This window comes from Pleurodeles waltl, chromosome 2_2 (assembly GCF_031143425.1).
Source record: "Pleurodeles waltl isolate 20211129_DDA chromosome 2_2, aPleWal1.hap1.20221129, whole genome shotgun sequence".
Lineage (NCBI taxonomy): Eukaryota > Metazoa > Chordata > Amphibia > Caudata > Salamandridae > Pleurodeles > Pleurodeles waltl.
Window position 1 is genome coordinate 419,125,531 of NC_090439.1, and position 144,179 is coordinate 419,269,709.

Genomic DNA, 144,179 nt, shown 5'->3' on the forward strand with positions numbered 1-144,179 from the left:
AGCGGATTTTTGCAAAGTGCCTACCTGTAGATTTTGGCCTCTATCTCAGCCGGCACCTAGGGAAACCTACCAAACCTGTGCATTTCTGAAAACTAGAGACCTAGGGGAATCCAAGATGCGGTGACTTGTGGGGCTCGGACCAGGTTCTGTTACCCAGAATCCTTTGCAAACCTCAAAATTTGTCTAAAAAAACACATGTTCCTCACATTTCTGTGGCTGAAAGTTCTGGAATCTGAGAGGAGCCACAAATTTCCTTCCACCCAGCGTTCCCCGAAGTCTCCTGATAAAAATGATACCTCACTTGTGTGGGTAGGCCTAGCGTCCGTGACAGGAAACGCCCCAAAGCGCAACGTGGACACATCCAATTTTTTGAAAGAAAACAGAGGGGATTTTTGCAAAGTGCCTACCTGTAGATTTTGGCCTCTAGCTCAGCCGGCACATAGGGAAACTACCAAACCTGTGCATTTCTGAAAACTAGAGACCTAGGGGAATCCAAGATGCGGTGAATTGTGGGGCTCGGACCAGGTTCTGTTACCCAGAATCCTTTGCAAACCTCAAAATTTGTCTAAAAAAACACATGTTCCTCACATTTCTGTGGCTGAAAGTTCTGGAATCTGAGAGGAGCCACAAATTTCCTTCCACCCAGCGTTCCCCCAAGTCTCCCGATAAAAATGATACCTCAGAAACGCCCCAAAGCGCAACATGGACACATCCAATTTTTTAAAAGAAAACAGAGGTGATTTTTGCAAAGTGCCTACTTGTAGATGTTGGCCTCTAGCTCAGCCAGCACCTAGGGAAACCTACCAAACCTGTGCATTTCTGAAACGTAGAGACCTAGGGGAATCCAAGATGCGGTGACTTGTGGGGCTCGGACCAGGTTCTGTTACCCAAAATCCTTTGCAAACCTCAAAATTTGGCTAAAAAAACAGATGTTCCTCACATTTCTGTGGCAGAAAGTTCTGGAATCTGAGAGGACCCACAAATTTCCTTCTACCCAGCGTTCCCCCAAATCTCCCGATAAAAATGATACCTCACTTGTGTGGGTAGGCTTAGCGTCCGCGACAGGAAACGCCCCAAAGCGCAACGTGGACACATCCAATTTTTTTAAAGAAAACAGAGGGGATTTTTGCAAAGTGCCTACCTGTATATTTTGGCCTCTAGCTCAGCCGGCACCTAGGGAAACCTACCAAACCTGTGCATTTCTGAAAACTAAAGACCTAGGGGAATCCAAGATGCGGTGACTTGTGGGGCTCGGACCAGATTGTGTTACCCAGAATCCTTTGCAAACCTCATAATTTGGCTAAAAAAACACATGTTCCTCACATTTCTGTGGCGGAAAGTTCTGGAAACTGAGAGGACCCACAAATTTCCTTCTACCCAACATTCCCCCAAGTCTCCCGATAAAAATGATACCTCACTTGTGTGGGTAGGCCTAGCGTCCGTGACAGGAAACGCCCCAAAGCGCAACGTGGACACATCCAATTTTTTGAAAGAAAACAGAGCGGATTTTTGCAAAGTGCCTACCTGTAGATTTTGGCCTCTAGCTCAGCCGGCACCTAGGGAAACCTACCAAACCTGTGCATTTCTGAAAACTAGAGACCTAGGGGAATCCAAGATGCGGTGACTTGTGGGGCTCGGACCAGGTTCTGTTACCCAGAATCCTTTGCAAACCTCAAAATTTGTCTAAAAAAACACATGTTCCTCACATTTCTGTGGCTGAAAGTTCTGGAATCTGAGAGGAGCCACAAATTTCCTTCCACCCAGCGTTCCCGCAAGTCTCCCGATAAAAATGATACCTCACTTGTTTGGGTAGGCCTAGCCCCCGCAACAGGAAACGCCCCAAAGCGCAACGTGGACACATCCAATTTTTTTAAAGAAAACAGAGGTGATTTTTGCAAAGTGCCTACCTGTGGATTTTGGCCTCTAGCTCAGCCAGCACCTAGGGAAACCTACCAAACCTGTGCATTTCTGAAAAGTAGAGACCTAGGGGAATCCAAGATGCGGTGACTTGTGGGGCTCGGACCAGGTTCTGTTACCCAGAATTCTTTGCAAACTTAAAAATTTGGCTAAAAAAACACATGTTCCTCACATTTCTGTGGCAGAAAGTTCTGGAATCTGAGAGGACCCACAAATTTCCTTCTACCCAGCGTTCCCCCAAGTCTCCCGATAAAAATGATACCTCACTTGTGTGGGTAGGCCTAGCGCCCGCGACAGGAAACACCCCAAAGCGCAACGTGGACACATCCAATTTTTTGAAAGAAAACAGAGGTGATTTTTGCAAAGTGCCTACCTGTAGATTTTGGCCTCTAGCTCAGCCAGCACCTAGGGAAACCTACCAAACCTGTGCATTTCTGAAAACTAGAGACCTAGGGGAATCCAAGATGTGGTGACTTGTGGGGCTCGGACCAGGTTCTGTTACCCAGAATCCTTTGCAAACCTCAAAATTTGGCTAAAAAACACATGTTCCTCACATTTCTGTGGCTGAAAGTTCTGGAATCTGAGAGGAGCCACAAATTTCCTTCCACCCAGCGTTCCCCTAAGTCTCCCGATAAAAATGATACCTCACTTGTGTGAGTAGGCCTAGCCCCCGCAACAGGAAACGCCCCAAAGCGCTACGTGGACACATCCAATTTTTTTCAAGAAAACAGAGGTGATTTTTGCAAAGTGCCTACCTGTAGATTTTGGCCTCTAGCTCAGCCAGCACCTAGGGAAACCTACCAAACCTGTGCATTTCTGAAAAGTAGAGACCTAGGGTAATCCAAGATGCGGTGACTTGTGGGTCTCGGACCAGGTTCTGTTACCCAGAATTCTTTGCAAACCTAAAAATTTGGCTAAAAAAACACATGTTCCTCACATTTCTGTGGCAGAAAGTTCTGGAATCTGAGAGGACCCACAAATTTCCTTCTACCCAGCGTTCCCCCAAGTCTCCCGATAAAAATGATACCTCACTTGTGTGGGTAGGCCTAGCGCCCGCGACAGGAAACACCCCAAAGCGCAAAGTGGACACATCCAATTTTTTGAATGAAAACAGAGTGGATTTTTACAAAGTGCCTACCTGTAGATTTTGGCCTCTAGCTCAGATGGCGCCTAGGGAAACCTACCAAACCTGTGCATTTCTGAAAACTAGAGACCTAGGGGAATCCAAGATGGGATGACTTGTGGGGCTCAGACCAGGTTCTGTTACCCAGAATCCTTTGCAAACCTCATAATTTGGATAAAAAAACACATGTTCCTCACATTTCTGTGGCAGAAAGTTCTGGAATCTGAGAGGAGCCACGAATTTCCTTCTTCCCAGCGTTCCCCGAAGTCTCCCGATAAAAATGATACTTCACTTGTGTGGGTAGGCCTAGCGCCCGAGACAGGAAACGCCCCAAAGCGCAACGTGGACACATCCAATTTTTTTAAAGAAAACAGAGGTGATTTTTGCAAAGTGCCTACCTGTAGATTTTGGCCTCTAGCTCAGCCAGCACCTAGGGAAACCTACCAAACCTGTGCATTTCTGAAAAGTAGAGACCTAGGGGAATCCAAGATGCGGTGACTTGTGGGGCTCGGACCAGGTTCTGTTACCCAGAATCCTTTGCAAACCTCATATTTTGGCTAAAAAAACACATGTTCCTCACATTTCTGTGGCAGAAAGTTCTGGAATCTGAGAGGACCCATAAATTTCCTTCTACCCAGCGTTCCCCCAAGTCTCCCGATAAAAATGATACCTCACTTGTGTGGGTAGGCCTAGCGTCCGCGACAGGAAACGCCCCAAAATGCAACGTGGACACATCCAATTTTTTGAAAGAAAACAGAGGGGATTTTTGCAAAGTGCCTACCTGTAGATTTTGGCCTCTAGCTCAGACGGCACCTAGGGAAACCTATCAAACCTGTGCATTTCTGAAAACTAAAGACCTAGGGGAATCCAAGATGGGATGACTTGTGGGGCTCGGACCAGGTTCTGTTACCCAGAATCCTTTGCAAACCTCAAAATTTGGCTAAAAAAACACATGTTCCTCACATTTCTGTGGCTGAAAGTTCTGGAATCTGAGAGGAGCCACAAATTTCCTTCCACCCAGCGTTCCCCGAAGTCTCCCGATAAAAATGATACTTCACTTGTGTGGGTAGGCCTAGCGCCCGAGACAGGAAACGCCCCAAAGCGCAACGTGGACACATCCAATTTTTTTAAAGAAAACAGAGGTGATTTTTGCAAAGTGCCTACCTGTAGATTTTGGCCTCTAGCTCAGCCAGCACCTAGGGAAACCTACCAAACCTGTGCATTTCTGAAAAGTAGAGACCTAGGGGAATCCAAGATGCGGTGACTTGTGGGGCTCGGAACAGGTTCTGTTACCCAGAATCCTTTGCAAACCTCATAATTTGGCTAAAAAAACACATGTTCCTCACATTTCTGTGGCAGAAAGTTCTGGAATCTGAGACGACCCACAAATTTCCTTCTACCCAGCGTTCCCCCAAGTCTCCCGATAAAAATGATACCTCACTTGTGTGGGTAGGCCTAGCGCCCGCGACAGGAAACGCCCCAAAGCGCAACGTGGACACATCCAATTTTTTAAAAGAAAACAGAGGTGATTTTTGCAAAGTGCCTACCTGTAGATGTTGGCCTCTAGCTCAGCCAGCACCTAGGGAAACCTACCAAACCTGTGCATTTCTGAAAACTAGAGACCTAGGGGAATCAAAGATGGGGTGACTTGTGGGGTTCGGACCAGGTTGTGTTACCCAGAATCCTTTGCAAACCTCATAATTTGGCTAAAAAAACACATGTTCCTCACATTTCTATGGCAGGAAGTTCTGAAATCTGAGAGGACCCACAAATTTCCTTCTACCCAGCGTTCCCCGAAGTCTCCCGATAAAAATAATACCTCACTTGTGTGGGTAGGCCTTGCGCCCGAGACAGGAAACGCCCCAAAGCGCAACGTGGACACATCCAATTTTTTGAAAGAAAACAGAGGTGATTTTTGCAAAGTGCCTACCTGTAGATTTTGGCCTCTAGCTCAGCCAGCACCTAGGGAAACCTACCAAACCTGTGCATTTCTGAAAAGTAGAGACCTAGGGTAATCCAAGATGCGGTGACTTGTGGGTCTCGGACCAGGTTCTGTTACCCAGAATTCTTTGCAAACCTAAAAATTTGGCTAAAAAAACACACGTTCCTCACATTTCTGTGGCAGAAAGTTCTGGAATCTGAGAGGACCCACAAATTTCCTTCTACCCAGCGTTCCCCCAAGTCTCCCGATAAAAATGATACCTCACTTGTGTGGGTAGGCCTAGCGCCCGCGACAGGAAACACCCCAAAGCGCAAAGTGGACACATCCAATTTTTTGAATGAAAACAGAGTGGATTTTTACAAAGTGCCTACCTGTAGATTTTGGCCTCTAGCTCAGATGGCGCCTAGGGAAACCTACCAAACCTGTGCATTTCTGAAAACTAGAGACCTAGGGGAATCCAAGATGGGATGACTTGTGGGGCTCAGACCAGGTTCTGTTACCCAGAATCCTTTGCAAACCTCATAATTTGGATAAAAAAACACATGTTCCTCACATTTCTGTGGCAGAAAGTTCTGGAATCTGAGAGGAGCCACAAATTTCCTTCTTCCCAGCGTTCCCCGAAGTCTCCCGATAAAAATGATACTTCACTTGTGTGGGTAGGCCTAGCGCCCGAGACAGGAAACGCCCCAAAGCGCAACGTGGACACATCCAATTTTTTTAAAGAAAACAGAGGTGATTTTTGCAAAGTGCCTACCTGTAGATTTTGGCCTCTAGCTCAGCCAGCACCTAGGGAAACCTACCAAACCTGTGCATTTCTGAAAAGTAGAGACCTAGGGGAATCCAAGATGCGGTGACTTGTGGGGCTCGGACCAGGTTCTGTTACCCAGAATCCTTTGCAAACCTCATATTTTGGCTAAAAAAACACATGTTCCTCACATTTCTGTGGCAGAAAGTTCTGGAATCTGAGAGGACCCATAAATTTCCTTCTACCCAGCGTTCCCCCAAGTCTCCCGATAAAAATGATACCTCACTTGTGTGGGTAGGCCTAGCGTCCGCGACAGGAAACGCCCCAAAATGCAACGTGGACACATCCAATTTTTTGAAAGAAAACAGAGGGGATTTTTGCAAAGTGCCTACCTGTAGATTTTGGCCTCTAGCTCAGACGGCACCTAGGGAAACCTATCAAACCTGTGCATTTCTGAAAACTAAAGACCTAGGGGAATCCAAGATGGGATGACTTGTGGGGCTCGGACCAGGTTCTGTTACCCAGAATCCTTTGCAAACCTCAAAATTTGGCTAAAAAAACACATGTTCCTCACATTTCTGTGGCTGAAAGTTCTGGAATCTGAGAGGAGCCACAAATTTCCTTCCACCCAGCGTTCCCCGAAGTCTCCCGATAAAAATGATACTTCACTTGTGTGGGTAGGCCTAGCGCCCGAGACAGGAAACGCCCCAAAGCGCAACGTGGACACATCCAATTTTTTTAAAGAAAACAGAGGTGATTTTTGCAAAGTGCCTACCTGTAGATTTTGGCCTCTAGCTCAGCCAGCACCTAGGGAAACCTACCAAACCTGTGCATTTCTGAAAAGTAGAGACCTAGGGGAATCCAAGATGCAGTGACTTGTGGGGTCGGACCAGGTTCTGTTACCCAGAATCCTTTGCAAACCTCATAATTTGGCTAAAAAAACACATGTTCCTCACATTTCTGTGGCAGAAAGTTCTGGAATCTGAGAGGACCCACAAATTTCCTTCTACCCAGCGTTCCCCCAAGTCTCCCGATAAAAATGATACCTCACTTGTGTGGGTAGGCCTAGCGCCCGCGACAGGAAACGCCCCAAAGCGCAACGTGGACACATCCAATTTTTTAAAAGAAAACAGAGGTGATTTTTGCAAAGTGCCTACCTGTAGATGTTGGCCTCTAGCTCAGCCAGCACCTAGGGAAACCTACCAAACCTGTGCATTTCTGAAAACTAGAGACCTAGGGGAATCAAAGATGGGGTGACTTGTGGGGTTCGGACCAGGTTGTGTTACCCAGAATCCTTTGCAAACCTCATAATTTGGCTAAAAAAACACATGTTCCTCACATTTCTATGGCAGGAAGTTCTGAAATCTGAGAGGACCCACAAATTTCCTTCTACCCAGCGTTCCCCGAAGTCTCCCGATAAAAATAATACCTCACTTGTGTGGGTAGGCCTTGCGCAAGAGACAGGAAACGCCCCAAAGCGCAACGTGGACACATCCAATTTTTTGAAAGAAAACAGAGGTGATTTTTGCTAAGTGCCTACCTGTAGATTTTGGCCTCTAGCTCAGCCAGCACCTAGGGAAACCTACCAAACCTGTGCATTTCTGAAAACTAGAGACCTAGGGGAATCCAAGATGCAGTGACTTGTGGGGCTCGGACCAGGTTCTGTTACGCAGAATCCTTTGCAAACCTCAAAATTTGGCTAAAAAAACACATGTTCCTCATATTTCTGTGGCAGAAAGTTCTGGAACCTGAGAGGAGCCACAAATTTCCTTCCACCCAGCGTTCCCCCAAGTCTCCCGATAAAAATGATACCTCACTTGTGTGGGTAGGCCTAGCGTCCGCGACAGGAAACGCCCCAAAGCACAACGTGGACACATCCAATTTTTTTAAAGAAAACAGAGGGGATTTTTGCAAAGTGCCTACCTGTAGATGTTGGCCTCTAGCTCAGCCGGCACCTAGGGAAACCTACCAAACCTGTGCATTTCTGAAAACTAGAGACCTAGGGGAATCAAAGATGGGGTGACTTGTGGGGCTCGGACCAGGTTCTGTTACCCAGAATCCTTTGCAAACCTCATAATTTGGCTAAAAAAACACATGTTCCTCAAATTTCTATGGCAGGAAGTTCTGAAATCTGAGAGGACCCACAAATTTCCTTCTACCCAGCGTTCCCCGAAGTCTCCCGATAAAAATAATACCTCACTTGTGTGGGTAGGCCTTGCGCCCGAGACAGGAAACGCCCCAAAGCGCAACGTGGACACATCCAATTTTTTGAAAGAAAACAGAGGTGATTTTTGCTAAGTGCCTACCTGTAGATTTTGGCCTCTAGCTCAGCCAGCACCTAGGGAAACCTACCAAACCTGTGCATTTCTGAAAACTAGAGACCTAGGGGAATCCAAGATGCAGTGACTTGTGGGGCTCGGACCAGGTTCTGTTACCCAGAATCCTTTGCAAACCTCAAAATTTGGCTAAAAAAACACATGTTCCTCACATTTCTGTGGCAGAAAGTTCTGGAACCTGAGAGGAGCCACAAATTTCCTTCCACCCAGCGTTCCCCCAAGTCTCCCGATAAAAATGATACCTCACTTGTGTGGGTAGGCCTAGCGTCCGCGACAGGAAACGCCCCAAAGCACAACGTGGACACATCCAATTTTTTTAAAGAAAACAGAGGGGATTTTTGCAAAGTGCCTACCTGTAGATGTTGGCCTCTAGCTCAGCCGGCACCTAGGGAAACCTACCAAACCTGTGCATTTCTGAAAACTAGAGACCTAGGGGAATCAAAGATGGGGTGACTTGTGGGGCTCGGACCAGGTTCTGTTACCCAGAATCCTTTGCAAACCTCATAATTTGGCTAAAAAAACAGATGTTCCTCACATTTCTGTGGCAGAAAGTTCTGGAATCTTAGAGGAGCCACAAATTTCCTTCCACCCAGCGTTCCCCGAAGTCTCCCGATAAAAATGATACCTCACTTGTGTGGGTAGGCCTAGCGCCCGAGACAGGAAACGCCCCAAAGCGCAACGTGGACACATCCAATTTTTTGAAAGAAAACAGAGGTGATTTTTGCAAAGTGCCTACCTGTAGATTTTGGCCTCTAGCTCAGCCAGCACCTAGGGAAACCTACCAAACATGTGCATTTCTGAAAACTAGAGACCTAGGGGAATCCAAGATGCGGTGACTTGTGGGGCTCGGACCAGGTTCTGTTACCCAGAATCCTTTGCAAACCTAAAAATTTGGCTAAAAAAACACATGTTCCTCACATTTCTGTGGCTGAAAGTTCTGGAATCTGAGAGGACCCACAAATTTCCTTCTACCCAGCGTTCCCCCAAGTCTCCCGATAAAAATGATACCTCACTTGTGTGGGTAGGCCTAGCGTCCGCGACAGGAAACGCCCCAAAGGGCAACATGGACACATCCAATTTTTTGAAAGAAAACAGAGGGGATTTTTGCAAAGTGCCTACCTGTAGATTTTTGCCTCTAGCTCAGCCGGCACCTAGGGAAACCTACCAAACCTGTGCATTTCTGAAAGCTAGAGACCTAAGGGAATCCAAGATGGGGTGACTTGTGGGGCTCGGACCAGGTTCTGTTACCCAGAATCCTTTGCAAACCTCAAAATTTGGCTAAAAAAACAGATGTTCCTCACATTTCTGTGGCAGAAAGTTCTAGAATCTGAGAGGAGCCACAAATTTCCTTCCACCCAGCGTTACCCCAAGTCTCCCGATAAAAATGATACCTCACTTGTGTGGGTAGGCCTAGCGCCCGCGATAGGAAACACCCCAAAGCGCAACATGGACACATCCAATTTTTTGAAAGAAAACAGAGGTGATTTTTACAAAGTGCCCACCTGTAGATGTTGGCCTCTAGCTCAGCCGGCACCTAGGGAAACCTACCAAACCTGTGCATTTTTGAAAACTAGAGACCTAGGGGAATCAAAGATGGGGTGACTTGTGGGGCTCGGACCCGGTTCTGTTACCCAGAATCCTTTGCAAACCTCATAATTTGGCTAAAGAAAACACATGTTCCTCACATTTCTGTGGCAGAAATTTCTGGAATCTGAGAGGAGCCACAAATTTCCTTCCACCCAGCGTTCCCCGAAGTCTCCCGATAAAAATTATACCTCACTTGTGTGGGTAGGCCTAGCGCCCGAGACAGGAAACGCCCCAAAGCGCAACGTGGACACATCCAATTTTGTTAAAGAAAACAGAGGTGATTTTTGCAAAGTGCCTACCTGTAGATTTTGGCCTCTAGCTCAGCCAGCACCTAGGGAAACCTACCAAACCTGTGCATTTCTGAAAACTAGAGACCTAGGGGAATCCAAGATGCGGTGACTTGTGGGGCTCGGACCAGGTTCTGTTACCCAGAATCCTTTGCAAACCTCAAAATTTGGCTAAAAAACACATGTTCCTCACATTTCTGTGGCTGAAAGTTCTGGAATCTGAGAGGAGCCACAAATTTCCTTACACCCAGCGTTCCCCCAAGTCTCCCGATAAAAATGATACCTCACTTGTGTGGGTAGGCCTAGCCCCCGCGACAGGAAACGCCCCAAAGCGCAACGTGGACACATCCAATTTTTTGAAAGAAAACAGAGGTGATTTTTGCAAAGTTCCTACCTGTAGATTTTGGCCTCTAGCTCAGCCAGCACCTAGGGAAACCTACCAAACCTGTGCATTTCTGAAAAGTAGAGACCTAGGGGAATCCAAGATGCGTTGACCTGTAGGGCTCGGACCAGGTTCTGTTACCCAGAATTCTTTGCAAACCTCAAAATTTGGTTAAAAAAACACATGTTCCTCACATTTCTGTGGCAGAAAGTTCTGGAATCTGAGAGGACCCACAAATTTCCTTCTACCCAGCGTTCCGCCAAGTCTCCTGAAAAAAATGATACCTCACTTGTGTGGGTAGGCCTAGCCCCCGCGACAGGAAACGCCCCAAAGCGCAACGTGGACACTTCCAATTTTTTGAAAGAAAACAGAGGTGATTTTTGCAAAGTTCCTACCTGTAGATTTTGGCCTCTAGCTCAGCCAGCACCTAGGGAAACCTACCAAACCTGTGCATTTCTGAAAAGTAGAGACCTAGGGGAATCCAAGATGCGTTGACCTGTAGGGCTCGGACCAGGTTCTGTTACCCAGAATCCTTTGCAAACCTCATAATTTGGCTAAAAAAACACATGTTCCTCACATTTCTGTGGCAGAAAGTTCTGGAATCTGAGAGGAGCCACAAATTTCCTTCCACCCAGCGTTCCCCGAAGTCTCCCGATAAAAATGATACCTCACTTGTGTGGGTAGGCCTAGCGTCCGTGACAGGAAACGCCCCAAAGCGCAACGTGGACACATCCAATTTTTTGAAAGAAAACAGAGTGGATTTTTGCAAAGTGCCTACCTGTAGATTTTGGCCTCTAGCTCAGCCGGCACATAGGGAAACTACCAAACCTGTGCATTTCTGAAAACTAGAGACATAGGGGAATCCAAGATGCGGTGAATTGTGGGACTCGGACCAGGTTCTGTTACCCAGAATCCTTTGCAAACCTCAAAATTTGTCTAAAAAAACACATGTTCCTCACATTTCTGTGGCTGAAAGTTCTGGAATCTGAGAGGAGCCACAAATTTCCTTCCACCCAGCGTTCCCCCAAGTCTCCCGATAAAAATGATACCTCAGAAACGCCCCAAAGTGCAACATGGACACATCCAATTTTTTTAAAGAAAACAGAGGTGATTTTTGCAAAGTGCCTACTTGTAGATGTTGGCCTCTAGCTCAGCCAGCACCTAGGGAAACCTACCAAACCTGTGCATTTCTGAAACGTAGAGACCTAGGGGAATCCAAGATGCGGTGACTTGTGGGGCTCGGACCAGGTTCTGTTACCCAAAATCCTTTGCAAACCTCAAAATTTGGCTAAAAAAACAGATGTTCCTCACATTTCTGTGGCAGAAAGTTCTGGAATCTGAGAGGACCCACAAATTTCCTTCTACCCAGCGTTCCCCCAAATCTCCCGATAAAAATGATACCTCACTTGTGTGGGTAGGCTTAGCGTCCGCGACAGGAAACGCCCCAAAGCGCAACGTGGACACATCCAATTTTTTTAAAGAAAACAGAGGGGATTTTTGCAAAGAGCCTACCTGTAGATTTTGGCCTCTAGCTCAGCCGGCACCTAGGGAAACCTACCAAACCTGTGCATTTCTGAAAACTAAAGACCTAGGGGAATCCAAGATGCGGTGACTTGTGGGGCTCGGACCAGGTTGTGTTACCCAGAATCCTTTGCAAACCTCATAATTTGGCTAAAAAAACACATGTTCCTCACATTTCTGTGGCGGAAAGTTCTGGAAACTGAGAGGACCCACAAATTTCCTTCTACCCAGCATTCCCCCAAGTCTCCCGATAAAAATGATACCTCACTTGTGTGGGTAGGCCTAGCGTCCGTGACAGGAAACGCCCCAAAGCGCAACGTGGACACATCCAATTTTTTTAAAGAAAACAGAGCGGATTTTTGCAAAGTGCCTACCTGTAGATTTTGGCCTCTAGCTCAGCCGGCACCTAGGGAAACCTACCAAACCTGTGCATTTCTGAAAACTAGAGACCTAGGGGAATCCAAGATGCGGTGACTTGTGGGGCTAGGACCAGGTTCTGTTACCCAGAATCCTTTGCAAACCTCAAAATTTGTCTAAAAAAACACATGTTCCTCTCATTTCTGTGGCTGAAAGTTCTGGAATCTGAGAGGAGCCACAAATTTCCTTCCACCCAGCGTTCCCCGAAGTCTCCCGATAAAAATGATACCTCACTTCTGTGGGTAGGCCTAGCGTCCGTGACAGGAAACGCCCCAAAGCGCAACGTGGACACATCCAATTTTTTGAAAGAAAACAGAGGGGATTTTTGCAAAGTGCCTACCTGTAGATTTTGGCCTCTAGCTCAGCCGGCACATAGGGAAACTACCAAACCTGTGCATTTCTGAAAACTAGAGACCTAGGGGAATCCAAGATGCGGTGAATTGTGGGGCTCGGACCAGGTTCTGTTACCCAGAATCCTTTGCAAACCTCAAAATTTGTCTAAAAAAACACATGTTCCTCACATTTCTGTGGCTGAAAGTTCTGGAATCTGAGAGGAGCCACAAATTTCCTTCCACCCAGCGTTCCCCCAAGTCTCCCGATAAAAATGATACCTCAGAAACGCCCCAAAGCGCAACATGGACACATCCAATTTTTTTAAAGAAAACAGAGGTGATTTTTGCAAAGTGCCTACTTGTAGATGTTGGCCTCTAGCTCAGCCAGCACCTAGGGAAACCTACCAAACCTGTGCATTTCTGAAACGTAGAGACCTAGGGGAATCCAAGATGCGGTGACTTGTGGGGCTCGGACCAGGTTCTGTTACCCAAAATCCTTTGCAAACCTCAAAATTTGGCTAAAAAAACAGATGTTCCTCACATTTCTGTGGCAGAAAGTTCTGGAATCTGAGAGGACCCACAAATTTCCTTCTACCCAGCGTTCCCCCAAATCTCCCGATAAAAATGATACCTCACTTGTGTGGGTAGGCTTAGCGTCCGCGACAGGAAACGCCCCAAAGCGCAACGTGGACACATCCAATTTTTTTAAAGAAAACAGAGGGGATTTTTGCAAAGTGCCTACCTGTAGATTTTGGCCTCTAGCTCAGCCGGCACCTAGGGAAACCTACCAAACCTGTGCATTTCTGAAAACTAAAGACCTAGGGGAATCCAAGATGCGGTGACTTGTGGGGCTCAGACCAGGTTGTGTTACCCAGAATCCTTTGCAAACCTCATAATTTGGCTAAAAAAACACATGTTCCTCACATTTCTGTGGCGGAAAGTTCTGGAAACTGAGAGCACCCACAAATTTCCTTCTACCCAGCATTCCCCCAAGTCTCCCGATAAAAATGATACCTCACTTGTGTGGGTAGGCCTAGCGTCCGTGACAGGAAACGCCCCAAAGCGCAACGTGGACACATCCAATTTTTTGAAAGAAAACAGAGCGGATTTTTGCAAAGTGCCTACCTGTAGATTTTGGCCTCTAGCTCAGCCGGCACCTAGGGAAACCTACCAAACCTGGGCATTTCTGAAAACTAGAGACCTAGGGGAATCCAAGATGCGGTGACTTGTGGGGCTCGGACCAGGTTCTGTTACCCAGAATCCTTTGCAAACCTCAAAATCTGTCTAAAAAAACACATGTTCCTCACATTTCTGTGGCTGAAAGTTCTGGAATCTGAGAGGAGCCACAAATTTCCTTCCACCCAGCGTTCCCCCAAGTCTCCCGATAAAAATGATACCTCATTTGTGTGGGTAGGCCTAGCGCCCGCAACAGGAAACGCCCCAAAGCGCAACATGGACACATCCAATTTTTTTAAAGACAACAGAGGTGATTTTTGCAAAGTGCCTACCTGTAGATGTTGGCCTCTAGCTCTGCCAGCACCTAGGGAAACCTACCAAACCTGTGCATTTCTGAAACGTAGACACCTAGGGGAATCCAAGATGCGGTGACTTGTGGGGCTCGGACCAGGTTCTGTTACCCAAAATCCTTTGCAAACCTCAAAATTTGGCTAAAAAAACACATGTTCCTCACATTTCTGTGGCAGAAAGTTCTGGAATCTGAGAGGAGCCACAAATTTCCTTCTACCCAGCGTTCCCCCAAGTCTCTCGATAAAAATGATACCTCACTTGTGTGGGTAGGACTAGAGCCCGCGACAGGAAACGCCCCAAAGCGCAACGTGGACACATCCAATTTTTTGAAAGAAAACAGAGGTGATTTTTGCAAAGTGCCTACCTGTAGATGTTGGCCTCTAGCTCAGCCGGCACCTAGGGAAACCTACCAAACCTGTGCATTTCTGAAAACTAGAGACCTAGGGGAATCCAAGATGGGGTGACTTGTGGGGCTCGGACCAGGTTCTGTTACCCAGAATCCGTGGCAAACCTCAAAATTTGGCTAAAAAAACAGATGTTCCTCACATTTCTGTGGCAGAAAGTTCTGGAATCTGAGAGGAGCCACAAATTTCCTTCCACCCAGCGTTCCCCCAAGTCTCCCGATAAAAATGATACCTCACTTGTGTGGGTAGGCCTAGCGCCCGCGACAGGAAACGCCCCAAAGCGCAACATGGACACATCCAATTTTTTTAAAGAAAACAGAGGTGATTTTTGCAAAGTGCCTACCTGTAGATGTTGGCCTCTAGCTCAGCCGGCACCAGGGAAACCTACCAAACCTGTGCCTTTCTGAAAACTAGAGACGTAGGGGAATCCAAGATGGGGTGACTTGTGGGGCTCGGGCCAGGTTCTGTTACCCAGAATCCTTTGCAAACCTCATAATTTGGCTAAAAAAACACATGTTCCTCACATTTCTGTGGCAGAAAGTTCTGGAATCTGAGAGGACCCACAAATTTCCTTCTACCCAGCGTTCCCCCAAGTCTCCCGATAAAAATGATACCTCACTTGTGTGGGTAGGCCTAGCGCCCGCGACAGGAAACGCCCCAAAGCGCAACGTGGACACATCCAATTTTTTAAAAGAAAACAGAGGTGATTTTTGCAAAGTCCCTACCTGTAGATGTTGGCCTCTAGCTCAGCCAGCATCTAGGGAAACCTACCAAACCTGTGCATTTCTGAAAACTAGAGACCTAGGGGAATCAAAGATGGGGTGACTTGTGGGGTTCGGACCAGGTTGTGTTACCCAGAATCCTTTGCAAACCTCATAATTTGGCTAAAAAAACACATGTTCCTCACATTTCTATGGCAGGAAGTTCTGAAATCTGAGAGGACCCACAAATTTCCTTCTACCCAGCGTTCCCCGAAGTCTCCCGATAAAAATAATACCTCACTTGTGTGGGTAGGCCTTGCGCCCGAGACAGGAAACGCCCCAAAGCGCAACGTGGACACATCCAATTTTTTGAAAGAAAACAGAGGGGATTTTTGCAAAGTGCCTACCTGTAGATGTTGGCCTCTAGCTCAGCCGGCTCCTAGGGAAACCTACCAAACCTGTGCATTTCTGAAAACTAGAGACCTAGGGGAATCAAAGATGGGGTGACTTGTGGGGCTCGGACCAGGTTCTGTTACCCAGAATCCTTTGCAAACCTCAAAATTTGGCTAAAAAAACACATGTTCCTCACATTTCTGTGGCTGAAAGTTCTGGAACCTGAGAGGAGCCACAAATTTCCTTCCACCCAGCGTTCCCCCAAGTCTCCCGATAAAAATGATACCTCACTTGTGTGGGTAGGCCTAGCGTCCGCGACAGGAAACGCCCCAAAGCACAACGTGGACACATCCAATTTTTTTAAAGAAAACAGAGGGGATTTTTGCAAAGTGCCTACCTGTAGATGTTGGCCTCTAGCTCAGCCGGCTCCTAGGGAAACCTACCAAACCTGTGCATTTCTGAAAACTAGAGACCTAGGGGAATCAAAGATGGGGTGACTTGTGGGGCTCGGACCAGGTTCTGTTACCCAGAATCCTTTGCAAACCTCATAATTTGGCTAAAAAAACACATGTTCCTCACATTTCTGTGGCTGAAAGTTCTGGAATCTGAGAGGACCCACAAATTTCCTTCTACCCAGCGTTCCCCCAAGTCTCCCGATAAAAATGATACCTCACTTGTGTGGGTAGGCCTAGCGCCCGCGACAGGAAACGCCCCAAAGGCCAACGTGGACACATCCAATTTTTTGAAAGAAAACAGAGGGGATTTTTGCAAAGTGCCTACCTGTAGATTTTTGCCTCTAGCTCAGCCGGCACCTAGGGAAACTTACTAAACATGTGCATTTCTGAAAGCTAGAGACCTAAGGGAATCCAAGATGGGGTGACTTGTGGGGCTCGGACCAGGTTCTGTTACCCAGAATCCTTTGCAAACCTCAAAATTTGGCTAAAAAAACAGATGTTCCTCACATTTCTGTGTCAGAATGTTCTAGAATCTGAGAGGAGCCACAAATTTCCTTCCACCCAGCGTTCCCCCAAGTCTCCCGATAAAAATGATACCTCACTTGTGTGGGTAGGCCTAGCGCCCGCGATAGGAAACACCCCAAAGCGCAACATGGACACATCCAATTTTTTGAAAGAAAACAGAGGTGATTTTTACAAAGTGCCCACCTGTAGATGTTGGCCTCTAGCTCAGCCGGCACCTAGGGAAACCTACCAAACCTGTGCATTTTTTAAAACTAGAGACCTAGGGGAATCAAAGATGGGGTGACTTGTGGGGCTCGGACTCGGTTCTGTTACCCAGAATCCTTTGCAAACCTCATAATTTGGCTAAAGAAAACACATGTTCCTCACATTTCTGTGGCAGAAATTTCTGGAATCTGAGAGGAGCCACAAATTTCCTTCCACCCAGCATTCCCCGAAGTCTCCCGATAAAAATTATACCTCACTTGTGTGGGTAGGCCTAGCGCCCGAGACAGGAAATGCCCCAAAGCGCAACGTGGACACATCCAATTTTTTGAAAGAAAACAGAGGTGATTTTTGCAAAGTGCCTACCTGTAGATTTTGGCCTCTCACTCAGCCAGCACCTAGGGAAACCTACCAAACCTGTGCATTTCTGAAAACTAGAGACCTAGGGGAATCCAAGATGCGGTGACTTGTGGGGCTCGGACCAGGTTCTGTTACCCAGAATCCTTTGCAAACCTCAAAATTTGGCTAAAAAACACATGTTCCTCACATTTCTGTGGCTGAAAGTTCTGGAATCTGAGAGGAGCCACAAATTTCCTTCCACCCAGCGTTCCCCCAAGTCTCCCGATAAAAATGATACCTCACTTGTGTGGGTAGGCCTAGCCCCCGCGACAGGAAACGCCCCAAAGCGCAACGTGGACACATCCAATTTTTTGAAAGAAAACAGAGGTGATTTTTGCAAAGTTCCTACCTGTAGATTTTGGCCTCTAGCTCAGCCAGCACCTAGGGAAACCTACCAAACCTGTGCATTTCTGAAAAGTAGAGACCTAGGGGAATCCAAGATGCGTTGACCTGTAGGGCTCGGACCAGGTTCTGTTACCCAGAATTCTTTGCAAACCTCAAAATTTGGTTAAAAAAACACATGTTCCTCACATTTCTGTGGCAGAAAGTTCTGGAATCTGAGAGGACCCACAAATTTCCTTCTACCCAGCATTCCCCCAAGTCTCCTGATAAAAATGATACCTCACTTGTGTGGGTAGGGCTAGCGCCCGTGACAGGAAACACCCCAAAGCGCAACGTGGACACATCCAATTTTTTGAAAGAAAACAGAGTGGATTTTTGCAAAGTGCCTACCTGTAGATTTTGGCCTCTAGCTCAGCCGGCACCTAGGGAAACCTACCAAACCTGTGCATTTCTGAAAACTAGAGACCTAGGGGAATCCAAGATGGGGTGACTTGTGGGGCTCGGACCAGGTTCTGTTACCCAGAATCCTTTGCAAACCTCATAATTTGGCTAAAAAAACACATGTTCCTCACATTTCTGTGGCAGAAAGTTCTGGAATCTGAGAGGAGCCACAAATTTCCTTCCACCCAGCGTTCCCCGAAGTCTCCCGATAAAAATGATACCTCACTTGTGTGGGTAGGCCTAGCGTCCGTGACAGGAAACGCCCCAAAGCGCAACGTGGACACATCCAATTTTTTGAAAGAAAACAGAGGGGATTTTTGCAAAGTGCCTACCTGTAGATTTTGGCCTCTAGCTCAGCCGGCACATAGGGAAACTACCAAACCTGTGCATTTCTGAAAACTAGAGACATAGGGGAATCCAAGATGCGGTGAATTGTGGGACTCGGACCAGGTTCTGTTACCCAGAATCTTTTGCAAACCTCAAAATTTGTCTAAAAAAACACATGTTCCTCACATTTCTGTGGCTGAAAGTTCTGGAATCTGAGAGGAGCCACAAATTTCCTTCCACCCAGTGTTCCCCCAAGTCTCCCGATAAAAATGATACCTCAGAAACGCCCCAAAGCGCAACATGCACACATCCAATTTTTTTAAAGAAAACAGAGGTGATTTTTGCAAAGTGCCTACTTGTAGATGTTGGCCTCTAGCTCAGCCAGCACCTAGGGAAACCTACCAAACCTGTGCATTTCTGAAAACTAGAGACCTAGGGGAATCCAAGATGCGGTGAATTGTGGGACTCGGACCAGGTTCTGTTACCCAGAATCCTTTGCAAACCTCAAAATTTGTCTAAAAAAACACATGTTCCTCACATTTCTGTGGCTGAAAGTTCTGGAATCTTAGAGTAGCCACAATTTTCCTTCCACCCAGCGTTCCCCCAAGTCTCCCGATAAAAATGATACCTCAGAAACGCCCCAAAGCGCAACATGGACACATCCAATTTTTTTAAAGAAAACAGAGGTGATTTTTGCAAAGTGCCTACTTGTAGATGTTGGCCTCTAGCTCAGCCAGCACCTAGGGAAACCTACCAAACCTGTGCATTTCTGAAACGTAGAGACCTAGGGGAATCCAAGATGCGGTGACTTGTGGGGCTCGGACCAGGTTCTGTTACCCAAAATCCTTTGCAAACCTCAAAATTTGGCTAAAAAAACAGATGTTCCTCACATTTCTGTGGCAGAAAGTTCTGGAATCTGAGAGGACCCACAAATTTCCTTCTACCCAGCGTTCCCCCAAATCTCCCGATAAAAATGATACCTCACTTGTGTGGGTAGGCTTAGCGTCCGCGACAGGAAACGCCCCAAAGCGCAACGTGGACACATCCAATTTTTTTAAAGAAAACAGAGGGGATTTTTGCAAAGTGCCTACCTGTAGATTTTGGCCTCTAGCTCAGCCGGCACCTAGGGAAACCTACCAAACCTGTGCATTTCTGAAAACTAAAGACCTAGGGGAATCCAAGATGCGGTGACTTGTGGGGCTCGGACCAGGTTGTGTTACCTAGAATCCTTTGCAAACCTCATAATTTGGCTAAAAAAACACATGTTCCTCACATTTCTGTGGCGGAAAGTTCTGGAAACTGAGAGGACCCACAAATTTCCTTCTACCCAGCATTCCCCCAAGTCTCCCGATAAAAATGACACCTCACTTGTGTGGGTAGGCCTAGCGTCCGTGACAGGAAACGCCCCAAAGCGCAACGTGGACACATCCAATTTTTTTAAAGAAAACAGAGCGGATTTTTGCAAAGTGCCTACCTGTAGATTTTGGCCTCTAGCTCAGCCGGCACCTAGGGAAACCTACCAAACCTGTGCATTTCTGAAAACTAGAGACCTAGGGGAATCCAAGATGCGGTGACTTGTGGGGCTCGGACCAGGTTCTGTTACCCAGAATCCTTTGCAAACCTCAAAATTTGTCTAAAAAAACACATGTTCCTCACATTTCTGTGGCTGAAAGTTCTGGAATCTGAGAGGAGCCACAAATTTCCTTCCACCCAGCGTTCCCCGAAGTCTCCCGATAAAAATGATACCTCACTTGTGTGGGTAGGCCTAGCGTCCGTGACAGGAAACGCCCCAAAGCGCAACGTGGACACATCCAATTTTTTGAAAGAAAACAGAGGGGATTTTTGCAAAGTGCCTACCTGTAGATTTTGGCCTCTAGCTCAGCCGGCACATAGGGAAACTACCAAACCTGTGCATTTCTGAAAACTAGAGACCTAGGGGAATCCAAGATGCGGTGAATTGTGGTGCTCGGACCAGGTTCTGTTACCCAGAATCCTTTGCAAACCTCAAAATTTGTCTAAAAAAACACATGTTCCTCACATTTCTGTGGCTGAAAGTTCTGGAATCTGAGAGGAGCCACAAATTTCCTTCCACCCAGCGTTCCCCCAAGTCTCCCGATAAAAATGATACCTCAGAAACGCCCCAAAGCGCAACATGGACACATCCAATTTTTTTAAAGAAAACAGAGGTGATTTTTGCAAAGTGCCTACTTGTAGATGTTGGCCTCTAGCTCAGCCAGCACCTAGGGAAACCTACCAAACCTGTGCATTTCTGAAACGTAGAGACCTAGGGGAATCCAAGATGCGGTGACTTGTGGGGCTCGGACCAGGTTCTGTTACCCAAAATCCTTTGCAAACCTCAAAATTTGGCTAAAAAAACAGATGTTCCTCACATTTCTGTGGCAGAAAGTTCTGGAATCTGAGAGGACCCACAAATTTCCTTCTACCCAGCGTTCCCCCAAATCTCCCGATAAAAATGATACCTCACTTGTGTGGGTAGGCTTAGCGTCCGCGACAGGAAACGCCCCAAAGCGCAACGTGGACACATCCAATTTTTTTAAAGAAAACAGAGGGGATTTTTGCAAAGAGCCTACCTGTAGATTTTGGCCTCTAGCTCAGCCGGCACCTAGGGAAACCTACCAAACCTGTGCATTTCTGAAAACTAAAGACCTAGGGGAATCCAAGATGCGGTGACTTGTGGGGCTCGGACCAGGTTGTGTTACCCAGAATCCTTTGCAAACCTCATAATTTGGCTAAAAAAACACATGTTCCTCACATTTCTGTGGCGGAAAGTTCTGGAAACTGAGAGGACCCACAAATTTCCTTCTACCCAGCATTCCCCCAAGTCTCCCGATAAAAATGATACCTCACTTGTGTGGGTAGGCCTAGCGTCCGTGACAGGAAACGCCCCAAAGCGCAACGTGGACACATCCAATTTTTTTAAAGAAAACAGAGCGGATTTTTGCAAAGTGCCTACCTGTAGATTTTGGCCTCTAGCTCAGCCGGCACCTAGGGAAACCTACCAAACCTGTGCATTTCTGAAAACTAGAGACCTAGGGGAATCCAAGATGCGGTGACTTGTGGGGCTAGGACCAGGTTCTGTTACCCAGAATCCTTTGCAAACCTCAAAATTTGTCTAAAAAAACACATGTTCCTCTCATTTCTGTGGCTGAAAGTTCTGGAATCTGAGAGGAGCCACAAATTTCCTTCCACCCAGCGTTCCCCGAAGTCTCCCGATAAAAATGATACCTCACTTCTGTGGGTAGGCCTAGCGTCCGTGACAGGAAACGCCCCAAAGCGCAACGTGGACACATCCAATTTTTTGAAAGAAAACAGAGGGGATTTTTGCAAAGTGCCTACCTGTAGATTTTGGCCTCTAGCTCAGCCGGCACATAGGGAAACTACCAAACCTGTGCATTTCTGAAAACTAGAGACCTAGGGGAATCCAAGATGCGGTGAATTGTGGGGCTCGGACCAGGTTCTGTTACCCAGAATCCTTTGCAAACCTCAAAATTTGTCTAAAAAAACACATGTTCCTCACATTTCTGTGGCTGAAAGTTCTGGAATCTGAGAGGAGCCACAAATTTCCTTCCACCCAGCGTTCCCCCAAGTCTCCCGATAAAAATGATACCTCAGAAACGCCCCAAAGCGCAACATGGACACATCCAATTTTTTTAAAGAAAACAGAGGTGATTTTTGCAAAGTGCCTACTTGTAGATGTTGGCCTCTAGCTCAGCCAGCACCTAGGGAAACCTACCAAACCTGTGCATTTCTGAAACGTAGAGACCTAGGGGAATCCAAGATGCGGTGACTTGTGGGGCTCGGACCAGGTTCTGTTACCCAAAATCCTTTGCAAACCTCAAAATTTGGCTAAAAAAACAGATGTTCCTCACATTTCTGTGGCAGAAAGTTCTGGAATCTGAGAGGACCCACAAATTTCCTTCTACCCAGCGTTCCCCCAAATCTCCCGATAAAAATGATACCTCACTTGTGTGGGTAGGCTTAGCGTCCGCGACAGGAAACGCCCCAAAGCGCAACGTGGACACATCCAATTTTTTTAAAGAAAACAGAGGGGATTTTTGCAAAGTGCCTACCTGTAGATTTTGGCCTCTAGCTCAGCCGGCACCTAGGGAAACCTACCAAACCTGTGCATTTCTGAAAACTAAAGACCTAGGGGAATCCAAGATGCGGTGACTTGTGGGGCTCAGACCAGGTTGTGTTACCCAGAATCCTTTGCAAACCTCATAATTTGGCTAAAAAAACACATGTTCCTCACATTTCTGTGGCGGAAAGTTCTGGAAACTGAGAGCACCCACAAATTTCCTTCTACCCAGCATTCCCCCAAGTCTCCCGATAAAAATGATACCTCACTTGTGTGGGTAGGCCTAGCGTCCGTGACAGGAAACGCCCCAAAGCGCAACGTGGACACATCCAATTTTTTGAAAGAAAACAGAGCGGATTTTTGCAAAGTGCCTACCTGTAGATTTTGGCCTCTAGCTCAGCCGGCACCTAGGGAAACCTACCAAACCTGGGCATTTCTGAAAACTAGAGACCTAGGGGAATCCAAGATGCGGTGACTTGTGGGGCTCGGACCAGGTTCTGTTACCCAGAATCCTTTGCAAACCTCAAAATCTGTCTAAAAAAACACATGTTCCTCACATTTCTGTGGCTGAAAGTTCTGGAATCTGAGAGGAGCCACAAATTTCCTTCCACCCAGCGTTCCCCCAAGTCTCCCGATAAAAATGATACCTCATTTGTGTGGGTAGGCCTAGCGCCCGCAACAGGAAACGCCCCAAAGCGCAACATGGACACATCCAATTTTTTTAAAGACAACAGAGGTGATTTTTGCAAAGTGCCTACCTGTAGATGTTGGCCTCTAGCTCTGCCAGCACCTAGGGAAACCTACCAAACCTGTGCATTTCTGAAACGTAGACACCTAGGGGAATCCAAGATGCGGTGACTTGTGGGGCTCGGACCAGGTTCTGTTACCCAAAATCCTTTGCAAACCTCAAAATTTGGCTAAAAAAACACATGTTCCTCACATTTCTGTGGCAGAAAGTTCTGGAATCTGAGAGGAGCCACAAATTTCCTTCTACCCAGCGTTCCCCCAAGTCTCTCGATAAAAATGATACCTCACTTGTGTGGGTAGGACTAGAGCCCGCGACAGGAAACGCCCCAAAGCGCAACGTGGACACATCCAATTTTTTGAAAGAAAACAGAGGTGATTTTTGCAAAGTGCCTACCTGTAGATGTTGGCCTCTAGCTCAGCCGGCACCTAGGGAAACCTACCAAACCTGTGCATTTCTGAAAACTAGAGACCTAGGGGAATCCAAGATGGGGTGACTTGTGGGGCTCGGACCAGGTTCTGTTACCCAGAATCCGTGGCAAACCTCAAAATTTGGCTAAAAAAACAGATGTTCCTCACATTTCTGTGGCAGAAAGTTCTGGAATCTGAGAGGAGCCACAAATTTCCTTCCACCCAGCGTTCCCCCAAGTCTCCCGATAAAAATGATACCTCACTTGTGTGGGTAGGCCTAGCGCCCGCGACAGGAAACGCCCCAAAGCGCAACATGGACACATCCAATTTTTTTAAAGAAAACAGAGGTGATTTTTGCAAAGTGCCTACCTGTAGATGTTGGCCTCTAGCTCAGCCGGCACCAGGGAAACCTACCAAACCTGTGCCTTTCTGAAAACTAGAGACGTAGGGGAATCCAAGATGGGGTGACTTGTGGGGCTCGGGCCAGGTTCTGTTACCCAGAATCCTTTGCAAACCTCATAATTTGGCTAAAAAAACACATGTTCCTCACATTTCTGTGGCAGAAAGTTCTGGAATCTGAGAGGACCCACAAATTTCCTTCTACCCAGCGTTCCCCCAAGTCTCCCGATAAAAATGATACCTCACTTGTGTGGGTAGGCCTAGCGCCCGCGACAGGAAACGCCCCAAAGCGCAACGTGGACACATCCAATTTTTTAAAAGAAAACAGAGGTGATTTTTGCAAAGTCCCTACCTGTAGATGTTGGCCTCTAGCTCAGCCAGCATCTAGGGAAACCTACCAAACCTGTGCATTTCTGAAAACTAGAGACCTAGGGGAATCAAAGATGGGGTGACTTGTGGGGTTCGGACCAGGTTGTGTTACCCAGAATCCTTTGCAAACCTCATAATTTGGCTAAAAAAACACATGTTCCTCACATTTCTATGGCAGGAAGTTCTGAAATCTGAGAGGACCCACAAATTTCCTTCTACCCAGCGTTCCCCGAAGTCTCCCGATAAAAATAATACCTCACTTGTGTGGGTAGGCCTTGCGCCCGAGACAGGAAACGCCCCAAAGCGCAACGTGGACACATCCAATTTTTTGAAAGAAAACAGAGGGGATTTTTGCAAAGTGCCTACCTGTAGATGTTGGCCTCTAGCTCAGCCGGCTCCTAGGGAAACCTACCAAACCTGTGCATTTCTGAAAACTAGAGACCTAGGGGAATCAAAGATGGGGTGACTTGTGGGGCTCGGACCAGGTTCTGTTACCCAGAATCCTTTGCAAACCTCAAAATTTGGCTAAAAAAACACATGTTCCTCACATTTCTGTGGCTGAAAGTTCTGGAACCTGAGAGGAGCCACAAATTTCCTTCCACCCAGCGTTCCCCCAAGTCTCCCGATAAAAATGATACCTCACTTGTGTGGGTAGGCCTAGCGTCCGCGACAGGAAACGCCCCAAAGCACAACGTGGACACATCCAATTTTTTTAAAGAAAACAGAGGGGATTTTTGCAAAGTGCCTACCTGTAGATGTTGGCCTCTAGCTCAGCCGGCTCCTAGGGAAACCTACCAAACCTGTGCATTTCTGAAAACTAGAGACCTAGGGGAATCAAAGATGGGGTGACTTGTGGGGCTCGGACCAGGTTCTGTTACCCAGAATCCTTTGCAAACCTCATAATTTGGCTAAAAAAACACATGTTCCTCACATTTCTGTGGCTGAAAGTTCTGGAATCTGAGAGGACCCACAAATTTCCTTCTACCCAGCGTTCCCCCAAGTCTCCCGATAAAAATGATACCTCACTTGTGTGGGTAGGCCTAGCGCCCGCGACAGGAAACGCCCCAAAGGCCAACGTGGACACATCCAATTTTTTGAAAGAAAACAGAGGGGATTTTTGCAAAGTGCCTACCTGTAGATTTTTGCCTCTAGCTCAGCCGGCACCTAGGGAAACTTACTAAACATGTGCATTTCTGAAAGCTAGAGACCTAAGGGAATCCAAGATGGGGTGACTTGTGGGGCTCGGACCAGGTTCTGTTACCCAGAATCCTTTGCAAACCTCAAAATTTGGCTAAAAAAACAGATGTTCCTCACATTTCTGTGTCAGAATGTTCTAGAATCTGAGAGGAGCCACAAATTTCCTTCCACCCAGCGTTCCCCCAAGTCTCCCGATAAAAATGATACCTCACTTGTGTGGGTAGGCCTAGCGCCCGCGATAGGAAACACCCCAAAGCGCAACATGGACACATCCAATTTTTTGAAAGAAAACAGAGGTGATTTTTACAAAGTGCCCACCTGTAGATGTTGGCCTCTAGCTCAGCCGGCACCTAGGGAAACCTACCAAACCTGTGCATTTTTTAAAACTAGAGACCTAGGGGAATCAAAGATGGGGTGACTTGTGGGGCTCGGACTCGGTTCTGTTACCCAGAATCCTTTGCAAACCTCATAATTTGGCTAAAGAAAACACATGTTCCTCACATTTCTGTGGCAGAAATTTCTGGAATCTGAGAGGAGCCACAAATTTCCTTCCACCCAGCATTCCCCGAAGTCTCCCGATAAAAATTATACCTCACTTGTGTGGGTAGGCCTAGCGCCCGAGACAGGAAATGCCCCAAAGCGCAACGTGGACACATCCAATTTTTTGAAAGAAAACAGAGGTGATTTTTGCAAAGTGCCTACCTGTAGATTTTGGCCTCTCACTCAGCCAGCACCTAGGGAAACCTACCAAACCTGTGCATTTCTGAAAACTAGAGACCTAGGGGAATCCAAGATGCGGTGACTTGTGGGGCTCGGACCAGGTTCTGTTACCCAGAATCCTTTGCAAACCTCAAAATTTGGCTAAAAAACACATGTTCCTCACATTTCTGTGGCTGAAAGTTCTGGAATCTGAGAGGAGCCACAAATTTCCTTCCACCCAGCGTTCCCCCAAGTCTCCCGATAAAAATGATACCTCACTTGTGTGGGTAGGCCTAGCCCCCGCGACAGGAAACGCCCCAAAGCGCAACGTGGACACATCCAATTTTTTGAAAGAAAACAGAGGTGATTTTTGCAAAGTTCCTACCTGTAGATTTTGGCCTCTAGCTCAGCCAGCACCTAGGGAAACCTACCAAACCTGTGCATTTCTGAAAAGTAGAGACCTAGGGGAATCCAAGATGCGTTGACCTGTAGGGCTCGGACCAGGTTCTGTTACCCAGAATTCTTTGCAAACCTCAAAATTTGGTTAAAAAAACACATGTTCCTCACATTTCTGTGGCAGAAAGTTCTGGAATCTGAGAGGACCCACAAATTTCCTTCTACCCAGCATTCCCCCAAGTCTCCTGATAAAAATGATACCTCACTTGTGTGGGTAGGGCTAGCGCCCGTGACAGGAAACACCCCAAAGCGCAACGTGGACACATCCAATTTTTTGAAAGAAAACAGAGTGGATTTTTGCAAAGTGCCTACCTGTAGATTTTGGCCTCTAGCTCAGCCGGCACCTAGGGAAACCTACCAAACCTGTGCATTTCTGAAAACTAGAGACCTAGGGGAATCCAAGATGGGGTGACTTGTGGGGCTCGGACCAGGTTCTGTTACCCAGAATCCTTTGCAAACCTCATAATTTGGCTAAAAAAACACATGTTCCTCACATTTCTGTGGCAGAAAGTTCTGGAATCTGAGAGGAGCCACAAATTTCCTTCCACCCAGCGTTCCCCGAAGTCTCCCGATAAAAATGATACCTCACTTGTGTGGGTAGGCCTAGCGTCCGTGACAGGAAACGCCCCAAAGCGCAACGTGGACACATCCAATTTTTTGAAAGAAAACAGAGGGGATTTTTGCAAAGTGCCTACCTGTAGATTTTGGCCTCTAGCTCAGCCGGCACATAGGGAAACTACCAAACCTGTGCATTTCTGAAAACTAGAGACATAGGGGAATCCAAGATGCGGTGAATTGTGGGACTCGGACCAGGTTCTGTTACCCAGAATCTTTTGCAAACCTCAAAATTTGTCTAAAAAAACACATGTTCCTCACATTTCTGTGGCTGAAAGTTCTGGAATCTGAGAGGAGCCACAAATTTCCTTCCACCCAGTGTTCCCCCAAGTCTCCCGATAAAAATGATACCTCAGAAACGCCCCAAAGCGCAACATGCACACATCCAATTTTTTTAAAGAAAACAGAGGTGATTTTTGCAAAGTGCCTACTTGTAGATGTTGGCCTCTAGCTCAGCCAGCACCTAGGGAAACCTACCAAACCTGTGCATTTCTGAAAACTAGAGACCTAGGGGAATCCAAGATGCGGTGAATTGTGGGACTCGGACCAGGTTCTGTTACCCAGAATCCTTTGCAAACCTCAAAATTTGTCTAAAAAAACACATGTTCCTCACATTTCTGTGGCTGAAAGTTCTGGAATCTTAGAGTAGCCACAATTTTCCTTCCACCCAGCGTTCCCCCAAGTCTCCCGATAAAAATGATACCTCAGAAACGCCCCAAAGCGCAACATGGACACATCCAATTTTTTTAAAGAAAACAGAGGTGATTTTTGCAAAGTGCCTACTTGTAGATGTTGGCCTCTAGCTCAGCCAGCACCTAGGGAAACCTACCAAACCTGTGCATTTCTGAAACGTAGAGACCTAGGGGAATCCAAGATGCGGTGACTTGTGGGGCTCGGACCAGGTTCTGTTACCCAAAATCCTTTGCAAACCTCAAAATTTGGCTAAAAAAACAGATGTTCCTCACATTTCTGTGGCAGAAAGTTCTGGAATCTGAGAGGACCCACAAATTTCCTTCTACCCAGCGTTCCCCCAAATCTCCCGATAAAAATGATACCTCACTTGTGTGGGTAGGCTTAGCGTCCGCGACAGGAAACGCCCCAAAGCGCAACGTGGACACATCCAATTTTTTTAAAGAAAACAGAGGGGATTTTTGCAAAGTGCCTACCTGTAGATTTTGGCCTCTAGCTCAGCCGGCACCTAGGGAAACCTACCAAACCTGTGCATTTCTGAAAACTAAAGACCTAGGGGAATCCAAGATGCGGTGACTTGTGGGGCTCGGACCAGGTTGTGTTACCTAGAATCCTTTGCAAACCTCATAATTTGGCTAAAAAAACACATGTTCCTCACATTTCTGTGGCGGAAAGTTCTGGAAACTGAGAGGACCCACAAATTTCCTTCTACCCAGCATTCCCCCAAGTCTCCCGATAAAAATGACACCTCACTTGTGTGGGTAGGCCTAGCGTCCGTGACAGGAAACGCCCCAAAGCGCAACGTGGACACATCCAATTTTTTTAAAGAAAACAGAGCGGATTTTTGCAAAGTGCCTACCTGTAGATTTTGGCCTCTAGCTCAGCCGGCACCTAGGGAAACCTACCAAACCTGTGCATTTCTGAAAACTAGAGACCTAGGGGAATCCAAGATGCGGTGACTTGTGGGGCTCGGACCAGGTTCTGTTACCCAGAATCCTTTGCAAACCTCAAAATTTGTCTAAAAAAACACATGTTCCTCACATTTCTGTGGCTGAAAGTTCTGGAATCTGAGAGGAGCCACAAATTTCCTTCCACCCAGCGTTCCCCGAAGTCTCCCGATAAAAATGATACCTCACTTGTGTGGGTAGGCCTAGCGTCCGTGACAGGAAACGCCCCAAAGCGCAACGTGGACACATCCAATTTTTTGAAAGAAAACAGAGGGGATTTTTGCAAAGTGCCTACCTGTAGATTTTGGCCTCTAGCTCAGCCGGCACATAGGGAAACTACCAAACCTGTGCATTTCTGAAAACTAGAGACCTAGGGGAATCCAAGATGCGGTGAATTGTGGTGCTCGGACCAGGTTCTGTTACCCAGAATCCTTTGCAAACCTCAAAATTTGTCTAAAAAAACACATGTTCCTCACATTTCTGTGGCTGAAAGTTCTGGAATCTGAGAGGAGCCACAAATTTCCTTCCACCCAGCGTTCCCCCAAGTCTCCCGATAAAAATGATACCTCAGAAACGCCCCAAAGCGCAACATGGACACATCCAATTTTTTTAAAGAAAACAGAGGTGATTTTTGCAAAGTGCCTACTTGTAGATGTTGGCCTCTAGCTCAGCCAGCACCTAGGGAAACCTACCAAACCTGTGCATTTCTGAAACGTAGAGACCTAGGGGAATCCAAGATGCGGTGACTTGTGGGGCTCGGACCAGGTTCTGTTACCCAAAATCCTTTGCAAACCTCAAAATTTGGCTAAAAAAACAGATGTTCCTCACATTTCTGTGGCAGAAAGTTCTGGAATCTGAGAGGACCCACAAATTTCCTTCTACCCAGCGTTCCCCCAAATCTCCCGATAAAAATGATACCTCACTTGTGTGGGTAGGCTTAGCGTCCGCGACAGGAAACGCCCCAAAGCGCAACGTGGACACATCCAATTTTTTTAAAGAAAACAGAGGGGATTTTTGCAAAGTGCCTACCTGTAGATTTTGGCCTCTAGCTCAGCCGGCACCTAGGGAAACCTACCAAACCTGTGCATTTCTGAAAACTAAAGACCTAGGGGAATCCAAGATGCGGTGACTTGTGGGGCTCAGACCAGGTTGTGTTACCCAGAATCCTTTGCAAACCTCATAATTTGGCTAAAAAAACACATGTTCCTCACATTTCTGTGGCGGAAAGTTCTGGAAACTGAGAGCACCCACAAATTTCCTTCTACCCAGCATTCCCCCAAGTCTCCCGATAAAAATGATACCTCACTTGTGTGGGTAGGCCTAGCGTCCGTGACAGGAAACGCCCCAAAGCGCAACGTGGACACATCCAATTTTTTGAAAGAAAACAGAGCGGATTTTTGCAAAGTGCCTACCTGTAGATTTTGGCCTCTAGCTCAGCCGGCACCTAGGGAAACCTACCAAACCTGGGCATTTCTGAAAACTAGAGACCTAGGGGAATCCAAGATGCGGTGACTTGTGGGGCTCGGACCAGGTTCTGTTACCCAGAATCCTTTGCAAACCTCAAAATCTGTCTAAAAAAACACATGTTCCTCACATTTCTGTGGCTGAAAGTTCTGGAATCTGAGAGGAGCCACAAATTTCCTTCCACCCAGCGTTCCCCCAAGTCTCCCGATAAAAATGATACCTCATTTGTGTGGGTAGGCCTAGCGCCCGCAACAGGAAACGCCCCAAAGCGCAACATGGACACATCCAATTTTTTTAAAGACAACAGAGGTGATTTTTGCAAAGTGCCTACCTGTAGATGTTGGCCTCTAGCTCTGCCAGCACCTAGGGAAACCTACCAAACCTGTGCATTTCTGAAACGTAGACACCTAGGGGAATCCAAGATGCGGTGACTTGTGGGGCTCGGACCAGGTTCTGTTACCCAAAATCCTTTGCAAACCTCAAAATTTGGCTAAAAAAACACATGTTCCTCACATTTCTGTGGCAGAAAGTTCTGGAATCTGAGAGGAGCCACAAATTTCCTTCTACCCAGCGTTCCCCCAAGTCTCTCGATAAAAATGATACCTCACTTGTGTGGGTAGGACTAGAGCCCGCGACAGGAAACGCCCCAAAGCGCAACGTGGACACATCCAATTTTTTGAAAGAAAACAGAGGTGATTTTTGCAAAGTGCCTACCTGTAGATGTTGGCCTCTAGCTCAGCCGGCACCTAGGGAAACCTACCAAACCTGTGCATTTCTGAAAACTAGAGACCTAGGGGAATCCAAGATGGGGTGACTTGTGGGGCTCGGACCAGGTTCTGTTACCCAGAATCCGTGGCAAACCTCAAAATTTGGCTAAAAAAACAGATGTTCCTCACATTTCTGTGGCAGAAAGTTCTGGAATCTGAGAGGAGCCACAAATTTCCTTCCACCCAGCGTTCCCCCAAGTCTCCCGATAAAAATGATACCTCACTTGTGTGGGTAGGCCTAGCGCCCGCGACAGGAAACGCCCCAAAGCGCAACATGGACACATCCAATTTTTTTAAAGAAAACAGAGGTGATTTTTGCAAAGTGCCTACCTGTAGATGTTGGCCTCTAGCTCAGCCGGCACCAGGGAAACCTACCAAACCTGTGCCTTTCTGAAAACTAGAGACGTAGGGGAATCCAAGATGGGGTGACTTGTGGGGCTCGGGCCAGGTTCTGTTACCCAGAATCCTTTGCAAACCTCATAATTTGGCTAAAAAAACACATGTTCCTCACATTTCTGTGGCAGAAAGTTCTGGAATCTGAGAGGACCCACAAATTTCCTTCTACCCAGCGTTCCCCCAAGTCTCCCGATAAAAATGATACCTCACTTGTGTGGGTAGGCCTAGCGCCCGCGACAGGAAACGCCCCAAAGCGCAACGTGGACACATCCAATTTTTTAAAAGAAAACAGAGGTGATTTTTGCAAAGTCCCTACCTGTAGATGTTGGCCTCTAGCTCAGCCAGCATCTAGGGAAACCTACCAAACCTGTGCATTTCTGAAAACTAGAGACCTAGGGGAATCAAAGATGGGGTGACTTGTGGGGTTCGGACCAGGTTGTGTTACCCAGAATCCTTTGCAAACCTCATAATTTGGCTAAAAAAACACATGTTCCTCACATTTCTATGGCAGGAAGTTCTGAAATCTGAGAGGACCCACAAATTTCCTTCTACCCAGCGTTCCCCGAAGTCTCCCGATAAAAATAATACCTCACTTGTGTGGGTAGGCCTTGCGCCCGAGACAGGAAACGCCCCAAAGCGCAACGTGGACACATCCAATTTTTTGAAAGAAAACAGAGGGGATTTTTGCAAAGTGCCTACCTGTAGATGTTGGCCTCTAGCTCAGCCGGCTCCTAGGGAAACCTACCAAACCTGTGCATTTCTGAAAACTAGAGACCTAGGGGAATCAAAGATGGGGTGACTTGTGGGGCTCGGACCAGGTTCTGTTACCCAGAATCCTTTGCAAACCTCAAAATTTGGCTAAAAAAACACATGTTCCTCACATTTCTGTGGCTGAAAGTTCTGGAACCTGAGAGGAGCCACAAATTTCCTTCCACCCAGCGTTCCCCCAAGTCTCCCGATAAAAATGATACCTCACTTGTGTGGGTAGGCCTAGCGTCCGCGACAGGAAACGCCCCAAAGCACAACGTGGACACATCCAATTTTTTTAAAGAAAACAGAGGGGATTTTTGCAAAGTGCCTACCTGTAGATGTTGGCCTCTAGCTCAGCCGGCTCCTAGGGAAACCTACCAAACCTGTGCATTTCTGAAAACTAGAGACCTAGGGGAATCAAAGATGGGGTGACTTGTGGGGCTCGGACCAGGTTCTGTTACCCAGAATCCTTTGCAAACCTCATAATTTGGCTAAAAAAACACATGTTCCTCACATTTCTGTGGCTGAAAGTTCTGGAATCTGAGAGGACCCACAAATTTCCTTCTACCCAGCGTTCCCCCAAGTCTCCCGATAAAAATGATACCTCACTTGTGTGGGTAGGCCTAGCGCCCGCGACAGGAAACGCCCCAAAGGCCAACGTGGACACATCCAATTTTTTGAAAGAAAACAGAGGGGATTTTTGCAAAGTGCCTACCTGTAGATTTTTGCCTCTAGCTCAGCCGGCACCTAGGGAAACTTACTAAACATGTGCATTTCTGAAAGCTAGAGACCTAAGGGAATCCAAGATGGGGTGACTTGTGGGGCTCGGACCAGGTTCTGTTACCCAGAATCCTTTGCAAACCTCAAAATTTGGCTAAAAAAACAGATGTTCCTCACATTTCTGTGTCAGAATGTTCTAGAATCTGAGAGGAGCCACAAATTTCCTTCCACCCAGCGTTCCCCCAAGTCTCCCGATAAAAATGATACCTCACTTGTGTGGGTAGGCCTAGCGCCCGCGATAGGAAACACCCCAAAGCGCAACATGGACACATCCAATTTTTTGAAAGAAAACAGAGGTGATTTTTACAAAGTGCCCACCTGTAGATGTTGGCCTCTAGCTCAGCCGGCACCTAGGGAAACCTACCAAACCTGTGCATTTTTTAAAACTAGAGACCTAGGGGAATCAAAGATGGGGTGACTTGTGGGGCTCGGACTCGGTTCTGTTACCCAGAATCCTTTGCAAACCTCATAATTTGGCTAAAGAAAACACATGTTCCTCACATTTCTGTGGCAGAAATTTCTGGAATCTGAGAGGAGCCACAAATTTCCTTCCACCCAGCATTCCCCGAAGTCTCCCGATAAAAATTATACCTCACTTGTGTGGGTAGGCCTAGCGCCCGAGACAGGAAATGCCCCAAAGCGCAACGTGGACACATCCAATTTTTTGAAAGAAAACAGAGGTGATTTTTGCAAAGTGCCTACCTGTAGATTTTGGCCTCTCACTCAGCCAGCACCTAGGGAAACCTACCAAACCTGTGCATTTCTGAAAACTAGAGACCTAGGGGAATCCAAGATGCGGTGACTTGTGGGGCTCGGACCAGGTTCTGTTACCCAGAATCCTTTGCAAACCTCAAAATTTGGCTAAAAAACACATGTTCCTCACATTTCTGTGGCTGAAAGTTCTGGAATCTGAGAGGAGCCACAAATTTCCTTCCACCCAGCGTTCCCCCAAGTCTCCCGATAAAAATGATACCTCACTTGTGTGGGTAGGCCTAGCCCCCGCGACAGGAAACGCCCCAAAGCGCAACGTGGACACATCCAATTTTTTGAAAGAAAACAGAGGTGATTTTTGCAAAGTTCCTACCTGTAGATTTTGGCCTCTAGCTCAGCCAGCACCTAGGGAAACCTACCAAACCTGTGCATTTCTGAAAAGTAGAGACCTAGGGGAATCCAAGATGCGTTGACCTGTAGGGCTCGGACCAGGTTCTGTTACCCAGAATTCTTTGCAAACCTCAAAATTTGGTTAAAAAAACACATGTTCCTCACATTTCTGTGGCAGAAAGTTCTGGAATCTGAGAGGACCCACAAATTTCCTTCTACCCAGCATTCCCCCAAGTCTCCTGATAAAAATGATACCTCACTTGTGTGGGTAGGGCTAGCGCCCGTGACAGGAAACACCCCAAAGCGCAACGTGGACACATCCAATTTTTTGAAAGAAAACAGAGTGGATTTTTGCAAAGTGCCTACCTGTAGATTTTGGCCTCTAGCTCAGCCGGCACCTAGGGAAACCTACCAAACCTGTGCATTTCTGAAAACTAGAGACCTAGGGGAATCCAAGATGGGGTGACTTGTGGGGCTCGGACCAGGTTCTGTTACCCAGAATCCTTTGCAAACCTCATAATTTGGCTAAAAAAACACATGTTCCTCACATTTCTGTGGCAGAAAGTTCTGGAATCTGAGAGGAGCCACAAATTTCCTTCCACCCAGCGTTCCCCGAAGTCTCCCGATAAAAATGATACCTCACTTGTGTGGGTAGGCCTAGCGTCCGTGACAGGAAACGCCCCAAAGCGCAACGTGGACACATCCAATTTTTTGAAAGAAAACAGAGGGGATTTTTGCAAAGTGCCTACCTGTAGATTTTGGCCTCTAGCTCAGCCGGCACATAGGGAAACTACCAAACCTGTGCATTTCTGAAAACTAGAGACATAGGGGAATCCAAGATGCGGTGAATTGTGGGACTCGGACCAGGTTCTGTTACCCAGAATCTTTTGCAAACCTCAAAATTTGTCTAAAAAAACACATGTTCCTCACATTTCTGTGGCTGAAAGTTCTGGAATCTGAGAGGAGCCACAAATTTCCTTCCACCCAGTGTTCCCCCAAGTCTCCCGATAAAAATGATACCTCAGAAACGCCCCAAAGCGCAACATGCACACATCCAATTTTTTTAAAGAAAACAGAGGTGATTTTTGCAAAGTGCCTACTTGTAGATGTTGGCCTCTAGCTCAGCCAGCACCTAGGGAAACCTACCAAACCTGTGCATTTCTGAAAACTAGAGACCTAGGGGAATCCAAGATGCGGTGAATTGTGGGACTCGGACCAGGTTCTGTTACCCAGAATCCTTTGCAAACCTCAAAATTTGTCTAAAAAAACACATGTTCCTCACATTTCTGTGGCTGAAAGTTCTGGAATCTTAGAGTAGCCACAATTTTCCTTCCACCCAGCGTTCCCCCAAGTCTCCCGATAAAAATGATACCTCAGAAACGCCCCAAAGCGCAACATGGACACATCCAATTTTTTTAAAGAAAACAGAGGTGATTTTTGCAAAGTGCCTACTTGTAGATGTTGGCCTCTAGCTCAGCCAGCACCTAGGGAAACCTACCAAACCTGTGCATTTCTGAAACGTAGAGACCTAGGGGAATCCAAGATGCGGTGACTTGTGGGGCTCGGACCAGGTTCTGTTACCCAAAATCCTTTGCAAACCTCAAAATTTGGCTAAAAAAACAGATGTTCCTCACATTTCTGTGGCAGAAAGTTCTGGAATCTGAGAGGACCCACAAATTTCCTTCTACCCAGCGTTCCCCCAAATCTCCCGATAAAAATGATACCTCACTTGTGTGGGTAGGCTTAGCGTCCGCGACAGGAAACGCCCCAAAGCGCAACGTGGACACATCCAATTTTTTTAAAGAAAACAGAGGGGATTTTTGCAAAGTGCCTACCTGTAGATTTTGGCCTCTAGCTCAGCCGGCACCTAGGGAAACCTACCAAACCTGTGCATTTCTGAAAACTAAAGACCTAGGGGAATCCAAGATGCGGTGACTTGTGGGGCTCGGACCAGGTTGTGTTACCTAGAATCCTTTGCAAACCTCATAATTTGGCTAAAAAAACACATGTTCCTCACATTTCTGTGGCGGAAAGTTCTGGAAACTGAGAGGACCCACAAATTTCCTTCTACCCAGCATTCCCCCAAGTCTCCCGATAAAAATGACACCTCACTTGTGTGGGTAGGCCTAGCGTCCGTGACAGGAAACGCCCCAAAGCGCAACGTGGACACATCCAATTTTTTTAAAGAAAACAGAGCGGATTTTTGCAAAGTGCCTACCTGTAGATTTTGGCCTCTAGCTCAGCCGGCACCTAGGGAAACCTACCAAACCTGTGCATTTCTGAAAACTAGAGACCTAGGGGAATCCAAGATGCGGTGACTTGTGGGGCTCGGACCAGGTTCTGTTACCCAGAATCCTTTGCAAACCTCAAAATTTGTCTAAAAAAACACATGTTCCTCACATTTCTGTGGCTGAAAGTTCTGGAATCTGAGAGGAGCCACAAATTTCCTTCCACCCAGCGTTCCCCGAAGTCTCCCGATAAAAATGATACCTCACTTGTGTGGGTAGGCCTAGCGTCCGTGACAGGAAACGCCCCAAAGCGCAACGTGGACACATCCAATTTTTTGAAAGAAAACAGAGGGGATTTTTGCAAAGTGCCTACCTGTAGATTTTGGCCTCTAGCTCAGCCGGCACATAGGGAAACTACCAAACCTGTGCATTTCTGAAAACTAGAGACCTAGGGGAATCCAAGATGCGGTGAATTGTGGTGCTCGGACCAGGTTCTGTTACCCAGAATCCTTTGCAAACCTCAAAATTTGTCTAAAAAAACACATGTTCCTCACATTTCTGTGGCTGAAAGTTCTGGAATCTGAGAGGAGCCACAAATTTCCTTCCACCCAGCGTTCCCCCAAGTCTCCCGATAAAAATGATACCTCAGAAACGCCCCAAAGCGCAACATGGACACATCCAATTTTTTTAAAGAAAACAGAGGTGATTTTTGCAAAGTGCCTACTTGTAGATGTTGGCCTCTAGCTCAGCCAGCACCTAGGGAAACCTACCAAACCTGTGCATTTCTGAAACGTAGAGACCTAGGGGAATCCAAGATGCGGTGACTTGTGGGGCTCGGACCAGGTTCTGTTACCCAAAATCCTTTGCAAACCTCAAAATTTGGCTAAAAAAACAGATGTTCCTCACATTTCTGTGGCAGAAAGTTCTGGAATCTGAGAGGACCCACAAATTTCCTTCTACCCAGCGTTCCCCCAAATCTCCTGATAAAAATGATACCTCACTTGTGTGGGTAGGCTTAGCGTCCGCGACAGGAAACGCCCCAAAGCGCAACGTGGACACATCCAATTTTTTTAAAGAAAACAGAGGGGATTTTTGCAAAGTGCCTACCTGTAGATTTTGGCCTCTAGCTCAGCCGGCACCTAGGGAAACCTACCAAACCTGTGCATTTCTGAAAACTAAAGACCTAGGGGAATCCAAGATGCGGTGACTTGTGGGGCTCGGACCAGGTTGTGTTACCCAGAATCCTTTGCAAACCTCATAATTTGGCTAAAAAAACACATGTTCCTCACATTTCTGTGGCGGAAAGTTCTGGAAACTGAGAGGACCCACAAATTTCCTTCTACCCAGCATTCCCCCAAGTCTCCCGATAAAAATGATACCTCACTTGTGTGGGTAGGCCTAGCGTCCGTGACAGGAAACGCCCCAAAGCGCAACGTGGACACATCCAATTTTTTGAAAGAAAACAGAGCGGATTTTTGCAAAGTGCCTACCTGTAGATTTTGGCCTCTAGCTCAGCCGGCACCTAGGGAAACCTACCAAACCTGTGCATTTCTGAAAACTAGAGACCTAGGGGAATCCAAGATGCAGTGACTTGTGGGGCTCGGACCAGGTTCTGTTACCCAGAATCCTTTGCAAACCTCAAAATTTGTATAAAAAAACACATGTTCCTCACATTTCTGTGGCTGAAAGTTCTGGAATCTGAGAGGAGCCACAAATTTCCTTCCACCCAGCGTTCCCCCAAGTCTCCCGATAAAAATGATACCTCATTTGTGTGGGTAGGCCTAGCGCCCGCAACAGGAAACGCCCCAAAGCGCAACATGGACACATCCAATTTTTTTAAAGACAACAGAGGTGATTTTTGCAAAGTGCCTACCTGTAGATGTTGGCCTCTAGCTCTGCCAGCACCTAGGGAAACCTACCAAACCTGTGCATTTCTGAAACGTAGAGACCTAGGGGAATCCAAGATGCGGTGACTTGTGGGGCTCGGACCAGGTTCTGTTACCCAAAATCCTTTGCAAACCTCAAAATTTGGCTAAAAAAACAGATGTTCCTCACATTTCTGTGGCAGAAAGTTCTGGAATCTGAGAGGAGCCACAAATTTCCTTCTACCCAGCGTTCCCCCAAGTCTCTCGATAAAAATGATACCTCACTTGTGTGGGTAGGACTAGAGCCCGCGACAGGAAACGCCCCAAAGCGCAACGTGGACACATCCAATTTTTTGAAAGAAAACAGAGGTGATTTTTGCAAAGTGCCTACCTGTAGATGTTGGCCTCTAGCTCAGCCGGCACCTAGGGAAACCTACCAAACCTGTGCATTTCTGAAAACTAGAGACCTAGGGGAATCCAAGATGGGCTGACTTGTGGGGCTCGGACCAGGTTCTGTTACCCAGAATCCTTTGCAAACCTCAAAATTTGGCTAAAAAAACAGATGTTCCTCACATTTCTGTGGCAGAAAGTTCTGGAATCTGAGAGGAGCCACAAATTTCCTTCCACCCAGCGTTCCCCCAAGTCTCCCGATAAAAATGATACCTCACTTGTGTGGGTAGGCCTAGCGCCCGCGACAGGAAACGCCCCAAAGCGCAACATGGACACATCCAATTTTTTTAAAGAAAACAGAGGTGATTTTTGCAAAGTGCCTACCTGTAGATGTTGGCCTCTAGCTCAGCCGGCACCAGGGAAACCTACCAAACCTGTGCCTTTCTGAAAACTAGAGACGTAGGGGAATCCAAGATGGGGTGACTTGTGGGGCTCGGGCCAGGTTCTGTTACCCAGAATCCTTTGCAAACCTCATAATTTGGCTAAAAAAACACATGTTCCTCACATTTCTGTGGCAGAAAGTTCTGGAATCTGAGAGGACCCACAAATTTCCTTCTACCCAGCGTTCCCCCAAGTCTCCCGATAAAAATGATACCTCACTTGTGTGGGTAGGCCTAGCGCCCGCGACAGGAAACGCCCCAAAGCGCAACGTGGACACATCCAATTTTTTAAAAGAAAACAGAGGTGATTTTTGCAAAGTCCCTACCTGTAGAAGTTGGCCTCTAGCTCAGCAAGCACCTAGGGAAACCTACCAAACCTGTGCATTTCTGAAAACTAGAGACCTAGGGGAATCCAAGATGGGGTGACTTGTGGGGCTCGGACCAGGTTCTGTTACCCAGAATCCTTTGCAAACCTCATAATTTGGCTAAAAAAACACATGTTCCTCACATTTCTGTGGCTGAAAGTTCTGGAATCTGAGAGGACCCACAAATTTCCTTCTACCCAGCGTTCCCCCAAGTCTCCCGATAAAAATGATACCTCACTTGTGTGGGTAGGCCTAGCGCCCGCGACAGGAAACGCCCCAAAGGCCAACGTGGACACATCCAATTTTTTGAAAGAAAACAGAGGGGATTTTTGCAAAGTGCCTACCTGTAGATTTTTGCCTCTAGCTCAGCCGGCACCTAGGGAAACCTACTAAACCTGTGCATTTCTGAAAGCTAGAGACCTAAGGGAATCCAAGATGGGGTGACTTGTGGGGCTCGGACCAGGTTCTGTTACCCAGAATCCTTTGCAAACCTCAAAATTTGGCTAAAACAACAGATGTTCCTCACATTTCTGTGTCAGAATGTTCTAGAATCTGAGAGGAGCCACAAATTTCCTTCCACCCAGCGTTCCCCCAAGTCTCCCGATAAAAATGATACCTCACTTGTGTGGGTAGGCCTAGCGCCCGCGATAGGAAACACCCCAAAGCGCAACATGGACACATCCAATTTTTTGAAAGAAAACAGAGGTGATTTTTACAAAGTGCCCACCTGTAGATGTTGGCCTCTAGCTCAGCCGGCACCTAGGGAAACCTACCAAACCTGTGCATTTTTGAAAACTAGAGACCTAGGGGAATCAAAGATGGGGTGACTTGTGGGGCTCGGACCCGGTTCTGTTACCCAGAATCCTTTGCAAACCTCAGAATTTGGCTAAAGAAAACACATGTTCCTCACATTTCTGTGGCAGAAATTTCTGGAATCTGAGAGGAGCCACAAATTTCCTTCCACCCAGCATTCCCCGAAGTCTCCCGATAAAAATTATACCTCACTTGTGTGGGTAGGCCTAGCGCCCGAGACAGGAAATGCCCCAAAGCGCAACGTGGACACATCCAATTTTTTGAAAGAAAACAGAGGTGATTTTTGCAAAGTGCCTACCTGTAGATTTTGGCCTCTAGCTCAGCCAGCACCTAGGGAAACCTACCAAACCTGTACATTTCTGAAAACTAGAGACCTAGGGGAATCCAAGATGCGGTGACTTGTGGGGCTCGGACCAGGTTCTGTTACCCAGAATCCTTTGCAAACCTCAAAATTTGGCTAAAAAACACATGTTCCTCACATTTCTGTGGCTGAAAGTTCTGGAATCTGAGAGGAGCCACAAATTTCCTTCCACCCAGCGTTCCCCCAAGTCTCCCGATAAAAATGATACCTCACTTGTGTGGGTAGGCCTAGCCCCCGCGACAGGAAACGCCCCAAAGCGCAACGTGGACACATCCAATTTTTTGAAAGAAAACAGAGGTGATTTTTGCAAAGTTCCTACCTGTAGATTTTGGCCTCTAGCTCAGCCAGCACCTAGGGAAACCTACCAAACCTGTGCATTTCTGAAAAGTAGAGACCTAGGGGAATCCAAGATGCGTTGACCTGTAGGGCTCGGACCAGGTTCTGTTACCCAGAATTCTTTGCAAACCTCAAAATTTGGTTAAAAAAACACATGTTCCTCACATTTCTGCGGCAGAAAGTTCTGGAATCTGAGAGGACCCACAAATTTCCTTCTACCCAGCGTTCCGCCAAGTCTCCTGATAAAAATGATACCTCACTTGTGTGGGTAGGCCTAGCCCCCGCGACAGGAAACGCCCCAAAGCGCAACGTGGACACTTCCAATTTTTTGAAAGAAAACAGAGGTGATTTTTGCAAAGTTCCTACCTGTAGATTTTGGCCTCTAGCTCAGCCAGCACCTAGGGAAACCTACCAAACCTGTGCATTTCTGAAAAGTAGAGACCTAGGGGAATCCAAGATGCGTTGACCTGTAGGGCTCGGACCAGGTTCTGTTACCCAGAATCCTTTGCAAACCTCAGAATTTGGCTAAAGAAAACACATGTTCCTCACATTTCTGTGGCAGAAATTTCTGGAATATGAGAGGAGCCACAAATTTCCTTCCACCCAGCATTCCCCGAAGTCTCCCGATAAAAATTATACCTCACTTGTGTGGGTAGGCCTAGCGCCCGAGACAGGAAATGCCCCAAAGCGCAACGTGGACACATCCAATTTTTTGAAAGAAAACAGAGGTGATTTTTGCAAAGTGCCTACCTGTAGATTTTGGCCTCTAGCTCAGCCAGCACCTAGGGAAACCTACCAAACCTGTACATTTCTGAAAACTAGAGACCTAGGGGAATCCAAGATGCGGTGACTTGTGGGGCTCGGACCAGGTTCTGTTACCCAGAATCCTTTGCAAACCTCAAAATTTGGCTAAAAAACACATGTTCCTCACATTTCTGTGGCTGAAAGTTCTGGAATCTGAGAGGAGCCACAAATTTCCTTCCACCCAGCGTTCCCCCAAGTCTCCCGATAAAAATGATACCTCACTTGTGTGGGTAGGCCTAGCCCCCGCGACAGGAAACGCCCCAAAGCGCAACGTGGACACATCCAATTTTTTGAAAGAAAACAGAGGTGATTTTTGCAAAGTTCCTACCTGTAGATTTTGGCCTCTAGCTCAGCCAGCACCTAGGGAAACCTACCAAACCTGTGCATTTCTGAAAAGTAGAGACCTAGGGGAATCCAAGATGCGTTGACCTGTAGGGCTCGGACCAGGTTCTGTTACCCAGAATTCTTTGCAAACCTCAAAATTTGGTTAAAAAAACACATGTTCCTCACATTTCTGCGGCAGAAAGTTCTGGAATCTGAGAGGACCCACAAATTTCCTTCTACCCAGCGTTCCGCCAAGTCTCCTGATAAAAATGATACCTCACTTGTGTGGGTAGGCCTAGCCCCCGCGACAGGAAACGCCCCAAAGCGCAACGTGGACACTTCCAATTTTTTTAAAGAAAACAGAGGTGATTTTTGCAAAGTTCCTACCTGTAGATTTTGGCCTCTAGCTCAGCCAGCACCTAGGGAAACCTACCAAACCTGTGCATTTCTGAAAAGTAGAGACCTAGGGGAATCCAAGATGCGTTGACCTGTAGGGCTCGGACCAGGTTCTGTTACCCAGAATTCTTTGCAAACCTCAAAATTTGGTTAAAAAAACACATGTTCCTCACATTTCTGTGGCAGAAAGTTCTGGAATCTGAGAGGACCCACAAATTTCCTTCTACCCAGCATTCCCCCAAGTCTCCTGATAAAAATGATACCTCACTTGTGTGGGTAGGCCTAGCGCCCGTGACAGGAAACACCCCAAAGCGCAACGTGGACACATCCAATTTTTTGAAAGAAAACAGAGTGGATTTTTGCAAAGTGCCTACCTGTAGATTTTGGCCTCTAGCTCAGCCGGCACCTAGGGAAACCTACCAAACCTGTGCATTTCTGAAAACTAGAGACCTAGGGGAATCCAAGATGGGGTGACTTGTGGGGCTCGGACCAGGTTCTGTTACTCAGAATCCTTTGCAAACCTCATAATTTGGCTAAAAAAACACATGTTCCTCACATTTCTGTGGCAGAAAGTTCTGGAATCTGAGAGGAGCCACAAATTTCCTTCCACCCAGCGTTCCCCGAAGTCTCCCGATAAAAATGATACCTCACTTGTGTGGGTAGGCCTAGCGTCCGTGACAGGAAACGCCCCAAAGCGCAACGTGGACACATCCAATTTTTTGAAAGAAAACAGAAGGGATTTTTGCAAAGTGCCTACCTGTAGATTTTGGCCTCTAGCTCAGCCGGCACATAGGGAAACTACCAAACCTGTGCATTTCTGAAAACTAGAGACATAGGGGAATCCAAGATGCGGTGAATTGTGGGACTCGGACCAGGTTCTGTTACCCAGAATCTTTTGCAAACCTCAAAATTTGTCTAAAAAAACACATGTCCCCCCCACATTTCTGTGGCTGAAAGTTCTGGAATCTGAGAGGAGCCACAAATTTCCTTCCACCCAGTGTTCCCCCAAGTCTCCCGATAAAAATGATACCTCAGAAACGCCCCAAAGCGCAACATGCACACATCCAATTTTTTTAAAGAAAACAGAGGTGATTTTTGCAAAGTGCCTACTTGTAGATGTTGGCCTCTAGCTCAGCCAGCACCTAGGGAAACCTACCAAACCTGTGCATTTCTGAAAACTAGAGACCTAGGGGAATCCAAGATGCGGTGAATTGTGGGACTCGGACCAGGTTCTGTTACCCAGAATCCTTTGCAAACCTCAAAATTTGTCTAAAAAAACACATGTTCCTCACATTTCTGTGGCTGAAAGTTCTGGAATCTGAGAGGAGCCACAAATTTCCTTCCACCCAGCGTTCCCCCAAGTCTCCCGATAAAAATGATACCTCAGAAACGCCCCAAAGCGCAACATGGACACATCCAATTTTTTTAAAGAAAACAGAGGTGATTTTTGCAAAGTGCCTACTTGTAGATGTTGGCCTCTAGCTCAGCCAGCACCTAGGGAAACCTACCAAACCTGTGCATTTCTGAAACGTAGAGACCTAGGGGAATCCAAATGCGGTGACTTGTGGGGCTCGGACCAGGTTCTGTTACCCAAAATCCTTTGCAAACCTCAAAATTTGGCTAAAAAAACAGATGTTCCTCACATTTCTGTGGCAGAAAGTTCTGGAATCTGAGAGGACCCACAAATTTCCTTCTACCCAGCGTTTCCCCAAATCTCCCGATAAAAATGATACCTCACTTGTGTGGGTAGGCTTAGCGTCCGCAACAGGAAACGCCCCAAAGCGCAACGTGGACACATCCAATTTTTTTAAAGAAAACAGAGGGGATTTTTGCAAAGTGCCTACCTGTAGATTTTGGCCTCTAGCTCAGCCGGCACCTAGGGAAACCTACCAAACCTGTGCATTTCTGAAAACTAAAGACCTAGGGGAATCCAAGATGCGGTGGCTTGTGGGGCTCGGACCAGGTTGTGTTACCCAGAATCCTTTGCAAACCTCATAATTTGGCTAAAAAAACACATGTTCCTCACATTTCTGTGGCGGAAAGTTCTGGAAACTGAGAGGACCCACAAATTTCCTTCTACCCAGCATTCCCCCAAGTCTCCCGATAAAAATGATACCTCACTTGTGTGGGTAGGCCTAGCGTCCGTGACAGGAAACGCCCCAAAGCGCAACGCGGACACATCCAATTTTTTTAAGAAAACAGAGCGGATTTTTGCAAAGTGCCTACCTGTAGATTTTGGCCTCTAGCTCAGCCGGCACCTAGGGAAACCTACCAATCCTGTGCATTTCTGAAAACTAGAGACCTAGGGGAATCCAAGATGCGGTGACTTGTGGGGCTCGGACCAGGTTCTGTTACCCAGAATCCTTTGCAAACCTCAAAATTTGTCTAAAAAAACACATGTTCCTCACATTTCTGTGGCTGAAAGTTCTGGAATCTGAGAGGAGCCACAAATTTCCTTCCACCCAGCGTTCCCCGAAGTCTCCCGATAAAAATGATACCTCACTTGTGTGGGTAGGCCTAGCGTCCGTGACAGGAAACGCCCCAAAGCGCAACGTGGACACATCCAATTTTTTGAAAGAAAACAGAGGGGATTTTTGCAAAGTGCCTACCTGTAGATTTTGGCCTCTAGCTCAGCCGGCACATAGGGAAACTACCAAACCTGTGCATTTCTGAAAACTAGAGACCTAGGGGAATCCAAGATGCGGTGAATTGTGGGGCTCGGACCAGGTTCTGTTACCCAGAATCCTTTGCAAACCTCAAAATTTGTCTAAAAAAATACATGTTCCTCACATTTCTGTGGCTGAAAGTTCTGGAATCTTAGAGGAGCCACAAATTTCCTTCCACCCAGCGTTCCCCCAAGTCTCCCGATAAAAATGATACCTCAGAAACGCCCCAAAGCGCAACATGGACACATCCAATTTTTTTAAAGAAAACAGAGGTGATTTTTGCAAAGTGCCTACTTGTAGATGTTGGCCTCTAGCTCAGCCAGCACCTAGGGAAACCTACCAAACCTGTGCATTTCTGAAACGTAGAGACCTAGGGGAATCCAAGATGCGGTGACTTGTGGGGCTCGGACCAGGTTCTGTTACCCAAAATCCTTTGCAAACCTCAAAATTTGGCTAAAAAAACAGATGTTCCTCACATTTCTGTGGCAGAAAGTTCTGGAATCTGAGAGGACCCACAAATTTCCTTCTACCCAGCGTTCCCCCAAATCTCCTGATAAAAATGATACCTCACTTGTGTGGGTAGGCTTAGCGTCCGCGACAGGAAACGCCCCAAAGCGCAACGTGGACACATCCAATTTTTTTAAAGAAAACAGAGGGGATTTTTGCAAAGTGCCTACCTGTAGATTTTGGCCTCTAGCTCAGCTGGCACCTAGGGAAACCTACCAAACCTGTGCATTTCTGAAAACTAAAGACCTAGGGGAATCCAAGATGCGGTGACTTGTGGGGCTCGGACCAGGTTGTGTTACCCAGAATCCTTTGCAAACCTCATAATTTGGCTAAAAAAACACATGTTCCTCACATTTCTGTGGCGGAAAGTTCTGGAAACTGAGAGGACCCACAAATTTCCTTCTACCCAGCATTCCCCCAAGTCTCCCGATAAAAATGATACCTCACTTGTGTGGGTAGGCCTAGCGTCCGTGACAGGAAACGCCCCAAAGCGCAACGTGGACACATCCAATTTTTTGAAAGAAAACAGAGCGGATTTTTGCAAAGTGCCTACCTGTAGATTTTGGCCTCTAGCTCAGCCGGCACCTAGGGAAACCTACCAAACCTGTGCATTTCTGAAAACTAGAGACCTAGGGGAATCCAAGATGCAGTGACTTGTGGGGCTCGGACCAGGTTCTGTTACCCAGAATCCTTTGCAAACCTCAAAATTTGTATAAAAAAACACATGTTCCTCACATTTCTGTGGCTGAAAGTTCTGGAATCTGAGAGGAGCCACAAATTTCCTTCCACCCAGCGTTCCCCCAAGTCTCCCGATAAAAATGATACCTCATTTGTGTGGGTAGGCCTAGCGCCCGCAACAGGAAACGCCCCAAAGCGCAACATGGACACATCCAATTTTTTTAAAGACAACAGAGGTGATTTTTGCAAAGTGCCTACCTGTAGATGTTGGCCTCTAGCTCTGCCAGCACCTAGGGAAACCTACCAAACCTGTGCATTTCTGAAACGTAGAGACCTAGGGGAATCCAAGATGCGGTGACTTGTGGGGCTCGGACCAGGTTCTGTTACCCAAAATCCTTTGCAAACCTCAAAATTTGGCTTAAAAAACACATGTTCCTCACATTTCTGTGGCAGAAAGTTCTGGAATCTGAGAGGACCCACAAATTTCCTTCTACCCAGCGTTCCGCCAAGTCTCCTGATAAAAATGATACCTCACTTGTGTGGGTAGGCCTAGCCCCCGCGACAGGAAACGCCCCAAAGCGCAACGTGGACACTTCCAATTTTTTGAAAGAAAACAGAGGTGATTTTTGCAAAGTTCCTACCTGTAGATTTTGGCCTCTAGCTCAGCCAGCACCTAGGGAAACCTACCAAACCTGTGCATTTCTGAAAAGTAGAGACCTAGGGGAATCCAAGATGCGTTGACCTGTAGGGCTCGGACCAGGTTCTGTTACCCAGAATTCTTTGCAAACCTCAAAATTTGGTTAAAAAAACACATGTTCCTCACATTTCTGTGGCAGAAAGTTCTGGAATCTGAGAGGACCCACAAATTTCCTTCTACCCAGCATTCCCCCAAGTCTCCTGATAAAAATGATACCTCACTTGTGTGGGTAGGCCTAGCGCCCGTGACAGGAAACACCCCAAAGCGCAACGTGGACACATCCAATTTTTTGAAAGAAAACAGAGTGGATTTTTGCAAAGTGCCTACCTGTAGATGTTGGCCTCTAGCTCAGCCGGCACCTAGGGAAACCTACCAAACCTGTGCATTTCTGAAAACTAGAGACCTAGGGGAATCCAAGATGGGGTGACTTGTGGGGCTCGGACCAGGTTCTGTTACCCAGAATCCTTTGCAAACCTCATAATTTGGCTAAAAAAACACATGTTCCTCACATTTCTGTGGCAGAAAGTTCTGGAATCTGAGAGGAGCCACAAATTTCCTTCCACCCAGCGTTCCCCGAAGTCTCCCGATAAAAATGATACCTCACTTGTGTGGGTAGGCCTAGCGTCCGTGACAGGAAACGCCCCAAAGCGCAACGTGGACACATCCAATTTTTTGAAAGAAAACAGAGGGGATTTTTGCAAAGTGCCTACCTGTAGATTTTGGCCTGTAGCTCAGCCGGCACATAGGGAAACTACCAAACCTGTGCATTTCTGAAAACTAGAGACATAGGGGAATCCAAGATGCGGTGAATTGTGGGACTCGGACCAGGTTCTGTTACCCAGAATCTTTTGCAAACCTCAAAATTTGTTTAAAAAAACACATGTTCCTCACATTTCTGTGGCTGAAAGTTCTGGAATCTGAGAGGAGCCACAAATTTCCTTCCACCCAGTGTTCCCCCAAGTCTCCCGATAAAAATGATACCTCAGAAACGCCCCAAAGCGCAACATGGACACATCCAATTTTTTTAAAGAAAACAGAGGTGATTTTTGCAAAGTGCCTACTTGTAGATGTTGGCCTCTAGCTCAGCCAGCACCTAGGGAAACCTACCAAACCTGTGCATTTCTGAAACGTAGAGACCTAGGGGAATCCAAGATGCAGTGACTTGTGGGGCTCGGACCAGGTTCTGTTACCCAAAATCCTTTGCAAACCTCAAAATTTGGCTAAAAAAACAGATGTTCCTCACATTTCTGTGGCAGAAAGTTCTGGAATCTGAGAGGACCCACAAATTTCCTTCTACCCAGCGTTCCCCCAAATCTCCCGATAAAAATGATACCTCACTTGTGTGGGTAGGCTTAGCGTCCGCGACAGGAAACGCCCCAAAGCGCAACGTGGACACATCCAATTTTTTTAAAGAAAACAGAGGGGATTTTTGCAAAGTGCCTACCTGTAGATTTTGGCCTCTAGCTCAGCCGGCACCTAGGGAAACCTACCAAACCTGTGCATTTCTGAAAACTAGAGACCTAGGGGAATCCAAGATGCGGTGACTTGTGGGGCTCGGACCAGGTTGTGTTACCCAGAATCCTTTGCAAACCTCATAATTTGGCTAAAAAAACACATGTTCCTCACATTTCTGTGGCGGAAAGTTCTGGAAACTGAGAGGACCCACAAATTTCCTTCTACCCAGCATTCCCCCAAGTCTCCCGATAAAAATGATACCTCACTTGTGTGGGTAGGCCTAGCATCCGTGACAGGAAACGCCCCAAAGCGAAACGTGGACACATCCAATTTTTTGAAAGAAAACAGAGCGGATTTTTGCAAAGTGCCTACCTGTAGATTTGGGCCTCTAGCTCAGCCGGCACCTAGGGAAACCTACCAAACCTGTGCATTTCTGAAAACTAGAGACCTAGGGGAATCCAAGATGCGGTGACTTGTGGGGCTCGGACCAGGTTCTGTTACCCAGAATCCTTTGCAAACCTCAAAATTTGTATAAAAAAACACATGTTCCTCACATTTCTGTGGCTGAAAGTTCTGGAATCTGAGAGGAGCCACAAATTTCCTTCCACCCAGCGTTCCCCGAAGTCTCCCGATAAAAATGATACCTCACTTGTGTGGGTAGGCCTAGCGTCCGTGACAGGAAACGCCCCAAAGCGAAACGTGGACACATCCAATTTTTTGAAAGAAAACAGAGCGGATTTTTGCAAAGTGCCTACCTGTAGATTTGGGCCTCTAGCTCAGCCGGCACCTAGGGAAACCTACCAAACCTGTGCATTTCTGAAAACTAGAGACCTAGGGGAATCCAAGATGCGGTGACTTGTGGGGCTCGGACCAGGTTCTGTTACCCAGAATCCTTTGCAAACCTCAAAATTTGTATAAAAAAACACATGTTCCTCACATTTCTGTGGCTGAAAGTTCTGGAATCTGAGAGGAGCCACAAATTTCCTTCCACCCAGCGTTCCCCCAAGTCTCCCGATAAAAATGATACCTCAGAAACGCCCCAAAGCGCAACATGGACACATCCAATTTTTTTAAAGAAAACAGAGGTGATTTTTGCAAAGTGCCTACTTGTAGATGTTGGCCTCTAGCTCAGCCAGCACCTAGGGAAACCTACCAAACCTGTGCATTTCTGAAACGTAGAGACCTAGGGGAATCCAAGATGCGGTGACTTGTGGGGCTCGGACCAGGTTCTGTTACCCAAAATCCTTTGCAAACCTCAAAATTTGGCTAAAAAAACAGATGTTCCTCACATTTCTGTGGCAGAAAGTTCTGGAATCTGAGAGGACCCACAAATTTCCTTCTACCCAGCGTTCCCCCAAATCTCCCGATAAAAATGATACCTCACTTGTGTGGGTAGGCTTAGCGTCCACGACAGGAAACGCCCCAAAGCGCAACGTGGACACATCCAATTTTTTTAAAGAAAACAGAGGGGATTTTTGCAAAGTGCCTACCTGTAGATTTTGGCCTCTAGCTCAGCCGGCACCTAGGGAAACCTACCAAACCTGTGCATTTCTGTAAACTAAAGACCTAGGGGAATCCAAGATGCGGTGACTTGTGGGGCTCGGACCAGGTTGTGTTACCCAGAATCCTTTGCAAACCTCATAATTTGGCTAAAAAAACACATGTTCCTCACATTTCTGTGGCGGAAAGTTCTGGAAACTGAGAGGACCCACAAATTTCCTTCTACCCAGCATTCCCCCAAGTCTCCCGATAAAAATGATACCTCACTTGTGTGGGTAGGCCTAGCGTCCGTGACAGGAAACACCCCAAAGCGCAACGTGGACACATCCAATTTTTTGAAAGAAAACAGAGCGGATTTTTGCAAAGTGCCTACCTGTAGGTTTTGGCCTCTAGCTCAGCCGGCACCTAGGGAAACCTACCAAACCTGTGCATTTCTGAAAACTAGAGACCTAGGGGAATCCAAGATGCGGTGACTTGTGGGGCTCGGACCAGGTTCTGTTACCCAGAATCCTTTGCAAACCTCAAAATTTGTCTAAAAAAACACATGTTCCTCACATTTCTGTGGCTGAAAGTTCTGGACTCTGAGAGGAGCCACAAATTTCCTTCCACCCAGCGTTCCCCCAAGTCTCCCGATAAAAATGATACCTCACTTGTGTGGGTAGGCCTAGCGCCCGCGACAGGAAACGCCCCAAAATCGCAACATGGACACATCCAATTTTTTTAAAGACAACAGAGGTGATTTTTGCAAAGTGCCTACCTGTAGATGTTGGCCTCTAGCTCTGCCAGCACCTAGGGAAACCTACCAAACCTGTGCATTTCTGAAACGTAGAGACCTAGGGGAATCCAAGATGCGGTGACTTGTGGGGCTCGGACCAGGTTCTGTTACCCAAAATCCTTTGCAAACCTCAAAATTTGGCTAAAAAAAACACATGTTCCTCACATTTCTGTGGCAGAAAGTTCTGGAATCTGAGAGGAGCCACAAATTTCCTTCTACCCAGCGTTCCCCCAAGTCTCTCGATAAAAATGATACCTCACTTGTGTGGGTAGGACTAGAGCCCGCGACAGGAAACGCCCCAAAGCGCAACGTGGACACATCCAATTTTTTGAAAGAAAACAGAGGTGATTTTTGCAAAGTGCCTACCTGTAGATGTTGGCCTCTAGCTCAGCCGGCACCTAGGGAACCCTACCAAACCTGTGCATTTCTGAAAACTAAAGACCTAGGGGAATCCAAGATGCGGTGACTTGTGGGGCTCGGACCAGGTTGTGTTACCCAGAATCCTTTGCAAACCTCATAATTTGGCTAAAAAAACACATGTTCCTCACATTTCTGTGGCGGAAAGTTCTGGAAACTGAGAGGACCCACAAATTTCCTTCTACCCAGCATTCCCCCAAGTCTCCCGATAAAAATGATACCTCACTTGTGTGGGTAGGCCTAGCGTCCGTGACAGGAAACGCCCCAAAGCGCAACGTGGACACATCCAATTTTTTGAAAGAAAACAGAGCGGATTTTTGCAAAGTGCCTACCTGTAGATTTTGGCCTCTAGCTCAGCCGGCACCTAGGGAAACCTACCAAACCTGTGCATTTCTGAAAACTAGAGACCTAGGGGAATCCAAGATGCGGTGACTTGTGGGGCTCGGACCAGGTTCTGTTACCCAGAATCCTTTGCAAACCTCAAAATTTGTCTAAAAAAACACATGTTCCTCACATTTCTGTGGCTGAAAGTTCTGGAATCTGAGAGGAGCCACAAATTTCCTTCCACCCAGCGTTCCCCCAAGTCTCCCGATAAAAATGATACCTCACTTGTGTGGGTAGGCCTAGCGCCCGCGACAGGAAACGCCCCAAAGCGCAACATGGACACATCCAATTTTTTTAAAGACAACAGAGGTGATTTTTGCAAAGTGCCTACCTGTAGATGTTGGCCTCTAGCTCTGCCAGCACCTAGGGAAACCTACCAAACCTGTGCATTTCTGAAACGTAGAGACCTAGGGGAATCCAAGATGCGGTGACTTGTGGGGCTCGGACCAGGTTCTGTTACCCAAAATCCTTTGCAAACCTCAAAATTTGGCTAAAAAAAACACATGTTCCTCACATTTCTGTGGCAGAAAGTTCTGGAATCTGAGAGGAGCCACAAATTTCCTTCTACCCAGCGTTCCCCCAAGTCTCTCGATAAAAATGATACCTCACTTGTGTGGGTAGGACTAGAGCCCGCGACAGGAAACGCCCCAAAGCGCAACGTGGACACATCCAATTTTTTGAAAGAAAACAGAGGTGATTTTTGCAAAGTGCCTACCTGTAGATGTTGGCCTCTAGCTCAGCCGGCACCTAGGGAAACCTACCAAACCTGTGCAATTCTGAAAACTAGAGACCTAGGGGAATCCAAGATGGGGTGACTTGTGGGGCTCGGACGAGGTTCTGTTACCCAGAATCCTTTGCAAACCTCAAAATTTGGCTAAAAAAACAGATGTTCCTCACATTTCTGTGGCAGAAAGTTCTGGAATCTGAGAGGAGCCACAAATTTCCTTCCACCCAGCGTTCCCCCAAGTCTCCCGATAAAAATGATACCTCACTTGTGTGGGTAGGCCTAGCGCCCGCGACAGGAAACGCCCCAAAGCGCAACATGGACACATCCAATTTTTTTAAAGAAAACAGAGGTGATTTTTGCAAAGTGCCTGCCTGTAGATGTTGGCCTCTAGCTCAGCCGGCACCAGGGAAACCTACCAAACCTGTGCCTTTCTGAAAACTAGAGACGTAGGGGAATCCAAGATGGGGTGACTTGTGGGGCTCGGGCCAGGTTCTGTTACCCAGAATCCTTTGCAAACCTCATAATTTGGCTAAAAAAACACATGTTCCTCACATTTCTGTGGCAGAAAGTTCTGGAATCTGAGAGGAGCCACAAATTTCCTTCCACCCAGCGTTCCCCGAAGTCTCCCGATAAAAATAATGCTTCACTTGTGTGGGTAGGCCTAGCGCCCGAGACAGGAAACGGCCCAAAGCGCAACGTGGACACATCCAATTTTTTGAAAGAAAACAGAGGTGATTTTTGCAAAGTGCCTACCTCTAGATTTTGGCCTCTAGCTCAGCCGGCACCTAGGGAAACCTACCAAACCTGTGCATTTCTGAAAACTAGAGACCTAGGGGAATCCAAGATGCAGTGACTTGTGGGGCTCGGACCAGGTTCTGTTACACAGAATCCTTTGCAAACCTCATAATTTGGCTAAAACAACACATGTTCCTCATATTTCTGTGGCAGAAAGTTCTGGAATCTGAGAGGACCCACAAATTTCCTTCTACCCAGCGTTCCCCCAAGTCTCCCGATAAAAATGATACCTCACTTGTGTGGGTAGGCCTAGCGTCCGAGATAGGAAACGCCCCAAAGCGCAACGTGGACACATCCAATTTTTTGAAAGAAAACAGAGGTGATTTTTGCTAAGTGCCTACCTGTAGATTTTGGCCTCTAGCTCAGCCAGCACCTAGGGAAACCTACCAAACCTGTGCATTTCTGAAAACTAGAGACCTAGGGGAATCCAAGATGCAGTGACTTGTGGGGCTCGGACCAGGTTCTGTTACCCAGAATCCTTTGCAAACCTCAAAATTTGGCTAAAAAAACACATGTTCCTTACATTTCTGTGGCTGAAAGTTCTGGAACCTGAGAGGAGCCACAAATTTCCTTCCACCCAGCGTTCCCCCAAGTCTCCCGATAAAAATGATACCTCACTTGTGTGGGTAGGCCTAGCGTCCGCGACAGGAAACGCCCCAAAGCACAACGTGGACACATCCAATTTTTTTAAAGAAAACAGAGGGGATTTTTGCAAAGTGCCTACCTGTAGATGTTGGCCTCTAGCTCAGCCGGCTCCTAGGGAAACCTACCAAACCTGTGCATTTCTGAAAACTAGAGACCTAGGGGAATCAAAGATGGGGTGACTTGTGGGGCTCGGACCAGGTTCTGTTACCCAGAATCCTTTGCAAACCTCAAAATTTGGCTAAAAAAACACATGTTCCTCACATTTCTGTGGCTGAAAGTTCTGGAACCTGAGAGGAGCCACAAATTTCCTTCCACCCAGCGTTCCCCCAAGTCTCCCGATAAAAATGATACCTCACTTGTGTGGGTAGGCCTAGCATCCGCGACAGGAAATGCCCCAAAGCACAACGTGGACACATCCAATTTTTTTAAAGAAAACAGAGGGGATTTTTGCAAAGTGCCTACCTGTAGATGTTGGCCTCTAGCTCAGCCGGCTCCTAGGGAAACCTACCAAACCTCTGCATTTCTGAAAACTAGAGACCTAGGGGAATCAAAGATGGGGTGACTTGTGGGGCTCGGACCAGGTTCTGTTACCCAGAATCCTTTGCAAACCTCATAATTTGGCTAAAAAAACACATGTTCCTCACATTTCTGTGGCTGAAAGTTCTGGAATCTGAGAGGACCCACAAATTTCCTTCTACCCAGCGTTCCCCCAAGTCTCCCGATAAAAATGATACCTCACTTGTGTGGGTAGGCCTAGCATCCGCGACAGGAAATGCCCCAAAGCACAACGTGGACACATCCAATTTTTTGAAAGAAAACAGAGGGGATTTTTGCAAAGTGCCTACCTGTAGATTTTTGCCTCTAGCTCAGCCGGCACCTAGGGAAACCTACCAAACCTGTGCATTTCTGAAAGCTAGAGACCTAAGGGAATCCAAGATGGGGTGACTTGTGGGGCTCGGACCAGGTTCTGTTACCCAGAATCCTTTGCAAACCTCAAAATTTGGCTAAAAAAACAGATGTTCCTCACATTTCTGTGTCAGAAAGTTCTAGAATCTGAGAGGAGCCACAAATTTCCTTCCACCCAGCGTTCCCCCAAGTCTCCCGATAAAAATGATACCTCACTTGTGTGGGTAGGCCTAGCGCCCGCGATAGGAAACACCCCAAAGCGCAACATGGACACATCCAATTTTTTGAAAGAAAACAGAGGTGATTTTTACAAAGTGCCCACCTGTAGATGTTGGCCTCTAGCTCAGCCGGCACCTAGGGAAACCTACCAAACCTGTGCATTTTTGAAAACTAGAGACCTAGGGGAATCAAAGATGGGGTGACTTGTGGGGCTCGGACCCGGTTCTGTTACCCAGAATCCTTTGCAAACCTCATAATTTGGCTAAAGAAAACACATGTTCCTCACATTTCTGTGGCAGAAATTTCTGGAATCTGAGAGGAGCCACAAATTTCCTTCCACCCAGCATTCCCCGAAGTCTCCCGATAAAAATTATTCCTCACTTGTGTGGGTAGGCCTAGCGCCCGAGACAGGAAATGCCCCAAAGCGCAACGTGGACACATCCAATTTTTTGAAAGAAAACAGAGGTGATTTTTGCAAAGTGCCTACCTGTAGATTTTGGCCTCTAGCTCAGCCAGCACCTAGGGAAACCTACCAAACCTGTGCATTTCTGAAAACTAGAGACCTAGGGGAATCCAAGATGCGGTGACTTGTGGGGCTCGGACCAGGTTCTGTTACCCAGAATCCTTTGCAAACCTCAAAATTTGGCTAAAAAACAGATGTTCCTCACATTTCTGTGGCTGAAAGTTCTGGAATCTGAGAGGAGCCACAAATTTCCTTCCACCCAGCGTTCCCCCAAGTCTCCCGATAAAAATGATACCTCACTTGTGTGGGTAGGCCTAGCCCCCGCGACAGGAAACGCCCCAAAGCGCAACGTGGACACATCCAATTTTTTTAAAGAAAACAGAGGTGATTTTTGCAAAGTTCCTACCTGTAGATTTTGGCCTCTAGCTCAGCCAGCACCTAGGGAAACCTACCAAACCTGTGCATTTCTGAAAAGTAGAGACCTAGGGGAATCCAAGATGCGTTGACCTGTAGGGCTCGGACCAGGTTCTGTTACCCAGAATACTTTGCAAACCTCAAAATTTGGTTAAAAAAACACATGTTCCTCACATTTCTGTGGCAGAAAGTTCTGGAATCTGAGAGGACCCACAAATTTCCTTCTACCCAGCGTTCCGCCAAGTCTCCTGATAAAAATGATACCTCACTTGTGTGGGTAGGCCTAGCCCCCGCGACAGGAAACGCCCCAAAGCGCAACGTGGACACTTCCAATTTTTTGAAAGAAAACAGAGGTGATTTTTGCAAAGTTCCTACCTGTAGATTTTGGCCTCTAGCTCAGCCAGCACCTAGGGAAACCTACCAAACCTGTGCATTTCTGAAAAGTAGAGACCTAGGGGAATCCAAGATGCGTTGACCTGTAGGGCTCGGACCAGGTTCTGTTACCCAGAATTCTTTGCAAACCTCAAAATTTGGTTAAAAAAACACATGTTCCTCACATTTCTGTGGCAGAAAGTTCTGGAATCTGAGAGGACCCACAAATTTCCTTCTACCCAGCATTCCCCCAAGTCTCCTGATAAAAATGATACCTCACTTGTGTGGGTAGGCCTAGCGCCCGTGACAGGAAACACCCCAAAGCGCAACGTGGACACATCCAATTTTTTGAAAGAAAACAGAGTGGATTTTTGCAAAGTGCCTACCTGTAGATGTTGGCCTCTAGCTCAGCCGGCACCTAGGGAAACCTACCAAACCTGTGCATTTCTGAAAACTAGAGACCTAGGGGAATCCAAGATGGGGTGACTTGTGGGGCTCGGACCAGGTTCTGTTACCCAGAATCCTTTGCAAACCTCATAATTTGGCTAAAAAAACACATGTTCCTCACATTTCTGTGGCAGAAAGTTCTGGAATCTGAGAGGAGCCACAAATTTCCTTCCACCCAGCGTTCCCCCAAGTCTCCCGATAAAAATGATACCTCACTTGTGTGGGTAGGCCTAGCGTCCGCGACAGGAAACGCCCCAAAGCACAACGTGGACACATCCAATTTTTTTAAAGAAAACAGAGGGGATTTTTGCAAAGTGCCTACCTGTAGATGTTGGCCTCTAGCTCAGCCGGCTCCTAGGGAAACCTACCAAACCTGTGCATTTCTGAAAACTAGAGACCTAGGGGAATCAAAGATGGGGTGACTTGTGGGGCTCGGACCAGGTTCTGTTACCCAGAATCCTTTGCAAACCTCAAAATTTGGCTAAAAAAACACATGTTCCTCACATTTCTGTGGCTGAAAGTTCTGGAACCTGAGAGGAGCCACAAATTTCCTTCCACCCAGCGTTCCCCCAAGTCTCCCGATAAAAATGATACCTCACTTGTGTGGGTAGGCCTAGCATCCGCGACAGGAAATGCCCCAAAGCACAACGTGGACACATCCAATTTTTTTAAAGAAAACAGAGGGGATTTTTGCAAAGTGCCTACCTGTAGATGTTGGCCTCTAGCTCAGCCGGCACCTAGGGAACCCTACCAAACCTGTGCATTTCTGAAAACTAAAGACCTAGGGGAATCCAAGATGCGGTGACTTGTGGGGCTCGGACCAGGTTGTGTTACCCAGAATCCTTTGCAAACCTCATAATTTGGCTAAAAAAACACATGTTCCTCACATTTCTGTGGCGGAAAGTTCTGGAAACTGAGAGGACCCACAAATTTCCTTCTACCCAGCATTCCCCCAAGTCTCCCGATAAAAATGATACCTCACTTGTGTGGGTAGGCCTAGCGTCCGTGACAGGAAACGCCCCAAAGCGCAACGTGGACACATCCAATTTTTTGAAAGAAAACAGAGCGGATTTTTGCAAAGTGCCTACCTGTAGATTTTGGCCTCTAGCTCAGCCGGCACCTAGGGAAACCTACCAAACCTGTGCATTTCTGAAAACTAGAGACCTAGGGGAATCCAAGATGCGGTGACTTGTGGGGCTCGGACCAGGTTCTGTTACCCAGAATCCTTTGCAAACCTCAAAATTTGTCTAAAAAAACACATGTTCCTCACATTTCTGTGGCTGAAAGTTCTGGAATCTGAGAGGAGCCACAAATTTCCTTCCACCCAGCGTTCCCCCAAGTCTCCCGATAAAAATGATACCTCACTTGTGTGGGTAGGCCTAGCGCCCGCGACAGGAAACGCCCCAAAGCGCAACATGGACACATCCAATTTTTTTAAAGACAACAGAGGTGATTTTTGCAAAGTGCCTACCTGTAGATGTTGGCCTCTAGCTCTGCCAGCACCTAGGGAAACCTACCAAACCTGTGCATTTCTGAAACGTAGAGACCTAGGGGAATCCAAGATGCGGTGACTTGTGGGGCTCGGACCAGGTTCTGTTACCCAAAATCCTTTGCAAACCTCAAAATTTGGCTAAAAAAAACACATGTTCCTCACATTTCTGTGGCAGAAAGTTCTGGAATCTGAGAGGAGCCACAAATTTCCTTCTACCCAGCGTTCCCCCAAGTCTCTCGATAAAAATGATACCTCACTTGTGTGGGTAGGACTAGAGCCCGCGACAGGAAACGCCCCAAAGCGCAACGTGGACACATCCAATTTTTTGAAAGAAAACAGAGGTGATTTTTGCAAAGTGCCTACCTGTAGATGTTGGCCTCTAGCTCAGCCGGCACCTAGGGAAACCTACCAAACCTGTGCAATTCTGAAAACTAGAGACCTAGGGGAATCCAAGATGGGGTGACTTGTGGGGCTCGGACGAGGTTCTGTTACCCAGAATCCTTTGCAAACCTCAAAATTTGGCTAAAAAAACAGATGTTCCTCACATTTCTGTGGCAGAAAGTTCTGGAATCTGAGAGGAGCCACAAATTTCCTTCCACCCAGCGTTCCCCCAAGTCTCCCGATAAAAATGATACCTCACTTGTGTGGGTAGGCCTAGCGCCCGCGACAGGAAACGCCCCAAAGCGCAACATGGACACATCCAATTTTTTTAAAGAAAACAGAGGTGATTTTTGCAAAGTGCCTGCCTGTAGATGTTGGCCTCTAGCTCAGCCGGCACCAGGGAAACCTACCAAACCTGTGCCTTTCTGAAAACTAGAGACGTAGGGGAATCCAAGATGGGGTGACTTGTGGGGCTCGGGCCAGGTTCTGTTACCCAGAATCCTTTGCAAACCTCATAATTTGGCTAAAAAAACACATGTTCCTCACATTTCTGTGGCAGAAAGTTCTGGAATCTGAGAGGAGCCACAAATTTCCTTCCACCCAGCGTTCCCCGAAGTCTCCCGATAAAAATAATGCTTCACTTGTGTGGGTAGGCCTAGCGCCCGAGACAGGAAACGGCCCAAAGCGCAACGTGGACACATCCAATTTTTTGAAAGAAAACAGAGGTGATTTTTGCAAAGTGCCTACCTCTAGATTTTGGCCTCTAGCTCAGCCGGCACCTAGGGAAACCTACCAAACCTGTGCATTTCTGAAAACTAGAGACCTAGGGGAATCCAAGATGCAGTGACTTGTGGGGCTCGGACCAGGTTCTGTTACACAGAATCCTTTGCAAACCTCATAATTTGGCTAAAACAACACATGTTCCTCATATTTCTGTGGCAGAAAGTTCTGGAATCTGAGAGGACCCACAAATTTCCTTCTACCCAGCGTTCCCCCAAGTCTCCCGATAAAAATGATACCTCACTTGTGTGGGTAGGCCTAGCGTCCGAGATAGGAAACGCCCCAAAGCGCAACGTGGACACATCCAATTTTTTGAAAGAAAACAGAGGTGATTTTTGCTAAGTGCCTACCTGTAGATTTTGGCCTCTAGCTCAGCCAGCACCTAGGGAAACCTACCAAACCTGTGCATTTCTGAAAACTAGAGACCTAGGGGAATCCAAGATGCAGTGACTTGTGGGGCTCGGACCAGGTTCTGTTACCCAGAATCCTTTGCAAACCTCAAAATTTGGCTAAAAAAACACATGTTCCTTACATTTCTGTGGCTGAAAGTTCTGGAACCTGAGAGGAGCCACAAATTTCCTTCCACCCAGCGTTCCCCCAAGTCTCCCGATAAAAATGATACCTCACTTGTGTGGGTAGGCCTAGCGTCCGCGACAGGAAACGCCCCAAAGCACAACGTGGACACATCCAATTTTTTTAAAGAAAACAGAGGGGATTTTTGCAAAGTGCCTACCTGTAGATGTTGGCCTCTAGCTCAGCCGGCTCCTAGGGAAACCTACCAAACCTGTGCATTTCTGAAAACTAGAGACCTAGGGGAATCAAAGATGGGGTGACTTGTGGGGCTCGGACCAGGTTCTGTTACCCAGAATCCTTTGCAAACCTCAAAATTTGGCTAAAAAAACACATGTTCCTCACATTTCTGTGGCTGAAAGTTCTGGAACCTGAGAGGAGCCACAAATTTCCTTCCACCCAGCGTTCCCCCAAGTCTCCCGATAAAAATGATACCTCACTTGTGTGGGTAGGCCTAGCATCCGCGACAGGAAATGCCCCAAAGCACAACGTGGACACATCCAATTTTTTTAAAGAAAACAGAGGGGATTTTTGCAAAGTGCCTACCTGTAGATGTTGGCCTCTAGCTCAGCCGGCTCCTAGGGAAACCTACCAAACCTCTGCATTTCTGAAAACTAGAGACCTAGGGGAATCAAAGATGGGGTGACTTGTGGGGCTCGGACCAGGTTCTGTTACCCAGAATCCTTTGCAAACCTCATAATTTGGCTAAAAAAACACATGTTCCTCACATTTCTGTGGCTGAAAGTTCTGGAATCTGAGAGGACCCACAAATTTCCTTCTACCCAGCGTTCCCCCAAGTCTCCCGATAAAAATGATACCTCACTTGTGTGGGTAGGCCTAGCATCCGCGACAGGAAATGCCCCAAAGCACAACGTGGACACATCCAATTTTTTGAAAGAAAACAGAGGGGATTTTTGCAAAGTGCCTACCTGTAGATTTTTGCCTCTAGCTCAGCCGGCACCTAGGGAAACCTACCAAACCTGTGCATTTCTGAAAGCTAGAGACCTAAGGGAATCCAAGATGGGGTGACTTGTGGGGCTCGGACCAGGTTCTGTTACCCAGAATCCTTTGCAAACCTCAAAATTTGGCTAAAAAAACAGATGTTCCTCACATTTCTGTGTCAGAAAGTTCTAGAATCTGAGAGGAGCCACAAATTTCCTTCCACCCAGCGTTCCCCCAAGTCTCCCGATAAAAATGATACCTCACTTGTGTGGGTAGGCCTAGCGCCCGCGATAGGAAACACCCCAAAGCGCAACATGGACACATCCAATTTTTTGAAAGAAAACAGAGGTGATTTTTACAAAGTGCCCACCTGTAGATGTTGGCCTCTAGCTCAGCCGGCACCTAGGGAAACCTACCAAACCTGTGCATTTTTGAAAACTAGAGACCTAGGGGAATCAAAGATGGGGTGACTTGTGGGGCTCGGACCCGGTTCTGTTACCCAGAATCCTTTGCAAACCTCATAATTTGGCTAAAGAAAACACATGTTCCTCACATTTCTGTGGCAGAAATTTCTGGAATCTGAGAGGAGCCACAAATTTCCTTCCACCCAGCATTCCCCGAAGTCTCCCGATAAAAATTATTCCTCACTTGTGTGGGTAGGCCTAGCGCCCGAGACAGGAAATGCCCCAAAGCGCAACGTGGACACATCCAATTTTTTGAAAGAAAACAGAGGTGATTTTTGCAAAGTGCCTACCTGTAGATTTTGGCCTCTAGCTCAGCCAGCACCTAGGGAAACCTACCAAACCTGTGCATTTCTGAAAACTAGAGACCTAGGGGAATCCAAGATGCGGTGACTTGTGGGGCTCGGACCAGGTTCTGTTACCCAGAATCCTTTGCAAACCTCAAAATTTGGCTAAAAAACAGATGTTCCTCACATTTCTGTGGCTGAAAGTTCTGGAATCTGAGAGGAGCCACAAATTTCCTTCCACCCAGCGTTCCCCCAAGTCTCCCGATAAAAATGATACCTCACTTGTGTGGGTAGGCCTAGCCCCCGCGACAGGAAACGCCCCAAAGCGCAACGTGGACACATCCAATTTTTTGAAAGAAAACAGAGGTGATTTTTGCAAAGTTCCTACCTGTAGATTTTGGCCTCTAGCTCAGCCAGCACCTAGGGAAACCTACCAAACCTGTGCATTTCTGAAAAGTAGAGACCTAGGGGAATCCAAGATGCGTTGACCTGTAGGGCTCGGACCAGGTTCTGTTACCCAGAATACTTTGCAAACCTCAAAATTTGGTTAAAAAAACACATGTTCCTCACATTTCTGTGGCAGAAAGTTCTGGAATCTGAGAGGACCCACAAATTTCCTTCTACCCAGCGTTCCGCCAAGTCTCCTGATAAAAATGATACCTCACTTGTGTGGGTAGGCCTAGCCCCCGCGACAGGAAACGCCCCAAAGCGCAACGTGGACACTTCCAATTTTTTGAAAGAAAACAGAGGTGATTTTTGCAAAGTTCCTACCTGTAGATTTTGGCCTCTAGCTCAGCCAGCACCTAGGGAAACCTACCAAACCTGTGCATTTCTGAAAAGTAGAGACCTAGGGGAATCCAAGATGCGTTGACCTGTAGGGCTCGGACCAGGTTCTGTTACCCAGAATTCTTTGCAAACCTCAAAATTTGGTTAAAAAAACACATGTTCCTCACATTTCTGTGGCAGAAAGTTCTGGAATCTGAGAGGACCCACAAATTTCCTTCTACCCAGCATTCCCCCAAGTCTCCTGATAAAAATGATACCTCACTTGTGTGGGTAGGCCTAGCGCCCGTGACAGGAAACACCCCAAAGCGCAACGTGGACACATCCAATTTTTTGAAAGAAAACAGAGTGGATTTTTGCAAAGTGCCTACCTGTAGATGTTGGCCTCTAGCTCAGCCGGCACCTAGGGAAACCTACCAAACCTGTGCATTTCTGAAAACTAGAGACCTAGGGGAATCCAAGATGGGGTGACTTGTGGGGCTCGGACCAGGTTCTGTTACCCAGAATCCTTTGCAAACCTCATAATTTGGCTAAAAAAACACATGTTCCTCACATTTCTGTGGCAGAAAGTTCTGGAATCTGAGAGGAGCCACAAATTTCCTTCCACCCAGCGTTCCCCGAAGTCTCCCGATAAAAATGATACCTCACTTGTGTGGGTAGGCCTAGCGTCCGTGACAGGAAACGCCCCAAAGCGCAACGTGGACACATCCAATTTTTTGAAAGAAAACAGAGGGGATTTTTGCAAAGTGCCTACCTGTAGATTTTGGCCTGTAGCTCAGCCGGCACATAGGGAAACTACCAAACCTGTGCATTTCTGAAAACTAGAGACATAGGGGAATCCAAGATGCGGTGAATTGTGGGACTCGGACCAGGTTCTGTTACCCAGAATCTTTTGCAAACCTCAAAATTTGTCTAAAAAAACACATGTTCCTCACATTTCTGTGGCTGAAAGTTCTGGAATCTGAGAGGAGCCACAAATTTCCTTCCACCCAGTGTTCCCCCAAGTCTCCCGATAAAAATGATACCTCAGAAACGCCCCAAAGCGCAACATGGACACATCCAATTTTTTTAAAGAAAACAGAGGTGATTTTTGCAAAGTGCCTACTTGTAGATGTTGGCCTCTAGCTCAGCCAGCACCTAGGGAAACCTACCAAACCTGTGCATTTCTGAAACGTAGAGACCTAGGGGAATCCAAGATGCAGTGACTTGTGGGGCTCGGACCAGGTTCTGTTACCCAAAATCCTTTGCAAACCTCAAAATTTGGCTAAAAAAACAGATGTTCCTCACATTTCTGTGGCAGAAAGTTCTGGAATCTGAGAGGACCCACAAATTTCCTTCTACCCAGCGTTCCCCCAAATCTCCCGATAAAAATGATACCTCACTTGTGTGGGTAGGCTTAGCGTCCGCGACAGGAAACGCCCCAAAGCGCAACGTGGACACATCCAATTTTTTTAAAGAAAACAGAGGGGATTTTTGCAAAGTGCCTACCTGTAGATTTTGGCCTCTAGCTCAGCCGGCACCTAGGGAAACCTACCAAACCTGTGCATTTCTGAAAACTAGAGACCTAGGGGAATCCAAGATGCGGTGACTTGTGGGGCTCGGACCAGGTTGTGTTACCCAGAATCCTTTGCAAACCTCATAATTTGGCTAAAAAAACACATGTTCCTCACATTTCTGTGGCGGAAAGTTCTGGAAACTGAGAGGACCCACAAATTTCCTTCTACCCAGCATTCCCCCAAGTCTCCCGATAAAAATGATACCTCACTTGTGTGGGTAGGCCTAGCATCCGTGACAGGAAACGCCCCAAAGCGAAACGTGGACACATCCAATTTTTTGAAAGAAAACAGAGCGGATTTTTGCAAAGTGCCTACCTGTAGATTTGGGCCTCTAGCTCAGCCGGCACCTAGGGAAACCTACCAAACCTGTGCATTTCTGAAAACTAGAGACCTAGGGGAATCCAAGATGCGGTGACTTGTGGGGCTCGGACCAGGTTCTGTTACCCAGAATCCTTTGCAAACCTCAAAATTTGTATAAAAAAACACATGTTCCTCACATTTCTGTGGCTGAAAGTTCTGGAATCTGAGAGGAGCCACAAATTTCCTTCCACCCAGCGTTCCCCGAAGTCTCCCGATAAAAATGATACCTCACTTGTGTGGGTAGGCCTAGCGTCCGTGACAGGAAACGCCCCAAAGCGAAACGTGGACACATCCAATTTTTTGAAAGAAAACAGAGCGGATTTTTGCAAAGTGCCTACCTGTAGATTTGGGCCTCTAGCTCAGCCGGCACCTAGGGAAACCTACCAAACCTGTGCATTTCTGAAAACTAGAGACCTAGGGGAATCCAAGATGCGGTGACTTGTGGGGCTCGGACCAGGTTCTGTTACCCAGAATCCTTTGCAAACCTCAAAATTTGTATAAAAAAACACATGTTCCTCACATTTCTGTGGCTGAAAGTTCTGGAATCTGAGAGGAGCCACAAATTTCCTTCCACCCAGCGTTCCCCCAAGTCTCCCGATAAAAATGATACCTCAGAAACGCCCCAAAGCGCAACATGGACACATCCAATTTTTTTAAAGAAAACAGAGGTGATTTTTGCAAAGTGCCTACTTGTAGATGTTGGCCTCTAGCTCAGCCAGCACCTAGGGAAACCTACCAAACCTGTGCATTTCTGAAACGTAGAGACCTAGGGGAATCCAAGATGCGGTGACTTGTGGGGCTCGGACCAGGTTCTGTTACCCAAAATCCTTTGCAAACCTCAAAATTTGGCTAAAAAAACAGATGTTCCTCACATTTCTGTGGCAGAAAGTTCTGGAATCTGAGAGGACCCACAAATTTCCTTCTACCCAGCGTTCCCCCAAATCTCCCGATAAAAATGATACCTCACTTGTGTGGGTAGGCTTAGCGTCCACGACAGGAAACGCCCCAAAGCGCAACGTGGACACATCCAATTTTTTTAAAGAAAACAGAGGGGATTTTTGCAAAGTGCCTACCTGTAGATTTTGGCCTCTAGCTCAGCCGGCACCTAGGGAAACCTACCAAACCTGTGCATTTCTGTAAACTAAAGACCTAGGGGAATCCAAGATGCGGTGACTTGTGGGGCTCGGACCAGGTTGTGTTACCCAGAATCCTTTGCAAACCTCATAATTTGGCTAAAAAAACACATGTTCCTCACATTTCTGTGGCGGAAAGTTCTGGAAACTGAGAGGACCCACAAATTTCCTTCTACCCAGCATTCCCCCAAGTCTCCCGATAAAAATGATACCTCACTTGTGTGGGTAGGCCTAGCGTCCGTGACAGGAAACACCCCAAAGCGCAACGTGGACACATCCAATTTTTTGAAAGAAAACAGAGCGGATTTTTGCAAAGTGCCTACCTGTAGATTTTGGCCTCTAGCTCAGCCGGCACCTAGGGAAACCTACCAAACCTGTGCATTTCTGAAAACTAGAGACCTAGGGGAATCCAAGATGCGGTGACTTGTGGGGCTCGGACCAGGTTCTGTTACCCAGAATCCTTTGCAAACCTCAAAATTTGTCTAAAAAAACACATGTTCCTCACATTTCTGTGGCTGAAAGTTCTGGACTCTGAGAGGAGCCACAAATTTCCTTCCACCCAGCGTTCCCCCAAGTCTCCCGATAAAAATGATACCTCACTTGTGTGGGTAGGCCTAGCGCCCGCGACAGGAAACGCCCCAAAGCGCAACATGGACACATCCAATTTTTTTAAAGACAACAGAGGTGATTTTTGCAAAGTGCCTACCTGTAGATGTTGGCCTCTAGCTCTGCCAGCACCTAGGGAAACCTACCAAACCTGTGCATTTCTGAAACGTAGAGACCTAGGGGAATCCAAGATGCGGTGACTTGTGGGGCTCGGACCAGGTTCTGTTACCCAAAATCCTTTGCAAACCTCAAAATTTGGCTAAAAAAAACACATGTTCCTCACATTTCTGTGGCAGAAAGTTCTGGAATCTGAGAGGAGCCACAAATTTCCTTCTACCCAGCGTTCCCCCAAGTCTCTCGATAAAAATGATACCTCACTTGTGTGGGTAGGACTAGAGCCCGCGACAGGAAACGCCCCAAAGCGCAACTTGGACACATCCAATTTTTTGAAAGAAAACAGAGGTGATTTTTGCAAAGTGCCTACCTGTAGATGTTGGCCTCTAGCTCAGCCGGCACCTAGGGAACCCTACCAAACCTGTGCATTTCTGAAAACTAAAGACCTAGGGGAATCCAAGATGCGGTGACTTGTGGGGCTCGGACCAGGTTGTGTTACCCAGAATCCTTTGCAAACCTCATAATTTGGCTAAAAAAACACATGTTCCTCACATTTCTGTGGCGGAAAGTTCTGGAAACTGAGAGGACCCACAAATTTCCTTCTACCCAGCATTCCCCCAAGTCTCCCGATAAAAATGATACCTCACTTGTGTGGGTAGGCCTAGCGTCCGTGACAGGAAACGCCCCAAAGCGCAACGTGGACACATCCAATTTTTTGAAAGAAAACAGAGCGGATTTTTGCAAAGTGCCTACCTGTAGATTTTGGCCTCTAGCTCAGCCGGCACCTAGGGAAACCTACCAAACCTGTGCATTTCTGAAAACTAGAGACCTAGGGGAATCCAAGATGCGGTGACTTGTGGGGCTCGGACCAGGTTCTGTTACCCAGAATCCTTTGCAAACCTCAAAATTTGTCTAAAAAAACACATGTTCCTCACATTTCTGTGGCTGAAAGTTCTGGAATCTGAGAGGAGCCACAAATTTCCTTCCACCCAGCGTTCCCCCAAGTCTCCCGATAAAAATGATACCTCACTTGTGTGGGTAGGCCTAGCGCCCGCGACAGGAAACGCCCCAAAGCGCAACATGGACACATCCAATTTTTTTAAAGACAACAGAGGTGATTTTTGCAAAGTGCCTACCTGTAGATGTTGGCCTCTAGCTCTGCCAGCACCTAGGGAAACCTACCAAACCTGTGCATTTCTGAAACGTAGAGACCTAGGGGAATCCAAGATGCGGTGACTTGTGGGGCTCGGACCAGGTTCTGTTACCCAAAATCCTTTGCAAACCTCAAAATTTGGCTAAAAAAAACACATGTTCCTCACATTTCTGTGGCAGAAAGTTCTGGAATCTCAGAGGAGCCACAAATTTCCTTCTACCCAGCGTTCCCCCAAGTCTCTCGATAAAAATGATACCTCACTTGTGTGGGTAGGACTAGAGCCCGCGACAGGAAACGCCCCAAAGCGCAACGTGGACACATCCAATTTTTTGAAAGAAAACAGAGGTGATTTTTGCAAAGTGCCTACCTGTAGATGTTGGCCTCTAGCTCAGCCGGCACCTAGGGAAACCTACCAAACCTGTGCAATTCTGAAAACTAGAGACCTAGGGGAATCCAAGATGGGGTGACTTGTGGGGCTCGGACGAGGTTCTGTTACCCAGAATCCTTTGCAAACCTCAAAATTTGGCTAAAAAAACAGATGTTCCTCACATTTCTGTGGCAGAAAGTTCTGGAATCTGAGAGGAGCCACAAATTTCCTTCCACCCAGCGTTCCCCCAAGTCTCCCGATAAAAATGATACCTCACTTGTGTGGGTAGGCCTAGCGCCCGCGACAGGAAACGCCCCAAAGCGCAACATGGACACATCCAATTTTTTTAAAGAAAACAGAGGTGATTTTTGCAAAGTGCCTGCCTGTAGATGTTGGCCTCTAGCTCAGCCGGCACCAGGGAAACCTACCAAACCTGTGCCTTTCTGAAAACTAGAGACGTAGGGGAATCCAAGATGGGGTGACTTGTGGGGCTCGGGCCAGGTTCTGTTACCCAGAATCCTTTGCAAACCTCATAATTTGGCTAAAAAAACACATGTTCCTCACATTTCTGTGGCAGAAAGTTCTGGAATCTGAGAGGAGCCACAAATTTCCTTCCACCCAGCGTTCCCCGAAGTCTCCCGATAAAAATAATGCTTCACTTGTGTGGGTAGGCCTAGCGCCCGAGACAGGAAACGGCCCAAAGCGCAACGTGGACACATCCAATTTTTTGAAAGAAAACAGAGGTGATTTTTGCAAAGTGCCTACCTCTAGATTTTGGCCTCTAGCTCAGCCGGCACCTAGGGAAACCTACCAAGCCTGTGCATTTCTGAAAACTAGAGACCTAGGGGAATCCAAGATGCAGTGACTTGTGGGGCTCGGACCAGGTTCTGTTACACAGAATCCTTTGCAAACCTCATAATTTGGCTAAAACAACACATGTTCCTCATATTTCTGTGGCAGAAAGTTCTGGAATCTGAGAGGACCCACAAATTTCCTTCTACCCAGCGTTCCCCCAAGTCTCCCGATAAAAATGATACCTCACTTGTGTGGGTAGGCCTAGCGTCCGAGATAGGAAACGCCCCAAAGCGCAACGTGGACACATCCAATTTTTTGAAAGAAAACAGAGGTGATTTTTGCAAAGTGCCTACCTGTAGATTTAGGCCTCTAGCTCACCCAGCACCTAGGGAAACCTACCAAACCTGTGCATTTCTGAAAACTAGAGACCTAGGGGAATCCAAGATGCGGTGACTTGTGGGGCTCGGACCAGGTTCTGTTACCCAGAATCCTTTGCAAACCTCAAAATTTGGCTAAAAAACACATGTTCCTCACATTTCTGTGGCTGAAAGTTCTGGAATCTGAGAGGAGCCACAAATTTCCTTCCACCCAGCGTTCCCCGAAGTCTCCCGATAAAAATGATACTTCACTTGTGTGGGTAGGCCTAGCGCCCGAGACAGGAAACGCCCCAAAGCGCAACGTGGACAAATCCAATTTTTTGAAAGAAAACAGAGGTGATTTTTGCAAAGTGCCTACCTGTAGATTTTGGCCTCTAGCTCAGCCAGCACCTAGGGAAACCTACCAAACCTGTGCATTTCTGAAAACTAGAGACTTAGGGGAATCCAAGATGCGGTGACTTGTGGGGCTCGGACCAGGTTCTGTTACCCAGAATCCTTTGCAAACCTCATAATTTGGCTAAAACAGCACATGTTCCTCACATTTCTGTGGCAGAAAGTTCTGGAATCTGAGAGGACCCACAAATTTCCTTCTACCTAGCGTTCCCCCTAGTCTCCCGATAAAAATGATACCTCACTTGTGTGGGTAGGCCTAGTGTCCGCGACAGGAAACGCCCCAAAGCGCAACGTGGACACATCCAATTTTTTTAAAGAAAACAGAGGTGATTTTTGCAAAGTGCCTACCTGTAGATTTTGGCCTCTAGCTCAGCCGGCACCTAGGGAAACCTACCAAACCTGTGCATTTCTGAAAACTAGAGACCTAGGGGAATCCAAGATGGGGTGACTTGTGGGGCTCGGACCAGGTTCTGTTACCCAGAATCCTTTGCAAACCTCAAAATTTGGCTAAAAAAACAGATGTTCCTCACATTTCTGTGGCAGAAAGTTCTGGAATCTGAGAGGAGCCACAAATTTCCTTCCACCCAGCGTTCCCCGAAGTCTCCCGATAAAAATAATGCTTCACTTGTGTGGGTAGGCCTAGCGCCCGAGACAGGAAACGGCCCAAAGCGCAACGTGGACACATCAAATTTTTTGAAAGAAAACAGAGGTGATTTTTGCAAAGTGCCTACCTCTAGATTTTGGCCTCTAGCTCAGCCAGCACCTAGGGAAACCTACCAAACCTGTGCATTTCTGAAAACTAGATACCAAGGGGAATCCAAGATGCAGTGACTTGTGGGGCTCGGACCAGGTTCTGTTACCCAGAATCCTTTGCAAACCTCATAATTTGGCTAAAACAACACATGTTCCTCATATTTCTGCGGCAGAAAGTTCTGGAATCTGAGAGGACCCACAAATTTCCTTCTACCCAGCGTTCCCCCAAGTCTCCCGATAAAAATGATACCTCACTTGTGTGGGTAGGCCTAGCGTCCGAGATAGGAAACGCCCCAAAGCGCAACGTGGACACATCCAATTTTTTGAAAGAAAACAGAGGTGATTTTTGCAAAGTGCCTACCTGTAGATTTTGGCCTCTAGCTCAGCCAGCACCTAGGGAAACCTACCAAACCTGTGCATTTCTGAAAACTAGAGACCTAGGGGAATCCAAGATGCAGTGACTTGTGGGGCTCGGACCAGGTTCTGTTACCCAGAATCCTTTGCAAACCTCATAATTTGGCTAAAACAGCACATGTTCCTCACATTTCTGTGGCAGAAAGTTCTGGAATCTGAGAGGACCCACAAATTTCCTTCTACCCAGCGTTCCCCCTAGTCTCCCGATAAAAATGATACCTCACTTGTGTGGGTAGGCCTAGCGTCCGCGACAGGAAACGCCCCAAAGCGCAACGTGGACACATCCAATTTTTTTAAAGAAAACAGAGGGGATTTTTGCAAAGTGCCTACCTGTAGATTTTGGCCTCTAGCTTTGCCGGCACCTAGGGAAACCTACCAAACCTGTGCATTTCTGAAAACTAGAGACCTAGGGGAATCCAAGATGGGGTGACTTGTGGGGCTCGGACCAGGTTCTGTTACCCAGAATCCTTTGCAAACCTCAAAATTTGGCTAACAAAAAAACAGATGTTCCTCACATTTCTGTGGCAGAAAGTTCTGGAATCTGAGAGGAGCCACAAATTTCCTTCCACCAAGCGTTCCCCGAAGTCTCCCGATAAAAATGATACCTCACTTGTGTGGATAGGCCTAGCGGCCGCGACAAAAAGCACCCCAAAGCGCAACATGGACACATCCAATTTTTTTAAAGAAAACAGAGGTGATTTTTGCAAAGTGCCTACCTGAAGATGTTGGCCTCTAGCTCAGCTGGCACCTAGGGAAACCTACCAAACCTGTGCATTTCTGAAAACTAGAGACCAAGGGGAATCCAAGATGGGGTGACTTGTGGGGCTCGGACCAGGTTCTGTTAGCCAGAATCCTTTGCAAACCTCATAATTTGGCTAAAAAAACACATGTTCCTCACATTTCTGTGGCAGAAAGTTCTGGAATCTGAGAGGAGCCACAAATTTCCTTCCACGCAGCGTTCCCCGAAGTCTCCCGATAAAAATGATACCTCACTTGTGTGGGTAGGCCTAGTGCCCGAGACAGGAAACGCCCCAAAGCGCAACGTGGACACATCCAATTTTTTGAACGAAAACAGAGGTGATTTTTGCAAAGTGCCTACCTGTAGATTTTGGCCTCTAGCTCAGCCAGCACCTAGGGAAACCTACCAAACCTGTGCATTTCTGAAAACTAGAGACCTAGGGGAATCCAAGATGCGGTGACTTGTGGGGCTCGGACCAGGTTCTGTTACCCAGAATCCTTTGCAAACCTCAAAATTTGGCTAAAAAACACATGTTCCTCACATTTCTGTGGCTGAAAGTTCTGGAATCTGAGAGGAGCCACAAATTTCCTTCCACCCAGCGTTCCCCGAAGTCTCCCGATAAAAATGATACATCACTTGTGTGGATAGGCCTAGCGGCCGCGACAGAAAGCGCACCAAAGCGCAACATGGACACATCCAATTTTTTTAAAGAAAACAGAGGTGATTTTTGCAAAGTGCCTACCTGTAGATGTTGGCCTCTAGCTCAGCTGGCAACTAGGGAAACCTACCAAACCTGTGCATTTCTGAAAACTAGAGACTTAGGGGAATCCAAGATGCGGTGACTTGTGGGGCTCGGACCAGGTTCTGTTACCCAGAATCCTTTGCAAACCTCATAATTTGGCTAAAACAGCACATGTTCCTCACATTTCTGTGGCAGAAAGTTCTGGAATCTGAGAGGACCCACAAATTTCCTTCTACCTAGCGTTCCCCCTAGTCTCCCGATAAAAATGATACCTCACTTGTGTGGGTAGGCCTAGCGTCCGCGACAGGAAACGCCCCAAAGCGCAACGTGGACACATCCAATTTTTTTAAAGAAAACAGAGGTGATTTTTGCAAAGTGCCTACCTGTAGATTTTGGCCTCTAGCTCAGCCGGCACCTAGGGAAACCTACCAAACCTGTGCATTTCTGAAAACTAGAGACCTAGGGGAATCCAAGATGGGGTGACTTGTGGGGCTCGGACCAGGTTCTGTTACCCAGAATCCTTTGCAAACCTCAAAATTTGGCTAAAAAAACAGATGTTCCTCACATTTCTGTGGCAGAAAGTTCTGGAATCTGAGAGGAGCCACAAATTTCCTTCCACCCAGCGTTCCCCGAAGTCTCCCGATAAAAATAATGCTTCACTTGTGTGGGTAGGCCTAGCGCCCGAGACAGGAAACGGCCCAAAGCGCAACGTGGACACATCAAATTTTTTGAAAGAAAACAGAGGTGATTTTTGCAAAGTGCCTACCTCTAGATTTTGGCCTCTAGCTCAGCCAGCACCTAGGGAAACCTACCAAACCTGTGCATTTCTGAAAACTAGAGACCAAGGGGAATCCAAGATGCAGTGACTTGTGGGGCTCGGACCAGGTTCTGTTACCCAGAATCCTTTGCAAACCTCATAATTTGGCTAAAACAACACATGTTCCTCATATTTCTGCGGCAGAAAGTTCTGGAATCTGAGAGGACCCACAAATTTCCTTCTACCCAGCGTTCCCCCAAGTCTCCCGATAAAAATGATACCTCACTTGTGTGGGTAGGCCTAGCGTCCGAGATAGGAAACGCCCCAAAGCGCAACGTGGACACATCCAATTTTTTGAAAGAAAACAGAGGTGATTTTTGCAAAGTGCCTACCTGTAGATTTAGGCCTCTAGCTCACCCAGCACCTAGGGAAACCTACCAAACCTGTGCATTTCTGAAAACTAGAGACCTAGGGGAATCCAAGATGCGGTGACTTGTGGGGCTCGGACCAGGTTCTGTTACCCAGAATCCTTTGCAAACCTCAAAATTTGGCTAAAAAACACATGTTCCTCACATTTCTGTGGCTGAAGTTCTGGAATCTGAGAGGAGCCACAAATTTCCTTCCACCCAGCGTTCCCCGAAGTCTCCCGATAAAAATGATACTTCACTTGTGTGGGTAGGCCTAGCGCCCGAGACAGGAAACGCCCCAAAGCGCAACGTAGACACATCCAATTTTTTGAAAGAAAACAGAGGTGATTTTTGCAAAGTGCCTACCTGTAGATTTTGGCCTCTAGCTCAGCCAGCACCTAGGGAAACCTACCAAACCTGTGCATTTCTGAAAACTAGAGACCTAGGGGAATCCAAGATGCAGTGACTTGTGGGGCTCGGACCAGGTTCTGTTACCCAGAATCCTTTGCAAACCTCATAATTTGGCTAAAACAGCACATGTTCCTCACATTTCTGTGGCAGAAAGTTCTGGAATCTGAGAGGACCCACAAATTTCCTTCTACCCAGCGTTCCCCCTAGTCTCCCGATAAAAATGATACCTCACTTGTGTGGGTAGGCCTAGCGTCCGCGACAGGAAACGCCCCAAAGCGCAACGTGGACACATCCAATTTTTTTAAAGAAAACAGAGGGGATTTTTGCAAAGTGCCTACCTGTAGATTTTGGCCTCTAGCTTTGCCGGCACCTAGGGAAACCTACCAAACCTGTGCATTTCTGAAAACTAGAGACCTAGGGGAATCCAAGATGGGGTGACTTGTGGGGCTCGGACCAGGTTCTGTTACCCAGAATCCTTTGCAAACCTCAAAATTTGGCTAACAAAAAAACAGATGTTCCTCACATTTCTGTGGCAGAAAGTTCTGGAATCTGAGAGGAGCCACAAATTTCCTTCCACCAAGCGTTCCCCGAAGTCTCCCGATAAAAATGATACCTCACTTGTGTGGATAGGCCTAGCGGCCGCGACAAAAAGCACCCCAAAGCGCAACATGGACACATCCAATTTTTTTAAAGAAAACAGAGGTGATTTTTGCAAAGTGCCTACCTGAAGATGTTGGCCTCTAGCTCAGCTGGCACCTAGGGAAACCTACCAAACCTGTGCATTTCTGAAAACTAGAGACCAAGGGGAATCCAAGATGGGGTGACTTGTGGGGCTCGGACCAGGTTCTGTTAGCCAGAATCCTTTGCAAACCTCATAATTTGGCTAAAAAAACACATGTTCCTCACATTTCTGTGGCAGAAAGTTCTGGAATCTGAGAGGAGCCACAAATTTCCTTCCACGCAGCGTTCCCCGAAGTCTCCCGATAAAAATGATACCTCACTTGTGTGGGTAGGCCTAGTGCCCGAGACAGGAAACGCCCCAAAGCGCAACGTGGACACATCCAATTTTTTGAACGAAAACAGAGGTGATTTTTGCAAAGTGCCTACCTGTAGATTTTGGCCTCTAGCTCAGCCAGCACCTAGGGAAACCTACCAAACCTGTGCATTTCTGAAAACTAGAGACCTAGGGGAATCCAAGATGCGGTGACTTGTGGGGCTCGGACCAGGTTCTGTTACCCAGAATCCTTTGCAAACCTCAAAATTTGGCTAAAAAACACATGTTCCTCACATTTCTGTGGCTGAAAGTTCTGGAATCTGAGAGGAGCCACAAATTTCCTTCCACCCAGCGTTCCCCGAAGTCTCCCGATAAAAATGATACATCACTTGTGTGGATAGGCCTAGCGGCCGCGACAGAAAGCGCACCAAAGCGCAACATGGACACATCCAATTTTTTTAAAGAAAACAGAGGTGATTTTTGCAAAGTGCCTACCTGTAGATGTTGGCCTCTAGCTCAGCTGGCACCTAGGGAAACCAACCAAACCTGTGCATTTCTGAAAACTAGAGACCTAGGGGAATCCTAGATGGGGTGACTTGTGGGGCTCGGACCAGGTTCTGTTACCCAGAATCCTTTGCAAACCTCATAATTTGGCTAAAAAAACACATGTTCCTCACATTTCTGTGTCAGAAAGTTCTGGAATCTGAGAGGAGCCACAAATTTCCTTCCACCCAGCGTTCCCCGAAGTCTTCAGATAAAAATGATACCTCACTTGTGTGGGTAGGCCTAGCGCCCGAGACAGGAAACGCCCCAAAGCGCAACGTGGACACATCCAATTTTTTTAAAGAAAACAGAGGTGATTTTTGCAAAGTGCCTACCTGTAGATTTTGGCCTCTAGCTCAGTCAGCACCTAGGGAAACCTACCAAACCTGTGCATTTCTGAAAACTAGAGACCTAGGGGAATCCAAGATGCGGTGACTTGTGAGGCTCGGACCAGGTTCTGTTACCCAGAATCCTTTGCAAACCTCAAAATTTGGCAAAAAAAAACACATGTTCCTCACATTTCTGTGGCAGAAAGTTCTGGAATCTGAGAGGACCCACAAATTTCCTTCTACCCAGCGTTCCCCCAAGTCTCCCGATAAAAATGATACCTCACTTGTGTGGGTAGGCCTAGCGCCCGCGACAGGAAACGCCCCAAAGCGTAACATGGACACATCCAAATTTATTAAAGAAAACAGAGGTGATTTTTGCAAAGTGCCTACCTGTAGGTGTTGGCCTCTAGCTCAGCTGGCACCTAGGGAAACCTACCAAACCTGTGCATTTCTGAAAACTAGAGACCAAGGGGAATCCAAGATGGGGTGACTTGTGGGGCTCGGACCAGGTTCTGTTACCCAGAATCCTTTGCAAACCTCATAATTTGGCTAAAAAAACACATGTTCCTCACATTTCTGTGGCAGAAAGTTCTGGAATCTGAGAGGAGCCACAAATTTCCTTCCACCCAGCGTTCCCCCAAGTCTCCCGATAAAAATGATACCTCACTTGTGTGGGTAGGCCTAGCGCCCGCGACAGGAAACACCCCAAAGCGTAACATGGACACATCCAATTTTTTTAAAGAAAACAGAGGTGATTTTTGCAAAGTGCCTACCTGTAGATGTTGGCCTCTAGCTCTGCCAGCACCTAGGGAAACCTACCAAACCTGTGCATTTCTGAAACGTAGAGACCTAGGGGAATCCAAGATGCGGTGACTTGTGGGGCTCGGACCAGGTTCTGTTACCCAAAATCCTTTGCAAACCTCAAAATTTGGCTAAAAAAAACACATGTTCCTCACATTTCTGTGGCAGAAAGTTCTGGAATCTGAGAGGAGCCACAAATTTCCTTCTACCCAGCGTTCCCCCAAGTCTCTCGATAAAAATGATACCTCACTTGTGTGGGTAGGACTAGAGCCCGCGACAGGAAACGCCCCAAAGCGCAACGTGGACACATCCAATTTTTTGAAAGAAAACAGAGGTGATTTTTGCAAAGTGCCTACCTGTAGATGTTGGCCTCTAGCTCAGCCGGCACCTAGGGAAACCTACCAAACCTGTGCATTTCTGAAAACTAAAGACCTAGGGGAATCCAAGATGCGGTGACTTGTGGGGCTCGGACCAGGTTGTGTTACCCAGAATCCTTTGCAAACCTCATAATTTGGCTAAAAAAACACATGTTCCTCACATTTCTGTGGCGGAAAGTTCTGGAAACTGAGAGGACCCACAAATTTCCTTCTACCCAGCATTCCCCCAAGTCTCCCGATAAAAATGATACCTCACTTGTGTGGGTAGGCCTAGCGTCCGTGACAGGAAACGCCCCAAAGCGCAACGTGGACACATCCAATTTTTTGAAAGAAAACAGAGCGGATTTTTGCAAAGTGCCTACCTGTAGATTTTGGCCTCTAGCTCAGCCGGCACCTAGGGAAACCTACCAAACCTGTGCATTTCTGAAAACTAGAGACCTAGGGGAATCCAAGATGCGGTGACTTGTGGGGCTCGGACCAGGTTCTGTTACCCAGAATCCTTTGCAAACCTCAAAATTTGGCTAAAAAACACATGTTCCTCACATTTCTGTGGCTGAAAGTTCTGGAATCTGAGAGGAGCCACAAATTTCCTTCCACCCAGCGTTCCCCGAAGTCTCCCGATAAAAATGATACATCACTTGTGTGGATAGGCCTAGCGGCCGCGACAAAAAGCACACCAAAGCGCAACATGGACAAATCCAATTTTTTTAAAGAAAACAGAGGTGATTTTTGCAAAGTGCCTACCTGTAGATGTTGGCCTCTAGCTCAGCTGGCACCTAGGGAAACCAACCAAACCTGTGCATTTCTGAAAACTAGAGACCTAGGGGAATCCTAGATGGGGTGACTTGTGGGGCTCGGACCAGGTTCTGTTACCCAGAATCCTTTGCAAACCTCATAATTTGGCTAAAAAAACACATGTTCCTCACATTTCTGTGTCAGAAAGTTCTGGAATCTGAGAGGAGCCACAAATTTCCTTCCACCCAGCGTTCCCCGAAGTCTCCAGATAAAAATGATACCTCACTTGTGTGGGTAGGCCTAGCGCCCGAGACAGGAAACGCCCCAAAGCGCAACGTGGACACATCCAATTTTTTTAAAGAAAACAGAGGTGATTTTTGCAAAGTGCCTACCTGTAGATTTTGGCCTCTAGCTCAGTCAGCACCTAGGGAAACCTACCAAACCTGTGCATTTCTGAAAACTAGAGACCTAGGGGAATCCAAGATGCGGTGACTTGTGAGGCTCGGACCAGGTTCTGTTACCCAGAATCCTTTGCAAACCTCAAAATTTGGCAAAAAAAAACACATGTTCCTCACATTTCTGTGGCAGAAAGTTCTGGAATCTGAGAGGACCCACAAATTTCCTTCTACCCAGCGTTCCCCCAAGTCTCCCGATAAAAATGATACCTCACTTGTGTGGGTAGGCCTAGCACCCGCGACAGGAAACGCCCCAAAGCGTAACATGGACACATCCAAATTTATTAAAGAAAACAGAGGTGATTTTTGCAAAGTGCCTACCTGTAGGTGTTGGCCTCTAGCTCAGCTGGCACCTAGGGAAACCTACCAAACCTGTGCATTTCTGAAAACTAGAGACCAAGGGGAATCCAAGATGGGGTGACTTGTGGGGCTCGGACCAGGTTCTGTTACCCAGAATCCTTTGCAAACCTCATAATTTGGCTAAAAAAACACATGTTCCTCACATTTCTGTGGCAGAAAGTTCTGGAATCTGAGAGGAGCCACAAATTTCCTTCCACCCAGCGTTCCCCCAAGTCTCCCGATAAAAATGATACCTCACTTGTGTGGGTAGGCCTAGCGCCCGCGACAGGAAACACCCCAAAGCGTAACATGGACACATCCAATTTTTTTAAAGAAAACAGAGGTGATTTTTGCAAAGTGCCTACCTGTAGATGTTGGCCTCTAGCTCAGCTGGCACCTAGGGGAAACCTACCAAACCTGTGCATTTCTGAAAACTAGAGACCAAGGGGAATCCAAGATGGGGTGACTTGTGGGGCTCGGACCAGGTTCTGTTAGCCAGAATCCTTTGCAAACCTCATAATTTGGCTAAAAAAACACATGTTCCTCACATTTCTGTGGCAGAAAGTTCTGGAATCTGAGAGGAGCCACAAATTGCCTTCCACCCAGCGTTCCCCGAAGTCTCCCGATAAAAATGATACCTCACTTGTGTGGGTAGGCCTAGCGCCCGAGACAGTAAACGCCCCAAAGTGCAACGTGGACACATCCAATTTTTTGAAAGAAAACAGAGGTGATTTTTGCAAAGTGCCTACCTGTAGATTTTGGCCTCTAGCTCAGCCAGCACCTAGGGAAACCTACCAAACCTGTGCATTTCTGAAAACTAGAGACCTAGGGGAATCCAAGATGCGGTGACTTGTGGGGCTCGGACCAGGTTCTGTTACCCAGAATCCTTTGCAAACCTCAAAATTTGGCTAAAAAACACATGTTCCTCATATTTCTGTGGCTGAAAGTTCTGGAATCTGAGAGGAGCCACAAATTTCCTTCCACCCAGCGTTCCCCGAAGTCTCCGATAAAAATGATACATCACTTGTGTGGATAGGCCTAGGCGGCCGCGACAGAAAGCGCACCAAAGCGCAACATGGACACATCCAATTTTTTTAAAGAAAACAGAGGTGATTTTTGCAAAGTGCCTACCTGTAGATGTTGGCCTCTAGCTCAGCTGGCACCTAGGGAAACCTACCAAACCTGTGCATTTCTGAAAACTAGAGACCTAGGGGAATCCTAGATGGGGTTACTTGTGGGGCTCGGACCAGGTTCTGTTACCCAGAATCCTTTGCAAACCTCATAATTTGGCTAAAAAAACACATGTTCCTCACATTTCTGTGTCAGAAAGTTCTGGAATCTGAGAGGAGCCACAAATTTCCTTCCACCCAGCGTTCCCCGAAGTCTCCCGATAAAAATGATACCTCACTTGTGTGGGTAGGCCTAGCGCCCGAGACAGGAAACGCCCCAAAGCGCAACGTGGACACATCCAATTTTTTTAAAGAAAACAGAGGTGATTTTTGCAAAGTGCCTACCTGTAGATTTTGGCCTCTAGCTCAGTCAGCACCTAGGGAAACCTACCAAACCTGTGCATTTCTGAAAACTAGAGACCTAGGGGAATCCAAGATGCGGTGACTTGTGGGGCTCAGACCTGGTTCTGTTACCCAGAATCCTTTGCAAACCTCAAAATTTGGCAAACAAAAACACATGTTCCTCACATTTCTGTGGCAGAAAGTTCTGGAATCTGAGAGGACCCTCAAATTTCCTTCTACCCAGCGTTCCCCCAAGTCTCCCGATAAAAATGATACCTCACTTGTGTGGGTAGGCCTAGCGCCCGCGACAGGAAACACCCCAAAGCGTAACATGGACACATCCAAATTTTTTAAAGAAAACAGAGGTGATTTTTGCAAAGTGCCTACCTGTAGATGTTGGCCTCTAGCTCAGCTTGCACCTAGGGAAACCTACCAAACCTGTGCATTTCTGAAAACTAGAGACCAAGGGGAATCCAAGATGGGGTGACTTGTGGGGCTCGGACCAGGTTCTGTTACCCAGAATCCTTTACAAACCTCATAATTTGGCTAAAAAAACACATGTTCCTCACATTTCTGTGGCAGAAAGTTCTGGAATCTGAGAGGAGCCACAAATTTCCTTCCACCCAGCGTTCCCCGAAGTCTCCCGATAAAAATGATACCTCACTTGTGTGGGTAGGCCTAGCGCCCGAGACAGGAAACGCCCCAAAGCGCAACGTGGACACATCCAATTTTTTGAAAGAAAACAGGGGTGATTTTTGCAAAGTGCCTACCTGTAGATTTTAGCCTCTAGCTCAGCCAGCACCTAGGGAAACCTACCAAACCTGTGCATTTCTGAAAACTAGAGACCTAGGGGAATCCAAGATGCGGTGACTTGTGGGGCTCGGACCAGGTTCTGTTACCCAGAATCCTTTGCAAACCTCAAAATTTGGCTAAAAAAACACATGTTCCTCACATTTCTGTGGCAGAAAGTTCTGGAATCTGAGAGGACCCACAAATTTCCTTCTACCCAGCGTTCCCCCAAGTCTCCCGATAAAAATGATACCTCACTTGTGTGGGTAGGCCTAGCGCCCGCGACAGGAAACACCCCAAAGCGTAACATGGACACATCCAATTTTTTTTAAGAAAACAGAGGTGATTTTTGCAAAGTGCCTACCTGTAGATGTTGGCCTCTAGCTCAGCTGGCACCTAGGGAAACCTACCCAACATGTGCATTTCTGAAAACTAGAGACCAAGGGGAATCCAAGATGGGGTGACTTGTGGGGCTCGGACCAGGTTCTGTTAGCCAGAATCCTTTGCAAACCTCATAATTTGGCTAAAATAACACATGTTCCTCACATTTCTGTGGCAGAAAGTTTTGGAATCTGAGAGGAGCCACAAATTTCCTTCCACCCAGCGTTCCCCGAAGTCTCCCGATAAAAATGATACCTCACTTGTGTGGGTAGGCCTAGCGCCCGAGACAGGAAACGCCCCAAAGCGCAACGTGGACACATCCAATTTTTTTAAAGAAAACAGAGGTGATTTTTGCAAAGTGCCTACCTGTAGACTTTGGCCTCTAGCTCAGCCAGCACCTAGGGAAACCTACCAAACCTGTGCATTTCTGAAAACTAGAGACCTAGGGGAATCCAAGATGCAGTGACTTGTGGGGCTCGGACCAGGTTCTGTTACCCAGAATCCTTTGCAAACCTCAAAATTTGGCTAAAAAACACATGTTCCTCACATTTCTGTGGCTGAAAGTTCTGGAATCTGAGAGGAGCCACAAATTTCCTTCCACCCAGCGTTCCCCGAAGTCTCCCGATAAAAATGATACCTCACTTGTGTGGATAGGCCTAGCGGCCGCGACAGGAAGCACCCCAAAGCGCAACATGGACACATCCAATTTTTTTAAAGAAAACAGAGGTGATTTTTGCAAAGTGCCTACCTGTAGATGTTGGCCTCTAGCTCAGCTGGCACCTAGGGAAACCTACAAAACCTGTGCATTTCTGAAAACTAGAGACCTAGGGGAATCCTAGATGGGGTGACTTGTGGGGCTCGGACCAGGTTCTGTTACCCAGAATCCTTTGCAAACCTCATAATTTGGCTAAAAAAACACATGTTCCTCACATTTCTGTGGCTGAAAGTTCTGGAATCTGAGAGGAGCCACAAATTTCCTTCCACCCAGCGTTTCCCGAAGTCTCCCGATAAAATGATACCTCACTTGTGTGGGTAGGCCTAGCGCCCGAGACAGGAAACGCCCCAAAGCGCAACGTGGACACATCCAATTTTTTTAAAGAAAACAGAGGTGATTTTTGCAAAGTGCCTACCTGTAGATTTTGGCCTCTAGCTCAGCCAGCACCTAGGGAAACCTACCAAACCTGTGCATTTCTGAAAACTAGAGACCTAGGGGAATCCAAGATGCAGTGACTTGTGGGGCTCGGACCAGGTTCTGTTACCCAGAATCCTTTGCAAACCTCAAAATTTGGCTAAAAAACACATGTTCCTCACATTTCTGTGGCAGAAAGTTCTGGAATCTGAGAGGAGCCACAAATTTCCTTCCACCCAGCGTTCCCCGAAGTCTCCCGATAAAAATGATACCTCACTTGTGTGGATAGGCCTAGCGGCCGCGACAGGAAGCACCCCAAAGCGCAACATGGACACATCCAATTTTTTTAAAGAAAACAGAGGTGATTTTTGCAAAGTGCCTACCTGTAGATGTTGGCCTCTAGCTCAGCTGGCACCTAGGGAAACCTACCAAACCTGTGCATTTCTGAAAACTAGAGACCTAGGGGAATCCTAGATGGGGTGACTTGTGGGGCTCGGACCAGGTTCTGTTACCCAGAATCCTTTGCAAACCTCATAATTTGGCTAAAAAAACACATGTTCCTCACATTTCTGTGGCAGAAAGTTCTGGAATCTGAGAGGAGCCACAAATTTCCTTCCACCCAGCGTTCCCCGAAGTCTCCCGATAAAAATGATACCTCACTTGTGTGGGTAGGCCTAGCGCCCGAGACAGGAAACGCCCCAAAGCGCAACGTGGACACATCCAATTTTTTGAAAGAAAACAGAGGTGATTTTTGCAAAGTGCCTACCTGTAGATTTTGGCCTCTAGCTCAGTCAGCACCTAGGGAAACCTACCAAACCTGTGCATTTCTGAAAACTAGAGACCTAGGGGAATCCAAGATGCGGTGACTTGTGGGGCTCGGACCAGGTTCTGTTACCCAGAATCCTTTGCAAACCTCAAAATTTGGCAAAAAAAACACATGTTCCTCACATTTCTGTGGCAGAAAGTTCTGGAATCTGAGAGGACCCACAAATTTCCTTCTACCCAGCGTTCCCCCAAGTCTCCCGATAAAAATGATACCTCACTTGTGTGGGTAGGCCTAGCGCCCGCGACAGGAAACGCCCCAAAGCGTAACATGGACACATCCAAATTTATTAAAGAAAACAGAGGTGATTTTTGCAAAGTGCCTACCTGTAGGTGTTGGCCTCTAGCTCAGCTGGCACCTAGGGAAACCTACCAAACCTGTGCATTTCTGAAAACTAGAGACCAAGGGGAATCCAAGATGGGGTGACTTGTGGGGCTCGGACCAGGTTCTGTTACCCAGAATCCTTTGCAAACCTCATAATTTGGCTAAAAAAACACATGTTCCTCACATTTCTGTGGCAGAAAGTTCTGGAATCTGAGAGGAGCCACAAATTTCCTTCCACCCAGCGTTCCCCCAAGTCTCCCGATAAAAATGATACCTCACTTGTGTGGGTAGGCCTAGCGCCCGCGACAGGAAACACCCCAAAGCGTAACATGGACACATCCAATTTTTTTAAAGAAAACAGAGGTGATTTTTGCAAAGTGCCTACCTGTAGATGTTGGCCTCTAGCTCAGCTGGCACCTAGGGAAACCTACCAAACCTGTGCATTTCTGAAAACTAGAGACCAAGGGGAATCCAAGATGGGGTGACTTGTGGGGCTCGGACCAGGTTCTGTTAGCCAGAATCCTTTGCAAACCTCATAATTTGGCTAAAAAAACACATGTTCCTCACATTTCTGTGGCAGAAAGTTCTGGAATCTGAGAGGAGCCACAAATTTCCTTCCACCCAGCGTTCCCCGAAGTCTCCCGATAAAAATGATACATCACTTGTGTGGGTAGGCCTAGCGCCCGAGACAGGAAACGCCCCAAAGCGCAACGTGGACACATCCAATTTTTTGAAAGAAAACAGAGGTGATTTTTGCAAAGTGCCTACCTGTAGATTTTGGCCTCTAGCTCAGCCAGCACCTAGGGAAACCTACCAAACCTGTGCATTTCTGAAAACTAGAGACCTAGGGGAATCCAAGATGCGGTGACTTGTGGGGCTCGGACCAGGTTCTGTTACCCAGAATCCTTTGCAAACCTCAAAATTTGGCTAAAAAACACATGTTCCTCATATTTCTGTGGCTGAAAGTTCTGGAATCTGAGAGGAGCCACAAATTTCCTTCCACCCAGCGTTCCCCGAACTCTCCCGATAAAAATGATACATCACTTGTGTGGATAGGCCTAGCGGCCGCGACAAAAAGCGCACCAAAGCGCAACATGGACACATCCAATTTTTTTATAGAAAACAGAGGTGATTTTTGCAAAGTGCCTACCTGTAGATGTTGGCCTCTAGCTCAGCTGGCACCTAGGGAAACCTACCAAACCTGTGCATTTCTGAAAACTAGAGACCTAGGGGAATCCTAGATGGGGTTACTTGTGGGGCTCGGACCAGGTTCTGTTACCCAGAATCCTTTGCAAACCTCATAATTTGGCTAAAAAAACACATGTTCCTCACATTTCTGTGTCAGAAAGTTCTGGAATCTGAGAGGAGCCACAAATTTCCTTCCACCCAGCGTTCCCCGAAGTCTCCCGATAAAAATGATACCTCACTTGTGTGGGTAGGCCTAGCGCCCGAGACAGGAAACGCCCCAAAGCGCAACGTGGACACATCCAATTTTTTTAAAGAAAACAGAGGTGATTTTTGCAAAGTGCCTACCTGTAGATTTTGGCCTCTAGCTCAGTCAGCACCTAGGGAAACCTACCAAACCTGTGCATTTCTGAAAACTAGAGACCTAGGGGAATCCAAGATGCGGTGACTTGTGGGGCTCAGACCTGGTTCTGTTACCCAGAATCCTTTGCAAACCTCAAAATTTGGCAAAAAAAAACACATGTTCCTCACATTTCTGTGGCAGAAAGTTCTGGAATCTGAGAGGACCCTCAAATTTCCTTCTACCCAGCGTTCCCCCAAGTCTCCCGATAAAAATGATACCTCACTTGTGTGGGTAGGCCTAGCGCCCGCGACAGGAAACACCCCAAAGCGTAACATGGACACATCCAAATTTTTTAAAGAAAACAGAGGTGATTTTTGCAAAGTGCCTACCTGTAGATGTTGGCCTCTAGCTCAGCTTGCACCTAGGGAAACCTACCAAACCTGTGCATTTCTGAAAACTAGAGACCAAGGGGAATCCAAGAAGGGGTGACTTGTGGGGCTCGGACCAGGTTCTGTTACCCAGAATCCTTTGCAAACCTCATAATTTGGCTAAAAAAACACATGTTCCTCACATTTCTGTGGCAGAAAGTTCTGGAATCTGAGAGGAGCCACAAATTTCCTTCCACCCAGCGTTCCCCGAAGTCTCCCGATAAAAATGATACCTCACTTGTGTGGGTAGGCCTAGCGCCCGAGACAGGAAACGCCCCAAAGCGCAACGTGGACACATCCAATTTTTTGAAAGAAAACAGGGGTGATTTTTGCAAAGTGCCTACCTGTAGATTTTAGCCTCTAGCTCAGCCAGCACCTAGGGAAACCTACCAAACCTGTGCATTTCTGAAAACTAGAGACCTAGGGGAATCCAAGATGCGGTGACTTGTGGGGCTCGGACCAGATTCTGTTACCCAGAATCCTTTGCAAACCTCAAAATTTGGCTAAAAAAACACATGTTCCTCACATTTCTGTGGCAGAAAGTTCTGGAATCTGAGAGGACCCACAAATTTCCTTCTACCCAGCGTTCCCCCAAGTCTCCCGATAAAAATGATACCTCACTTGTGTGGGTAGGCCTAGCGCCCGCGACAGGAAACACCCCAAAGCGTAACATGGACACATCCAATTTTTTTTAAGAAAACAGAGGTGATTTTTGCAAAGTGCCTACCTGTAGATGTTGGCCTCTAGCTCAGCTGGCACCTAGGGAAACCTACCCAACATGTGCATTTCTGAAAACTAGAGACCAAGGGGAATCCAAGATGGGGTGACTTGTGGGGCTCGGACCAGGTTCTGTTAGCCAGAATCCTTTGCAAACCTCATAATTTGGCTAAAATAACACATGTTCCTCACATTTCTGTGGCAGAAAGTTTTGGAATCTGAGAGGAGCCACAAATTTCCTTCCACCCAGCGTTCCCCGAAGTCTCCCGATAAAAATGATACCTCACTTGTGTGGGTAGGCCTAGCGCCCGAGACAGGAAACGCCCCAAAGCGCAACGTGGACACATCCAATTTTTTTAAAGAAAACAGAGGTGATTTTTGCAAAGTGCCTACCTGTAGATTTTGGCCTCTAGCTCAGCCAGCACCTAGGGAAACCTACCAAACCTGTGCATTTCTGAAAACTAGAGACCTAGGGGAATCCAAGATGCAGTGACTTGTGGGGCTCGGACCAGGTTCTGTTACCCAGAATCCTTTGCAAACCTCAAAATTTGGCTAAAAAACACATGTTCCTCACATTTCTGTGGCTGAAAGTTCTGGAATCTGAGAGGAGCCACAAATTTCCTTCCACCCAGCGTTCCCCGAAGTCTCCCGATAAAAATGATACCTCACTTGTGTGGATAGGCCTAGCGGCCGCGACAGGAAGCACCCCAAAGCGCAACATGGACACATCCAATTTTTTTAAAGAAAACAGAGGTGATTTTTGCAAAGTGCCTACCTGTAGATGTTGGCCTCTAGCTCAGCTGGCACCTAGGGAAACCTACCAAACCTGTGCATATCTGAAAACTAGAGACCTAGGGGAATCCTAGATGGGGTGACTTGTGGGGCTCGGACCAGGTTCTGTTACCCAGAATCCTTTGCAAACCTCATAATTTGGCTAAAAAAACACATGTTCCTCACATTTCTGTGGCAGAAAGTTCTGGAATCTGAGAGGAGCCACAAATTTCCTTCCACCCAGCGTTCCCCGAAGTCTCCCGATAAAAATGATACCTCACTTGTGTGGGTAGGCCTAGCGCCCGAGACAGGAAACGCCCCAAAGCGCAACGTGGACACATCCAATTTTTTGAAAGAAAACAGAGGTGATTTTTGCAAAGTGCCTACCTGTAGATTTTGGCCTCTAGCTCAGTCAGCACCTAGGGAAACCTACCAAACCTGTGCATTTCTGAAAACTAGAGACCTAGGGGAATCCAAGATGCGGTGACTTGTGGGGCTCGGACCAGGTTCTGTTACCCAGAATCCTTTGCAAACCTCAAAATTTGGCAAAAAAAACACATGTTCCTCACATTTCTGTGGCAGAAAGTTCTGGAATCTGAGAGGACCCACAAATTTCCTTCTACCCAGCGTTCCCCCAAGTCTCCCGATAAAAATGATACCTCACTTGTGTGGGTAGGCCTAGCGCCCGCGACAGGAAACGCCCCAAAGCGTAACATGGACACATCCAAATTTTTTAAAGAAAACAGAGGTGATTTTTGCAAAGTGCCTACCTGTAGATGTTGGCCTCTAGCTCAGCTGGCACCTAGGGAAACCTACCAAACCTGTGCATTTCTGAAAACTAGAGACCAAGGGGAATCCAAGATGGGGTGACTTGTGGGGCTCGGACCAGGTTCTGTTACCCAGAATCCTTTGCAAACCTCATAATTTGGCTAAAAAAACACATGTTCCTCACATTTCTGTGGCAGAAAGTTCTGGAATCTGAGAGGAGCCACAAATTTCCTTCCACCCAGCGTTCCCCGAAGTCTCCCGATAAAAATGATACCTCACTTGTGTGGGTAGGCCTAGCGCCCGAGACAGGAAACGCCCCAAAGCGCAACGTGGACACATCCAATTTTTTTAAAGAAAACAGGGGTGATTTTTGCAAAGTGCCTACCTGTAGATTTTAGCCTCTAGCTCAGCCAGCACCTAAGGAAACCTACCAAACCTGTGCATTTCTGAAAACTAGAGACCTAGGGCAATCCAAGATGCAGTGACTTGTGGGGCTCGGACCAGGTTCTGTTACCCAGAATCCTTTGCAAACCTCATAATTTGGCTAAAAAAACACATGTTCCTCACATTTCTGTGGCAGAAAGTTCTGGAATCTGAGAGGAGCCACAAATTTCCTTCCACCCAGCGTTCCCCGAAGTCTCCCGATAAAAATGATACCTCACTTGTGTGGGTAGGCCTAGCGCCCGCGACAGGAAACACCCCAAAGCGTAACATGGACACATCCAATTTTTTTAAAGAAAACAGAGGTGATTTTTGCAAAGTGCCTACCTGTAGATGTTGGCCTCTAGCTCAGCTGGCACCTAGGGAAACCTACCAAACATGTGCATTTCTGAAAACTAGAGACCAAGGGGAATCCAAGATGGGGTGACTTGTGGGGCTCGGACCAGGTTCTGTTAGCCAGAATCCTTTGCAAACCTCATAATTTGGCTAAAATAACACATGTTCCTCACATTTCTGTGGCAGAAAGTTTTGGAATCTGAGAGGAGCCACAAATTTCCTTCCACCCAGCGTTCCCCGAAGTCTCCCGATAAAAATGATACCTCACTTGTGTGGGTAGGCCTAGCGCCCGAGACAGGAAACGCCCCAAAGCGCAACGTGGACACATCCAATTTTTTTAAAGAAAACAGAGGTGATTTTTGCAAAGTGCCTACCTGTAGATTTTGGCCTCTAGCTCAGCCAGCACCTAGGGAAACCTACCAAACCTGTGCATTTCTGAAAACTAGAGACCTAGGGCAATCCAAGATGCAGTGACTTGTGGGGCTCGGACCAGGTTCTGTTACCCAGAATCCTTTGCAAACCTCAAAATTTGGCTAAAAAACACATGTTCCTCACATTTCTGTGGCTGAAAGTTCTGGAATCTGAGAGGAGCCACAAATTTCCTTCCACCCAGCGTTCCCCGAAGTCTCCCGATAAAAATGATATGTCACTTGTGTGGATAGGCCTAGCGGCCGCGACAGGAAGCACCCCAAAGCGCAACATGGACACATCCAATTTTTTTAAAGAAAACAGAGGTGATTTTTGCAAAGTGCCTACCTGTAGATGTTGGCCTCTAGCTCAGCTGGCACCTAGGGAAACCTACCAAACCTGTGCATTTCTGAAAACTAGAGACCTAGGGGAATCCAAGATGGGGTGACTTGTGGGGCTCGGACCAGGTTCTGTTACCCAGAATCCTTTGCAAACCTCATAATTTGGCTAAAAAAAAACATGTTCCTCACATTTCTGTGGCAGAAAGTTCTGGAATCTGAGAGGAGCCACAAATTTCCTTCCACCCAGCGTTCCCCGAAGTCTCCCGATAAAAATGATACCTCACTTGTGTGGGTAGGCCTAGCGCCCGAGACAGGAAACGCCCCAAAGCGCAACGTGGACACATCCAATTTTTTGAAAGAAAACAGAGGTGATTTTTGCAAAGTGCCTACCTGTAGATTTTGGCCTCTAGCTCAGTCAGCACCTAGGGAAACCTACCAAACCTGTGCATTTCTGAAAACTAGAGACCTAGGGGAATCCAAGATGCGGTGACTTGTGGGGCTCGGACCAGGTTCTGTTACCCAGAATCCTTTGCAAACCTCAAAATTTGGCAAAAAAAACACATGTTCCTCACATTTCTGTGGCAGAAAGTTCTGGAATCTGACCCACAAATTTCCTTCTACCCAGCGTTCCCCCAAGTCTCCCGATAAAAATGATACCTCACTTGTGTGGGTAGGCCTAGCGCCCGCGACAGGAAACGCCCCAAAGCGTAACATGGACACATCCAAATTTTTTAAAGAAAACAGAGGTGATTTTTGCAAAGTGCCTACCTGTAGATGTTGGCCTCTAGCTCAGCTGGCACCTAGGGAAACCTACCAAACCTGTGCATTTCTGAAAACTAGAGACCAAGGGGAATCCAAGATGGGGTGACTTGTGGGGCTCGGACCAGGTTCTGTTACCCAGAATCCTTTGCAAACCTCATAATTTGGCTAAAAAAACACATGTTCCTCACATTTCTGTGGCAGAAAGTTCTGGAATCTGAGAGGAGCCACAAATTTCCTTCCACCCAGCGTTCCCCGAAGTCTCCCGATAAAAATGATACCTCACTTGTGTGGGTAGGCCTAGCGCCCGGGACAGGAAACGCCCCAAAGCGCAACGTGGACACATCCAATTTTTTGAAAGAAAACAGGGGTGATTTTTGCAAAGTGCCTACCTGTAGATTTTAGCCTCTAGCTCAGCCAGCACCTAGGGAAACCTACCAAACCTGTGCATTTCTGAAAACTAGAGACCTAGGGGAATCCAAGATGCGGTGACTTGTGGGGCTCGGACCAGGTTCTGTTACCCAGAATCCTTTGCAAACCTCAAAATTTGGCTAAAAAAACACATGTTCCTCACATTTCTGTGGCAGAAAGTTCTGGAATCTGAGAGGACCCACAAATTTCCTTCTACCCAGCGTTCCCCCAAGTCTCCCGATAAAAATGATACCTCACTTGTGTGGGTAGGCCTAGCGCCCGCGACAGGAAACACCCCAAAGCGTAACATGGACACATCCAATTTTTTTTAAGAAAACAGAGGTGATTTTTGCAAAGTGCCTACCTGTAGATGTTGGCCTCTAGCTCAGCTGGCACCTAGGGAAACCTACCCAACATGTGCATTTCTGAAAACTAGAGACCAAGGGGAATCCAAGATGGGGTGACTTGTGGGGCTCGGACCAGGTTCTGTTAGCCAGAATCCTTTGCAAACCTCATAATTTGGCTAAAATAACACATGTTCCTCACATTTCTGTGGCAGAAAGTTTTGGAATCTGAGAGGAGCCACAAATTTCCTTCCACCCAGCGTTCCCCGAAGTCTCCTGATAAAAATGATACCTCACTTGTGTGGGTAGGCCTAGCGCCCGAGACAGGAAACGCCCCAAAGCGCAACGTGGACACATCCAATTTTTTTAAAGAAAACAGAGGTGATTTTTGCAAAGTGCCTACCTGTAGATTTTGGCCTCTAGCTCAGCCAGCACCTAGGGAAACCTACCAAACCTGTGCATTTCTGAAAACTAGAGACCTAGGGGAATCCAAGATGCAGTGACTTGTGGGGCTCGGACCAGGTTCTGCTACCCAGAATCCTTTGCAAACCTCAAAATTTGGCTAAAAAACACATGTTCCTCACATTTCTGTGGCTGAAAGTTCTGGAATCTGAGAGGAGCCACAAATTTCCTTCCACCCAGCGTTCCCCGAAGTCTCCCGATAAAAATGATACCTCACTTGTGTGGATAGGCCTAGCGGCCGCGACAGGAAACACCCCAAAGCGCAACATGGACACATCCAATTTTTTTAAAGAAAACAGAGGTGATTTTTGCAAAGTGCCTACCTGTAGATGTTGGCCTCTAGCTCAGCTGGCACCTAGGAAAACCTACCAAACCTGTGCATTTCTGAAAACTAGAGACCTAGGGGAATCCTAGATGGGGTGACTTGTGGGGCTCGGACCAGGTTCTGTTACCCAGAATCCTTTGCAAACCTCATAATTTGGCTAAAAAAACACATGTTCCTCACATTTCTGTGGCAGAAAGTTCTGGAATCTGAGAGGAGCCACAAATTTCCTTCCACCCAGCGTTCCCCGAAGTCTCCCGATAAAAATGATACCTCACTTGTGTGGGTAGGCCTAGCGCCCGAGACAGGAAACGCCCCAAAGCGCAACGTGGACACATCCAATTTTTTGAAAGAAAACAGAGGTGATTTTTGCAAAGTGCCTACCTGTAGATTTTGGCCTCTAGCTCAGTCAGCACCTAGGGAAACCTACCAAACCTGTGCATTTCTGAAAACTAGAGACCTAGGGGAATCCAAGATGCGGTGACTTGTGGGGCTCGGACCAGGTTCTGTTACCCAGAATCCTTTGCAAACCTCAAAATTTGGCAAAAAAAACACATGTTCCTCACATTTCTGTGGCAGAAAGTTCTGGAATCTGAGAGGACCCACAAATTTCCTTCTACCCAGCGTTCCCCCAAGTCTCCCGATAAAAATGATACCTCACTTGTGTGGGTAGGCCTAGCGCCCGCGACAGGAAACGCCCCAAAGCGTAACATGGACACATCCAAATTTATTAAAGAAAACAGAGGTGATTTTTGCAAAGTGCCTACCTGTAGGTGTTGGCCTCTAGCTCAGCTGGCACCTAGGGAAACCTACCAAACCTGTGCATTTCTGAAAACTAGAGACCAAGGGGAATCCAAGATGGGGTGACTTGTGGGGCTCGGACCAGGTTCTGTTACCCAGAATCCTTTGCAAACCTCATAATTTGGCTAAAAAAACACATGTTCCTCACATTTCTGTGGCAGAAAGTTCTGGAATCTGAGAGGAGCCACAAATTTCCTTCCACCCAGCGTTCCCCCAAGTCTCCCGATAAAAATGATACCTCACTTGTGTGGGTAGGCCTAGCGCCCGCGACAGGAAACACCCCAAAGCGTAACATGGACACATCCAATTTTTTTAAAGAAAACAGAGGTGATTTTTGCAAAGTGCCTACCTGTAGATGTTGGCCTCTAGCTCAGCTGGCACCTAGGGAAACCTACCAAACCTGTGCATTTCTGAAAACTAGAGACCAAGGGGAATCCAAGATGGGGTGACTTGTGGGGCTCGGACCAGGTTCTGTTAGCCAGAATCCTTTGCAAACCTCATAATTTGGCTAAAAAAACACATGTTCCTCACATTTCTGTGGCAGAAAGTTCTGGAATCTGAGAGGAGCAACAAATTTCCTTCCACCCAGCGTTCCCCGAAGTCTCCCGATAAAAATGATACCTCACTTGTGTGGGTAGGCCTAGCGCCCGAGACAGGAAACGCCCCAAAGCGCAACGTGGACACATCCAATTTTTTGAAAGAAAACAGAGGTGATTTTTGCAAAGTGCCTACCTGTAGATTTTGGCCTCTAGCTCAGCCAGCACCTAGGGAAACCTACCAAACCTGTGCATTTCTGAAAACTAGAGACCTAGGGGAATCCAAGATGCGGTGACTTGTGGGGCTCGGACCAGGTTCTGTTACCCAGAATCCTTTGCAAACCTCAAAATTTGGCTAAAAAACACATGTTCCTCATATTTCTGTGGCTGAAAGTTCTGGAATCTGAGAGGAGCCACAAATTTCCTTCCACCCAGCGTTCCCCGAACTCTCCCGATAAAAATGATACATCACTTGTGTGGATAGGCCTAGCGGCCGCGACAGAAAACGCACCAAAGCGCAACATGGACACATCCAATTTTTTTATAGAAAACAGAGGTGATTTTTGCAAAGTGCCTACCTGTAGATGTTGGCCTCTAGCTCAGCTGGCACCTAGGGAAACCTACCAAACCTGTGCATTTCTGAAAACTAGAGACCTAGGGGAATCCTAGATGGGGTTACTTGTGGGGCTCGGACCAGGTTCTGTTACCCAGAATCCTTTGCAAACCTCATAATTTGGCTAAAAAAACACATGTTCCTCACATTTCTGTGTCAGAAAGTTCTGGAATCTGAGAGGAGCCACAAATTTCCTTCCACCCAGCGTTCCCCGAAGTCTCCCGATAAAAATGATACCTCACTTGTGTGGGTAGGCCTAGCGCCCGAGACAGGAAACGCCCCAAAGCGCAACGTGGACACATCCAATTTTTTTAAAGAAAACAGAGGTGATTTTTGCAAAGTGCCTACCTGTAGATTTTGGCCTCTAGCTCAGTCAGCACCTAGGGAAACCTACCAAACCTGTGCATTTCTGAAAACTAGAGACCTAGGGGAATCCAAGATGCGGTGACTTGTGGGGCTCAGACCTGTTTCTGTTACCCAGAATCCTTTGCAAACCTCAAAATTTAGCAAAAAAAAACACATGTTCCTCACATTTCTGTGGCAGAAAGTTCTGGAATCTGAGAGGAGCCACAAATTTCCTTCCACCCAGCGTTCCCCGAAGTCTCCCGATAAAAATGATACCTCACTTGTGTGGGTAGGCCTAGCGCCCGAGACAGGAAACGCCCCAAAGCGCAACGTGGACACATCCAATTTTTTGAAAGAAAACAGGGGTGATTTTTGCAAAGTGCCTACCTGTAGATTTTAGCCTCTAGCTCAGCCAGCACCTAGGGAAACCTACCAAACCTGTGCATTTCTGAAAACTAGAGACCTAGGGGAATCCAAGATGCGGTGACTTGTGGGGCTCGGACCAGATTCTGTTACCCAGAATCCTTTGCAAACCTCAAAATTTGGCTAAAAAAACACATGTTCCTCACATTTCTGTGGCAGAAAGTTCTGGAATCTGAGAGGACCCACAAATTTCCTTCTACCCAGCGTTCCCCCAAGTCTCCCGATAAAAATGATACCTCACTTGTGTGGGTAGGCCTAGCGCCCGCGACAGGAAACACCCCAAAGCGTAACATGGACACATCCAATTTTTTTTAAGAAAACAGAGGTGATTTTTGCAAAGTGCCTACCTGTAGATGTTGGCCTCTAGCTCAGCTGGCACCTAGGGAAACCTACCCAACATGTGCATTTCTGAAAACTAGAGACCAAGGGGAATCCAAGATGGGGTGACTTGTGGGGCTCGGACCAGGTTCTGTTAGCCAGAATCCTTTGCAAACCTCATAATTTGGCTAAAATAACACATGTTCCTCACATTTCTGTGGCAGAAAGTTTTGGAATCTGAGAGGAGCCACAAATTTCCTTCCACCCAGCGTTCCCCGAAGTCTCCCGATAAAAATGATACCTCACTTGTGTGGGTAGGCCTAGCGCCCGAGACAGGAAACGCCCCAAAGCGCAACGTGGACACATCCAATTTTTTTAAAGAAAACAGAGGTGATTTTTGCAAAGTGCCTACCTGTAGATTTTGGCCTCTAGCTCAGCCAGCACCTAGGGAAACCTACCAAACCTGTGCATTTCTGAAAACTAGAGACCTAGGGGAATCCAAGATGCAGTGACTTGTGGGGCTCGGACCAGGTTCTGTTACCCAGAATCCTTTGCAAACCTCAAAATTTGGCTAAAAAACACATGTTCCTCACATTTCTGTGGCTGAAAGTTCTGGAATCTGAGAGGAGCCACAAATTTCCTTCCACCCAGCGTTCCCCGAAGTCTCCCGATAAAAATGATACCTCACTTGTGTGGATAGGCCTAGCGGCCGCGACAGGAAGCACCCCAAAGCGCAACATGGACACATCCAATTTTTTTAAAGAAAACAGAGGTGATTTTTGCAAAGTGCCTACCTGTAGATGTTGGCCTCTAGCTCAGCTGGCACCTAGGGAAACCTACCAAACCTGTGCATTTCTGAAAACTAGAGACCTAGGGGAATCCTAGATGGGGTGACTTGTGGGGCTCGGACCAGGTTCTGTTACCCAGAATCCTTTGCAAACCTCATAATTTGGCTAAAAAAACACATGTTCCTCACATTTCTGTGGCAGAAAGTTCTGGAATCTGAGAGGAGCCACAAATTTCCTTCCACCCAGCGTTCCCCGAAGTCTCCCGATAAAAATGATACCTCACTTGTGTGGGTAGGCCTAGCGCCCGAGACAGGAAACGCCCCAAAGTGCAACGTGGACACATCCAATTTTTTGAAAGAAAACAGAGGTGATTTTTGCAAAGTGCCTACCTGTAGATTTTGGCCTCTAGCTCAGTCAGCACCTAGGGAAACCTACCAAACCTGTGCATTTCTGAAAACTAGAGACCTAGGGGAATCCAAGATGCGGTGACTTGTGGGGCTCGGACCAGGTTCTGTTACCCAGAATCCTTTGCAAACCTCAAAATTTGGCAAAAAAAACACATGTTCCTCACATTTCTGTGGCAGAAAGTTCTGGAATCTGAGAGGACCCACAAATTTCCTTCTACCCAGCGTTCCCCCAAGTCTCCCGATAAAAATGATACCTCACTTGTGTGGGTAGGCCTAGCGCCCGCGACAGGAAACGCCCCAAAGCGTAACATGGACACATCCAAATTTTTTAAAGAAAACAGAGGTGATTTTTGCAAAGTGCCTACCTGTAGATGTTGGCCTCTAGCTCAGCTGGCACCTAGGGAAACCTACCAAACCTGTGCATTTCTGAAAACTAGAGACCAAGGGGAATCCAAGATGGGGTGACTTGTGGGGCTCGGACCAGGTTCTGTTACCCAGAATCCTTTGCAAACCTCATAATTTGGCTAAAAAAACACATGTTCCTCACATTTCTGTGGCAGAAAGTTCTGGAATCTGAGAGGAGCCACAAATTTCCTTCCACCCAGCGTTCCCGAAGTCTCCCGATAAAAATGATACCTCACTTGTGTGGGTAGGCCTAGCGCCCGAGACAGGAAACGCCCCAAAGCGCAACGTGGACACATCCAATTTTTTGAAAGAAAACAGGGGTGATTTTTGCAAAGTGCCTACCTGTAGATTTTAGCCTCTAGCTCAGCCAGCACCTAAGGAAACCTACCAAACCTGTGCATTTCTGAAAACTAGAGACCTAGGGAAATCCAAGATGCGGTGACTTGTGGGGCTCGGACCAGGTTCTGTTACCCAGAATCCTTTGCAAACCTCAAAATTTGGCTAAAAAAACACATGTTCCTCACATTTCTGTGGCAGAAAGTTCTGGAATCTGAGAGGACCCACAAATTTCCTTCTACCCAGCGTTCCCCCAAGTCTCCCGATAAAAATGATACCTCACTTGTGTGGGTAGGCCTAGCGCCCGCGACAGGAAACACCCCAAAGCGTAACATGGACACATCCAATTTTTTTAAAGAAAACAGAGGTGATTTTTGCAAAGTGCCTACCTGTAGATGTTGGCCTCTAGCTCAGCTGGCACCTAGGGAAACCTACCAAACATGTGCATTTCTGAAAACTAGAGACCAAGGGGAATCCAAGATGGGGTGACTTGTGGGGCTCGGACCAGGTTCTGTTAGCCAGAATCCTTTGCAAACCTCATAATTTGGCTAAAATAACACATGTTCCTCACATTTCTGTGGCAGAAAGTTTTGGAATCTGAGAGGAGCCACAAATTTCCTTCCACCCAGCGTTCCCCGAAGTCTCCCGATAAAAATGATACCTCACTTGTGTGGGTAGACCTAGCGCCCGAGACAGGAAACGCCCCAAAGCGCAACGTGGACACATCCAATTTTTTTAAAGAAAACAGAGGTGATTTTTGCAAAGTGCCTACCTGTAGATTTTGGCCTCTAGCTCAGCCAGCACCTAGGGAAACCTACCAAACCTGTGCATTTCTGAAAACTAGAGACCTAGGGCAATCCAAGATGCAGTGACTTGTGGGGCTCGGACCAGGTTCTGTTACCCAGAATCCTTTGCAAACCTCATAATTTGGCTAAAAAACACATGTTCCTCACATTTCTGTGGCTGAAAGTTCTGGAATCTTAGAGGAGCCACAAATTCCTTCCACCCAGCGTTCCCCCGAAGTCTCCCGATAAAAATGATACCTCACTTGTGTGGGTGGGCCTAGCGCCCGAGACAGGAAACGCCCCAAAGCGCAACGTGGACACATCCAATTTTTTGAAAGAAAACAGAGGTGATTTTTGCAAAGTGCCTACCTGTAGATTTTGGCCTCTAGCTCAGTCAGCACCTAGGGAAACCTACCAAACCTGTGCATTTCTGAAAACTAGAGACCTAGGGGAATCCAAGATGCGGTGACTTGTGGGGCTCGGACCAGGTTCTGTTACCCAGAATCCTTTGCAAACCTCAAAATTTGGCAAAAAAAACACATGTTCCTCACATTTCTGTGGCAGAAAGTTCTGGAATCTGAGAGGACCCACAAATTTCCTTCTACCCAGCGTTCCCCCAAGTCTCCCGATAAAAATGATACCTCACTTGTGTGGGTAGGCCTAGCGCCCGCGACAGGAAACGCCCCAAAGCGTAACATGGACACATCCAAATTTTTTAAAGAAAACAGAGGTGATTTTTGCAAAGTGCCTACCTGTAGATGTTGGCCTCTAGCTCAGCTGGCACCTAGGGAAACCTACCAAAACTGTGCATTTCTGAAAACTAGAGACCAAGGGGAATCCAAGATGGGGTGACTTGTGGGGCTCGGACCAGGTTCTGTTACCCAGAATCCTTTGCAAACCTCATAATTTGGCTAAAAAAACACATGTTCCTCACATTTCTGTGGCAGAAAGTTCTGGAATCTGAGAGGAGCCACAAATTTCCTTCCACCCAGCGTTCCCCGAAGTCTCCCGATAAAAATGATACCTCACTTGTGTGGGTAGGCCTAGCGCCCGAGACAGGAAACGCCCCAAAGCGCAACGTGGACACATCCAATTTTTTGAAAGAAAACAGGGGTGATTTTTGCAAAGTGCCTACCTGTAGATTTTAGCCTCTAGCTCAGCCAGCACCTAAGGAAACCTACCAAACCTGTGCATTTCTGAAAACTAGAGACCTAGGGAAATCCAAGATGCGGTGACTTGTGGGGCTCGGACCAGGTTCTGTTACCCAGAATCCTTTGCAAACCTCAAAATTTGGCAAAAAAAACACATGTTCCTCACATTTCTGTGGCAGAAAGTTCTGGAATCTGAGAGGACCCACAAATTTCCTTCTACCCAGCGTTCCCCCAAGTCTCCCGATAAAAATGATACCTCACTTGTGTGGGTAGGCCTAGCGCCCGCGACAGGAAACGCCCCAAAGCGTAACATGGACACATCCAAATTTTTTAAAGAAAACAGAGGTGATTTTTGCAAAGTGCCTACCTGTAGATGTTGGCCTCTAGCTCAGCTGGCACCTAGGGAAACCTACCAAAACTGTGCATTTCTGAAAACTAGAGACCAAGGGGAATCCAAGATGGGGTGACTTGTGGGGCTCGGACCAGGTTCTGTTACCCAGAATCCTTTGCAAACCTCATAATTTGGCTAAAAAAACACATGTTCCTCACATTTCTGTGGCAGAAAGTTCTGGAATCTGAGAGGAGCCACAAATTTCCTTCCACCCAGCGTTCCCCGAAGTCTCCCGATAAAAATGATACCTCACTTGTGTGGGTAGGCCTAGCGCCCGAGACAGGAAACGCCCCAAAGCGCAACGTGGACACATCCAATTTTTTGAAAGAAAACAGGGGTGATTTTTGCAAAGTGCCTACCTGTAGATTTTAGCCTCTAGCTCAGCCAGCACCTAAGGAAACCTACCAAACCTGTGCATTTCTGAAAACTAGAGACCTAGGGAAATCCAAGATGCGGTGACTTGTGGGGCTCGGACCAGGTTCTGTTACCCAGAATCCTTTGCAAACCTCAAAATTTGGCTAAAAAAACACATGTTCCTCACATTTCTGTGGCAGAAAGTTCTGGAATCTGAGAGGACCCACAAATTTCCTTCTACCCAGCGTTCCCCCAAGTCTCCCGATAAAAATGATACCTCACTTGTGTGGGTAGGCCTAGCGCCCTCGACAGGAAACACCCCAAAGCGTAACATGGACACATCCAATTTTTTTAAAGAAAACAGAGGTGATTTTTGCAAAGTGCCTACCTGTAGATGTTGGCCTCTAGCTCAGCTGGCACCTAGGGAAACCTACCAAACATGTGCATTTCTGAAAACTAGAGACCAAGGGGAATCCAAGATGGGGTGACTTGTGGGGCTCGGACCAGGTTCTGTTAGCCAGAATCCTTTGCAAACCTCATAATTTGGCTAAAATAACACATGTTCCTCACATTTCTGTGGCAGAAAGTTTTGGAATCTGAGAGGAGCCACAAATTTCCTTCCACCCAGCGTTCCCCGAAGTCTCCCGATAAAAATGATACCTCACTTGTGTGGGTAGGCCTAGCGCCCGAGACAGGAAACGCCCCAAAGCGCAACGTGGACACATCCAATTTTTTTAAAGAAAACAGAGGTGATTTTTGCAAAGTGCCTACCTGTAGATTTTGGCCTCTAGCTCAGCCAGCACCTAGGGAAACCTACCAAACCTGTGCATTTCTGAAAACTAGAGACCTAGGGCAATCCAAGATGCCGTGACTTGTGGGGCTCGGACCAGGTTCTGTTACCCAGAATCCTTTGCAAACCTCATAATTTGGCTAAAAAACACATGTTCCTCACATTTCTGTGGCTGAAAGTTCTGGAATCTGAGAGGAGCCACAAATTTCCTTCCACCCAGCGTTCCCCGAAGTCTCCCGATAAAAATGATACCTCACTTGTGTGGGTAGGCCTAGCGCCCGCGACAGGAAACACCCCAAAGCGTAACATGGACACATCCAATTTTTTTAAAGAAAACAGAGGTGATTTTTGCAAAGTGCCTACCTGTAGATGTTGGCCTCTAGCTCAGCTGGCACCTAGGGAAACCTACCAAACATGTGCATTTCTGAAAACTAGAGACCAAGGGGAATCCAAGATGGGGTGACTTGTGGGGCTCGGACCAGGTTCTGTTAGCCAGAATCCTTTGCAAACCTCATCATTTGGCTAAAATAACACATGTTCCTCACATTTCTGTGGCAGAAAGTTTTGGAATCTGAGAGGAGCCACAAATTTCCTTCCACCCAGCGTTCCCCGAAGTCTCCCGATAAAAATGATACCTCACTTGTGTGGGTAGGCCTAGCGCCCGAGACAGGAAACGCCCCAAAGCGCAACGTGGACACATCCAATTTTTTTAAAGAAAACAGAGGTGATTTTTGCAAAGTGCCTACCTGTAGATTTTGGCCTCTAGCTCAGCCAGCACCTAGGGAAACCTACCAAACCTGTGCATTTCTGAAAACTAGAGACCTAGGGCAATCCAAGATGCAGTGACTTGTGGGGCTCGGACCAGGTTCTGTTACCCAGAATCCTTTGCAAACCTCAAAATTTGGCTAAAAAACACATGTTCCTCACATTTCTGTGGCTGAAAGTTCTGGAATCTGAGAGGAGCCACAAATTTCCTTCCACCCAGCGTTCCCCGAAGTCTCCCGATAAAAATGATATGTCACTTGTGTGGATAGGCCTAGCGGCCGCGACAGGAAGCACCCCAAAGCGCAACATGGACACATCCAATTTTTTTAAAGAAAACAGAGGTGATTTTTGCAAAGTGCCTACCTGTAGATGTTGGCCTCTAGCTCAGCTGGCACCTAGGGAAACCTACCAAACCTGTGCATTTCTGAAAACTAGAGACCTAGGGGAATCCAAGATGGGGTGACTTGTGGGGCTCGGACCAGGTTCTGTTACCCAGAATCCTTTGCAAACCTCATAATTTGGCTAAAAAAAAACATGTTCCTCACATTTCTGTGGCAGAAAGTTCTGGAATCTGAGAGGAGCCACAAATTTCCTTCCACCCAGCGTTCCCCGAAGTCTCCCGATAAAAATGATACCTCACTTGTGTGGGTAGGCCTAGCGCCCGAGACAGGAAACGCCCCAAAGCGCAACGTGGACACATCCAATTTTTTGAAAGAAAACAGAGGTGATTTTTGCAAAGTGCCTACCTGTAGATTTTGGCCTCTAGCTCAGTCAGCACCTAGGGAAACCTACCAAACCTGTGCATTTCTGAAAACTAGAGACCTAGGGGAATCCAAGATGCGGTGACTTGTGGGGCTCGGACCAGGTTCTGTTACCCAGAATCCTTTGCAAACCCCAAAATTTGGCAAAAAAAACACATGTTCCTCACATTTCTGTGGCAGAAAGTTCTGGAATCTGAGAGGACCCACAAATTTCCTTCTACCCAGCGTTCCCCCAAGTCTCCCGATAAAAATGATACCTCACTTGTGTGGGTAGGCCTAGCGCCCGCGACAGGAAACGCCCCAAAGCGTAACATGGACACATCCAAATTTTTTAAAGAAAACAGAGGTGATTTTTGCAAAGTGCCTACCTGTAGATGTTGGCCTCTAGCTCAGCTGGCACCTAGGGAAACCTACCAAACCTGTGCATTTCTGAAAACTAGAGACCAAGGGGAATCCAAGATGGGGTGACTTGTGGGGCTCGGACCAGGTTCTGTTACCCAGAATCCTTTGCAAACCTCATAATTTGGCTAAAAAAACACATGTTCCTCACATTTCTGTGGCAGAAAGTTCTGGAATCTGAGAGGAGCCACAAATTTCCTTCCACCCAGCGTTCCCCGAAGTCTCCCGATAAAAATGATACCTCACTTGTGTGGGTAGGCCTAGCGCCCGGGACAGGAAACGCCCCAAAGCGCAACGTGGACACATCCAATTTTTTGAAAGAAAACAGGGGTGATTTTTGCAAAGTGCCTACCTGTAGATTTTAGCCTCTAGCTCAGCCAGCACCTAGGGAAACCTACCAAACCTGTGCATTTCTGAAAACTAGAGACCTAGGGGAATCCAAGATGCGGTGACTTGTGGGGCTCGGACCAGGTTCTGTTACCCAGAATCCTTTGCAAACCTCAAAATTTGGCTAAAAAAACACATGTTCCTCACATTTCTGTGGCAGAAAGTTCTGGAATCTGAGAGGACCCACAAATTTCCTTCTACCCAGCGTTCCCCCAAGTCTCCCGATAAAAATGATACCTCACTTGTGTGGGTAGGCCTAGCGCCCGCGACAGGAAACACCCCAAAGCGTAACATGGACACATCCAATTTTTTTTAAGAAAACAGAGGTGATTTTTGCAAAGTGCCTACCTGTAGATGTTGGCCTCTAGCTCAGCTGGCACCTAGGGAAACCTACCCAACATGTGCAGTTTCTGAAAACTAGAGACCAAGGGGAATCCAAGATGGGGTGACTTGTGGGGCTCGGACCAGGTTCTGTTAGCCAGAATCCTTTGCAAACCTCATAATTTGGCTAAAATAACACATGTTCCTCACATTTCTGTGGCAGAAAGTTTTGGAATCTGAGAGGAGCCACAAATTTCCTTCCACCCAGCGTTCCCCGAAGTCTCCTGATAAAAATGATACCTCACTTGTGTGGGTAGGCCTAGCGCCTGAGACAGGAAACGCCCCAAAGCGCAACGTGGACACATCCAATTTTTTTAAAGAAAACAGAGGTGATTTTTGCAAAGTGCCTACCTGTAGATTTTGGCCTCTAGCTCAGCCAGCACCTAGGGAAACCTACCAAACCTGTGCATTTCTGAAAACTAGAGACCTAGGGGAATCCAAGATGCAGTGACTTGTGGGGCTCGGACCAGGTTCTGCTACCCAGAATCCTTTGCAAACCTCAAAATTTGTCTAAAAAACACATGTTCCTCACATTTCTGTGGCTGAAAGTTCTGGAATCTGAGAGGAGCCACAAATTTCCTTCCACCCAGCGTTCCCCGAAGTCTCCCGATAAAAATGATACCTCACTTGTGTGGATAGGCCTAGCGGCCGCGACAGGAAGCACCCCAAAGCGCAACATGGACACATCCAATTTTTTTAAAGAAAACAGAGGTGATTTTTGCAAAGTGCCTACCTGTAGATGTTGGCCTCTAGCTCAGCTGGCACCTAGGGAAACCTACCAAACCTGTGCATTTCTGAAAACTAGAGACCTAGGGGAATCCTAGATGGGGTGACTTGTGGGGCTCGGACCAGGTTCTGTTACCCAGAATCCTTTGCAAACCTCATAATTTGGCTAAAAAAACACATGTTCCTCACATTTCTGTGGCAGAAAGTTCTGGAATCTGAGAGGAGCCACAAATTTCCTTCCACCCAGCGTTCCCCGAAGTCTCCCGATAAAAATGATACCTCACTTGTGTGGGTAGGCCTAGCGCCCGAGACAGGAAACGCCCCAAAGCGCAACGTGGACACATCCAATTTTTTGAAAGAAAACAGAGGTGATTTTTGCAAAGTGCCTACCTGTAGATTTTGGCCTCTAGCTCAGTCAGCACCTAGGGAAACCTACCAAACCTGTGCATTTCTGAAAACTAGAGACCTAGGGGAATCCAAGATGCGGTGACTTGTGGGGCTCGGACCAGGTTCTGTTACCCAGAATCCTTTGCAAACCTCAAAATTTGGCAAAAAAAACACATGTTCCTCACATTTCTGTGGCAGAAAGTTCTGGAATCTGAGAGGACCCACAAATTTCCTTCTACCCAGCGTTCCCCCAAGTCTCCCGATAAAAATGATACCTCACTTGTGTGGGTAGGCCTAGCGCCCGCGACAGGAAACGCCCCAAAGCGTAACATGGACACATCCAAATTTTTTAAAGAAAACAGAGGTGATTTTTGCAAAGTGCCTACCTGTAGATGTTGGCCTCTAGCTCAGCTGGCACCTAGGGAAACCTACCAAACCTGTGCATTTCTGAAAACTAGAGACCAAGGGGAATCCAAGATGGGGTGACTTGTGGGGCTCGGACCAGGTTCTGTTACCCAGAATCCTTTGCAAACCTCATAATTTGGCTAAAAAAACACATGTTCCTCACATTTCTCTGGCAGAAAGTTCTGGAATCTGAGAGGAGCCACAAATTTCCTTCCACCCAGCGTTCCCCGAAGTCTCCCGATAAAAATGATACCTCACTTGTGTGGGTAGGCCTAGCGCCCGAGACAGGAAACGCCCCAAAGCGCAACGTGGACACATCCAATTTTTTGAAAGAAAACAGAGGTGATTTTTTTCAAAGTGCCTACCTGTAGATTTTGGCCTCTAGCTCAGTCAGCACCTAGGGAAACCTACCAAACCTGTGCATTTCTGAAAACTAGAGACCTAGGGGAATCCAAGATGCGGTGACTTGTGGGGCTCGGACCAGGTTCTGTTACCCAGAATCCTTTGCAAACCCCAAAATTTGGCAAAAAAAACACATGTTCCTCACATTTCTGTGGCAGAAAGTTCTGGAATCTGAGAGGACCCACAAATTTCCTTCTACCCAGCGTTCCCCCAAGTCTCCCGATAAAAATGATACCTCACTTGTGTGGGTAGGCCTAGCGCCCGCGACAGGAAACGCCCCAAAGCGTAACATGGACACATCCAAATTTTTTAAAGAAAACAGAGGTGATTTTTGCAAAGTGCCTACCTGTAGATGTTGGCCTCTAGCTCAGCTGGCACCTAGGGAAACCTACCAAACCTGTGCATTTCTGAAAACTAGAGACCAAGGGGAATCCAAGATGGGGTGACTTGTGGGGCTCGGACCAGGTTCTGTTACCCAGAATCCTTTGCAAACCTCATAATTTGGCTAAAAAAACACATGTTCCTCACATTTCTGTGGCAGAAAGTTCTGGAATCTGAGAGGAGCCACAAATTTCCTTCCACCCAGCGTTCCCCGAAGTCTCCCGATAAAAATGATACCTCACTTGTGTGGGTAGGCCTAGCGCCCGAGACAGGAAACGCCCCAAAGCGCAACGTGGACACATCCAATTTTTTTAAAGAAAACAGGGGTGATTTTTGCAAAGTGCCTACATGTAGATTTTAGCCTCTAGCTCAGCCAGCACCTAAGGAAACCTACCAAACCTGTGCATTTCTGAAAACTAGAGACCTAGGGGAATCCAAGATGCGGTGACTTGTGGGGCTCGGACCAGGTTCTGTTACCCAGAATCCTTTGCAAACCTCAAAATTTGGCTAAAAAAACACATGTTCCTCACATTTCTGTGGCAGAAAGTTCTGGAATCTGAGAGGACCCACAAATTTCCTTCTACCCAGCGTTCCCCCAAGTCTCCCGATAAAAATGATACCTCACTTGTGTGGGTAGGCCTAGCGCCCGCGACAGGAAACACCCCAAAGCGTAACATGGACACATCCAATTTTTTTAAAGAAAACAGAGGTGATTTTTGCAAAGTGCCTACCTGTAGATGTTGGCCTCTAGCTCAGCTGGCACCTAGGGAAACCTACCAAACATGTGCATTTCTGAAAACTAGAGACCAAGGGGAATCCAAGATGGGGTGACTTGTGGGGCTCGGACCAGGTTCTGTTAGCCAGAATCCTTTGCAAACCTCAAAATTTGGCTAAAAAACACATGTTCCTCACATTTCTGTGGCTGATAGTTCTGGAATCTGAGAGGAGCCACAAATTTCCTTCCACCCAGCGTTCCCCGAAGTCTCCCGATAAAAATGATACGTCACTTGTGTGGATAGGCCTAGCGGCCGCGACAGGAAGCACCCCAAAGCGCAACATGGACACATCCAATTTTTTTAAAGAAAACAGAGGTGATTTTTGCAAAGTGCCTACCTGTAGATGTTGGCCTCTAGCTCAGCTGGCACCTAGGGAAACCTACCAAACCTGTGCATTTCTGAAAACTAGAGACCTAGGGGAATCCAAGATGGGGTGACTTGTGGGGCTCGGACCAGGTTCTGTTACCCAGAATCCTTTGCAAACCTCATAATTTGGCTAAAAAAAAACATGTTCCTCACATTTCTGTTGCAGAAAGTTCTGGAATCTGAGAGGAGCCACAAATTTCCTTCCACCCAGCGTTCCCCGAAGTCTCCCGATAAAAATGATACCTCACTTGTGTGGGTAGGCCTAGCGCCCGAGACAGGAAACGCCCCAAAGCGCAACGTGGACACATCCAATTTTTTGAAAGAAAACAGAGGTGATTTTTGCAAAGTGCCTACCTGTAGATTTTGGCCTCTAGCTCAGTCAGCACCTAGGGAAACCTACCAAACCTGTGCATTTCTGAAAACTAGAGACCTAGGGGAATCCAAGATGCGGTGACTTGTGGGGCTCGGACCAGGTTCTGTTACCCAGAATCCTTTGCAAACCTCAAAATTTGGCTAAAAAAAACACATGTTCCTCACATTTCTGTGGCAGAAAGTTCTGGAATCTGAGAGGACCCACAAATTTCCTTCTACCCAGCGTTCCCCCAAGTCTCCCGATAAAAACGATACCTCACTTGTGTGGGTAGGCCTAGCGCCCGCGACAGGAAACGCCCCAAAGCGTAACATGGACACATCCAATTTTTTTTAAGAAAACAGAGGTGATTTTTGCAAAGTGCCTACCTGTAGATGTTGGCCTCTAGCTCAGCTGGCACCTAGGGAAACCTACCAAACCTGTGCATTTCTGAAAACTAGAGACCAAGGGGAATCCAAGATGGGGTGTCTTGTGGGGCTCGGACCAGGTTCTGTTACCCAGAATCCTTTGCAAACCTCATAATTTGGCTAAAAAAACACATGTTCCTCACATTTCTGTGGCAGAAAGTTCTGGAATCTGAGAGGAGCAACAAATTTCCTTCCACCCAGCGTTTCCCGAAGTCTCCCGATAAAAATGATACCTCACTTGTGTGGGTAGGCCTAGCGCCCGAGACAGGAAACGCCCCAAAGCGCAACGTGGACACATCCAATTTTTTGAAAGAAAACAGAGGTGATTTTTGCAAAGTGCCTACCTGTAGATTTTGGCCTCTAGCTCAGCCAGCACCTAGGGAAACCTAACAAACCTGTGCATTTCTGAAAACTAGAGACCTAGGGGAATCCAAGATGCGGTGACTTGTGGGGCTCGGACCAGGTTCTGTTACCCAGAATCCTTTGCAAACCTCATAATTTGGCTAAAAAAACACGTGTTCCTCACATTTCTGTGGCAGAAAGTTCTGGAATCTGAGAGGAGCCACAAATTTCCTTCCACCCAGCGTTCCCCGAAGTCTCCCGATAAAAATGATACCTCACTTGTGTGGGTAGGCCTAGCGCCCGAGACAGGAAACGCCCCAAAGCGCAACGTGGACACATCCAATTTTTTGAAAGAAAACAGGGGTGATTTTTGCAAAGTGCCTACCTGTAGATTTTAGCCTCTAGCTCAGCCAGCACCTAGAGAAACCTACCAAACCTGTGCATTTCTGAAAACTAGAGACCTAGGGGAATCCAAGATGCGGTGACTTGTGGGGCTCGGACCAGGTTCTGTTACCCAGAATCCTTTGCAAACCTCAAAATTTGGCTAAAAAAACACATGTTCCTCACATTTCTGTGGCAAAAAGTTCTGGAACCTGAGAGGACCCACAAATTTCCTTCTACCCAGCGTTCCCCCAAGTCTCCCGATAAAAATGATACCTCACTTGTGTGGGTAGGCCTAGCGCCCGCGACAGGAAACACCCCAAAGCGTAACATGGACACATCCAATTTTTTTAAAGAAAACAGAGGTGATTTTTGCAAAGTGCCTACCTGTAGATGTTGGCCTCTAGCTCAGCTGGCACCTAGGGAAACCTACCAAACATGTGCATTTCTGAAAACTAGAGACCAAGGGGAATCCAAGATGGGGTGACTTGTGGGGCTCGGACCAGGTTCTGTTAGCCAGAATCCTTTGCAAACCTCATAATTTGGCTAAAATAACACATGTTCCTCACATTTCTGTGGCAGAAAGTTTTGGAATCTGAGAGGAGCCACAAATTTCCTTCCACCCAGCGTTCCCCGAAGTCTCCCGATAAAAATGATACCTCACTTGTGTGGGTAGGCCTAGCGCCCGAGACAGGAAACGCCCCAAAGCGCAACGTGGACACATCCAATTTTTTTAAAGAAAACAGAGGTGATTTTTGCAAAGTGCCTACCTGTAGATTTTGGCCTCTAGCTCAGCCAGCACCTAGGGAAACCTACCAAACCTGTGCATTTCTGAAAACTAGAGACCTAGGGGAATCCAAGATGCAGTGACTTGTGGGGCTCGGACCAGGTTCTGTTACCCAGAATCCTTTGCAAACCTCAAAATTTGGCTAAAAAACAAATGTTCCTCACATTTCTGTGGCTGAAAGTTCTGGAATCTGAGAGGAGCCACAAATTTCCTTCCACCCAGCGTTCCCCGAAGTCTCCCGATAAAAATGATACGTCACTTGTGTGGATAGGCCTAGCGGCCGCGACAGGGAACACCCCAAAGCGCAACATGGACACATCCAATTTTTTTAAAGAAAACAGAGGTGATTTTTGCAAAGTGCCTACCTGTAGATGTTGGCCTCTAGCTCAGCTGGCACCTAGGGAAACCTACCAAACCTGTGCATTTCTGAAAACTAGAGACCTAGGGGAATCCAAGATGGGGTGACTTGTGGGGCTCGGACCAGGTTCTGTTACCCAGAATCCTTTGCAAACCTCATAATTTGGCTAAAAAAACACATGTTCCTCACATTTCTGTGGCAGAAAGTTCTGGAATCTGAGAGGAGCCACAAATTTCCTTCCACCCAGCGTTCCCCGAAGTCTCCCGATAAAAATTATACCTCACTTGTGTGGGTAGGCCTAGCGCCCGAGACAGGAAACGCCCCAAAGCGCAACGTGGACACATCCAATTTTTTTAAAGAAAACAGAGGTGATTTTTGCAAAGTGCCTACCTGTAGATTTTGGCCTCTAGCTCAGTCAGCACCTAGGGAAACCTACCAAACCTGTGCATTTCTGAAAACTAGAGACCTAGGGGAATCCAAGATGCGGTGACTTGTGGGGCTCGGACCAGGTTCTGTTACCCAGAATCCTTTGCAAACCTCAAAATTTGGCTAAAAAAAACACATGTTCCTCACATTTCTGTGGCAGAAAGTTCTGGAATCTGAGAGGACCCACAAATTTCCTTCTACCCAGCGTTCCCCCAAGTCTCCCGATAAAAATGATACCTCACTTGTGTGGGTAGGCCTAGCGCCCGCGACAGGAAACGCCCCAAAGCGTAACATGGACACATCCAATTTTTTTAAAGAAAACAGAGGTGATTTTTGCAAAGTGCCTACCTGTAGATGTTGGCCTCTAGCTCAGCTGGCACCTAGGGAAACCTACCAAACCTGTGCATTTCTGAAAACTAGAGACCAAGGGGAATCCAAGATGGGGTGACTTGTGGGGCTCGGACCAGGTTCTGTTACCCAGAATCCTTTGCAAACCTCATAATTTGGCTAAAAAAACACATGTTCCTCACATTTCTGTGGCAGAAAGTTCTGGAATCTGAGAGGAGCAACAAATTTCCTTCCACCCAGCGTTTCCCGAAGTCTCCCGATAAAAATGATACCTCACTTGTGTGGGTAGGCCTAGCGCCCGAGACAGGAAACGCCCCAAAGCGCAACGTGGACACATCCAATTTTTTGAAAGAAAACAGAGGTGATTTTTGCAAAGTGCCTACCTGTAGATTTTGGCCTCTAGCTCAGCCAGCACCTAGGGAAACCTAACAAACCTGTGCATTTCTGAAAACTAGAGACCTAGGGGAATCCAAGATGCGGTGACTTGTGGGGCTCGGACCAGGTCCTGTTACCCAGAATCCTTTGCAAACCTCATAATTTGGCTAAAAAAACACATGTTCCTCACATTTCTGTGGCAGAAAGTTCTGGAATCTGAGAGGAGCCACAAATTTCCTTCCACCCAGCGTTCCCCGAAGTCTCCCGATAAAAATGATACCTCACTTGTGTGGGTAGGCCTAGCGCCCGAGACAGGAAACGCCCCAAAGCGCAACGTGGACACATCCAATTTTTTGAAAGAAAACAGGGGTGATTTTTGCAAAGTGCCTACCTGTAGATTTTAGCCTCTAGCTCAGCCAGCACCTAGGGAAACCTACCAAACCTGTGCATTTCTGAAAACTAGAGACCTAGGGGAATCCAAGATGCGGTGACTTGTGGGGCTCGGACCAGGTTCTGTTACCCAGAATCCTTTGCAAACCTCAAAATTTGGCTAAAAAAACACATGTTCCTCACATTTCTGTGGCAGAAATTTCTGGAATCTGAGAGGACCCACAAATTTCCTTCTACCCAGCGTTCCCCCAAGTCTCCCGATAAAAATGATACCTCACTTGTGTGGGTAGGCCTAGCGCCCGCGACAGGAAACACCCCAAAGCGTAACATGGACACATCCAATTTTTTTAAAGAAAACAGAGGTTATTTTTGCAAAGTGCCTACCTGTAGATGTTGGCCTCTAGCTCAGCTGGCACCTAGGGAAACCTACCAAACATGTGCATTTCTGAAAACTAGAGACCAAGGGGAATCCAAGATGGGGTGACTTGTGGGGCTCGGACCAGGTTCTGTTAGCCAGAATCCTTTGCAAACCTCATAATTTGGCTAAAATAACACATGTTCCTCACATTTCTGTGGCAGAAAGTTTTGGAATCTGAGAGGAGCCACAAATTTCCTTCCACCCAGCGTTCCCCGAAGTCTCCCGATAAAAATGATACCTCACTTGTGTGGGTAGGCCTAGCGCCCGAGACAGGAAACGCCCCAAAGCGCAACGTGGACACATCCAATTTTTTGAAAGAAAACAGAGGTGATTTTTGCAATGTGCCTACCTGTAGATTTTGGCCTCTAGCTCAGTCAGCACCTAGGGAAACCTACCAAACCTGTGCATTTCTGAAAACTAGAGACCTAGGGGAATCCAAGATGCGGTGACTTGTGGGGCTCGGACCAGGTTCTGTTACCCAGAATCCTTTGCAAACCTCAAAATTTGGCTAAAAAAAACACATGTTCCTCACATTTCTGTGGCAGAAAGTTCTGGAATCTGAGAGGACCCACAAATTTCCTTCTACCCAGGGTTCCCCCAAGTCTCCCGATAAAAATGATACCTCACTTGTGTGGGTAGGCCTAGCGCCCGCGACAGGAAACGCCCCAAAGAGTAACATGGACACATCCAATTTTTTTAAAGAAAACAGAGGTGATTTTTGCAAAGTGCCTACCTGTAGATGTTGGCCTCTAGCTCAGCTGGCACCTAGGGAAACCTACCAAACCTGTGCATTTCTGAAAACGAGAGACCAAGGGGAATCCAAGATGGGGTGACTTGTGGGGCTCGGACCAGGTTCTGTTACCCAGAATCCTTTGCAAACCTCATAATTTGGCTAAAAAAACACATGTTCCTCACATTTCTGTGGCAGAAAGTTCTGGAATCTGAGAGGAGCAACAAATTTCCTTCCACCCAGCGTTTCCCGAAGTCTCCCGATAAAAATGATACCTCACTTGTGTGGGTAGGCCTAGCGCCTGAGACAGGAAACGCCCCAAAGCGCAACGTGGACACATCCAATTTTTTGAAAGAAAACAGAGGTGATTTTTGCAAAGTGCCTACCTGTAGATTTTGGCCTCTAGCTCAGCCAGCACCTAGGGAAACCTAACAAACCTGTGCATTTCTGAAAACTAGAGACCTAGGGGAATCCAAGATGCGGTGACTTGTGGGGCTCGGACCAGGTTCTGTTACCCAGAATCCTTTGCAAACCTCAAAATTTGGCTAAAAAAACACATGTTCCTCACATTTCTGTGGCAGAAAGTTCTGGAATCTGAGAGGACCCACAAATTTCCTTCTACCCAGCGTTCCCCCAAGTCTCCAGATAAAAATGATACCTCACTTTTGTGGGTAGGCCTAGCGCCCGCGACAGGAAACACCCCAAAGCGTAACATGGACACATCCAATTTTTTTAAAGAAAACAGAGGTGATTTTTGCAAAGTGCCTACCTGTAGATGTTGGCCTCTAGCTCAGCTGGCACCTAGGGAAACCTACCAAACCTGTGCATTTCTGAAAACTAGAGACCAAGGGGAATCCAAGATGGGGTGACTTGTGGGGCTCGGACCAGGTTCTGTTAGCCAGAATCCTTTGCAAACCTCATAATTTGGCTAAAATAACACATGTTCCTCACATTTCTGTGGCAGAAAGTTCTGGAATCTGAGAGGAGCCACAAATTTCCTTCCACCCAGCATTCCCTGAAGTCTCCCGATAAAAATGATACCTCACTTGTGTGGGTAGGCCTAGCGCCCGAGACAGGAAACGCCCCAAAGCGCAACGTGGACACATCCAATTTTTTTAAAGAAAACAGCGGTGATTTTTGCAAAATGCCTACCTGTAGATTTTGGCCTCTAGCTCAGTCAGCACCTAGGGAAACCTACCAAACCTGTGTATTTCTGAAAACTAGAGACCTAGGGGAATCCAAGATGCAGTGACTTGTGGGGCTCGGACCAGGTTCTGTTACCCAGAATCCTTTGCAAACCTCAAAATTTGGCTAAAAAACACATGTTCCTCACATTTCTGTGGCTGAAAGTTCTGGAATCTGAGAGGAGCCACAAATTTCCTTCCACCCAGCGTTCCCCGAAGTCTCCCGATAAAAATGATACCTCACTTGTGTGGATAGGCCTAGCTGCCGCGACAGGAAGCACCCCAAAGCGCAACATGGACACATCCAATTTTTTTAAAGAAAACAGAGGTGATTTTTACAAAGTGCCTACCTGTAGATGTTGGCCTCTAGCTCAGCTGGCACCTAGGGAAACCTACCAAACCTGTGCATTTCTGAAAACTAGAGACCTAGGGGAATCCAAGATGGGGTGACTTCTGGGGCTCGGACCAGGTTCTGTTACCCAGAATCCTTTGCAAACCTCATAATTTGGCTAAAAAAACACATGTTCCTCACATTTCTGTGGCAGAAAGTTCTGGAATCTGAGAGGAGCCACACATTTCATTCCACCCAGCGTTCCCCGAAGTCTCCCGATAAAAATGATACCTCACTTGTGTGGGTAGGCCTAGCGCCCGCGACAGGAAACGCCCCAAAGGGCAACGTGGACACATCCAATTTTTTGAAAGAAAACAGAGGTGATTTTTGCAAAGTGCCTACCTGTAGATTTTGGCCTCTAGCTCAGTCAGCACCTAGGGAAACCTACCAAACCTGTGCATTTCTGAAAACTAGAGACCTAGCGGAATCCAAGATGCGGTGACTTGTGGGGCTCGGACCAGGTTCTGTTACCCAGAATCCTTTGCAAACCTCAAAATTAGACTAAAAAAAACACATGTTCCTCACATTTCTGTGGCAGAAAGTTCTGGAATCTGAGAGGACCCACAAATTTCCTTCTACCCAGCGTTCCCCCAAGTCTCCCAATAAAAATTATACCTCACTTGTGTGGGTAGACCTAGCGCCCGCGACAGGAAACACCCCAAAGCGTAACATGGACACATCCAATTTTTTTAAAGAAAACAGAGGTGATTTTTGCAAAGTGCCTACCTGTAGATGTTGGCCTCTAGCTCAGCTGGCACCGAGGGAAACCTACCAAACCTGTGCATTTCTGAAAACTAGAGACCAAGGGGAATCCAAGATGGGGTGACTTGTGGGGCTCGGACCAGGTTCTGTTACCCAGAATCCTTTGCAAACCTCATAATTTGGCTAAAATAACACATGTTCCTCACATTTCTGTGGCAGAAAGTTTTGGAATCTGAGAGGAGCCACAAATTTCCTTCCACCCAGCGTTCCCCGAAGTCTCCCGATAAAAATGATACCTCACTTGTGTGGGTAGGCCTAGCGCCCGAGACAGGAAACGCCCCAAAGCGCAACGTGGACACATCCAATTTTTTGAAAGAAAACAGAGGTGATTTTTGCAAAGTGCCTACCTGTAGATTTTGGCCTCTAGCTCAGTCAGCACCTAGGGAAACCTACCAAACCTGTGCATTTCTGAAAACTAGAGACCTAGGGGAATCCAAGATGCGGTGACTTGTGGGGCTCGGACCAGGTTCTGTTACCCAGAATCCTTTGCAAACCTCAAAATTTGGCTAAAAAAAACACATGTTCCTCACATTTCTGTGGCAGAAAGTTCTGGAATCTGAGAGGACCCACAAATTTCCTTCTACCCAGCGTTCCCCCAAGTCTCCCGATAAAAATGATACCTCACTTGTGTGGGTAGGCCTAGCGCCCGCGACAGGAAACGCCCCAAAGCGTAACATGGACACATCCAATTTTTTTAAAGAAAACAGAGGTGATTTTTGCAAAGTGCCTACCTGTAGATGTTGGCCTCTAGCTCAGCTGGCACCTAGGGAAACCTACCAAACCTGTGCGTTTCTGAAAACTAGAGACCAAGGGGAATCCAAGATGGGGTGACTTGTGGGGCTCGGACCAGGTTCTGTTACCCAGAATCCTTTGCAAACCTCATAATTTGGCTAAAAAAACACATGTTCCTCACATTTCTGTGGCAGAAAGTTCTGGAATCTGAGAGGAGCAACAAATTTCCTTCCACCCAGCGTTTCCCGAAGTCTCCCGATAAAAATGATACCTCACTTGTGTGGGTAGGCCTAGCGCCCGAGACAGGAAACGCCCCAAAGCGCAACGTGGACACATCCAATTTTTTGAAAGAAAACAGAGGTGATTTCTGCAAAGTGCCTACCTGTAGATTTTGGCCTCTAGCTCAGCCAGCACCTAGGGAAACCTAACAAACCTGTGCATTTCTGAAAACTAGAGACCTAGGGGAATCCAAGATGCGGTGACTTGTGGGGCTCGGACCAGGTTCTGTTACCCAGAATCCTTTGCAAACCTCAAAATTTGGCTAAAAAAACACATGTTCCTCACATTTCTGTGGCAGAAAGTTCTGGAATCTGAGAGGACCCACAAATTTCCTTCTACCCAGCGTTCCCCCAAGTCTCCAGATAAAAATGATACCTCACTTTTGTGGGTAGGCCTAGCGCCCGCGACAGGAGACACCCCAAAGCGTAACATGGACACATCTAATTTTTTTAAAGAAAACAGAGGTGATTTTTGCAAAGTGCCTACCTGTAGATGTTGGCCTCTAGCTCAGCTGGCACCTAGGGAAACCTACCAAACCTGTGCATTTCTGAAAACTAGAGACCAAGGGGAATCCAAGATGGGGTGACTTGTGGGGCTCGGACCAGGTTCTGTTAGCCAGAATCCTTTGCAAACCTCATAATTTGGCTAAAATAACACATGTTCCTCACATTTCTGTGGCAGAAAGTTCTGGAATCAGAGAGGAGCCACAAATTTCCTTCCACCCAGCGTTCCCCGAAGTCTCCCGATAAAAATGATACCTCACTTGTGTGGGTAGGCCTAGCGCCCGAGACAGGAAACGCCCCAAAGCGCAACGTGGACACATCCAATTTTTTTAAAGAAAACAGAGGTGATTTTTGCAAAATGCCTACCTGTAGATTTTGGCCTCTAGCTCAGTCAGCACCTAGGGAAACCTACCAAACCTGTGTATTTCTGAAAACTAGAGACCTAGGGGAATCCAAGATGCAGTGACTTGTGGGGCTCGGACCAGGTTCTGTTACCCAGAATCCTTTGCAAACCTCAAAATTTGGCTAAAAAACACATGTTCCTCACATTTCTGTGGCTGAAAGTTCTGGAATCTGAGAGGAGCCACAAATTTCCTTCCACCCAGCGTTCCCCGAAGTCTCCCGATAAAAATGATACCTCACTTGTGTGGATAGGCCTAGCTGCCGCGACAGGAAGCACCCCAAAGCGCAACATGGACACATCCAATTTTTTTAAAGAAAACAGAGGTGATTTTTACAAAGTGCCTACCTGTAGATGTTGGCCTCTAGCTCAGCTGGCACCTAGGGAAACCTACCAAACCTGTGCATTTCTGAAAACTAGAGACCTAGGGGAATCCAAGATGGGGTGACTTCTGGGGCTCGGACCAGGTTCTGTTACCCAGAATCCTTTGCAAACCTCATAATTTGGCTAAAAAAACACATGTTCCTCACATTTCTGTGGCAGAAAGTTCTGGAATCTGAGAGGAGCCACACATTTCATTCCACCCAGCGTTCCCCGAAGTCTCCCGATAAAAATGATACCTCACTTGTGTGGGTAGGCCTAGCGCCCGCGACAGGAAACGCCCCAAAGGGCAACGTGGACACATCCAATTTTTTGAAAGAAAACAGAGGTGATTTTTGCAAAGTGCCTACCTGTAGATTTTGGCCTCTAGCTCAGTCAGCACCTAGGGAAACCTACCAAACCTGTGCATTTCTGAAAACTAGAGACCTAGCGGAATCCAAGATGCGGTGACTTGTGGGGCTCGGACCAGGTTCTGTTACCCAGAATCCTTTGCAAACCTCAAAATTAGACTAAAAAAAACACATGTTCCTCACATTTCTGTGGCAGAAAGTTCTGGAATCTGAGAGGACCCACAAATTTCCTTCTACCCAGCGTTCCCCCAAGTCTCCCAATAAAAATTATACCTCACTTGTGTGGGTAGACCTAGCGCCCGCGACAGGAAACACCCCAAAGCGTAACATGGACACATCCAATTTTTTTAAAGAAAACAGAGGTGATTTTTGCAAAGTGCCTACCTGTAGATGTTGGCCTCTAGCTCAGCTGGCACCGAGGGAAACCTACCAAACCTGTGCATTTCTGAAAACTAGAGACCAAGGGGAATCCAAGATGGGGTGACTTGTGGGGCTCGGACCAGGTTCTGTTACCCAAAATCCTTTGCAAACCTCATAATTTGGCTAAAATAACACATGTTCCTCACATTTCTGTGGCAGAAAGTTTTGGAATCTGAGAGGAGCCACAAATTTCCTTCCACCCAGCGTTCCCCGAAGTCTCCCGATAAAAATGATACCTCACTTGTGTGGGTAGGCCTAGCGCCCGAGACAGGAAACGCCCCAAAGCGCAACGTGGACACATCCAATTTTTTGAAAGAAAACAGAGGTGATTTTTGCAAAGTGCCTACCTGTAGATTTTGGCCTCTAGCTCAGTCAGCACCTAGGGAAACCTACCAAACCTGTGCATTTCTGAAAACTAGAGACCTAGGGGAATCCAAGATGCGGTGACTTGTGGGGCTCGGACCAGGTTCTGTTACCCAGAATCCTTTGCAAACCTCAAAATTTGGCTAAAAAAAACACATGTTCCTCACATTTCTGTGGCAGAAAGTTCTGGAATCTGAGAGGACCCACAAATTTCCTTCTACCCAGCGTTCCCCCAAGTCTCCCGATAAAAATGATACCTCACTTGTGTGGGTAGGCCTAGCGCCCGAGACAGGAAACGCCCCAAAGCGTAACATGGACACATCCAATTTTTTGAAAGAAAACAGAGGTGATTTCTGCAAAGTGCCTACCTGTAGATTTTGGCCTCTAGCTCAGCCAGCACCTAGGGAAACCTAACAAACCTGTGCATTTCTGAAAACTAGAGACCTAGGGGAATCCAAGATGCGGTGACTTGTGGGGCTCGGACCAGGTTCTGTTACCCAGAATCCTTTGCAAACCTCAAAATTTGGCTAAAAAAACACATGTTCCTCACATTTCTGTGGCAGAAAGTTCTGGAATCTGAGAGGACCCACAAATTTCCTTCTACCCAGCGTTCCCCCAAGTCTCCAGATAAAAATGATACCTCACTTTTGTGGGTAGGCCTAGCGCCCGCGACAGGAGACACCCCAAAGCGTAACATGGACACATCTAATTTTTTTAAAGAAAACAGAGGTGATTTTTGCAAAGTGCCTACCTGTAGATGTTGGCCTCTAGCTCAGCTGGCACCTAGGGAAACCTACCAAACCTGTGCATTTCTGAAAACTAGAGACCAAGGGGAATCCAAGATGGGGTGACTTGTGGGGCTCGGACCAGGTTCTGTTAGCCAGAATCCTTTGCAAACCTCATAATTTGGCTAAAATAACACATGTTCCTCACATTTCTGTGGCAGAAAGTTCTGGAATCAGAGAGGAGCCACAAATTTCCTTCCACCCAGCGTTCCCCGAAGTCTCCCGATAAAAATGATACCTCACTTGTGTGGGTAGGCCTAGCGCCCGAGACAGGAAACGCCCCAAAGCGCAACGTGGACACATCCAATTTTTTTAAAGAAAACAGAGGTGATTTTTGCAAAATGCCTACCTGTAGATTTTGGCCTCTAGCTCAGTCAGCACCTAGGGAAACCTACCAAACCTGTGTATTTCTGAAAACTAGAGACCTAGGGGAATCCAAGATGCAGTGACTTGTGGGGCTCGGACCAGGTTCTGTTACCCAGAATCCTTTGCAAACCTCAAAATTTGGCTAAAAAACACATGTTCCTCACATTTCTGTGGCTGAAAGTTCTGGAATCTGAGAGGAGCCACAAATTTCCTTCCACCCAGCGTTCCCCGAAGTCTCCCGATAAAAATGATACCTCACTTGTGTGGATAGGCCTAGCTGCCGCGACAGGAAGCACCCCATAGCGCAACATGGACACATCCAATTTTTTTAAAGAAAACAGAGGTGATTTTTACAAAGTGCCTACCTGTAGATGTTGGCCTCTAGCTCAGCTGGCACCTAGGGAAACCTACCAAACCTGTGCATTTCTGAAAACTAGAGACCTAGGGGAATCCTAGATGGGGTGACTTCTGGGGCTCGGACCAGGTTCTGTTACCCAGAATCCTTTGCAAACCTCATAATTTGGCTAAAAAAACACATGTTCCTCACATTTCTGTGGCAGAAAGTTCTGGAATCTGAGAGGAGCCACACATTTCATTCCACCCAGCGTTCCCCGAAGTCTCCCGATAAAAATGATACCTCACTTGTGTGGGTAGGCCTAGCGCCCGCGACAGGAAACGCCCCAAAGGGCAACGTGGACACATCCAATTTTTTGAAAGAAAACAGAGGTGATTTTTGCAAAGTGCCTACCTGTAGATTTTGGCCTCTAGCTCAGTCAGCACCTAGGGAAACCTACCAAACCTGTGCATTTCTGAAAACTAGAGACCTAGCGGAATCCAAGATGCGGTGACTTGTGGGGCTCGGACCAGGTTCTGTTACCCAGAATCCTTTGCAAACCTCAAAATTAGACTAAAAAAAACACATGTTCCTCACATTTCTGTGGCAGAAAGTTCTGGAATCTGAGAGGACCCACAAATTTCCTTCTACCCAGCGTTCCCCCAAGTCTCCCAATAAAAATTATACCTCACTTGTGTGGGTAGACCTAGCGCCCGCGACAGGAAACACCCCAAAGCGTAACATGGACACATCCAATTTTTTTAAAGAAAACAGAGGTGATTTTTGCAAAGTGCCTACCTGTAGATGTTGGCCTCTAGCTCAGCTGGCACCTAGGGAAACCTACCAAACCTGTGCATTTCTGAAAACTAGAGACCAAGGGGAATCCAAGATGGGGTGACTTGTGGGGCTCGGACCAGGTTCTGTTACCCAGAATCCTTTGCAAACCTCATAATTTGGCTAAAATAACACATGTTCCTCACATTTCTGTGGCAGAAAGTTTTGGAATCTGAGAGGAGCCACAAATTTCCTTCCACCCAGCGTTCCCCGAAGTCTCCCGATAAAAATGATACCTCACTTGTGTGGGTAGGCCTAGCGCCCGAGACAGGAAACGCCCCAAAGCGCAACGTGGACACATCCAATTTTTTGAAAGAAAACAGAGGTGATTTTTGCAAAGTGCCTACCTGTAGATTTTGGCCTCTAGCTCAGTCAGCACCTAGGGAAACCTACCAAACCTGTGCATTTCTGAAAACTAGAGACCTAGGGGAATCCAAGATGCGGTGACTTGTGGGGCTCGGACCAGGTTCTGTTACCCAGAATCCTTTGCAAACCTCAAAATTTGGCTAAAAAAAACACATGTTCCTCACATTTCTGTGGCAGAAAGTTCTGGAATCTGTGAGGACCCACAAATTTCCTTCTACCCAGCGTTCCCCCAAGTCTCCCGATAAAAATGATACCTCACTTGTGTGGGTAGGCCTAGCGCCCGCGACAGGAAACGCCCCAAAGCGTAACATGGACACATCCAATTTTTTTAAAGAAAACAGAGGTGATTTTTGCAAAGTGCCTACCTGTAGATGTTGGCCTCTAGCTCAGCTGGCACCTAGGGAAACCTACCAAACCTGTGCATTTCTGAAAACTAGAGACCAAGGGGAATCCAAGATGGGGTGACTTGTGGGGCTCGGACCAGGTTCTGTTACCCAGAATCCTTTGCAAACCTCATAATTTGGCTAAAAAAACACATGTTCCTCACATTTCTGTGGCAGAAAGTTCTGGAATCTGAGAGGAGCAACAAATTTCCTTCCACCCAGCGTTTCCCGAAGTCTCCCGATAAAAATGATACCTCACTTGTGTGGGTAGGCCTAGCGCCCGAGACAGGAAACGCCCCAAAGCGCAACGTGGACACATCCAATTTTTTGAAAGAAAACAGAGGTGATTTTTGCAAAGTGCCTACCTGTAGATTTTGGCCTCTAGCTCAGCCAGCACCTAGGGAAACCTAACAAACCTGTGCATTTCTGAAAACTAGAGACCTAGGGGAATCCAAGATGCGGTGACTTGTGGGGCTCGGACCAGGTTCTGTTACCCAGAATCCTTTGCAAACCTCAAAATTTGGCTAAAAAAACACATGTTCCTCACATTTCTGTGGCAGAAAGTTCTGGAATCTGAGAGGACCCACAAATTTCCTTCTACCCAGCGTTCCCCCAAGTCTCCAGATAAAAATGATACCTCACTTTTGTGGGTAGGCCTAGCGCCCGCGACAGGAAACACCCCAAAGCGTAACATGGACACATCTAATTTTTTTAAAGAAAACAGAGGTGATTTTTGCAAAGTGCCTACCTGTAGATGTTGGCCTCTAGCTCAGCTGGCACCTAGGGAAACCTACCAAACCTGTGCATTTCTGAAAACTAGAGACCAAGGGGAATCCAAGATGGGGTGACTTGTGGGGCTCGGACCAGGTTCTGTTAGCCAGAATCCTTTGCAAACCTCATAATTTGGCTAAAATAACACATGTTCCTCACATTTCTGTGGCAGAAAGTTCTGGAATCTGAGAGGAGCCACAAATTTCCTTCCACCCAGCGTTCCCCGAAGTCTCCCGATAAAAATGATACCTCACTTGTGTGGGTAGGCCTAGCGCCCGAGACAGGAAACGCCCCAAAGCGCAACGTGGACACATCCAATTTTTTTAAAGAAAACAGAGGTGATTTTTGCAAAATGCCTACCTGTAGATTTTGGCCTCTAGCTCAGTCAGCACCTAGGGAAACCTACCAAACCTGTGTATTTCTGAAAACTAGAGACCTAGGGGAATCCAAGATGCAGTGACTTGTGGGGCTCGGACCAGGTTCTGTTACCCAGAATCCTTTGCAAACCTCAAAATTTGGCTAAAAAACACATGTTCCTCACATTTCTGTGGCTGAAAGTTCTGGAATCTGAGAGGAGCCACAAATTTCCTTCCACCCAGCGTTCCCCGAAGTCTCCCGATAAAAATGATACCTCACTTGTGTGGATAGGCCTAGCTGCCGCGACAGGAAGCACCCCAAAGCGCAACATGGACACATCCAATTTTTTTAAAGAAAACAGAGGTGATTTTTACAAAGTGCCTACCTGTAGATGTTGGCCTCTAGCTCAGCTGGCACCTAGGGAAACCTACCAAACCTGTGCATTTCTGAAAACTAGAGACCTAGGGGAATCCTAGATGGGGTGACTTCTGGGGCTCGGACCAGGTTCTGTTACCCAGAATCCTTTGCAAACCTCATAATTTGGCTAAAAAAACACATGTTCCTCACATTTCTGTGGCAGAAAGTTCTGGAATCTGAGAGGAGCCACACATTTCATTCCACCCAGCGTTCCCCGAAGTCTCCCGATAAAAATGATACCTCACTTGTGTGGGTAGGCCTAGCGCCCGCGACAGGAAACGCCCCAAAGGGCAACGTGGACACATCCAATTTTTTGAAAGAAAACAGAGGTGATTTTTGCAAAGTGCCTACCTGTAGATTTTGGCCTCTAGCTCAGTCAGCACCTAGGGAAACCTACCAAACCTGTGCATTTCTGAAAACTAGAGACCTAGCGGAATCCAAGATGCGGTGACTTGTGGGGCTCGGACCAGGTTCTGTTACCCAGAATCCTTTGCAAACCTCAAAATTAGACTAAAAAAAACACATGTTCCTCACATTTCTGTGGCAGAAAGTTCTGGAATCTGAGAGGACCCACAAATTTCCTTCGACCCAGCGTTCCCCCAAGTCTCCCAATAAAAATTATACCTCACTTGTGTGGGTAGACCTAGCGCCCGCGACAGGAAACACCCCAAAGCGTAACATGGACACATCCAATTTTTTTAAAGAAAACAGAGGTGATTTTTGCAAAGTGCCTACCTGTAGATGTTGGCCTCTAGCTCAGCTGGCACCTAGGGAAACCTACCAAACCTGTGCATTTCTGAAAACTAGAGACCAAGGGGAATCCAAGATGGGGTGACTTGTGGGGCTCGGACCAGGTTCTGTTACCCAGAATCCTTTGCAAACCTCATAATTTGGCTAAAATAACACATGTTCCTCACATTTCTGTGGCAGAAAGTTTTGGAATCTGAGAGGAGCCACAAATTTCCTTCCACCCAGCGTTCCCCGAAGTCTCCCGATAAAAATGATACCTCACTTGTGTGGGTAGGCCTAGCGCCCGAGACAGGAAACGCCCCAAAGCGCAACGTGGACACATCCAATTTTTTGAAAGAAAACAGAGGTGATTTTTGCAAAGTGCCTACCTGTAGATTTTGGCCTCTAGCTCAGTCAGCACCTAGGGAAACCTACCAAACCTGTGCATTTCTGAAAACTAGAGACCTAGGGGAATCCAAGATGCGGTGACTTGTGGGGCTCGGACCAGGTTCTGTTACCCAGAATCCTTTGCAAACCTCAAAATTTGGCTAAAAAAAACACATGTTCCTCACATTTCTGTGGCAGAAAGTTCTGGAATCTGTGAGGACCCACAAATTTCCTTCTACCCAGCGTTCCCCCAAGTCTCCCGATAAAAATGATACCTCACTTGTGTGGGTAGGCCTAGCGCCCGCGACAGGAAACGCCCCAAAGCGTAACATGGACACATCCAATTTTTTTAAAGAAAACAGAGGTGATTTTTGCAAAGTGCCTACCTGTAGATGTTGGCCTCTAGCTCAGCTGGCACCTAGGGAAACCTACCAAACCTGTGCATTTCTGAAAACTAGAGACCAAGGGGAATCCAAGATGGGGTGACTTGTGGGGCTCGGACCAGGTTCTGTTACCCAGAATCCTTTGCAAACCTCATAATTTGGCTAAAAAAACACATGTTCCTCACATTTCTGTGGCAGAAAGTTCTGGAATCTGAGAGGAGCAACAAATTTCCTTCCACCCAGCGTTTCCCGAAGTCTCCCGATAAAAATGATACCTCACTTGTGTGGGTAGGCCTAGCGCCCGAGACAGGAAACGCCCCAAAGCGCAACGTGGACACATCCAATTTTTTGAAAGAAAACAGAGGTGATTTTTGCAAAGTGCCTACCTGTAGATTTTGGCCTCTAGCTCAGCCAGCACCTAGGGAAACCTAACAAACCTGTGCATTTCTGAAAACTAGAGACCTAGGGGAATCCAAGATGCGGTGACTTGTGGGGCTCGGACCAGGTTCTGTTACCCAGAATCCTTTGCAAACCTCAAAATTTGGCTAAAAAAACACATGTTCCTCACATTTCTGTGGCAGAAAGTTCTGGAATCTGAGAGGACCCACAAATTTCCTTCTACCCAGCGTTCCCCCAAGTCTCCAGATAAAAATGATACCTCACTTTTGTGGGTAGGCCTAGCGCCCGCGACAGGAAACACCCCAAAGCGTAACATGGACACATCTAATTTTTTTAAAGAAAACAGAGGTGATTTTTGCAAAGTGCCTACCTGTAGATGTTGGCCTCTAGCTCAGCTGGCACCTAGGGAAACCTACCAAACCTGTGCATTTCTGAAAACTAGAGACCAAGGGGAATCCAAGATGGGGTGACTTGTGGGGCTCGGACCAGGTTCTGTTAGCCAGAATCCTTTGCAAACCTCATAATTTGGCTAAAATAACACATGTTCCTCACATTTCTGTGGCAGAAAGTTCTGGAATCTGAGAGGAGCCACAAATTTCCTTCCACCCAGCGTTCCCCGAAGTCTCCCGATAAAAATGATACCTCACTTGTGTGGGTAGGCCTAGCGCCCGAGACAGGAAACGCCCCAAAGCGCAACGTGGACACATCCAATTTTTTTAAAGAAAACAGAGGTGATTTTTGCAAAATGCCTACCTGTAGATTTTGGCCTCTAGCTCAGTCAGCACCTAGGGAAACCTACCAAACCTGTGTATTTCTGAAAACTAGAGACCTAGGGGAATCCAAGATGCAGTGACTTGTGGGGCTCGGACCAGGTTCTGTTACCCAGAATCCTTTGCAAACCTCAAAATTTGGCTAAAAAACACATGTTCCTCACATTTCTGTGGCTGAAAGTTCTGGAATCTGAGAGGAGCCACAAATTTCCTTCCACCCAGCGTTCCCCGAAGTCTCCCGATAAAAATGATACCTCACTTGTGTGGATAGGCCTAGCTGCCGCGACAGGAAGCACCCCAAAGCGCAACATGGACACATCCAATTTTTTTAAAGAAAACAGAGGTGATTTTTACAAAGTGCCTACCTGAGGATGTTGGCCTCTAGCTCAGCTGGCACCTAGGGAAACCTACCAAACCTGTGCATTTCTGAAAACTAGAGACCTAGGGGAATCTGTGATGGGGTGACTTCTGGGGCTCGGACCAGGTTCTGTTACCCAGAATCCTTTGCAAACCTCATAATTTGGCTAAAAAAACACATGTTCCTCACATTTCTGTGGCAGAAAGTTCTGGAATCTGAGAGGAGCCACACATTTCATTCCACCCAGCGTTCCCCGAAGTCTCCCGATAAAAATGATACCTCACTTGTGTGGGTAGGCCTAGCGCCCGCGACAGGAAACGCCCCAAAGGGCAACGTGGACACATCCAATTTTTTGAAAGAAAACAGAGGTGATTTTTGCAAAGTGCCTACCTGTAGATTTTGGCCTCTAGCTCAGTCAGCACCTAGGGAAACCTACCAAACCTGTGCATTTCTGAAAACTAGAGACCTAGCGGAATCCAAGATGCGGTGACTTGTGGGGCTCGGACCAGGTTCTGTTACCCAGAATCCTTTGCAAACCTCAAAATTAGACAAAAAAAAACACATGTTCCTCACATTTCTGTGGCAGAAAGTTCTGGAATCTGAGAGGACCCACAAATTTCCTTCTACCCAGCGTTCCCCCAAGTCTCCCAATAAAAATTATACCTCACTTGTGTGGGTAGACCTAGCGCCCGCGACAGGAAACACCCCAAAGCGTAACATGGACACATCCAATTTTTTTAAAGAAAACAGAGGTGATTTTTGCAAAGTGCCTACCTGTAGATGTTGGCCTCTAGCTCAGCTGGCACCTAGGGAAACCTACCAAACCTGTGCATTTCTGAAAACTAGAGACCAAGGGGAATCCAAGATGGGGTGACTTGTGGGGCTCGGACCAGGTTCTGTTACCCAGAATCCTTTGCAAACCTCATAATTTGGCTAAAATAACACATGTTCCTCACATTTCTGTGGCAGAAAGTTTTGGAATCTGAGAGGAGCCACAAATTTCCTTCCACCCAGCGTTCCCCGAAGTCTCCCGATAAAAATGATACCTCACTTGTGTGGGTAGGCCTAGCGCCCGAGACAGGAAACGCCCCAAAGCGCAACGTGGACACATCCAATTTTTTGAAAGAAAACAGAGGTGATTTTTGCAAAGTGCCTACCTGTAGATTTTGGCCTCTAGCTCAGTCAGCACCTAGGGAAACCTACCAAACCTGTGCATTTCTGAAAACTAGAGACCTAGGGGAATCCAAGATGCGGTGACTTGTGGGGCTCGGACCGGGTTCTGTTACCCAGAATCCATTGCAAACCTCAAAATTTGGCTAAAAAACACATGTTCCTCACATTTCTGTGGCTGAAAGTTCTGGAATCTGAGAGGAGCCACAAATTTCCTTCCACCCAGCGTTCCCCGAAGTCTCCCGATAAAAATGATACATCACTTGTGTGGATAGGCCTAGCGGCCGCGACAGAAAGCGCACCAAAGCGCAACATGGACACATCCAATTTTTTTAAAGAAAACAGAGGTGATTTTTGCAAAGTGCCTACCTGTAGATGTTGGCCTCTAGCTCAGCTGGCACCTAGGGAAACCTACCAAACCTGTGCATTTCTGAAAACTAGAGACCAAGGGGAATCCAAGATGGGGTGACTTGTGGGGCTCGGACCAGGTTCTGTTACCCAGAATCCTTTGCAAACCTCATCATTTGGCTAAAAAAACACATGTTCCTCACATTTCTGTGGCAGAAAGTTCTGGAATCTGAGAGGAGCCACAAATTTCCTTCCACCCAGCGTTCCCCGAAGTCTCCCGATAAAAATGATACCTCACTTGTGTGGGTAGGCCTAGCGCCCGAGACAGGAAACGCCCCAAAGCGCAACGTGGACACATCCAATTTTTTGAAAGAAAACAGGGGTGATTTTTGCAAAGTGCCTACCTGTAGATTTTAGCCTCTAGCTCAGCCAGCACCTAGGGAAACCTACCAAACCTGTGCATTTCTGAAAACTAGAGACCTAGGGGAATCCAAGATGCGGTGATTTGTGGGGCTCGGACCAGGTTCTGTTACCCAGAATCCTTTGCAAACCTCAAAATTTAGCAAAAAAAAAACACATGTTCCTCACATTTCTGTGGCAGAAAGTTCTGGAATCTGAGAGGACCCACAAATTTCCTTCTACCCAGCGTTCCCCCAAGTCTCCCGATAAAAATGATACCTCACTTGTGTGGGTAGGCCTAGCGCCCGCGACAGGAAACACCCCAAAGCGTAACATGGACACATCCAATTTTTTTAAAGAAAACAGAGGTGATTTTTGCAAAGTGCCTACCTGTAGATGTTGGCCTCTAGCTCAGCTGGCACCTAGGGAAACCTACCAAACCTGTGCATTTCTGAAAACTAGACACCAAGGGGAATCCAAGATGGGGTGACTTGTGGGGCTCGGACCAGGTTCTGTTAGCCAGAATCCTTTGCAAACCTCATAATTTGGCTAAAAAAACACATGTTCCTCACATTTCTGTGGCAGAAAGTTCTGGAATCTGAGAGGAGCCACAAATTTCCTTCCACCCAGCGTTCCCCGAAGTCTCCCGATAAAAATGATACCTCACTTGTGTGGGTAGGCCTAGCGCCCGAGACAGGAAACGCCCCAAAGCGCAACGTGGACACATCCAATTTTTTGAAAGAAAACAGAGGTGATTTTTGCAAAGTGCCTACCTGTAGATTTTGGCCTCTAGCTCAGCCAGCACCTAGGGAAACCTACCAAACCTGTGCATTTCTGAAAACTAGAGACCTAGGGGAATCCAAGATGCGGTGACTTGTGGGGCTCGGACCAGGTTCTGTTACCCAGAATCCTTTGCAAACCTCAAAATTTGGCTAAAAAACACATGTTCCTCACATTTCTGTGGCTGAAAGTTCTGGAATCTGAGAGGAGCCACAAATTTCCTTCCACCCAGCGTTCCCCGAAGTCTCCCGATAAAAATGATACATCACTTGTGTGGATAGGCCTAGCGGCCACGACAGAAGGCACACCAAAGCGCAACATGGACACATCCAATTTTTTTAAAGAAAACAGAGGTGATTTTTGCAAAGTGCCTACCTGTAGATGTTGGCCTCTAGCTCAGCTGGCACCTAGGGAAACCTACCAAACCTGTGCATTTCTGAAAACTAGAGACCAAGGGGAATCCAAGATGGGGTGACTTGTTGGGCTCGGACCAGGTTCTGTTACCCAGAATCCTTTGCAAACCTCATAATTTGGCTAAAAAAACACATGTTCCTCACATTTCTGTGGCAGAAAGTTCTGGAATCTGAGAGGACCCACAAATTTCCTTCTACCCAGCGTTCCCCCAAGTCTCCCGATAAAAATGATACCTCACTGGTGTGGGTAGGCCTAGCGCCCGCGACAGGAAACGCCCCAAAGCGTAACATGGACACATCCAAATTTTTTAAAGAAAACAGAGGTGATTTTTGCAAAGTGCCTACCTGTAGATGTTGGCCTCTAGCTCAGCTGGCACCTAGGGAAACCTACCAAACCTGTGCATTTCTGAAAACTAGAGACCAAGGGGAATCCAAGATGGGGTGACTTGTGGGGCTCGGACCAGGTTCTGTTACCCAGAATCCTTTGCAAACCTCATAATTTGGCTAAAAAAACACATGTTCCTCACATTTCTGTGGCAGAAAGTTCTGGAATCTGAGAGGAGCCACAAATTTCCTTCCACCCAGCGTTCCCCGAAGTCTCCCGATAAAAATGATACCTCACTTGTGTGGGTAGGCCTAGCGCCCGAGACAGGAAACGCCCCAAAGCGCAACGTGGACACATCCAATTTTTTGAAAGAAAACAGAGGTGATTTTTGCAAAGTGCCTACCTGTAGATTTTGGCCTCTAGCTCAGCCAGCACCTAGGGAAACCTACCAAACCTGTGCATTTCTGAAAACTAGAGACCTAGGGGAATCCAAGATGCGGTGACTTGTGGGGCTCGGACCAGGTTCTGTTACCCAGAATCCTTTGCAAACCTCAAAATTTGGCTAAAAAAACACATGTTCCTCACATTTCTGTGGCAGAAAGTTCTGGAATCTGAGAGGACCCACAAATTTCCTTCTACCCAGCGTTCCCCCAAGTCTCCCGATAAAAATGATACCTCACTTGTGTGGATAGGCCTAGCGGCCGCGACAGGATCCAGCCCAAAGCGCAACATGGACACATCCAATTTTTTTAAAGAAAACAGAGGTGATTTTTGCAAAGTGCCTACCTGTAGATGTTGGCCTCTAGCTCAGCTGGCACCTAGGGAAACCTACCAAACATGTGCATTTCTGAAAACTAGAGACCAAGGGGAATCCAAGATTGGGTGACTTGTGGGGCTCGGACCAGGTTCTGTTAGCCAGAATCCTTTGCAAACCTCATAATTTGGCTAAAATAACACATGTTCCTCAAATTTCTGTGGCAGAAAGTTTTGGAATCTGAGAGGAGCCACAAATTTCCTTCCACCCAGCGTTCCCCGAAGTCTCCCGATAAAAATGATACCTCACTTGTGTGGGTAGGCCTAGCGCCCGAGACAGGAAACGCCCCAAAGCGCAACGTGGACACATCCAATTTTTTTAAAGAAAACAGAGGTGATTTTTGCAATGTGCCTACCTGTAGATTTTGGCCTCTAGCTCAGCCAGCACCTAGGGAAACCTACCAAACCTGTGCATTTCTGAAAACTAGAGACCTAGGGGAATCCAAGATGCAGTGACTTGTGGGGCTCGGACCAGGTTCTGTTACCCAGAATCCTTTGCAAACCTCACAATTTGGCTAAAAAACACATGTTCCTCACATTTCTGTGGCTGAAAGTTCTGGAATCTGAGAGGAGCCACAAATTTCCTTCCACCCAGCGTTCCCCGAAGTCTCCCGATAAAAATGATACCTCACTTGTGTGGATAGGCCTAGCGGCCGCGACAGGAAGCAGCCCAAAGCGCAACATGGACACATCCAATTTTTTTAAAGAAAACAGAGGTGATTTTTGCAAAGTGCCTACCTGTAGATGTTGGCCTCTAGCTCAGCTGGCACCTAGGGAAACCTACCAAACCTGTGCATTTCTGAAAACTAGAGACCTAGGGGAATCCTAGATGGGGTGACTTGTGGGGCTCGGACCAGGTTCTGTTACCCAGAATCCTTTGCAAACCTCATAATTTGGCTAAAAAAACACATGTTCCTCACATTTCTGTGGCAGAAAGTTCTGGAATCTGAGAGGAGCCACAAATTTCCTTCCACCCAGCGTTCCCCGAAGTCTCCCGATAAAAATGATACCTCACGTGTGTGGGTAGGCCTAGCGCCCGAGACAGGAAACGCCCCAAAGCGCAACGTGGACACATCCAATTTTTTGAAAGAAAACAGAGGTGATTTTTGCAAAGTGCCTACCTGTAGATTTTGGCCTCTAGCTCAGTCAGCACCTAGGGAAACCTACCAAACCTGTGCATTTCTGAAAACTAGAGACCTAGGGGAATCCAAGATGCGGTGACTTGTGGGGCTCGGACCAGGTTCTGTTACCCAGAATCCTTTGCAAACCTCAAAATTTGGCTAAAAGAAACACATGTTCCTCACATTTCTGTGGCAGAAAGTTCTGGAATCTGAGAGGACCCACAAATTTCCTTCTTCCCAGCGTTCCCCCAAGTCTCCCGATAAAAATGATACCTCACTTGTGTGGGTAGGCCTAGCGCCCGCGACAGGAAACGCCCCAAAGCGTAACATGGACACATCCAATTTTTTTTAAAGAAAACAGAGGTGATTTTTGCAAAGTGCCTACCTGTAGATGTTGGCCTCTAGCTCAGCTGGCACCTAGGGAAACCTACCAAACCTGTGCATTTCTGAAAACTAGAGACCAAGGGGAATCCAAGATGGGGTGACTTGTGGGGCTCGGACCAGGTTCTGTTACCCAGAATCCTTTGCAAACCTCATAATTTGGCTAAAAAAACACATGTTCCTCACATTTCTGTGGCAGAAAGTTCTGGAATCTGAGAGGAGCAACAAATTTCCTTCCACCCAGCGTTTCCCGAAGTCTCCCGATAAAAATGATACCTCACTTGTGTGGGTAGGCCTAGCGCCAGAGACAGGAAACGCCCCAAAGCGCAACGTGGACACATCCAATTTTTTGAAAGAAAACAGAGGTGATTTTTGCAAAGTGCCTACCTGTAGATATTGGCCTCTAGCTCAGCCAGCACCTAGGGAAACCTAACAAACCTGTGCATTTCTGAAAACTAGAGACCTAGGGGAATCCAAGATGCGGTGACTTGTGGGGCTCGGACCAGGTTCTGTTACCCAGAATCCTTTGCAAACCTCAAAATTTGGCAAAAAAAAACACATGTTCCTCACATTTCTGTGGCAGAAAGTTCTGGAATCTGAGAGGACCCACAAATTTCCTTCTACCCAGCGTTCCCCCAAGTCTCCCGATAAAAATGATACCTCACTGGTGTGGGTAGGCCTAGCGCCCGCGACAGGAAACGCCCCAAAGCGTAACATGGACACATCCAAATTTTTTAAAGAAAACAGAGGTGATTTTTTCAAAGTGCCTACCTGTAGATGTTGGCCTCTAGCTCAGCTGGCACCTAGGGAAACCTACCAAACCTGTGCATTTCTGAAAACTAGAGACCAAGGGGAATCCAAGATGGGGTGACTTGTGGGGCTCGGACCAGGTTCTGTTACCCAGAATCCTTTGCAAACCTCATAATTTGGCTAAAAAAACACATGTTCCTCACATTTCTGTGGCAGAAAGTTCTGGAATCTGAGAGGAGCCACAAATTTCCTTCCACCCAGCGTTCCCCGAAGTCTCCCGATAAAAATGATACCTCACTTGTGTGGGTAGGCCTAGCGCCCGAGACAGGAAACACCCCAAAGCGCAACGTGGACACATCCAATTTTTTGAAAGAAAACAGGGGTGATTTTTGCAAAGTGCCTACCTGTAGATTTTAGCCTCTAGCTCAGCCAGCACCTAGGGAAACCTACCAAACCTGTGCATTTCTGAAAACTAGAGACCTAGGGGAATCCAAGATGCGGTGACTTGTGGGGCTCGGACCAGGTTCTTTTACCCAGAATCCTTTGCAAACCTCAAAATTTGGCTAAAAAAACACATGTTCCTCACATTTCTGTGGCAGAAAGTTCTGGAATCTGAGAGGACCCACAAATTTCCTTCTACCCAGCGTTCCCCCAAGTCTCCCGATAAAAATGATACCTCACTTGTGTGGGTAGGCCTAGCGCCCGCGACAGGAAACACCCCAAAGCGTAACATGGACACATCCAATTTTTTTAAAGAAAACAGAGGTGATTTTTGCAAAGTGCCTACCTGTAGATGTTGGCCTCTAGCTCAGCTGGCACCTAGGGAAACCTACCAAACATGTGCATTTCTGAAAACTAGAGACCAAGGGGAATCCAAGATGGGGTGACTTGTGGGGCTCGGACCAGGTTCTGTTAGCCAGAATCCTTTGCAAACCTCATAATTTGGCTAAAATAACACATGTTCCTCACATTTCTGTGGAAGAAAGTTTTGGAATCTGAGAGGAGCCACAAATTTCCTTCCACCCAGCGTTCCCCGAAGTCTCCCGATAAAAATGATACCTCACTTGTGTGGGTAGGCCTAGCACCCGAGACAGGAAACGCCCCAAAGCGCAACGTGGACACATCCAATTTTTTTAAAGAAAACAGAGGTGATTTTTGCAAAGTGCCTACCTGTAGATTTTGGCCTCTAGCTCAGCCAGCACCTAGGGAAACCTACCAAACCTGTGCATTTCTGAAAACTAGAGACCTAGGGGAATCCAAGATGCAGTGACTTGTGGGGCTCGGACCAGGTTCTGTTACCCAGAATCCTTTGCAAACCTCACAATTTGGCTAAAAAACACATGTTCCTCACATTTCTGTGGCTGAAAGTTCTGGAATCTGAGAGGAGCCACAAATTTCCTTCCACCCAGCGTTCCCCGAAGTCTCCCGATAAAAATGATACCTCACTTGTGTGGATAGGCCTAGCGGCCGCGACAGGAATCACCCCAAAGCGCAACATGGACACATCCAATTTTTTTAAAGAAAACAGAGGTGATTTTTGCAAAGTGCCTACCTGTAGATGTTGGCCTCTAGCTCAGCTGGCACCTAGGGAAACCTACCAAACCTGTGCATTTCTGAAAACTAGAGACCTAGGGGAATCCTAGATGGGGTGACTTGTGGGGCTCGGACCAGGTTCTGTTACCCAGAATCCTTTGCAAACCTCATAATTTGGCTAAAAAAACACATGTTCCTCACATTTCTGTGGCAGAAAGTTCTGGAATCTGAGAGGAGCCACAAATTTCCTTCCACCCAGCGTTCCCCGAAGTCTCCCGATAAAAATGTTACCTCACTTGTGTGGGTAGGCCTAGCGCCCGAGACAGGAAACGCCCCAAAGCGCAACGTGGACACATCCAATTTTTTGAAAGAAAACAGAGGTGATTTTTGCAAAGTGCCTACCTGTAGATTTTGGCCTCTAGCTCAGTCAGCACCTAGGGAAACCTACCAAACCTGTGCATTTCTGAAAACTAGAGACCTAGGGGAATCCAAGATGCGGTGACTTGTGGGGCTCGGACCAGGTTCTGTTACCCAGAATCCTTTGCAAACCTCAAAATTTGGCTAAAAGAAACACATGTTCCTCACATTTCTGTGGCAGAAAGTTCTGGAATCTGAGAGGACCCACAAATTTCCTTCTACCCAGCGTTCCCCCAAGTCTCCCGATAAAAATCATACCTCACTTGTGTGGGTAGGCCTAGCGCCCGCGACAGGAAACGCCCCAAAGCGTAACATGGACACATCCAATTTTTTGAAAGAAAACAGAGGTGATTTTTGCAAAGTGCCTACCTGTAGATTTTGGCCTCTAGCTCAGCCAGCACCTAGGGAAACCTAACAAACCTGTGCATTTCTGAAAACTAGAGACCTAGGGGAATCCAAGATGCGGTGACTTGTGGGGCTCGGACCAGGTTCTGTTACCCAGAATCCTTTGCAAACCTGAAAATTTGGCTAAAAAAACACATGTTCCTCACATTTCTGTGGCAGAAAGTTCTGGAATCTGAGAGGACCCACAAATTTCCTTCTACCCAGCGTTCCCCCAAGTCTCCAGATAAAAATGATACCTCACTTTTGTGGGTAGGCCTAGCGCCCGCGACAAGAAACACCCCAAAGCGTAACATGGACACATCCAATTTTTTTAAAGAAAACAGAGGTGATTTTTGCAAAGTGCCTACCTGTAGATGTTGGCCTCTAGCTCAGCTGGCACCTAGGGAAACCTACCAAACCTGTGCATTTCTGAAAACTAGAGACCAAGGGGAATCCAAGATGGGGTGACTTGTGGGGCTCGGACCAGGTTCTGTTAGCCAGAATCCTTTGCAAACCTCATAATTTGGCTAAAATAACACATGTTCCTCACATTTCTGTGGCAGAAAGTTCTGGAATCTGAGAGGAGCCACAAATTTCCTTCCACCCAGCGTTCCCCGAAGTCTCCCGATAAAAATGATACCTCACTTGTGTGGGTAGGCCTAGCGCCCGAGACAGGAAACGCCCCAAAGCGCAACGTGGACACATCCAATTTTTTTAAAGAAAACAGAGGTGATTTTTGCAAAGTGCCTACCTGTAGATTTTGGCCTCTAGCTCAGTCAGCACCTAGGGAAACCTACCAAACCTGTGCATTTCTGAAAACTAGAGACCTAGGGGAATCCAAGATGCAGTGACTTGTGGGGCTCGGACCAGGTTCTGTTACCCAGAATCCTTTGCAAACCTCAAAATTTGGCTAAAAAACACATGTTCCTCACATTTCTGTGGCTGAAAGTTCTGGAATCTGAGAGGAGCCACAAATTTCCTTCCACCCAGCGTTCCCCGAAGTCTCCCGATAAAAATGATACCTCACTTGTGTGGATAGGCCTAGCTGCCGCGACAGGAAGCACCCCAAAGCGCAACATGGACACATCCAATTTTTTTAAAGAAAACAGAGGTGATTTTTGCAAAGTGCCTACCTGTAGATGTTGGCCTCTAGCTCAGCTGGCACCTAGGGAAACCTACCAAACCTGTGCATTTCTGAAAACTAGAGACCTAGGGGAATCCTAGATGGGGTGACTTGTGGGGCTCGGACCAGGTTCTGTTACCCAGAATCCTTTGCAAACCTCATAATTTGGCTAAAAAAACACATGTTCCTCACATTTCTGTGGCAGAAAGTTCTGGAATCTGAGAGGAGCCACACATTTCATTCCACCCAGCGTTCCCCGAAGTCTCCCGATAAAAATGATACCTCACTTGTGTGGGTAGGCCTAGCGCCCGCGACAGGAAACGCCCCAAAGGGCAACGTGGACACATCCAATTTTTTTAAAGAAACCAGAGGTGATTTTTGCAAAGTGCCTACCTGTAGATTTTGGCCTCTAGCTCAGTCAGCACCTAGGGAAACCTACCAAACCTGTCCATTTCTGAAAACTAGAGACCTAGGGGAATCCAAGATGCGGTGACTTGTGGGGCTCGGACCAGGTTCTGTTACCCAGAATCCTTTGCAAACCTCAAAATTTGGCTAAAAAAAACACATGTTCCTCACATTTCTGTGGCAGAAAGTTCTGGAATCTGAGAGGACCCACAAATTTCCTTCTACCCAGCGTTCCCCCAAGTCTCCCAATAAAAATTATACCTCACTTGTGTGGGTAGACCTAGCGCCCGCGACAGGAAACACCCCAAAGCGTAACATGGACACATCCAATTTTTTTAAAGAAAACAGAGGTGATTTTTGCAAAGTGCCTACCTGTAGATGTTGGCCTCTAGCTCAGCTGGCACCTAGGGAAACCTACCAAACCTGTGCATTTCTGAAAACTAGAGACCAAGGGGAATCCAAGATGGGGTGACTTGTGGGGCTCGGACCAGGTTCTGTTACCCAGAATCCTTTGCAAACCTCATAATTTGGCTAAAAAAACACATGTTCCTCACATTTCTGTGGCAGAAAGTTCTGGAATCTGAGAGGAGCCACAAATTTCCTTCCACCCAGCGTTCCCCGAAGTCTCCCGATAAAAATGATACCTCACTTGTGTGGGTAGGCCTAGCGCCCGAGACAGGAAACGCCCCAAAGCGCAACGTGGACACATCCAATTTTTTGAAAGAAAACAGAGGTGATTTTTGCAAAGTGCCTACCTGTAGATTTTGGCCTCTAGCTCAGCCAGCACCTAGGGAAACCTACCAAACCTGTGCATTTCTGAAAACTAGAGACCTAGGGGAATCCAAGATGCGGTGACTTGTGGGGCTCGGACCAGGTTCTGTTACCCAGAATCCTTTGCAAACCTCAAAATGTGGCTAAAAAACACATGTTCCTCACATTTCTGTGGCTGAAAGTTCTGGAATCTGAGAGGAGCCACAAATTTCCTTCCACCCAGCGTTCCCCCAAGTCTCCCGATAAAAATGATACCTCACTTGTGTGGGTAGGCCTAGCCCCCGCAACAGGAAACGCCCCAAAGCGCAACATGGACACATCCAATTTTTTTAAAGAAAACAGAGGTGATTTTTGCAAAGTGCCTACCTGTAGATTTTGGCCTCTAGCTCAGCCAGCACCTAGGGAAACCTACCAAACCTGTGCATTTCTGAAAAGTAGAGACCTAGGGGAATCCAAGATGCGGTGACTTGTGGGGCTCGGACCAGGTTCTGTTACCCAGAATTCTTTGCAAACCTAAAAATTTGGCTAAAAAAACACGTGTTCCTCACATTTCTGTGGCAGAAAGTTCTGGAATCTGAGAGGACCCACAAATTTCCTTCTACCCAGCGTTCCCCCAAGTCTCCCGATAAAAATGATACCTCACTTGTGTGGGTAGGCCTAGCGCCCGCGACAGGAAACACCCCAAAGCGCAACGTGGACACATCCAATTTTTTGAAAGAAAACAGAGTGGAGTTTTGCAAAGTGCCTACCTGTAGATGTTGGCCTCTAGCTCAGCTGGCACCTAGGGAAAGCTACCAAACCTGTGCATTTCTGAAAACTAGAGACCAAGGGGAATCCAAGATGGGGTGACTTGTGGGGCTCGGACCAGGTTCTGTTACCCAGAATCCTTTGCAAACCTCATAAATTGGCTAAAAAAACACATGTTCCTCACATTTCTGTGGCAGAAAGTTCTGGAATCTGAGAGGAGCAACAAATTTCCTTCCACCCAGCGTTCCCCGAAGTCTCCCGATAAAAATGATACCTCACTTGTGTGGGTAGGCCTAGCGCCCGAGACAGGAAACGCCCCAAAGCGCAACGTGGACACATCCAATTTTTTTAAAGAAAACAGAGGTGATTTTTGCAAAGTGCCTACCTGTAGATTTTGGCTTCTAGCTCAGCCAGCACCTAGGGAAACCTACCAAACCTGTGCATTTCTGAAAACTAGAGACCTAGGGGAATCCAAGTTTCGGTGACTTGTGGGGCTCGGACCAGGTTCTGTTACCCAGAATCCTTTGCAAACCTCAAAATTTGGCTAAAAAACACATGTTCCTCACATTTCTGTGGCTGAAAGTTCTGGAATCTGAGAGGAGCCACAAATTTCCTTCCACCCAGCGTTCCCCCAAGTCTCCCGATAAAAATGATACCTCACTTGTGTGGGTAGGCCTAGACCCCGCAACAGGAAACGCCCCAAAGCGCAACGTGGACACATCCAATTTTTTTAAAGAAAACAGAGGTGATTTTTGCAAAGTGCCTACCTGTAGATGTTGGCCTCTAGCTCAGCTGGCACCTAGGGAAACCTACCAAACCTGTGCATTTCTGAAAACTAGAGACCTAGGGGAATCCTAGATGGGGTGACTTGTGGGGCTCGGACCAGGTTCTGTTACCCAGAATCCTTTGCAAACCTCATAATTTGGCTAAAAAAACACATGTTCCTCACATTTCTGTGGCAGAAAGTTCTGGAATCTGAGAGGAGCCACACATTTCCTTCCACCCAGCGTTCCCCGAAGTCTCCCGATAAAAATGATACCTCACTTGTGTGGGTAGGCCTAGCGCCCGCGACAGGAAACGCCCCAAAGGGCAACGTGGACACATCCAATTTTTTGAAAGAAAACAGAGGTGATTTTTGCAAAGTGCCTACCTGTAGATTTTGGCCTCTAGCTCAGTCAGCACCTAGGGAAACCTACCAAACCTGTGCATTTCTGAAAACTAGAGACCTAGGGGAATCCAAGATGCGGTGACTTGTGGGGCTCGGACCAGGTTCTGTTACCCAGAATCCTTTGCAAACCTCAAAATTTGGCTAAAAAAAACACATGTTCCTCACATTTCTGTGGCAGAAAGTTCTGGAATCTGAGAGGAGCCACAAATTTCCTTCCACCCAGCGTTCCCCGAAGTCTCCCGATAAAAATGATACCTCACTTGTGTGGGTAGGCCTAGCGCCCGAGACAGGAAACGCCCCAAAGCGCAACGTGGACACATCCAATTTTTTGAAAGAAAACAGAGGTGATTTTTGCAAAGTGCCTACCTGTAGATTTTGGCCTCTAGCTCAGCCAGCACCTAGGGAAACCTACCAAACCTGTGCATTTCTGAAATCTAGAGACCTAGGGGAATCCAAGATGCAGTGACTTGTGGGGCTCGGACCAGGTTCTGTTACCCAGAATCCTTTGCAAACCTCAAAATTTGGCTAAAAAACACATGTTCCTCACATTTCTGTGGCTGAAAGTTCTGGAATCTGAGAGGAGCCACAAATTTCCTTCCACCCAGCGTTCCCCCAAGTCTCCCGATAAAAATGATACCTCACTTGTGTGGGTAGGCCTAGCCCCCGCAACAGGAAACGCCCCAAAGCGCAACGTGGACACATCCAATTTTTTTAAAGAAAACAGAGGTGATTTTTGCAAAGTGCCTACCTGTAGATTTTGGCCTCTAGCTCAGCCAGCACCTAGGGAAACCTACCAAACCTGTGCATTTCTGAAAAGTAGAGACCTAGGGGAATCCAAGATGCGGTGACTTGTGGGGCTCGGACCAGGTTCTGTTACCCAGAATTCTTTGCAAACCTAAAAATTTGGCTAAAAAAACACATGTTCCTCACATTTCTGTGGCATAAAGTTCTGGAATCTGAGAGGACCCACAAATTTCCTTCCACCCAGCGTTCCCCGAAGTCTCCCGATAAAAATGATACCTCACTTGTGTGGGTAGGCCTAGCGCCCGCGACAGGAAACGTCCCAAAGGGCAACGTGGACACATCCAATTTTTTTAAAGAAAACAGAGGTGATTTTTGCAAAGTGCCTACCTGTAGATTTTGGCCTCTAGCTCAGTCAGCACCTAGGGAAACCTACCAAACCTGTGCATTTCTGAAAACTAGAGACCTAGGGGAATCCAAGATGCGGTGACTTGTGGGGCTCGGACCAGGTTCTGTTACCCAGAATCCTTTGCAAACCTCAAAATTTGGCTAAAAAAAACACATGTTCCTCACATTTCTGTGGCAGAAAGTTCTGGAATCTGAGAGGAGCCACAAATTTCCTTCCACCCAGCGTTCCCCGAAGTCTCCCGATAAAAATGATACCTCACTTGTGTGGGTAGGCCTAGCGCCCGAGACAGGAAACGCCCCAAAGCGCAACGTGGACACATCCAATTTTTTGAAAGAAAACAGAGGTGATTTTTGCAAAGTGCCTACCTGTAGATTTTGGCCTCTAGCTCAGCCAGCACCTAGGGAAACCTACCAAACCTGTGCATTTCTGAAATCTAGAGACCTAGGGGAATCCAAGATGCGGTGACTTGTGGGGCTCGGACCAGGTTCTGTTACCCAGAATCCTTTGCAAACCTCAAAATTTGGCTAAAAAACACATGTTCCTCACATTTCTGTGGCTGAAAGTTCTGGAATCTGAGAGGAGCCACAAATTTCCTTCCACCCAGCGTTCCCCCAAGTCTCCCGATAAAAATGATACCTCACTTGTGTGGGTAGGCCTAGACCCCGCAACAGGAAACGCCCCAAAGCGCAACGTGGACACATCCAATTTTTTTAAAGAAAACAGAGGTGATTTTTGCAAAGTGCCTACCTGTAGATTTTGGCTTCTAGCTCAGCCAGCACCTAGGGAAACCTACCAAACCTGTGCATTTCTGAAAAGTAGAGACCTAGAGGAATCCAAGATGCGGTGACTTGTGGGGCTCGGACCAGGTTCTGTTACCCAGAATTCTTTGAAAACCTAAAAATTTGGCTAAAAAAACACATGTTCCTCACATTTCTGTGGCAGAAAGTTCTGGAATCTGAGAGGACCCACAAATTTCCTTCTACCCAGCGTTCCCCCAAGTCTCCCGATAAAAATGATACCTCACTTGTGTGGGTAGGCCTAGCGCCCGCGACAGGAAACACCCCAAAGCGCAAAGTGGAAACATCCATTTTTTTTAAAGAAAACAGAGTGGATTTTTACAAAGTGCCTACCAGTAGATTTTGGCCTCTAGCTCAGATGGCACCTAGGGAAACCTAACAAACCTGTGCATTTCTGAAAACTAGAGACCTAGGGGAATCCAAGATGGGATGACTTGTGGGGCTCATACCAGGTTCTGTTACCCAGAATCCTTTGCAAACCTCATAATTTGGATAAAAAAACACATGTTCCTCACATTTCAGTGGCAGAAAGTTCTGGAATCTGAGAGGAGGCACAAATTTCCTTCCACCCAGCGTTCCCCGAAGTCTCCCGATAAAAATGATACTTCACTTGTGTGGGTAGGCCTAGCGCCCGAGACAGGAAACGCCCCAAAGCGCAACGTGGACACATCCAATTTTTTGAAAGAAAACAGAGGTGATTTTTGCAAAGTGCCTACCTGTAGATTTTGGCCTCTAGCTCAGCCAGCACCTAGGGAAACCTACCAAACCTGTGCATTTCTGAAAAGTAGAGACCTAGGGGAATCCACGATGCAGTGACTTGTGGGGCCGGACCAGGTTCTGTTACCCAGAATCCTTTGCAAACCTCATAATTTGGCTAAAAAAACACATGTTCCTCACATTTATGTGGCAGAAAGTTCTGGAATCTGAGAGGACCCACAAATTTCCTTCTACCCAGCGTTCCCCCAAGTCTCCCGATAAAAATGATACCTCACTTGTGTGGGTAGGCCTAGCGTCCGCGACAGGAAACGCCCCAAAACGCAACGTGGACACATCCAATTTTTTGAAAGAAAACAGAGGGGATTTTTGCAAAGTGCCTACCTGTAGATTTTGGCCTCTAGCTCAGCCAGCACCTAGGGAAACCTACCAAACCTGTGCATTTCTGAAAAGTAGAGACCTAGGGGAATCCAAGATGCGGTGACTTGTGGGGCTCGGACCAGGTTCTGTTACCCAGAATCCTTTGCAAACCTCAAAATTTGGCTAAAAAAATACATGTTCCTCACATTTCTGTGGCTGAAAGTTCTGGAATCTGAGAGGAGCCACAAATTTCCTTCCACCCAGCGTTCCCCCAAGTCTCCCAATAAAAATGATACCTCACTTGTGTGGGTAGGCCTAGCGCCCGCGACAGGAAACGCCCCAAAGCGCAACATGGACACATCCAATTTTTTTAAAGAAAACAGAGGTGATTTTTGCAAAGTGCCTACCTGTAGATGTTGGCCTCTAGCTCAGCCAGCACCTAGGGAAACCTACCAACCCTGTTCATTTCTGAAAACTAGAGACCTAAGGGAATCCAAGATGCAGTGACTTGTGGGGCTCGGACCAGGTTCTGTTACCCAGAATCCTTTGCAAACCTCCTAATTTGGCTAAAAAAACACATGTTCCTCACATTTCTGTGGCAGAAAGTTCTGGAATCTGAGAGGACCCACAAATTTCCTTCTACCCAGCGTTCCCCCAAGTCTCCCGATAAAAATGATACCTCACTTGTGTGGGTAGGCCTAGCGTCCGCGACAGGAAACGCCCCAAAACGCAACGTGGACACATCCAATTTTTTGAAAGAAAACAGAGGTGATTTTTGCAACGTGCCTACCTGTAGATTTTGGCCTCTAGCTCAGTCAGCACCTAGGGAAACCTACCAAACCTGTGCATTTCTGAAAACTAGAGACCTAGGGGAATCCAAGATGCGGTGACTTGTGGGGCTCGGACCAGGTTCTGTTACCCAGAATCCTTTGCAAACCTCAAAATTTGGCTAAAAAAAACACATGTTCCTCACATTTCTGTGGCAGAAAGTTCTGGAATCTGAGAGGACCCACAAATTTCCTTCTACCCAGCGTTCCCCCAAGTCTCCCAATAAAAATTATACCTCACTTGTGTGGGTAGACCTAGCGCCCGCGACAGGAAACACCCCAAAGCGTAACATGGACACATCCAATTTTTTAAAAGAAAACAGAGGTGATTTTTGCAAAGTGCCTACCTGTAGATGTTGACCTCTAGCTCAGCTGGCACCTAGGGAAACCTACCAAACCTGTGCATTTCTGAAAACTAGAGACCTAGGGGAATCCAAGATGCGGTGACTTGTGGGGCTCGGACCAGGTTCTGTTACCCAGAATCCTTTGCAAACCTCAAAATGTGGCTAAAAAACACATGTTCCTCACATTTCTGTGGCTGAAAGTTCTGGAATCTGAGAGGAGCCACAAATTTCCTTCCACCCAGCGTTCCCCCAAGTCTCCCGATACAAATGATACCTCACTTGTGTGGGTAGGCCTAGCCCCCGCAACAGGAAACGCCCCAAAGCGCAACGTGGACACATCCAATTTTTTTAAAGAAAACAGAGGTGATTTTTGCAAAGTGCCTACCTGTAGATTTTGGCCTCTAGCTCAGCCAGCACCTAGGGAAACCTACCAAACCTGTGCATTTCTGAAAAGTAGAGACCTAGGGGAATCCAAGATGCGGTGACTTGTGGGGCTCGGACCAGGTTCTGTTACCCAGAATTCTTTGCAAACCTAAAAATTTGGCTAAAAAAACACGTGTTCCTCACATTTCTGTGGCAGAAAGTTCTGGAATCTGAGAGGACCCACAAATTTCCTTCTACCCAGCGTTCCCCCAAGTCTCCCGATAAAAATGATACCTCACTTGTGTGGGTAGGCCTAGCGCCCGCGACAGGAAACACCCCAAAGCGCAACGTGGACACATCCAATTTTTTGAAAGAAAACAGAGTGGATTTTTGCAAAGTGCCTACCTGTAGATGTTGGCCTCTAGCTCAGCTGGCACCTAGGGAAAGCTACCAAACCTGTGCATTTCTGAAAACTAGAGACCAAGGGGAATCCAAGATGGGGTGACTTGTGGGGCTCGGACCAGGTTCTGTTACCCAGAATCCTTTGCAAACCTCATAATTTGGCTAAAAAAACACATGTTCCTCACATTTCTGTGGCAGAAAGTTCTGGAATCTGAGAGGAGCCACACATTTCCTGCCACCCAGCGTTCCCCGAAGTCTCCCGATAAAAATGATACCTCACTTGTGTGGGTAGGCCTAGCGCCCGCGACAGGAAACGCCCCAAAGGGCAACGTGGACACATCCAATTTTTTGAAAGAAAACAGAGGTGATTTTTGCAAAGTGCCTACCTGTAGATTTTGGCCTCTAGCTCAGTCAGCACCTAGGGAAACCTACCAAACCTGTGCATTTCTGAAAACTAGAGACCTAGGGGAATCCAAGATGCGGTGACTTGTGGGGCTCGGACCAGGTTCTGTTACCCAGAATCCTTTGCAAACCTCAAAATTTGGCTAAAAAAAACACATGTTCCTCACATTTCTGTGGCAGAAAGTTCTGGAATCTGAGAGGAGCCACAAATTTCCTTCCACCCAGCGTTCCCCGAAGTCTCCCGATAAAAATGATACCTCACTTGTGTGGGTAGGCCTAGCGCCCGAGACAGGAAACGCCCCAAAGCGCAACGTGGACACATCCAATTTTTTTAAAGAAAACAGAGGTGATTTTTGCAAAGTGCCTACCTGTAGATTTTGGCCTCTAGCTCAGCCAGCACCTAGGGAAACCTACCAAACCTGTGCATTTCTGAAATCTAGAGACCTAGGGGAATCCAAGATGCGGTGACTTGTGGGGCTCGGACCAGGTTCTGTTACCCAGAATCCTTTGCAAACCTCAAAATTTGGCTAAAAAACACATGTTCCTCACATTTCTGTGGCTGAAAGTTCTGGAATCTGAGAGGAGCCACAAATTTCCTTCTACCCAGCGTTCCCCCAAGTCTCCCGATAAAAATGATACCTCACTTGTGTGGGTAGGCCTAGCGCCCGCGACAGGAAACACCCCAAAGCGCAACGTGGACACATCCAATTTTTTGAAAGAAAACAGAGTGGATTTTTGCAAAGTGCCTACATGTAGGTTTTGGCCTCTAGCTCAGATGGCACCTAGGGAAACCTACCAAACCTGTGCATTTCTGAAAACTAGAGACCTAGGGGAATCCAAGATGGGATGACTTGTGGGGCTCAGACAAGGTTCTGTTACTCAGAATCCTTTGCAAACCTCATAATTTGGATAAAAAAACACATGTTCCTCACATTTCTGTGGCAGAAAGTTCTGGAATCTGAGAGGAGCCACAAATTTCCTTCCACCCAGCGTTCCCCGAAGTCTCCCGATAAAAATGATACCTCACTTGTGTGGGTAGGCCTAGCGCCCGAGACAGGAAACGCCCCAAAGCGCAACGTGGACACATCCAATTTTTTGAAAGAAAACAGAGGTGATTTTTGCAAAGTGCCTACCTGTAGATTTTGGCCTCTAGCTCAGCCAGCACCTAGGGAAACCTACCAAACCTGTGCATTTCTGAAATCTAGAGACCTAGGGGAATCCAAGATGCGGTGACTTGTGGGGCTCGGACCAGGTTCTGTTACCCAGAATCCTTTGCAAACCTCAAAATTTGGCTAAAAAACACATGTTCCTCACATTTCTGTGGCTGAAAGTTCTGGAATCTGAGAGGAGCCACAAATTTCCTTCCACCCAGCGTTCCCCCAAGTCTCCCGATAAAAATGATACCTCACTTGTGTGGGTAGGCCTAGCCCCCGCAACAGGAAACGCCCCAAAGCGCAACGTGGACACATCCAATTTTTTTAAAGAAAACAGAGGTGATTTTTGCAAAGTGCCTACCTGTAGATTTTGGCCTCTAGCTCAGC